Below are 133,619 nucleotides of genomic sequence, written 5' to 3'. Positions count from 1 at the left end.
GCCATCACAATAATGTACATTAAAGTGGCTGCCATTACCAGTTCTCAATATAGCATAAAGATGAGGGCAACATGGAGCTTGATTTCCTTGTTTCATGTAGATGTTAATTGGATTTCTAAAATGTTCTTCACAAGACTTAACCGAGATGGTTCTGCTTGCGAAGTTGCAGTTTTTGTGCACTACCGAAAAGAAGAAGTGACAACACAATCTCCTCAAAGAAACAGATCGATGACTGTAAGACAGTCTATGGAGGATGACACAGTCAATATGGTGGATTGACAAAGAAAGACAAAAAAAAGGAGAAATATACTGGATGTCCTGTTCATTCAAATTAGAGAAATAAACCAGGAGAATGTCTGAGCTCACATGACCAGTACACAGTCCTTTGCATACAGGACAGTTTCGATGGCAATGGTACAACAAGACAATGGGTACACAGCAAAACAATGTGACACTTGTATAGTGAGAATTCGCCCAACAAAAGACTACATCAGTGATCAGATACATTATATGGTCGGAAAATCTACATACTGAGAAAGGAAACCCAAATCTCAGTGCTAAGAAATCCTTCCGAATGAGACTAAACAAAAACTAAAGGACTACTCAGGTTGCATAAAAGAGCACGATTGTATGGATGGCTATTTTGAGTTTAGACCCTATATCCAGGGTATTCAAGACAACCTCTATCCCAACACACCAAAGCATTTCAGAATTACTACTCGTGTATGAAAAAAGAAAGGCATCACAATGCTGAAAAAAGGGAAAGACGTGAACTGCTAAGAAGTGCTCCTTTGGGCCAGGTGACCGGATAACACAGCAATCAAGACTCGAGCCCAACTAGCTAACTGGCAAAAGTACCCTTTTGTTCTAGGCCATTTTCATGATCACCAAGGTTACACTGTATTCCATAGTTCCAGCTCCACAGGGTCTACAACATGGCAGGATGCCCATCTCTGGCTCCAGTCCTAGCTATGCCAACATGCTCAGAATCAGAAGAAAATGGGCAGATCCCTGATCCCAGTCAAAGCTCCTAAATCGCAGACACCATCACAGAACCAAATAACTAAATTTCCCAAATGATTAATCACCAACTACTCAATCCAAATCGGAAGTGCACATTTTAAGACAGAAAATAATAATAAAATAAGTGTGTTTTATTTTCAGAGAAATCTGTGAGATGTACAGAAACGTGTGACCAATCAGGCTGCTCTATGCTACTTAAAGAAAGTGCACTCGTTACTTTGGATCAAAAGCTTTTTTTCCGTCTTTCTTCTCCATCGTTTATCGTTGGGGTCTGAAAATACTTGGAAAGTCCAGACATTCTCATGGCACATCTCTGCTCTGCCGCCATGTCTGGTAATCAAGAAGCGGAACTGAAAAATATTAATAAAATGTAGATTTTTTTTTTTTGTTCTTAGTTTGCATATTCTGGGCATTTGGATGACATGCAGATGGAGCATCGCTCCTGTAGCGCTAGGCTGAGGAAAGGGACTTCAACTGTTTAACTACACCTGTTTTTCCAATGTTATCTTGAGACAAAAATAACTGTTACTTATATAAAAGAAAAGAATTGTGAGTAAAAAAACAACAACAAAAACCCCCAGAATGTAAGACATTTCTGATGGCTTCACTGCAGGAGGATCACCCATTACATGGACAGCCTCTTAACACACACACACACACACACACGTCAGCCATCTTGATATTCTCTCCAGTGATGATAGGAGGACGATGAATGATGCTGTGTGTTTACAAAAAGATGTTGATAAAAGACAGTGTCGATCATGTCTCTTTTGTTCTCTTACAATACTAGGTATCATCTCTACAACACCTTAATATAGCACCTTCTTCATCCTCACTGTTTCCTGCCTGACTGTGAAGCACAGGACACGAACTTATAGCAGAATTCATACAATCACAAAGGAATATTTCACGTCCTAGTATCAAGGCTTTGTGTTGAGAGAGTTCTGCCCAAGGTTTGGCAAATGAAACTGACCCTACAACGAACGGAGAACACTTCGGTTCCTGGTAGGTTCTTGGCTATGAGGTAGAACCCGGTGGAATTGAATAAAAAGCTAAAATACTGCCTGCTATGACTATGTAGTTGTAGTTTCATGAGGTATTGTACGGATGTCACACGAAAGCTTTGCACTGGCAGAAAAATCATTCCTTGTGAGTAAGTGACCCCTTTTGGCCACCTGTGCAAAAACAGGTCAGGTAAAAAGGTGATATGACAAGCATCTTACCAGAGCTTTCACATTATCAATTATTGCAACATGCCTATATTACTGTGTAAATATGTTTTTAAAAACATGGAAAGATAAAAAAGAGAAAAAAGGAGGTCTTGATTATTGGAACCTCCCTCAAATAGTAAGTTGAAACTCCTTTTCCCTTTTAAAATAATTCTTTTTAACAAGCCCGCCTCCCATTCAACAACTGACTTTTACAAACTGTCAGGCAGAAACCCCCAGATGCACAATGTTAGGTTGAGCGTTTGAGGGAGCTGGTCCGCAAAAAGGTTTCATATAACATGTCGTAAAGCCTGCTCGACCTAAAGACGGGCCTAAAAATCACATCTGGACGCCTGAGCCTCTTCTGGACTGCACTTTGAAGCCTCCTCTATGTCATTGGCCGGTGCTTCCTCTGAATACTGTGCCTCGAACGCCATCCCCTCCGAGGCGTCCTCTGGGTCCTTCTGCCCGGAGATTCCCTCCGTCCTCTCTGGAGAGTCCATGTGATTGCCGCCCTCCGACGCTCCCAGGTGCTTCTTCCTCAGGTGTTGGTTTAGGGTGCCCTGGAAGGGGAAGCACTTGCCACAGATTTGACAGTGGAAGGGCTTGTTGTCCGTGTGGCCGCGAATGTGGTACTCCAACTGGTCTTTTCTCGTGTATTTCTTCCCGCAGAACTTGCAGACGAAAGGGGTGATTCCCATGTGCAGGCGCATGTGGCGGTCCAAGCTGCCCTTCTGGTTGAAGGACTTGCCGCAGTAGATGCAGATCAGCCTCTCGTTGTAGGGGTACCACTGGCTGCGTAGGCTCCTCTCCCGGACGTCGTTCTCCAGGCCGGAAGAGCCCAGGCCTGGCTCGCCCTCGTCCGCCCCTGGCTTGATCTGACTCAGCACCTCAGCCGGGACGATCACTGGCCTCTTGGCCCTTGCGCGCCCTCCCCGGAAGCCGCTGAGCATTGAGCGAGAGGGGCTGGAGCTGCTGAGGCTGACGAAGCAGGGAGAAGACAGTCCTGAGTAGGTGTAGCCGGTGGACTGGATGACTGGGCCATAGGAGCCCACGCTGACTGCCAGAACCTGTTCCCCGTCCACCAGCTCCGTGTGGTAGCCGTCGTCGCCGGCGGACGAGCTGTCCGAGTAGCTTGGCCGGTCGGTCTTCTCCAGCTTCACATGAACGTCCGTCACTTGGCCGTCCTTCCCGATGAGTTCCACCTGCTCCGTGTCGCCTTCGATGGGCGCCTCTTGTTCGGACACGCCGTCGCTGCTGCCGCGGTCCGACTGGCCCTCCTCCGGCTGACGCCCCCGGCCCGGGGCCTTCCCCGCCAGCTCGGAGCGCGTCTCCAGGCTCCCGGCGTGGCCGTGCCGGGAGAAGTATGGGGGGGAGATCTGGGTGGGGTTGATGAAGAGGCTGCTGTCTTTCACGCCGTTGCGGCTAGCCTGGGAGCCGTCCTTTCCGGGGCTGCTGGAGGCTGGCAAGCTGATTTTGGAGTGGATTCCCTCCAAGATCTGGGTGCACTTGTCGATGATGGCCTGCATCTGCAGGAAGCTGGCGGCCGTCAAGAAACTGATGACGTCCTTGAGCTGCAGCGACATGCGTCCCGTGTAGCAGAAGGCCAGCAGCTGTTCGAACACCTCGGGACTCTTGATGACTGAGAGGGACAGTCCGCTCATGGTGCCCAGGGCGGAGTGGTCGCGGAAGTACGGCGAGCTGGCGGCCAAGACCGCCTTGTGCGCTCGGAACGGCTGTCCCTGGATGTGGACGATGATGTCACACAGCTTACCCTGCAGGCGTAGCTCGTTGAGCTGGTTCAGGACCGTGTTGCTGAACTCCGGCACGTCGAACTCGATGTAGCTGCTGCCGTCCTCCATGACTCTGAGGTGTCGCGCCACTTTGTCCACAGCCTTGGTTGGAGAAACAGCAGAATAATAAGATTAAACTGCGGGAAGATAAATTAATCTACGATTAATATTCATTTCACACTCAAGTGTTGCTGTCAATGCTTGATTTTTTAGAGAATACAAGATGGTAAGTAAAACTACAGAAATGTAAAAAGCCCACTATTTTTCCAGTATGAAATAAAATACAACTTGTGACTTGTTTCATTCTCACATGAGAACAGGAACAGAAGCCAATAGTAACATCTCAATATTCAACCGCACATACAGTACCAGTACTGTATCTCTGTGTTACTTAGGTCTCGCTAGCTGCGCAGCTTTAACACCTTGAGGCTATTTCAATACACCGACCCGCTACACGAGAAATCAGGAACTCTGTGGCAGAAACCAGGAGCTCCGAGCTGCCTCATTTCACATTCACACAGGAGTGAGAAAACGAATGCTATAGACATCGCTAATGCCAGTTGGCCTCAATATGTTGCAAGTGGGGCCTGACAAGAGATCCATTCGTCTTGTGAGAAAAATTATATAAGCCTGCAGCTAACTTAATGTTTTCTTGGGTTGATTCAGATAAGAAAATAGTGTGCCAACCATAACTACGCCTGTGTTTGACCTATTTAAGTACAGCCATTAACAGTCACTCCGGAGTTTGCCAGGAGTCAATGCTGACCTAACTGAGTCTCGTATGAGAACAATCTGGGAATCTCAGCTCAAAATAAGATCCCACAACTGGGCAATTTCACAGTAATTTGCCAAAGGAATGAGAGTAGGGATGACTGCAGGTTGAGACGGCATGTAAGAGCTAGTCTACTCAGTCCAGGGTTCTGTCTGTTCACAAGAGACGTGTAATCTGTGCAACAGCAGAAAAATCTCGGACCAAAAGCAACAACAAATATAAGCAGATGTTTGCTGCACGAAAATAGCAGCCTCTATAAACCTTAAAGGGAGTTCACAACAACATGGACTTAGCAACCTCTATAAACCTTGAGGAGAGTTTAATGCATCACAGTGGATAGCAGAATGTGCATTGCTTAACACTCCAATAGAAATAGGACATTCAACAAATGTGACGACAAAATGCTAATGTCTCTTAACAACATTCTTTAGAGATAGGCTAGGTCGTGTTTCCTTCAGTGAGCCCAATGCACGGAACTGTGCGAACACAGTATTAAATCCATCACTGCCCTCTTTCTCACCATCTGTCTTTCTCAGCCATCACTTTTCCCTTTCCCTCCCTCCCTCCCTCCCTCCCTCCCTCCCTCCCTCCCTCCCTCCCTCCCTCCCTCCCTCCCTCCCTCCCTCCCTCCCTCCCTCCCTCCCTCCCTCCCTCCCTCCCTCCCTCCCTCCCTCCCTCCCTCCCTCCCTCCCTCCCTCCCTCCCTCCCTCCCTCCCTCCCTCAGGGCATTTAGTCTCAGTCAGCACTTTCAGAATGTAAACACTTTCTCCAATTGCCAAGGCTCGCCAAGACACCTGTCTCTCAACCCATATGTTCTGGCACAGGAGAATGGGAGAGAAGGGGCAGGCAGGCAAAACAGAAAGAACGGTAAAATGAAGCTTGGTACCATATTTTCTCTCTGCCCTTACAGGGCTTTTAAATATAGAATGCATATTAAATATATCAGCAGTGCCAGCCAGAAAACACACACAGGATCAACTGCCAAGTTGAAAGCCTGCCAAAGAATGCCTGCTCTGTGGCCGAGTTAAACTCAAGGATGAGGTCTACAAGTAAGGATCTGATTGGTCACACCCAAGGGTGAAGTGTACAACCAAGGTTCTGATTGGTCAAACTGAAAACTGGAAAGCCTACTGTACATTAGTCCAGCATGTCTGTTTCAAGAACTGAGTGGATCCTTCTGTATTAAACTACCTACGACAATTATCACTGAAATCAAAAACCTGGTCTAAACTTCCTTCTGTACTGATGACAATGTAGAGCAGGGGGCTATGGCCCAAATTTCAGAAAATAACAACTGAGTCCTGGGCAACATAGGAGTTAGCCTAGCCCTAAGACAATGTACTGATCAAACAGAAATCACACAGAAATCACTGCACTGACCGGATGGAGGACAGCCTTACTGACCGTTTTGACAGTCCCTAACAGACTGAGAGCGGTGAGGCTAAGAGGTCAACATGATCTGCTCTGAGACATTATTGACTGACAGGGATGACCGCACTGCAAAGGAAAACTCACTCCCCCTTAAAAAAAAAAAAAAAGGAATTATTCAACAAAAAAAAGCTGTATCAGCGAACAAGCACTGAATGTTTTCTTCAAGATAAGCTATATTTCGCCTATTTGACTAAAAAGCTTGCTCGGCATCCAAAGCTAAAATTGCTAAACAAGCAGGGCATGCCAGAGCAATATGAGAAGGAGAGGAAATACAGAGGCAGACTTTTGGAAGTCGAAGCGATAAAGGTGGAGGGATTATTTGATCTGCTTTGGTGTGCAACTGCAACAGAATCATTAGTTTATTACGATGTGAACTAAAAGACGTGTTAAGGAACGAGTAGGCCTTGCTTGGAAGCCGAGCCACAGAACATGTTAGTTTAGTCAGTTCAGGACTCCCAAGATCAACCGTTACACTTACATACCAACCATGACGCATCATTCTCCCCTCGCTCGTGAATCGAGCCTGGGTCTTTATTCACAAGCTCATCCGCACGTCTGTCCTCCTCAGTTTAGACTAGCTATTCAGACGACCTGCTGGCTGTTATTGTAGCTGGATGACATAAGACAGGACACTGCCATTCAACCCACAAAAGTCTGGGCAATTAAGATAGTTATTTTGACTGACACTGGACAACTAATACCCAGATTGCCTCCTTTAAAAAATAGAAACACAATTATCATTATTAGAGACCTAATTAAAAATGGATCCCCCCCCCCCCTCCAATTAGCAGGGGAAATCAGACTTTGCATGAGGTTGACCTAATATCTACAGATAAAAATAATTTACAGTTGCTTGGTAGACTCCATGGAGAAATAATTCCCTCCATTTTACAATCAGACATTCGTAACCAAGTGAGGCTTGAGATGAATCCTGAACTGGAAGCTGCCATCCTTCATTTAGCATCCATCGCTTGATGTGTTCACAGTCTATCTTTACTTAGCTCCAATCTTCTATTAAATCATTTAAGCAAGGTCCATACTGCTGTGTGAGTGTTTGTAAGGGGGGGTTAGTAGGCTTGACATGCATGAAAACATAGGTATCGTTGGTGCCCCACTCAGCATTCAAATATATATTTGTGGTAGTGAAATGCATGTATTTATCCAACCAGGAGGTTGTCCTTACAATTCCCTCATGTGTTATCCTCGGGTTATCGCCTATTGTTTTGTTTGTCCTCGCATTGCTCAATCGCCATCCAGTAGCTGACAGGGAGGGGGAGACTATTCCGTTTCACAGCTTATCCAGAGGGAACCGTGGTTATAAAGATGCAGGGTTTAATGGGTGCAAAGCCATTATGCCTACTCATGCAAAAGGCTTTATTTGTGTGTCTCAGTCTGTTCTGACATGGCTTTCGGTATCCGAAGTGGTTAAGATGGACTTGCCAGGTTTCCCCATTAGAAACACAACAGCTGGAAAACACCCCAAAACACTGAGGTTCTTGGTGAATCTGTTGACGTTATTGACGTTTGGATGTTATGGACATGTAATGTCCCAGTAACATTTAACCACAAAAGCGACTCAGGACCCAAGGCGAACTCAAATGCACCGGATGACCCTGTAGCCCTGCACTTTGTACTGCCATGGCAATCAAGTTTGCAGTGTTTACGAAAAGAAACAAAACGTAATTATTTACATAATATAATCTTCATAATTGTTTTGTTTCAATTTGTTCGTGGATTTCACATATTTTAGAATAAAAAATGACTAAATGTATCGCAAGCCCTTTCCAGTAAATGTACTCGCGGAATGCAAATAACCCGGCGTTTGAACTGACACATTTAAGGGATTGACAATTAAATGGTTGCAGGCTTAAACATAATACCATGAGTAACACAAATACAACAATGAATCAAAATTACAAGAAAGCTCTTGCATGAGAAAGTCTGCCAACGTTGGTGCTAGCTTGGTGACTAGCCAACAAGCTAGAAGGATGCATTATTTGGCATGCACAAGTTTGCTGGAACCATGAAACAGTAAGATAAGGACGTTAAGATTAGCTAAAAAATGTATAACAGCAAGCAGACTGTACGTCGTTGCATATTACCTACTGACCACCTGCTCAATAAATACACACTGGACAAATTAATCCCTTTAAAATGTGTCTGTCATAACGTTAAATAAAAGTGCAAGCTTTACAGCTCTTGCCACGACGCCCTGAAAAGATTCAGTAAACTGCACTTCCGAGGTCGAACTTTGCCGCTGTTGTTGCAATGCACAACGTCCATAGCGGCATTACATCGTTGGCTATGTCTCAGTGCAATATGTTACCTTTGTGCTAGAGTTTAATATATCAAACAGGAAAGTTAAAGAATGCGTAGCGACTCGTGCCCACTTCGCCAGCCCACTTCGCCAGCCCTACCCTTCACGGATAACTCGCAGTACTGTGGCTAACTGTGTTGGCTTGGCTAGCTATGACATTTAGCTAACCAGACAGTTTTTGAGTTATAACCAGCAGTATCTATCAGACTACATTGATCTGTGCCATAAATTCATATATTTAGCAAACGTCATTATGACTATCTTGCGACAGATGACTTTCCCACGAGCGGCTGACCAGGGCTTTTCCAAGCTCGACGTGGGAGTAGGGGGGCTAGCTGGGAAGCTAGCTTGGGCTAGCATTAGCAAGCTAGCAAGATCAAGCTAAAAAGCGCTAACATGCAACATTTTTGCCCTCCGCTGACAGCCGTTAAAACGTTTCAAGAATGTTAGTATTGAATCAAAGAAACGAACAAATGAATGCTAAACTCACCTTTTCCCAATCAAACGTCGCCCATTCCCCCCCGTTGTTTTCTTTCGCGTCTGCCAGGCCTCCAGTCCCCCCCCACTCCAGCTGTGTCAGAAGCTGCTGCAATTTTCTTCTTTTTTTTTATCAAACGGAAGTGTATCTGTCTTATTGGTCGGCATTTGGTACTGTCGACAGTTAGTATATGTGCGGTCTTCCTGCTTGAAACATAACTTACCCATCACATTTGAACAACAAATAATAATTAATTATGGCTCCGATATATTCATGTTTGAGCTGTTCTGCGAAATGATATGCCACATTATTGAATTCCTACTGGTAAGCTTGTCAATCATCCAATCATGCTGGCGTGCCTGTTGCGTGGACACACACACACACACACACACACTCTTATACATCATCTAGCCTACAAGACAATATATGATAATGATGCACATAAATATAAAGTATTTCACAACAGTATGTGGTAACACAGATTGTGTCTGCTGTTTCGTAGTCATTTTGTTCTATCTGTACTCTGAGGTCAGAACAATGGCAACCTGAATAGTAAGAATTGTCGGTCTGTCTTTTATCAGTCTGTTTTTAGTTAAACAGTTTAACCACAACGGGGCGCCACACGCTAAACAAAGTGCCTTTGAAACTCTTTGGATTTCGCCCTACACCCAAGCACATTTGGAAGGACAAGACAAGACTTACAAGTCAACCTTGTTGTATGTTGACAGGCTCTTTAATTGCTTTTCTAGTTTGTGTATGGTCCACCAGGATTTGACGACACTTTTTTTTATTCGACATTTATTCAACCATAAAACACACACTGAGAACATATATGAATGTGAAACCTACAAACATGGAAACAACAGTACAAATCTGAGTGTTAGGCCAACATAGCATGTACAAGATAGCAAAGAGATTCATAGGTCAAGATTTAGTAGAGTGATTTGTAGTGGTGTGGTTCAATAAATCATTGAAGCTACAGTTGTTGCCTAATGCCTAATATTGCATAACAACACCATATTTTCAAAGCTTTCTCAAATGACCCTTGTCAACTATATCAAATCTATTCACAGTATCCAAATGCACACCTACAAAAATGTTGGTTGCATTATTTCAAAAGAAAACAGAAGCTACATTTACTTTAACGTTTACTTTTTTGTTTCTTGGCAACTGACCAATGTATGCAAAAAGGTGAGTTTGCAATCCTGTGAATGTATGAACCAATGTATGAAATGTTTATTAATAGAATGTAAATATTTAGATTATGTAGCTTTACGCATGATAAATTGGCTCCACAATGTGACAGTACAGAATTATTATGACACTCAGCAAAAACAAGTTTTATTTTTTGTTGTTTTTTATATTACAAAATGACAAGCAGTGTGAAAAAAATAACTGCATCACAGCCTAAAATATATATGTTTTAGCTCATGAGAAATAGACGTTTTGACTCAGATAGTCTTTAGGTTTTGGGTTTTGGTTGGTTGTAGTATTTATCAAAGACAAAAGTGAATGAGAGCCTCTTTGTGTTTTTCCCCTTCATATTATGTGAGTGACAGCTTGGCAGGTATAGTGAATATCTGACCTAATCTGGGTGGTGCAGGTGGCTGATAAACATAAGAAGCAGAATCGCCATGTCATTGCACATGCTCCTTGTTAAACAAGTTGCTCCTCTATTCTCAAACAGAAACGTATTCTTTTTTTTTTCTCCAAAAGATCGACGCATAACTGAAGGTGCAGCCAAGGTATGGTGATTAGAGATGGTGTTGTTGACCTGTAGGAACGATCAGGGTATCGATAACGTTTCAAACAGCCTTGTAATCAAAGGCTTTCCTGTTTTAAGTTGTAATCTTTCTTGAAATGGTTCTTTGTTAGTTGCAATAGTGTTTGCTCCACCAAGAATTCTTTGGCAGTGAACTAATGGGCTTGGTTTGGAGTGGTGCGGGGGCAAGGATCAGTCTCCAGGTGGGATACAGCAGAGTTCTGGAGGAACTCGCCGCTTTCTTTATCTCAGGTGACTAAGCAAATTCCCAAGTGTCCACCTTCCACGAGCCCTGGGGTACAGGCTTGAGGTGATGTGTCTGAAGGCCACATCTCGGGTATCAGAGAGAAGGAATAAGGGGATCTGTTGTTCTCTATCGCTCTCTGGACATCGTCATTTCGACAGATTAAAGAATGAACGAGTAAATACATTCATACTGTAATACTAGGTTTCGTAATATTTTCACCTCTAAATACTGTGCTTATAGAAAATAGAGATATTCAACATCTCGGAGTCGAATCGTACCATTGTGGATACACTTTGTTCCATTCATCCATTTGCAAGCTATTATTGAACAGGTAGGAATATCTCAGCTGTTGAACATTTGATAACCCATCAAGAGGTACAGGTTAATGTCTTTGACAGGTGCAGGTAACAAACATTGATCCAGAAACATGGAGGGGATGAAAATGCACATCAATTGAATATGGAGGTGAATAGAAGCCAATGAGAACTTGCCATAGAAAATAATGGGACACCATCTTCAAACAGCTTTGATGCTGGTCTTGATCTAATACAATCACTTGATAATTTGTCGCTCCATTTATACAATCACGTCCTTTTTCAATTCACATGTATTTTCATCATCTCCATTTTTATACATAATTTTGTGTATAATGCGTGTATCTGTAATTTGTGTATCATTACATCTGCTAATCTAAATGATTACATATGAATACATTTTTATTAACGCGACACACTGAAGATTGTTGACAGTTGGAGGAGATTTAATATGTGTGCCTCCTAATAAGTACAACATGAATAAACCATTGTCCTCTGCATCAGGGCACCAGAAATACCTGGTCTGTCAGTGCTGAGGGGGAACAATGGCACCCCAGTCCTCGTAGTCCGGCGTGGGCCCGAAGCCCACTGTTGGGGAACATATTTCCCAACAGCAGGTGTTTGAGTCTGTCAGTGGCTGGTCCTCAACCTGCCAGTCAGGGAGAAGGAAAGCTCGTCCAGGTGTGGAGGTGGCCTTCTGCTCCTCTCACGTTACTCCTTCAAGGAGTGGAGGCTGTGTCGCAGGATGAGCCGGGAAAAAATACAGACATTAGTGATAAAAAAAAAAGATATGTTACGTCGTCAAACTGAAACCAGTGACATTGATAATGTACTGCATATGCATCAGATATGATCCCCTCCTAGACTTGAGGTTTGATGTATAGTTTGTGAAAACAAAAAAAAATTGAATAACAATTCCAAAAAATTTCATGACATCGTCACATTCAAACCTTCAAACAGTTACATACTTTGATGATAAAGAATTGTTGACCATATCTTAATTCGATCTGGAAATCTACTCTACTGCAATCTGAGCTAAAGCTGAACAAAAGCCCGCAAGCTCAATTCAGCCAAATCGCAGCAGGACATGCATGGATACAAACGATAATTACACTCTAAATGCCCTCCCTGTATCATATCGTACTGGCCCAAGAAATAAAACCAAACTGTGAGACACAATGGCCGGGGTTCTGAAGGAACACAGAGGAAAGGTGAGTGACAGCTGGCACATCATGAAGAGGACCAGAGGTGTGCTGTCCGGAGCTTAGAGAAACTGAAAGCCCTGCTTACTGGAGTGGAGATCACAATGACGAAGAGGTGGAAGGTTCAGTCTGGACGTTTTTTTATTGATAAGTCTGTCATCCCTGCTGATATTGGAGCAGTAATGGCAGTTGATGATTAGCCCTCTACTGAGCTATTAACTGCATTTCTTATCCTTTTACCGGGTGCTGGGATTTCCCAGAGACAAAGACATCCTTTATGCGGCAGGGTCTTAAACGACATCTACCTGACCTGAAAGACTGTTATGTCTTACTGCCTGGCCAGAGAAGGCAAGGAGGAGATGCATGTCAAAGGTCACTGTGGGCTGCCATTTAAAATGAAGGGGTTTTGAATGACCAGGCTGGTGAGAGATGGCTGTGGCAAAATTACAGAAAATTGGTTGTTTTGTCAACATTTCATCACCAGATTTACAGAAAGCTGACCCCGACTCTCTCTTGCTCCCTAAAGGGGCTGAGGGAGTTCAGTCAGGGGAATTGATTGACAAGTAAATCTCTTCTTGATTTCTCGCTCGCTTTCTCTCTCCCTCTTAAGAAGTGACATTCTAAATGATAGATTTTAAACAATGCTAAAGTAGCTGAAATGGCCTATTCTTTTAACATATTGGGTGCAAAACAGACAGGATTTATTCATCTTACCTACCAAAGACACCCATGAACTAGGTAGTTTAAACCTTTCACAAATAATACTTTTATTTTATAGTTTATACTTCACAAGTATAAACCTTTCACAAATAATTGAGCATCTTGTTATACCTGAATTGATTATTTATCAAATCGTGAGACCAACAACTTCTTTTGCCAGACAGACATAAGTAATTCAACTTGTACTGGAGAATGCATAGAGTTTGAATGATTGGCTGCTTAGAGAAACACACTGTGTGTCCATGTTGAACCAGAGCGTTGCATTAACCCCTGACTGTCTCTGGTGTTTCCTGACAGACACCAGTAGGAGCCATGGCCTGGCTAACCCCCCACTGAGGAAAAGCATCTTTCATTAAAGTTTAAACCTCTTGAAGAAGATACAGGCTCTCCGATAAGATCTGGGAATGCACCAACCTGGAATTATGGAGAAAGAAAATTGACATTTTCTGAATAAGCGCCTGGGATCTCTCATGAAAGACCAAGGTTTATGGAACAGGTCATTCAAGGGAGAGAGAGAACCTTGAAAAGGTCTACTGAACAGGACAGTGATCTCCAAGCTGCAGCCTAAGGCAGTTACATGGGAGCACTGAGAACCAGACAGTGATCTCAGACCTAAGAAGAAAAAAAAGAAATTCTCTAACTGGGTTGAAAACAACTTTTATTCTTGGCTCGTAACCCACTGTAATAAATTAAAACTTAAAATGTTAAGATACCATGAGGGTAGCGTAGATTGTGTATGGGTAGAAAGCCTCCATTAACATTTTAAAAACAAGATTGATTTAGATTTGGCATCCTTTGATGTTTGTAGAAAAGGTGTTGCTAAAAGTAACTATCGCAATCGAAGAAAAAGAGACCTCACCGAGCCTTCAAACGATGTGTCAGTTGTGACAGTGGTATGTGACATTCTGGCATTCTGACATTTTGATGAGGGAGATATCGCTTTGCACTTAGACTCACCTCAAGTTCGCAGGCATCAAAAGCGCCCACCAAGCATGCAGGTGTTGTGCCTGTAGCACAGCCCCACAGAGACACAAACTCAAGCCCAGCCTTCCCTTAGGGCCTGGACTAGCAGAACACTTTCACACGGCAGTTTCATCATGCCGTCTCTCTAATAGCTAATGGGGTTGAAATGACTAGACTGCCAAGACAAAGCGGCTCATTCCGCATTCCTCACCGCACCGGAAAACTATCTGCAGCCGAATATGAGGATTTGCTCTGCTTGCCCCTGTTTTCTTTGAGCAAATCTTGATTTCCCTGGCCTGAATGTTAAACAGAACAGATTGACCACAGAGATATCCGTTTGCCAAGTTTTTCATGAACATAATCCCTGTTGCTTCTTAAGTGGTCTCTGACTCATGACTCCGTAAGTCCTTCGAACACAAAAAGCAGGTTAAATGCCTGCTAATAAGTATTCCGGGGGGGGGAGAACGGAGAGGCAAAGAGGAAAAGAGAAAGAGGTCTTATTGTGCTACAGTTGATGTGTTTCTTCTCTGTGTCATTTTCCCCCCCACCTCCTCAAAGTCTGGAAGGTTCTCCAGAGGAAGTCAGGGAAGCAGCGAAGGTCAACAACGCTTGTAAATCTTCAACCGTGGAGACTGGAATCAGCCAGGAGCAGGAAAGAAAATCCCTCAAACCTGGTCAAATTAATGCTCAGGTTTCCACACAACAATGAGTTGTGTAGTCGAACAATTCCAATGTATTCTTAAGTTTATCATTCAAAAGTCCAACTGATATTTATTTTTAAAGACGGTGGCAGGAGTAGAGAGCGATTGAGACTACATACGTATCTTTGCTAAACAACAGAAACCTACGGAGCCTTAAATGCTCTTGACCTGTTGAGCTTGTCACTTCACCTGCTCAATAACTCTCGCCTACGGGCTGGGAAAGGTTATGAGGGGGGAGTGGGCTTGGCAGACATGTTTTCACACCTCATTCCTGAACGATGCGATATTTGACATGGCTTTGGCCTTAACCTGAAACAAGTATAACACAAGTGCTATTTTTTTCTCCCCAACATACTCCTCTGTCCTCCCTCTTGTAGATCCCGCCTGGAGATTATGGCGGCAAACTGTTCTTTGTGGGTCCTACTCTGTAGAGATGTGCTCTATAAGATGTGCCCTGTTGAGCCTTCTTTCATTGGATGCATATGTTTAGGTTCCCCCAACGGGACACACTTTGGGGCCCAAACAGCAGGTGTTCATACTGTATAGCTAAGCAAATAGCCTACAGTGCACATGTTAGGGCAACTTTTTTCGCTCCCTGAAAATGTTTTCCTAAATGTTTTGTCAAGATCCCAATGGGGGACACTCCGGTGAGACTGTAGAATCATCCAAACTATGGTTTGTATAACAGATAGTAATCAGACACTTTGTGACCCAAGGTTATTCTCTTAAACAAAATACAAGATCTGGTTGGTTTGAGTCTCTCGTCGTGGCATGCAGGTTCTATGGTTTCCAATGAGACTTAAGACATGACAGTGGTCAAAAGTTCAAAACAATATTTATATGTTGGGATCGTGATTAAGATGGTAATTCAATTAGGAAGAGTTCCTGTTTCAGTGTGTGTTTTGAAGTGAAGTCTCACAGTGACCTGTGGAGGCCAGAGATCTGTGAAGTAAAACTCTTCCCTTCAGACTGACTGCACTGCAACTTTCACAGGGAAAAAACGAAGGCAAAATAAATAGATGATGCTCTTGTCTTAATAATTGATAGAAATTCTGGGATATCAGGGGAAATCAATTGGAAGGTTGGCCTAAAATCAAGAGGTATTGTTGTGTAAGCTGTATGTGGACATAAATCCATGTAGAGATAAAACTAGTATTGACAGCTGTCTTGATCTGGCCCACCACTGGAACCGGCAAGGTATCCACCATCTCCTCATTGGCTGTTTAACACCTCTGTAATCCCTCCTGCCCATAAGCACTGAAGCTTCTTTATAGGAGGGCTTTGGCATGACAAGAGACGACAATGAGAGTCTAAATTATATATTATGTACAGCAATTGATTTTAAATATTTAGGCACAGACGTGCACAGTGTGCCCTTTTGTCCTTCAGACACCCTTGAAATGAGTTTAACAAAGACTTTCATCAGTCGTCGTCCCCCCCCCAAAAAAGGGCTGAATGCATTTGTTGAAAATGAATCGTAATCGGTTTTAGAGTTGCCTATTTTTCTCCTCCAGGCAACCAATTTGTCACCCGTCACGACCGTGTCTCAGAACAACAGGGTGCTGTGCGAAGTGAAGACAGAGAGATAATGGAGTCAGAGAGAGAGAGAGAGAGAGAGAGAGAGACAGAGAGAGAGAGAGAGAGAGAGAGAGAGAGAGAGAGAGAGAGAGAGAGAGAGAGACAGACAGAGAAAGGCCAGGCCTGTCATTCGGACTCTCGTATGAAGTGGAGGATTAAGATAGAGGCGAGGGCCTGATGAGCAGTGCGGTGAGAAACAGATGGAGAGAGATAACATTGACTCTCCTGGAGCGCAAAGCGAGAGAGAGAAAACAGGTTGTTGGTGTCACGCCTTGCTGGTATCAGAGTTGCGTGCCGTTCCAACCCCTCCTCTGGACGCGTGCGCCAACACAGCGCCCCGTGAAATCTTGAGAAATTGCTTGTTATGACACTAACATGATACCTGTCTGACAGAGAAGATGTTCCATGAATGTATGTGTGTTTGTGTGTCTTGTGGCCGCGGATGCGTGAGAGAGTGTGTGTGTATCAGAGAGATTGGAAAGAGAGAGAGAGATAGAGAGAGAGAGAGAGCGAGAAAGAGAGAGAGCTGGGTCTGTCTGGAGAGACTGTCTCCCCAGGCATTCCTCCTCCTTCAGACAGGCGGGCTGGGGGGCCGAGCCTGGCTCAGGTATCTGCAGTAACCTCCCCTTTGTCCCCCTGCAGAATGGACCCTTTTGTCTGCTGTTTTCCGCAGGTCATTGTGAGGAGCGCTTCTTAGTGTCAGCTTTAATTCTCGGCGTAACCCTAGCCGCAATGCCCCCCCCCTCCCCTGACTCTACCTTCCGCCCCGCGTGCCGCTCCGGAGCCCGCCGGGGGAACGGGGGAGACGCCGCGTTGCGAACAAGCGCACCCAAGAGAGGACTTGTGAACCCTCGATGCTCGAAAATGTAAATGCCGCTTTAATTGTCGGACGTCAGACCTCACCCCAAGTTGATCTGATGTGAGGACAACGACGACGGGGGGACGGGGGGGGGGGGGAAGAGGATGCGTGTCTGTAGCCATCCCGGTATCCTGTCTAGCTAAAATGGCCCCCAGGCCCCTGACTCTCTAACCTCCACAAAGAAAACAAGGACCACAGAGAGAAGCAGACAGATAATAGAGCTAAAACAGCAAACAGCAGAGCCCAATATCAAGACTTTGCTTGGGTGAACCAGTCACTCCTGTCGGTCAGTCTTTGCTCTGAAAGGAATGATGACATTCATCAACTGGAATGTCTGAGGCTGTCTGATAAAGTGTTCCCTCGTCAGGTCGGATCCCTGTGAAGGTATGAGGTATCGGGGAGAGGAGGGTTTGTGGGAGCCGGTCTCGGAACAGTTCCCCAGCTCAGCTCGCATTCTCTGGATGAACCCGTGTTCCCGGGCCAGCTGGCTGGCACCATCTCATGTCTCAGGTTGTCATGGTTCACTGGACCCTTTAAAGTGAAGACACCCACCAGAGGCACACACACATACACACACACACACAAACACACACACACACACACATGCCCAAAAGGTAATTGTTTTAATCCCACCCACTTTCTATCGATTAAATGAAGACAAACTAGCATACTACCTCGCTTGGCTGCATGACTCCTCGACTGCAATGGTCATTCGGAGGCAATATTTCGAAAATGACGCAGATTCTTGGAGAATCAAATGGATCCTGAGAGGGTGGGAGGGAGGGAGTGGATCAGCTTACTGACATGGCCCACACCGCTGAGCATACGGCAGGAGATCAAAGCCCTCCCTCCTGTGCCTACCGCAGCGTGTTCCCCTTAGATCTGACAAGGTGCCCCCCCCCCCCCCCCGTCCCGTCCCGTCGAGCGACTCTGACCTGCTACCGATGATGGACTTGGTCCAAAACCGCCTCCTCAGGGCCAGAACCGGTCAGAACCGGTACCTCCGCACAGACACTCTCACCCGAGACTGCCGACGCCATCCCCGTGGATGTTCACCCCCGTGCCCTGTGACAGCCTGAATGTTCTCCTTCCCGCTGCCACGTCTACCTACCTGCAAGTCGGATCCCCAGCATGCCTTGCCCGATGCCCCTGTGGTCGCCATTTTGGCTCCTCCCCCTCGCCAGGATGTTTATTTATTGTTAAATGGACTCTCCTCAGAGCACCCGCGAGCAGGACAAACAGTCAGGGTTTGGTGAGGAGGTCTGAAACTGCATCTGAACCTGCTTGATATTTGTGCTGACGCAGCCCAAGAACAGGATTTGGTTTCCATGGGGTCAGGATATTTTCGCTCCCTCACAACCCCCCCACCCTCCCCCCCTCACATCTGCCACTAGTCTGAGCTTTCAACTCTGAATTTTCAAGCATCAAAGCTTAGAAAGCCAGTGTCTGTTAGTTTTTTTCGCATCCTGACATGGATTTTAATTTACGTCATTTTTGATAGGAAACTAATGATAAAAATAACAACAAGTTTTGGAATTTCCTTTCTCCGTAGGGAATTTCCTTTCCCCCGACCCCCAGCCCTGTCCTCTCACTCGACTGCACACACCCAGAGAGGCCTCTCTCTACCCTGTGGTGGGATCCTCTCTACCTCCCCTCTCAAGGCTGGTTCTGATGATCAAGGCTAGGACAGCGAGTGAGTGACCCCTCTGTGAACTCCCTCTTCAGCTGATGCATGAGACATCACTGACTCTGCATGTGTGCTTGCAGACAGGTAGCGACTGCTACAGACTCGTGAATTGGCGTTAGGAGAGAGACACCTGAGAGAGAGACACCTGGGGGAGAGACACCTGGGAGAGAGACACCTGGGAGACAGACACCTGGGAGAGACACCTGGGAGAGACACCTGGGGGAGAGACACCTGGGAGAGACACCTGGGAGACACCTGGGGGAGAGACACCTGAGAGAGAGACACCTGGGGGAGAGACACCTGGGAGAGACACCTGGGAGACACCTGGGAGACACCTGGGAGAGACACCTGAGAGAGACACCTGGGAGAGACACACCTGGGAGAGACACCTGAGAGAGAGACACCTGGGAGAGAGACACCTGGGAGAGACACCTGGGAGACACCTGGGAGAGACACCTGAGAGAGACACCTGGGAGAGACACACCTGGGAGAGACACCTGAGAGAGAGACACCTGGGAGAGAGACACCTGGGAGAGAGACAGCTGGGAGAGAGACAGCTGAGAGAGAGACACCTGGGAGAGACACCTGAGAGAGAGACACCTGGGAGAGAGACACCTGGGAGAGACACCTGGGAGACACCTGGGAGACACCTGGGAGAGACACCTGAGAGAGACACCTGGGAGACACCTGGGAGAGACACCTGAGAGAGACACCTGGGAGAGAGACACCTGGGGGAGAGACACCTGAGAGAGAGACACCTGGGAGAGAGACACCTGGGAGAGAGACAGCTGGGAGAGAGACAGCTGAGAGAGAGACACCTGGGAGAGACACCTGGGAGAGACACCTGGGAGAGAGACACCTGGGAGAGACACCTGGGAGAGAGACACCTGGGAGACACCTGGGAGAGACACCTGAGAGAGACACCTGGGAGAGACACCTGAGAGAGACACCTGGGAGATAGACACCTGGGAGAGAGACAGCTGGGAGAGAGACAGCTGGGAGAGAGACAGCTGAGAGAGAGACACCTGGGAGAGACACCTGAGAGAGAGACACCTGGGAGAGAGACACCTGAGAGAGACACCTGAGAGACACCTGGGAGATAGACACCTGAGAGACACCTGAGAGAGAGACACCTGAGAGAGAGACACCTGAGAGAGAGACACCTGGGAGAGACACCTGGGGGAGAGACACCTGGGAGAGACACCTGGGAGAGACACCTGAGAGAGACACACCTGGGGGAGAGACACCTGAGAGACACATGGGAGAGAGACCTGAGAGAGAGACACCTAGGAGAGAGACACCTGGGAGAGACACCTGGGAGAGAGACAGCTGAGAGAGAGACACCTGGGGGAGAGACACCTGGGAGAGAGACACCTGAGAGAGAGACAGCTGAGAGAGAGACACCTGGGGGAGAGAACCCTGGGAGAGAGACAGCTGAGAGAGAGACACCTGGGGGAGAGAACCCTGGGAGAGAGACAGCTGAGAGAGAGACACCTGGGGGAGAGAACCCTGGGAGAGAGACAGCTGAGAGAGAGACACCTGGGGGAGAGAACCCTGGGAGAGAGACAGCTGAGAGAGAGACACCTGGGGGAGAGAACCCTGGGAGAGAGACACCTGAGCCGCGGATGACTGTCTAACCCAGCGGCTGTCCTGTAGCAGAGAGGTGGGAGCGTGAGGGGGTGGAATATGTCGAGAAATCAAATTATCCCTAAAATCTGCTCCCCCCCACCTCCCTCCCGTCCCCCCTGCCTGGAGGAACAGACTCTGAACAGACTCCCGTCATGAACCCTGCCATCTTGCCAGGCACTAGCCTCCACAGGAATTTAGAACATGCGACAAGAGGGTAGTTTCTGTTTTCTGAAGCGTCACTTCCTTATTGTCGGAGACGGGAACCTTGATGAATTCTGTGATCTCTCTGCGGTAGAAATAACATTGGGATATATTTGAAGTCGTACCTAACTAAATGTGTGTGTTATATATTAAAAGATCAAGAGGTTCCTATCAAAACAGTCTGTTTTGGTTGAGTTTTAAATATATTTTAAGTCTTAAAGATTGCTGCATGATTTCAACAATTCTTTCACATTGTGACTGCGATGCAGTGATTGCTTTCCAGGGGGCGCCATTGAACTGGCAGAGAAGCACAGGAAATGGCAGGAAAACCCTCTTATTCTGCTCAAATACCTTTACAACACATTGGCTTTTGTAGATCTGCAACAACCGTCTTGATTCAAGGGCTGTATATATTTGTGTGACTAATATTTACAGTCTGGTTTTAGCTTGAGGTCCAATATTTTCTTTATATCTATATATATCATATAAATACACGCTCTATAAAAATATAGTTGCTTAATGTGTGTGTGTGCTAAAATATAATAAACTATGTAATTATATATATATTTTGGGGAAATTACTAAACACGTCAATGACATGGCAAATCAACAACCAAGCCAATCACCACGGTGTCCTTTAAAGACACGTGAGCAGCTTTGTGAACAAGGAAATATGAGCCAACAATATTAGACACATGTTGCTAGGCACCTTTGGGCTCAAAACCAATAATAATGTGACAAGCAGGCGGGCCGCAGGAGCCTACTGAAACGACGGGTCGCAGCTGAGACCACAGCCCTCCATCCAGCCTGCCACGCCGGCTGAGATGAGCACATAGGAGGGTGGGAGGAGAAGGATCAGGCTGGGATGCAGATGAGCCAGGCTGGGTAGGAAGGGGGTGGGGGAGCAGGCTGGCTGGCTGGCTGGCTGGAAGGGGCTTCAGGCAGGGTAGGAGGGAGGAGCAGGCTGGCTGGCTGGCTGGCTGGAAGGGGCTTCAGGCAGGGTAGGAGGGAGGAGCAGGTTGGGCGCGACGGGAGGGCGGCAAGCTGGGTAAGAGGGAGGAGGGGAGGGTGAACAGGAGGAGGTGGGAGGGGAGGGTGGATAGGAGGAGGTGGGAGGGGAGGGTGGATAGGAGGAGGTGGGAGGGTGGATAGGAGGAGGTGGGGGGGGAGGGTGGATAGGAGGAGGTGGGGGTCTGGATAAGAGGAGGGGGGGGGAGGCTGGATAGGAGGAGGTGGGGGGAGGCTGGATAGGAGGAGGTGGGGGGAGGCTGGATAGGAGGAGGTGGGGGGGGCAGGCTGGATTGGAGGAGGTGGGGGGAGGCTGGATAGGAGGAGGGGGGGGGCAGGGTGGATAGGAGAAGGTGGGAGGCAGGGTGGATAGGAGGAGGGGGGGGGCAGGTTGGATAGGAGGAGGGGGGGGGCAGGTTGGATAGGAGGAGGTGGGAGGCAGGGTGGATAGGAGGAGGGGGGGGGCAGGGTGGATAGGAGAAGGTGGGAGGCTGGATAGGAGGAGGGGGGGGGGCAGGTTGGATAGGAGGAGGGGGGGGGGCAGGTTGGATAGGAGGAGGGGGGGGGGCAGGTTGGATAGGAGGAGGTGGGAGGCAGGTTGGATAGGAGGAGGTGGGAGGCAGGGTGGATAGGAGGAGAGGGGGAGGGCAGGGTGGATAGGAGGGGGATCCAGGGAGGCCCTCCACAGTTCCAGAGCTGAAGCAGTGTGCAGCTGGTGGCTGGCTGGTGTCAGTCTGATGGGCCCACTGCCAGCCTGCCCCTGGCCCCAAGCCTCTCTCTGTAGGGCTCTTTGTTCCGTCTGAAGGGGATCAGAACAGGTCTCACCGTAACGTGTTCTACCAACCAACACTGGGCGATGACTTTAATGTCCAATCAGATACACAATGACACACAAACACAGGGAAAACACACACGCATGTGTGTGCACACACACACACACACACACACACACACACACACACACACACACACATACGGTTGAGAGGAGGTCTTTGGGTCCAGATCACACGCTTGGACAGGCCCTAATGAGGACCAGGAGTTGCTGTGTGGGAGCTGTGTTGGCCCTAGGGACCAGGTCATGCAGGGTTAACTATCAAAGATGAGTGCAAACTTATCCCTGTGGAAAAACCTCGGAAGAAAACATCCCACTGCACTCGCTGAGCCTTCCAAACTGGGTGTTTCCTTCTGATAATCGATCCAAGACACTGCACATCAATGTGTCTCTTACGCCAACATGAACCTTTCTGCTGAAAGATGGAAAGGACTCATTCAGACTCTCCTGGTCACTTGTGGGGACGACACCATCAGATGTGATGCTAGCTGAACTTGCTGAAGAATATATCCATTTTACCATAAGTCCATGAAGACAAATGTAATAATCAACGAATTGTTCAGATGTTTTTTTACCATGGCATTTTCTAAAACAGTCATTTGATATGAACAAAAAATACTGTAAGTGTGTATTATAGTTTTCAGCAAAAATACTGCCCATAAAAATGGATACATGTTTATTTCTTTGTTTATAGAAAACTATCTGAAGGAATGAATAAAATATATATGGTCAACCACAGAGAAAATATGATCGTAAATTTATTACAGCAGTTGGAAGGATTTGTGTGGGTATTTCAAGAAAACACCCAGAACATTTGGAAACCACACTGTGATAGACAGTGAAAACACATATGAAAACAGAGACAGATGTGCAAACCTAACATTTAGCTTGACAGGAACAGTGGCAACAATAAACTTGTCTAGACATCTCATTTTTATTATATGAAAAATTGGCTCTATTAACATAAACTGCTGATTGAAGCCAAAATTTCTCAAATTTGTCGAAGTAATATCTGACTTGTCTTTCTGTAGCTGCTTGGTGTTTTTTTTCGATGCCTCCAAAAACACATACTGCACCAATGTCACATGAGGAGAGGGACCATGCAAACATTTTTTTACATTTAAATACATGAGGAACATGATTCAAAACAGTTAAGGTTGGTTGCCAGCTGTTGTCATCACCACTCTTCGCTAGTGCTTCAAAACAAGCTGCATAAACTGTAGTAGCACGATGACGTGTCTACCTAACACTGGTGACACCATCAAGTCACCTTAAACCCTGTAAGACAATTACAACATCACCTTTAGCTCTTTAATAGCTCATTTCTTTTTTTTGAATGACCAAATGTATCAAATAGCATAGCAAGGCAAGACAATAGGACCCATTGGTTATGTAAATGTTGTCGTTCAAACAAAAATTCTTTTTTGCAAATGTGTTTTTTGGAGAGCTCAAGGTGATGTTGAAATTCAAAATCGGGTCTTACAGGGCTAGGTGCAGTCACCAAAAAGGGACGGCCTCTCTCATGCTATTGCACTCAGGATTATGAGGATATAGTCGCTGATCATGATGATGTCTTTGATTAAGAAGAAGAGGAGGAGAAAGATGAAGACAATACTGATGATGCAGATGCAGATGCAGTGTGAGACCGAACAAAAGAACTCTGGGGGTTCTGGCATGTTCTTCATCAGCTGTTCTACATCAGCTGAGAGAACCCAACGGAGAACCCAACAGAGAACCCCAAACTCCACCAGGACTTCCCTCAGCACGTCCAGTCTGCCGGGAGCTTAGCGCTACAGTAACAGGAGTTGTTCTTGCACATCCACCACAGATCGGTTTATTGTTTCAGAGCTTGTCTCCTCCTGCTGAGATCATTAACAGTTTTAGATTGTTTCAGTCCAAACTCGTGCGGAGATACACGCTCCCTGACATCATTCATGAATTAAGTTGGGCTGGAGTGACATCGTTTGCCGTGGAAGGTTTGTCAGGAACACTTAAGATGGCTGACGCCTGTCAACAGCAATACGGCCACACAGACACACAGTCACACGCTTTGCATGTTTATGTCATAATTGCATTACAATCCACACGGCCTATTAATGTTGTTCCGTTTCAATTTATGCGCTGACACAAATACGCCCCCCCAACCCCCCCCCCCCCCCCCCGGCGCGTGGCGTGTACGTGGCAGATCTGGGTGTTCTGGCAGACGGACACGGAGGGAGACCATTGGGAGCCGGAGATGCTGCTCTCGTACAGAGGCAGAGAGAGGACGCTGGAGAGACCGGAGGAGAACAGGTACATTTCAAAGTTGCGTGCACGTGACAGCCTTACAGCTCAGGCCTCCTCCGACCGTGGGCTAGACAGATTAGACATTGAGAATACAAGCTCGATTAAACATCTCAACCTGAAGCAACGTAAACAATGTACAGCACAAACTCATTTCAGTTACAGTTAAAAGGTAATAGTGTGGGAGTCAGGAGGCTGAGCGATTAGGGAATCGGGCTAGTAATCTGAAGGTCGCCAGTTCGATTCCCGGCCACACCAGAAAAAAAAATGACGTTGTGTCCTTGGGGAAAGCACTTCACCCTACCCTCAGGGGGAATGTTCCTGTACTTACTATAAGTCGCTCTGGATAAGGGAGTCTGCTAAATGACTACATGTAATAGCTAAGTGTCAAGACCTCATACTGTCTTAAGACTGGCTGTCCCCTCCTCTGGTAAGCAGATGAGCACCGGCTTGAGAACAGCAAACAGTATTAATTTGGAGGGTTAATGAATTAGTACATCTTTTTCCTGACACTGCTTATCTTCCACATCTTTTCTCAGACAGTTTGAACAGAAACTTGAAGCATAGTAAAGGGAACCCAATGTTCCCAAGGCAAGTTGACAAGACGTGACAGGTACGTTCAAAGCAGCCGCCACAGGCAAGGGGGTTTGTGGCTAGCCTTTAGCTCTGAGCCCTGTCAGCTGAATCCAGGCTGGGGTGGTGTGCGAGCGCTCTGTCAGGGCTTGCTTCCTCGCTGCCTCGTCTCCGAATCCAACTCATCACTGCATCAGAATAAGCCGGTACAATAAGTCCTTCACACAAGCCGCCGGCACCACCAATGGGAATCCAGGAGGATTCGAATCAATCAAAAACAAGGCTGTTTGCATTCCAGTTAAAGATGGTTTGTGACGATATTCTAACACATTTTGAAGTTAATTTACTGAAGAAAAAAAAAGAAAGAAAGAAAGAAAGAAAGAAATTCACCCACAAAAAAATCAAGTTTAGAGAACTCTAAACAGAGCGCTACTTATCCTGTTTTGGGGGAGTGCTTGGTGGTTAGCGCTCAACACCATGTAGCTTGGCGGTTCTCCCTTTTCGGCACAGGAAACACATTGGGAGCTCTCAGTCAGAGAGGGATACAGGCAGTCTGATGACATACAGGGAGGCAAGGGAGAGGGCCGCATGAACTCATGTACCTTCACGCCACCAAAGGAGGGAACCAGCCAATCCCTGAGAGGAGACCCATCTATCATGACCTGCAGTCTAAGAGCCATGTCCGGCATCAGGGAGGTCAAGATCAGACCCTCACCAGGCACTGGTCTCCAGGCACTGGTCTCCAGGCACTGGTCTCCAGGCACTGGTCTCCAGGCACTGGTCTCCAGGCACTGGTCTCCAGGCACTGGTCACCAGGCACTGGTCTCCAGGCACTGGTCACCAAGCACTGGTCACCAGGCACTGGTCTCCAGGCACTGGTCTCCAGGCACTGGTCTCCAGGCACTGGTCTCCAGGCACTGGTCACCAGGCACTGGTCTCCAGGCACTGGTCTCCAGGCACTGGTCACCAGGCAGTGGTCTCCAGGCACTGGTCTCCAGGCACTGGTCTCCAGGCACTGGTCTCCAGGCACTGGTCTCCAGGCACTGGTCTCCAGGCACTGGTCTCCAGGCACTGGCCGGGAAGCTGGAGGAGTTGGATGCGCCCCCAGTGAAACCGAAGGATGCCGTTCACACATCCACATGCATTCACACGCACACACACACACACACGCACACTTTCAAGCTGTCATAGGAAGGGGTTTTCGACACATCGTACGGTGAAAATGGACGTTTGGACATGTCCTGGTTTCTGATTCCCAGGAAGGTCTCCCAGTTCCCCAGCAGGACACAGCATCTGTGCTTTCTGCTCTGTGTTCTGGGTGTTCTGCTCTGCTTCTGTAATCAATATCTGCATTTGCTGTCAGGGTCACTTTTGGAGGTCATGACTTCTGGTGGCATCTGAGGTCTGAGCCAAGTTAGAAAACAAAAATACCCCCCCCCCCACACACACACACATCTGGCTTCAGTACAATATACACAATATCATGTGATGATTTTCTATTTTTGGAGCCATTTTCTCATTTCATTTTTTTTGAGGAAGAAAAGCCTTAAAGGTCACCCTGGCTGTCTTCATTCCACCCACCATCCATCTCCAAATCCATCTGCATTACGCAGAAAGGAAGACCAATAAAGTTCCTCGTAAACCCTACACTTAACCTCCCTAAGCACCAGAATATTGTAAAAGAGCAACAGCACGTAATGACGTGTAAAACCATGACATTTGGGAATAGACACAGAAAAATCCATACGCTGAAATGTGCTAACCTTTGGAGGCTGTTTACAGGGGGGATTATCTAGGCTTCCTCCGGGCTCATTATGGAGCTGTCATTAGAGTCCAGGGTGAGGGTTAGGATGAGGGACCAAGGTGAGGGTTAGTGTGAGGGTTAGTGTGAGGGTTAGTGTGAGGGTTAAGATGAGAGTCCAGGGTGAGGGTCCAGGGTGTGGGTTAGGATGAGGGTTAGGGTCCGGGGTGAGGGTCCAGGGATTAGGGATAGGGTTAGGATGAGGGACCTGGGTGAGGGTTAGGGTCCAGGGTGTGGGTTAGTGTGAGGGTCCAGGGTTAGGGTCCAGGGTGAGGGTTAGGGTCCAGGGTGAGGGTTAGGGTGAGGCTCCAGGGTGAGGGTTAGTGTGAGGCTCCAGGGTGAGGGTTAGGGTCCAGGGTGAGGGTTAGTGTAAGGGTTACGGTCCAGGGTGAGGGTTAGTGTGAGGGTTACGGTCCAGGGTGAGGGTTAGTGTGAGGCTCCAGGGTGAGGGTTAGTGTAGGGGTTAGGGTCCAGGGTGAGGCTCCAGGGTGAGGGTTAGGGTGAGGATGAGTGTCCAGGTAGAGGATGTCCTGGCAGGGTGTTGAGGGTTGAATCTGGGAGTCTGGACCACCAGGGGACAGAAATGCCCCTAGTGTACGGAACACGTGTCCATTCTGTCGAGGAAGATGCACCAAAAGACAAAATAACAATCTCTGGGGGAAAGGTCAGAGGTCACGACCTCTACCTCCTCCCTGAGAGGACGTTGGTTATTGGCTCAATAATGTGCAGCCAATCACACTGCAAGGTTTTCATTCCAGCCAGCTGGTCACTAAACCCGTGCTGTAAAGAAAACACATTTAATAGGTTTGTCAGAACAATTGGCCGTCAGCAACCTGCTGTGAAGTGATGACAAGAGACTGAATAATTGATTCTTTTTGTGTACATTGCAAGGATTGTTTGTGTCTGTGTACCCGTAAGACCGTTTACTTGTGTTCTCAGATCTAAGACTACTAACACAACGTTTCTCTCATGGGTCCTTCTGACTGTCTCTGGATTTGAAAACGACAGACAGAACAGGACAGGTTACACTAGCTCTAACATCAGGCTTGCAATCACTACGTGCAAATTTGACTGTTGCCCAAAGATATTTCGACATGGTGTTAACGCTGAGCTAACTTATGTAAACAAATCAAAATCTGCAAAACAGGCTGGCGTATATAAGCTACTTCTCAAAGACCAGAAGCCATGCTTTATTTCCAGAGCTTATTTTCAGTCTGCAATGGCCTCAGGAAAGGAAGTCAATCAAAAGGCCTCTCATAGGAGGTGCATGCCAGGATAGGAGCCAAACGTAGCCTTCCTGTCAGTTTAGTTTTCCTGTTCTCAGCTGTACAGTCCAGGGGAAGCTCAATCCTATCTGCAGGCAAAAGCTCGACCACTGAGCTCTCAAACATTTCAAGAGGGCAAATAGTCAAATCCCAAAACGTATTATCAGCAGTCCTGTTCCTCCGGAGAGAATGAGGACAGTAAGATTTGGAAAACCCAGGGAGAACCCAGTGTGAGACCAGCGATCCCAGATAGAGACCAGAGGACCCAGGAAGAGACCAGAGGACCCAGATAGAGACCAGAGGACCCAGGAAGAGACCAGAGGACCCAGATAGAGACCAGAGGACCGAGGAAGAGACCAGAGGACCCAGATAGAGACCAGAGGACCGAGGAAGAGACCAGCGATCCCAGATAGAGACCAGAGGACCCAGGAAGAGACCAGAGGACCCAGATAGAGACCAGAGGACCGAGGAAGAGACCAGAGGACCCAGATAGAGACCAGAGGACCGAGGAAGAGACCAGCGATCCCAGATAGAGACCAGAGGACCCAGGAAGAGACCAGAGAGAACATCGTGCTGAACCCAGACGACCCGGAGAGAAGTCAGGGAGAAGTGACTGTGTCCTGAGGTCAGCGCTAGCTCCAACCAGTAATCTGATATCCAGTTACAAGCGCACACGCGCGATAGCATCACGGAGTGCAGAAGACATCAAGCTTTAACAGGATATCGTATGAAACTGATAATGTCTCTCCGTTCTATGCAAACATCCAACATCTAACAGGAAAGAAGACTTCACGAATAAAACTATAAAATAGGAGCTTTATTTGACTTTTGTTTGCATATGGTCTGAGTAATATGAAACTACGGCCACACTCCCTACCCAGAGCGTGGTTTACATTATCTTGACAGAAAGCAAAGAGGTGATAGCTCTTATTTTGAGTTCCGTTGTGACCGATGCTCATCCAATACAACAGCAGAGCAAACGTTCATTTGTTATGAGCTGCCTCTATGAACATGTTTACCCAGGGGTCAATATGGTTGTGTCATAATAGTAAGCACACAGGTATCAGCTTACTGCACATTTCATGGTTCTTAAAATATTCAAAAAGATCAACCAATCTATTTATCCTGCATACAAAGACAATGCTTTGTTCAACAAAACCATGACAGAAGTTAAGACTACAAATCAGTTTTTCCAATTAAATATTCTATACCAAGGTATCCAATGTCTAGTTGGTATAGAAGCGATCTGAAGTTGCACACGAATCAGTTGGTCCGCCATGTTTACAGTCGGTCATACTTGCTTGTATTTGGCCCTAAGACACTAATACATTCTGTGTGTGTGTGCAGTAGAGACAGACTGGCCTTTGTGGACATGAAGACGGCTTTAGTGAACATCTATAATGTCAGGTTCATGCTTGGCAAATCCTCTTCCGTGCAGTCGAATGTGTTCATGCTAAGAACAACCAAAAAAACAACACCTTCAAATCTGATGGAGGAAGAGATCACACGCCTGATTGACAGACTGCTATTCTTTGTTGGATTTGATCGTAAGCTACCATGAGTGAGCCCAGGTATTGTGAGGGTAAACTTGCAGTTGTGTCCCAGGCTTGGCGGCGGGCCGGTCTCCTGGAGGTCACGAAGGCTGGTTTGTGTTAGGCCCTGAGGTCATGGCTACCAGCGCCCAGCACCCCCAGCCTCACCCCCAGCCTCACCCCCAGCCTCACCCCCAGCCTCACCCCCAGCCTCACCCCCAGCCTCACCCCCAGCCTCACCCCCAGCCTCACCCCCAGCCTCACCCCCAGCCTCACCCCCAGCCTCACCCCCAGCCTCACCCCCAGCCTCACCCCCAGCCTCACCATCTTCCTACCACTTCAAACACACTCTGCATTCCTCTGCTGTGTATCCATAAGCTCTAATAAAGAAGAGATGAAAACCAAAACAGATGGTGTCCAATAGAAAGGTGGGAAGCTCCACACCCCCGGCTTGGAGAGACCAACCGAGACCCCCGCCCCCCCCCTCTCTCTCTCTCTCTCTCTCTCTCTCTCTATCTCTCTCTCTCTCTCTCTCTCTCTCTGTCTCTCTCTCTCTCTCTGGATGTCGGACTCAAGTAAGAACCGCTTTGCCAGCGGGAGGTGAGAAGTGACAGGAAAGGACTCCTCTCTCGGGTCTCCCTCCCTCCCTCCCTCCCTCCCTCCCTCCCTCCCTCCCTCCCTCCCTCCCTCCCTCCCTCCCTCCCTCCCTCCCTCCCTCCCTCCCTCCCTCCCTCTCTCTCTCTCTCTCTCTGTCAGTCTCTCTCTCTCCCTCTGAGGTGAGAAGTGAGGGTGACAGGACAGGAGTCCTCTCTCCCGTCTCTCCCACTGAGCAGCCTGAGTGGTGACTCACGCACCCTCGAGGCTCTGAGAAAACAACTGAGATGAAAGTGGCAGACACTGGTTACAAGCCTCCCCTACGTAAACCACACGCTGTGGAAAATGCCCAACAAAAACACAGAGGCACTTCTCCTACGCACGTGGACGGGGCTGTGAACTCTGAGGACCACAGCCCACAGACGGCTGATTGTCATTGACCCAGGCTATAATTAATTGGGCTTGGCGTGTTGGGGGAAAAAAAAAAAGTCGTCTTGGTTTAATTTTTGGGTTGAGAATTAATGCATAAAATACATATGAAAGTGCGTCCACAAAGTCATAGAATATGCAGAGAAGACAACATCTGAAAGGAAAACGTCTGTTGTGTTGGTCCTGCCACCTTGTGCGTGTGTGAAGTGTGTCTTGTGATTGGAGCAGTGGACATGCGACGGGCTGTGCTGTGTGTGTGTGCCGTCATGCTGTGTCCAGAAGAGGCCGTGTCTGGGAAAACACCTCCCCGTTCATCCGATCCTTCTGATAAACAAACAGGGGTCACACTCGCGCTGTTTCACTGAGAGGAATGTGGGTGAAAATGTCAAGTGAAAAACAGGGATCACAAGTCGACAATTGTCTCCCAGGTGGAACATGCAGGATTTTGGTAATCTAATGAAAATATTGTCACTGAACTAATTTCCTATGCGGTGCCAGAAGGGTAGAGCAGTGTGTGTGTTTTCAAGTGTGTGAGTGTGTGTGTGTGTGTTCAAGTTTCTGTATGTTTTCAAGTGTGTGTGTGTGTTCAAGTGTGTGTGTGCGCGCGTGTGGTTGACTCAGGTTTCAGTGGAGGTGTTTTCTCTGAGAGGGGGCAAGGCGGCCATGTTTGGGACTAGGCTGAGATGCAGAGCAGGGCTGCATCAAGACCAGGCAAACAGACCAGACGAGACTTCAGACCAAACGCTCATTTTTTTCCATTACTGAATAGAAAAAGCAAAACTACGGATTTGCAACAGGTTCTCCTGTGAGCTGTGGGTTGATCTGGTCCGACTGGAAGGTGGCTAATCTGACCCACCCCTCTGTTTGAAGTGCAAACACACCCTGGGTGAGCCCTGTTTCCCGCATGTTTGCTGTGACTGAAGCCGCTTATCCTCTGTTTGTTGCGTCGCGCACTCCATCATTCTCAAACACATTTCCTGTCACTCTATGATTCCCGCCACACACTGCCTGTCACCCCAGCAGGTTCTCGACCCCCTGCAGAGGTTTGGGCTAGGGGGGCTTAGCTGAAGGTCCCGAATCCACCTCACCCGAAAGAGTCAAGACCTCACACACACACCGTCAGGGTCGATGCATGCCATAGTGCGCGTAGAACACTCACCTCACTGGAGTCAGGGAGCACTTGTATCGGTGCATGACACAAAGTTGCAGGTAAATAACCCAGACGATGGGGGGTGAGCGCAGGTGGCGAGTGGTGGAGGTGTAGAGAGTGGCTGGGATGTACTGGATGTGACACTTGCAGGGTGTTAGGTGAAGATGGATGTCTGTGCTCTATCTCCCCGCACCTGGGATGTCAGATTTCTGGCTGGATAGGGCAGATATATGGCTTCCCCTTAGGCATCTCAATGCTAAGTAGCACATACACCCCCCCACCACCCCTCCACCCCTTTCTCTTTCACTCTATCTCTCGCCATCTCTCTCACTTTCTCTCTTAACCGTAACCGTCTTTGATAAACCGTAACTGGAAATAGTTTCATTTCATGCGACACAAACATAAAAACAAACCTTGCAATGTGAAAGAAATTCATAAAATCATCAGGAGAAATGTGTGTTGTTTATTCGTTGAACCAATCGACTTTGGTAATTTAGCGACTTTTGAATTTTGAAAATGCACATTGGATAAATTCCTGTAAGAAATAAATAGCACAATCCTGATCATTTACAGCATGGTTGAAGTAAAGTGATTGAGATGCCTTACAATGATGAATGAAATGTTTATGCTCGTGTACTTACTAATAGCTCACTTTCTTTTCTTTTTTTTTAAATAAAGGTTTTCGTTTCCATGAGACCTCGTAGAGCAAGGTACAGTTAAATAAATAGAAAGCTTTCCATTTTAACATGCACATCCAATTAGCTGGGGAAAGTATTTACACTGAAACCGTCACTCCATATCCACTGACATAACTCCTCTTTTTCTGGACAATTCTCCCTCACACACTCTCTCAGAAACACACTTATTCACATACTTACGTCATCAGTCTATGCTATTAACACAGTATATTGTCTTAGGGCTAAATCTATCAAAGGGATCGGAATACAAATGTGGAATGTAGTTTACAGGTTAAACGAGTCCAAGCAACAAACATCTCAACAACTCACTGGATGTGAAAAATATTTTTGGGGTGTTTTTTTTAGTTTTTTTTTACAATGAATTATGAGTTCATGCATCAGAAGCCGTCCTGTGATATTTGGTTTGAATCTTGTCATGATTTTCTTTGACTTCAAATGCAAATTTCCTTGTTGCTAATAAAGAAATGAGTGGCATATGTCTGTGACAGTCAGAAACAGATATCCTAACAATGAACTCTATAAAAAACACAACACTTTCTTTTCTCAGGAATATTTGTCTTTGAGCATTTTGAAGTCAGAGGTGTGCACATTTCCGTGGAGCTGTTGGTAGGACTTGTTGCTCTGTTGGTCGAGGGTGCAGCGTGGACATTCCTTGAGGCAGCGATGAGAACAACAGTTTCTTAATCCCACAGATCGAGATCTTCATCCTCCTCTGTCTTCATGAAGCGAAGTACGAGTTCTGCATGGAATAGAGTCGGTCGATGGGGTTTCCGACGCGAGCGTGCAGGGAGTTGATTTCCGAGGACGCCATGAAGCAATCGCTAAGACTCGTTAAGGATGTGTCGCTGTCTATGTCATGGAATATTGAATCATTTCCTGTGCAGAGAAGGTAGAAAATATATAAGGTCCATGGCTTGATAAACACAAACAAATTCAAACATAACACATCATTAAAATGATACAAACACAATCTCGTACCGCTCTAACAGTTCACCAAACACTTTCTGTGATAATATTAGAAATTGAAAAACTGCCCATGATGGCTAGTGAATTCCATTACAATTTTTAAAACAATGTTAACAGAACTCCTTTGTTAGCTGACTGCTCTGGAACAGAACCATGGCCTCAGAGAAGCTCTACAGTCTTCCTCCTCATCTTAACGACAAGCTTTTCCCATCGTCATCTTGTCTCCTCAAACCGTGTCTTCCTGTCATTATCCTGAAGGGAGTTGTTGACTTGATTACATTGTGACTGTTAATGACGCTGTTACACAACTCTGTGACAGAATAATGAGCCAGAGCTTTTAACGCCTTGCCAATATTGGTCCTCCGTCCTCCTCTCATTCTGGGGAAGGATAATGAGACTGGGAACTGGGGTTGTCGCTACTACAAGGGACAATTCAGCGGGTTAGGAAATAATATGAAGTTCAGGATTACAGAAAGGTCTCCTTGGGGCTTAGTGAAGATGGTTTATTCAACCACAGGGTCCATCCTTTGGGTGTATCGTTTCTGAATTACAATCCAAAATACAACAATAAAGCTACTGCCGCAAGTCATAACACATTCCGGAAAGATTGTTGTTTTCACTCGCCACCCCCTGTGATCCTCTCCCCATCGCCACTATTCCAACGCAATCTCACAGTCATCACATTACATTTCGGTCCCGATGCTGCCCGCTACCAAACTCTGCGCTGTTTTAACTCTTGATTCACCGTAATCCCACTGGATTACGGTGGCGCTCTTGGATTATTATTACTGGATTACAGTACCACTCTTCCCAGATCTGGCATTGTGTCCTCTCCCGCAGGTTCACGAGCTACGCCACAGAAACCATGCGCATGCTGAGAGACGCTGAGGTACTGAGGACTGGAGGAGGAGGAGGAGGGATAACTGAACATCTTGGGTTGATTTGAAACTTCAAAATAAACCAGTGGCCTGTGAGTTTGCTTGTGTCATCTTATTTGGGGAGGGGTGCAGGAGGGTGGGGGTGAGGCAGGGGGGGGGGGGGTGCTGGTATGAAGTGTGCGCACAGCCTGAACCAGGGAGCTGTGGCCTGAACACTCATCCCACTCTGGGGAGCATGTGTGTGTGTGTGTGTGTTTTAATGTGTGTGGTGTGTCAGTGTATGTTTTAATGTGTGTGTGTGTTTTAGTTACCATATGGGTTCATGTGGTCTCCTGGCATCTGGGGGGGGGTCAAGCCCTGCTGGAAGGGGTCCGTACTGTAACCATTCTGCTCCATGGCAACCAACTGCTGTTGGGGCGGGCCCAAGGGCGTGAAGGAGTTCATCATTCCCTCCATCCGATTGGACATCACCTCTGCAAGACAGCCAACCGGGTAGGAGGAATGTTAACGTGGCCATTGTGGAAAAAGTGTTGCCATGGCAAGCTGTGTACAGAAGTGAGTCTGGGGGTCCGCCACAACACCTATGAGACTAACGCAGGGCCTGTCTCCATGGAAACCCTCTTTGCGCTGTGGAGTGGCAGCGGTCTCCCAGAGTTCCCTTCCCCAACAGGACTCCTCGCTCTCTCAGGGGTGAGCGTGGGACCCACAGCCTTGTGGCCTGGTCACCGCACCGTGACTCCTCCCCCTCTGCTGCACCTGACTGGGAACACTGCCCCCCTTCCCCCTGCTTCTCATTCCCTCCCCTCCTCCACATTTTCATCCTCCTCCCTCCCTCGTATTCAGCCTCCACCTCCCCCCCTCCTTCTCTCCCTCTCCCTCCTCCCCCTCCTCCTCCTCCACACCCCACTAGAGAGAGGGAGGGCAGGACAGGGGTCACAGGGCATTACCATCCTCTCCTCCCATGTCTTCACATGTTGCCTCAATTAACGTTCCCCACAAAGCTGTGGTCTGCAGCCCGGCTCCTCCTGGCTTGCTGTTTCACGGGCAAGACCACGTTTACCAACTGTGCTTCACCTATCTGATGTGTTGTATCTCCCACCTCCACTGCAAACACCCCAGAGCGTTTTGTCCAGTCAGTGTTCGACGTGACCCACCTTGGCCGAGTCTCTGGGTGTTCTGCTGTTCCTGTTGCTGCTGCTGTCTCCGGGCCAATTTCTTCATCTGAAGGAAGGAAGGCATGTTTGTGAGTAACTCCCAGCGTGAACAGGCTCTCTGGGGACTGGACATGACTGTGAGACATCAGGGGTTTGGAAGATAACATCGAAGAGGAGGGCGTCTACATCCCAAGACTACAGCCCTGCTCTTTAACTTTACAGAGCTGAAAGGAATGCGGAGAGAAGTTTAACGTTGAGAGGTGATAAATAATTAGTTGACCGCGTTATTGTTGGGTCTGCCCTGTCAGTACTTGACGAAATAGCACTGCAGTAAATTAACCAATACAGAACAAACAATTTCTAATCACGTTCTACTGTAAATCTTCAGTGTAATTCATTCATTCTTTTAGGTGGACTTTATCTCACCTTGGCTCTTTGGTTCTGGAACCACACCTGGACCACTCGAACGCTCAGCCCAGTTTCTGCGGCCAACGTCTCCCTCACCTACAGCAGTCAAGACAACAGACTTCCAACATCTTCACGGGAACACAAACTCCTGCGTCGCAGATTGAAATCGTATGTGTGCTTTCGTGAAGCCTTGGCCGGTATCCAAAGCGTGGGCTTTTTGCCTCTTTTATTTGCTTTGATTTCAGTTAAACGTTGAGTTAATGTACCGGTCTCTCTGACTTCTTGGTTACTGGCTCTTCAAAGCTTTGGAGCGGGGGCAGAGTATGCTTTTAGGGCCTAGGCTGGGGTTTGGATGCAGTCGTTTGGAGAAGGCAGTCTGTGTAACACAGAACAGAGAGACGCCTCCCACTTCAAAGCACTGCTCGGCCATTTTTTCCAATTTGAGAACTTTATTTGTGAAAGAAACTACTGTACCGTAGGCCTCATGGAGGCATACGTTCAAATATCCACATGGCCACTGTTTTGTGATACCCGGTAAATACCTGCATCTACCGCCAAAATAAAAATAAAAGGGTTGTTTGCTGTTTGAACGTCGCTTTCGATAAAAGCATATCGTAAGTGGTCAAAATGCAACAAAACGTTCATCAGTTCCTCATGCAGACCTAGGCGGAGCTACAAAACGGCCGTGGTTTTCACTCACCTTCCGGCAGGGTTTAGAGGACACCTCGAAGGACGCCTTGAAGGCTCGCCTCTGCTGGGTGGTCAGGATGGTGCGAGGCCTCTTCGGCCTGCGGGGGTCCTTCCCGTCGTCCCCTTCCCGGAGCCCCCTGAGCCCTTCTCCGGCTTGATATCCAGGTCCTCATCGTCGCTCTTCTCTGCAAACACAGAATGTTTCCACCCACGTTAGTGCAGGTTTGAGCCGACTACAGACCTGACAACCTTCTGATGAATACGTAGCCCTGCTCGTTTCAATTCCACGGTTGTTCGTCGTCCGCAAGTGCATCCATAATAAAAAGAGACACATGTGGTTTTAATACTTTGTTATCATTTTTTTTCTTCAGAAATAGAATAGGCCGCATGCATGATTAGGCTTTCAGAGAGCAGTGGAGTATGAACATTTGTCATTGTGCTGGACACTGTTGCTAGTAAGTCACTGCACTCAGCTTTGTCTGATTTACACCAAATCAATCTTAGATAAAAAATCCCTTCAGAACACATCCACTACAACATGAAAGGGCAGCATGTGCACACATGGTAAAATTAACTCAAGATATCGGTGGAAATATAAAATCTATAAAGCAGAAGTTACATTTGTGCGTCTCTTTATCAGATCCTAGCAGATGAGGGATATGTTGTGGCTTCACGGTCCTAGGAAGTTCTCAGGAAACGAAGATAACTGAAAAACAGTTTGCGTCAGTTTGATGAATGTACGGGACTGTTCAGCGTCTCAGCACAGGCTTGCACGGAGGTTTACAATCTCAGAGACACTCAAGTCATGGACTTAATGATGAAACAAGCCGTGTGCATGTACGACATGCAGTCTGACTACTTAACAATGCTTTCTAATGAAACAACACCAGAACACCAAGCCTGGGTGGGTGAACTTCCAGAGCCAGAAGTACTATTCAGTGATATTTACATTTAGTCATTTAGCAGACGCTCTAATCCAGCGCGATTTACAGTAAGTACAGGGACATTCCACCCGAGGCAAGTAGGTTGAAGTGCCTTGCCCAAGAACACAATGTCATTTTACATGACCGGGAATCGAACCGACAACCTTCTGTTCATAGCACGATTCCCTAACCGCTCAGCCATCTGACCCCCTGATATGTAAGTGTGTACATGTTTTCCAGCGTAACCCTCTTTGATGTATGCTGTCATCTGGCTGTAGTGTGCCTCTTCTGCGGACAGTGGGGCGGTAGAAAACAGAACATTGCTCTGCTCCAGCCGTACATTTAGTTGGACGCACGCTGAGGTTAACCACTGTTCCTCCATGTCAACATTGTCTCCGTCTCGCGCTGTGGCGCCCGTGACCCCACGCGATATGACGGGACAAAACGAGGCGAGGAAAGTAAAACAAATATTCCTGTAAGTTGACAAAAAGTTGACACAGGCACAGACGCTTCTGACAGATTCCTGTGCCTGTGTGTGTGTCGTCTAAACGAGAGCCAGATGGGGGAGAGCGGTGAGTCTTGGCGGAGCGCCTTGCGGTGAGGAGACGAGGGGAGGAGCACTCAGAAGATAAGAGGCCTGGCGTGGTTGCTCCTCCAGCAGAAAGGCCCCAAATCCCTCTGTCACTCACCACGATACTCTCGTCTAATTCTTTCCAGCACGGGAATCCGCCAACACTGGGAAGGGCCGTTTCATTCGGGGGGCGGGGGGGGGGGGTGTTCTAGGTTGTTTTACAGCTACCTACTGTCGCGTGTAAACCCTGGCACCCTGCCCACCCCCATGCCTACTCTCACAGAACAACATCATAATATATTCATTCAGCAGACAGTTTTATCCAAAGCCAAGCACAGAGGAAGCCTTGAACCGTGTGACCCGCTAGACCTGCAGTCTAACGCTCCACCAGTGAGCTCCACCTATCCCCACAGAAGCTCCATCAAACTTTACTTGTGTAGCATATTTTATACCAGGACGCAACACAATGAACTTCACAGAGGGGGAAAATGGTGGTGGTGGGGGGCGATACAAACACTCATGTTTGACCCACAACATTCAAGAGGGAAGCCAAAAAAACAGCTCAGACCTGCCCTGAAGCCATGCATTCAGACTACCTGTGTGGGAGGGGGGGCCTCTAGCTGTCTGCAAGCGTGACAGGGGGGGGGGGTCGGGGGGAATGGGGGGGGGGGCTCCCGGGGGCGGAGACCTCACCTGAGTCCGAGTCTCCGGGGCTTACGGAGCCCAGCAGCTCCCTCTCCCTCTCGTAGTCGCTCTTGCAGAGCAGTTGGCCCTCCTTCAGGACAAACTCGTCGCCCTTCTTCAGCGGGCGCTCGCACACGCAGCAGCTGAAGCAGCCCAGGTGGTAGACGCTCTCCAGCGCCCGCATCACAAACTCCGTGGGGGCGATCTTCTCCAGGCAGCCGCTGCACTTGGCCGCGAACAACCTGGGCGGAGAGGGACGAATGTGGTCGTTATCGTTTTCGTTTCTCACATGTTTTACTCCATGATGACATACCAAAGGGGGGGGGTGCAGTTGTTAGTTCTGCCACTGAGGTGTTCTAAGACAAGGTTCTCTGGGTAGAGAACCTTTACCATGACAGAGCTACAAAAAGACGCACATGAGACACACTCATTCACAACACTCATTTCCTTGATTGGTTGTCCTCTGACATAGGGCATTTTTGTTTGGGTGTTTTTTTTTCTGGGATCGGCAAGCTTGGTCTAATCGCCATGGCTGGGTTGACTAGGAGACAGTTGCGGGGCAGCTGGTGAGCAGTCTCTGTGATGAGTCAGAGAGGGTAAGATGGCAGGCAGTGATAGCAGATCATCTGTTCATCATTCCAGTGGGGGCTTGAAGAGGGCTGCATATCTACTTGGAGGTCATATGGCTGAGCGGTTAGGGAGTTGGGATATTAATCAGAAGGTTGTTGGTTCGATTTCCGGCCGTGCCAAATGACGTTGCGTCCTTGGGCAAGGCACTTCATCCTACTTGCCTCGGGGGAATGTCCCTGTACTTACTGTAAGTCGCTCTGGATAAGAGCGTCTGATAAATGACTTAATGTAAATGTACTTCATCACTGTAGAATCGAGCTACGGAAAAGGAGGGTAGTCTGAGCTGAAACATGCTGGCTCATCTCCAACATGGGATTCTGTGTCATGGTTCACATGCCTGCCAGCCATACTCTGACAACCTCAGTGGTGAAAATCTGCTAAACATTTTGGGGTGGACAATTATTTCCTCAAGAGCAATATCTGAGGGGGGCACCAACATTACTGCTGTAACACATTGCCTAAGTTGTAATATGTGAAATGTATATTATTAATATTACTTAAAATTCCTTATGTTTACAGTGATTTATTGGGGGGAGAAAACAGATTTTTTCCAGGAGGGGGGGGGGGGGTTGTCGTGCCCCCCCCCGGGATTTCAGCCTATGGACAACCCTTCCTTCTGCTTTTATTTCTAATCAGGCGGGTGTTTCTGTTGTTTTACGAGTGGCTGGGAGGTTTTCCCCTTATTCTCTCTGTGGTTTATCTTGTCTGGCCGTATAAAGCTGGGTTTGTTAGTGGGATCTTTGTTTGCGTTGGTTTGGAAGAGTTGGATGTGCTTGCAGCGGGCCTCTAATTCATTACGCAAAGCGAATAGAGGCAGAGTGGCAGGAAGAGGCAGAGAGGGAGGAAGATGCAGAGTGGCAGGAAGAGGCAGAGAGGGAGGAAGAGGCAGAGACGGAGGGAGCCAGGGAGGTAAGGAGGCAGAGAGACGGAGATGGTAGGAAGCTGGATAGGCAAAGAGGCAAAGAGGGTGGAGAGAGAGGCAGTGAGAGGCAGTGAGAGGCAGGGAAGGCGGGAAACAGGAAGGCAGAGAGGCTGAGAGAGGCACAGAGTCAGAGTCAGACAGCATATTAACTGACAACATCTGCTTGTCCTGGACAAGGATGAGGGATAAACATGACTGTGTGTAAATACAATTGCATCGCAAACCAAAGGCAGGTTTTGTTCTTGTAATACAGCAGCGAGGCACAGACTGAGACATGACTGGATGTGTGCGTGCCGTCTACACGGCTTCAGATGGCAGCTGTACACACTGCAGAAAGCGTGTCAGCTTTGCTTGCTGTCTTTCCACCTCTGTGTCAGGTCTGTGTGCTGAATGTCAGACTGTTGTTATGGGAGCTCTGGAACCAGGAAGTGCACAATGCTACCCAGGAGCATCACAATGGCCATCTTCATTACCATCAGCCAGAATAAACATGGGATTTGGGGAATTGTTTAATTAATATATAACTGAGACACAGGCAAGATTACTGTCTGTTATAATCTAGTTTTTGATTATTATCAAATGACAGCAAAACAAGTTTTTTTTTTTTTTATTGGCCCAAACAGAGTTCGGAATCTGTTTATTACAGTAAGCTCAACGATGTAAACACCTTGAGGATAATCTCTTGCAAAATTACTTTGGGCAAGTTTAGCAAACAAGAAGAGTTGTCATGTAACCACCCTGAAAAGCTGATCTACTAAACCAGTGACTAACTGTGACTACTCCAACAAGACATCAACTAACATAAAAATAATACCTTGAAAAAAACAAGTCAATTCTGTGTATTAATGTAAACTAAAGTAGACTAGGTTGAATGCAAATAGGCATCACTGGCAGGTCTTACTGCTCAGTGAGAACAGCAGAAGGTTAGGAGTTTCTGATGTCGTAACTTTTAGCCCGTTTTCTACAGATCGTTCAACGGCGAAGCCCTCTGGGTTATCCAGAGACGTGTTGAGACTGGGGGAACATGGGAGTGATGATGCTGTCACCATCCCACAACCCCAGCTCTAATGTCCAGCTAATTAGCAGTGGTTTAGTCTAAAAGGCAGAGGAAATGACTTGTTAGCATGGTATTGATATGTTCTGGATGGCGCATTCACCAACTACCGGTTCCCCTCAAATCTTCTCGCCCAGATGAAAACGTTCTCATTCAGCCTCCATTTCCCCTTTCTTCTTCCTCCCTCCTCGCCCCCTTCTAATCTCGTAAGCCGTTATTTTTCTATTTCCTCTCTCTGTCACTTTGCATTATTTTGGGTGCTGTAATTCCCATTGCTCCCTTCTGGAATCTTCCTGTCCCCCGCTTTGTGTGGAGTTCTAATCCGGAGTCTTTGCCTGTTGTCGGCCCCTGTTCACCCTCCTCCGTAGGGCTTCGGACGCGGCGTCCACGCATGACGCCCCCTCTATGGCAACCACTCCTCCACAGGAAGGCCAGTACAACTCCTCTGATGGTCAGAGAGAGCCTTTCAGAGGCTGGCTGCAGAAATAAATCCTTCTCTAAGGAACAAGGGGAATTAGCAGGGAGCAGCGGACTAGGGATTTAACCCTACCTCTCGCCTTTGAAAGGCACAGTCATGCCGACTCCCGTAGCTAGCCACAATCAAACAGGGGAGGGGCGGGGGCGGGGGTGGCGTGGGAGGGGGAACGGGGGGGAGTGGGAGAGGAGAACACAGCCCCTCTGAATGACACAAGCGCTGGATTGTGAAGCGGGCTAATCCCACTTTAATACCTTTCCAAGTTCAGCTCCTCAAGAATGCTTTAAAACAACATCAGTGTGTGGGCAGCCAAGGATGACCAGGGGGGAGGCACACCATTCAGCCTCCACAACATTACCTGATGAGAGGGCCGAGGGCCTGGGCCTGGGCCTGGGCCTGGGCCTGGGCCTGGGCCTGGGCCTGGGCCTGGGCCTGGGCCTGGGCCTGGGCCTGGGCCTGGGCCTGGGCCTGGGCCTGGGCCTGGGCCTGGGCCTGGGCCTGGGCCTGGGCCTGGGCCTGGGCCTGGGCCTGGGCCTGGGCCTGGGCCTGGGCCTGGGCCTGGGCCTGGGCCTGGGCCTGGGCCTGGGCCTGGGCCTGGGCCTGGGCCTGGGCCTGGGCCTGGGCCTGGGCCTGGGCCTGGGCCTGGGCCTGGGCCTGGGCCTGGGCCTGGGCCTGGGCCTGGGCCTGGGCCTGGGCCGACACACCAGCAGAGCACCAGGGGGAGAAGAGGAGGATGGCTCACTGGGCCTGACGCATAACCTATCCTAACAAACACACGGACAACCGGAGCCTTGCTGACACACCAGACGGTGTCAGAGCACCTCCCAGACAGAGGGAGGCTGAGGGAGGCTGATATGACTGAGGTGGAGGAGGCGGTCACCGCCGTAGTCATTGGCTCTCCTGGTCCCGTGTGTTTACCCAGGCCCGATGAGAGGACGGGCTGACCGGCAGAGCCCGGAGGATCCACGCCCCTTCCCTCCCACACCTGAGCGAGTGCAGGGAGCAGAAAGAGACCCCTGTCTGGATCAATAATGGCGTTTTGAGTCAGCGAGACACAATATTTACCCAGCCTCCCATCCACCGAAGCTCATAAGCAGAGGAAAAGCGCTAATCTCAGCAGATACCTTGAAGAGGGCTCCAGAGGGAACAATTATCTCCTTCAAATCCTTTGTTCACACAATCCCTGGCTTCAACCAGACGCTTCCTAGAACTCTCTCTCGTTCGCAGTGTCAAGCCACAGTTCGTAAGATGTTAAACCGTACCTTAATAAACAAAACAGATTGGCTTCACCAGACCAATCCACGAAACTTCGATATGTGCAACAACAGAATACACCTTGCACCACTTTAAAAGAAATGCAACTCAAAATGAATAATAACTTTTTGTCTCTGAGCAAATCTTGTTAGATGAAGATATGCATATAAAAATGATTGGTGGGAGGCTTAGCTCAGAGACACCTCCGGTCGTTTCCACTCTCCTCCTCCTCCTCCTCCTCCCTCCTCCTCCTCCCCACAAAGACTCAGGAAGAGCATGCCCTTTCCCTTTGAAACAGATTACAGGCAACTTAAAGTGTGACAACATCTAAGCCTTCACCACATGGCACCGATGATTTCCCACTAAAGACATTACTCTCGGCGCTCCTGCGGCCGTGAAAAGCATCGACAGGGCTAGGTGACATGAATTAGAGGCAGGGCTAGGTGACATGAATTAGAGGCAGGGCTAGGTGACATGAATTAGAGGCAGGGCTAGGTGACATGAATTAGAGGCAGGGCTAGGTGACATGAATTAGAGGCAGCCGAGCGAGGCAGAGGGCGGTACAGACGAGCCCCTGGCCCACGCTACGTTTAGCAACACACTCTCACCTTCTACCCCCCCTCGCTGGCGCTAAGCACTCTGAGAAATACCGCCAGCAATCGGAGGAAGAGCAGCCAGGGGGGGATGATGTCACCGCCCCCCCCCCCCCCACCTTCAAGAGACAGGCGGAGGATCAGGATTAGCCTCCAAAACAGCTGTAAACCATCGCTTTGAAGATGGCCTCCCCCTTGTTCCATCACGGACAGCTATGATCCCCGGTCTGAGGAGGGCTTCTGGACGGTACAGACGAGTCGTGTGGTGGTAGCTGTCAGTCGGCGGGTCGACGGAGCATGGCGGGATGCTGTCTGGTTTACAAGCCTCAGCGCGAGCCTGATCGGTCAGGACAGGTAGTGGAGCTTGTTGAGCTCCCGGGGTCCTGTGAGCGCGGCTGGGGGAAGCGGCCAGTCTGAGGTAGCGGCTAGGAACATGTCCGGCTCACGGCAAGCGGACACACATGGCAAACGTGCAAACATTTGACGCCCAGATGTGGCGAGCAGATGAATGAAGGGCGATTCTTTTCAACTTCTTTTTGACGTTTTGAAAATGACGTTGGGAACGTGGGCCTCGTGCTGAACCGTAGATGAGGCGTGCTTGCGCACAGACCCCAAAGGAGGACGTCCCCAACATGCCTGCCTCAACACGGCGGTGTTTAGTGTTGGGGGGGGGGAAAGAGATTAGGCATAAGAACAAGCCTTCACTAACTTGCAACTAGTTGTTTTTCCTCTGATCAGTAATGTGTTAGGAAAAGTTAAGAATGCACACCACGAGTCACAGTAAAGACGATCATCACAATATGACAATATAATGCGCTCAGCATTTCCAATGTGCGGCGTACATAACAGTAGAAACTCACGAGGGTCTAATAAAACACTTTGTTTCCCCTATGCCCAGGATGAGCCCGCTCTGCTTTAAAAGCTGCTTAATCACCCCAGGTCTCTCACTGCATTAGCATAGTAATGGCCTTTAAATAGAGGCTCTTTGTTTTTTAATTAAACTCCCAGCAGGTCAAAGTAAAGCACATTAACAGGAGATGTGCACACCAGAAGATGCCTGTTCTTCTCTTTGAGGTTCTGAAGACCAGTGTTGGCTGCCGTGCCGTTTTCCTCCAGAAACTAACCCTAAAGAACCAAATGTCTGCATATCAGTTCAGTTTGATCCGTTTAAATTCAATTATTATTAACGGGAAGCAGCTATGGTAGTCCCTGTGCGGTCACTCTCTAGTCATTCGTCGTCAGCTGGATGGATCTCATAATTTCACACCCATTGGTAACCATTTGAACACTTCGTCTCTATGACAGAATTACTTGCTATGTGCTTAATGTTGTCTTTAGACAACTCCAGCGTGAACTAAGACTTTAATAAAAAAAATCTGGATCAATGAACACTGAGCTTTGCAGGATAGAGAGATTGATGTTGATCAGGTTTGTGTGTCTGAGCTGCACTGCGTGTGCTGGAGGACTCTGTCATCGTCAAACAAAAATCTCCACTCAGAGCAAACAGGCAGGACTAAGCTGGTGTTAAGGTGTGAGTGTGTGTGTGTGTGTGTGTGCTGGGCAGCAGATGAGGCTGGGTACACAGCTTTACAGAGTAGAGAGAGAGAGAGCAAGCAGATCTACACACACTGTGTTTAGTCAGCTGTAGTCTCTGAGAGCGGGTCCTCAATGCCACACCACATCTAAGCCCTGGCTCCTGGTACACAATACCATCCTTCACTCCTCGCAAGAGTCAACACGTAAACACACTGTAATTACTCTGGCAGAACTAAGACTACCTGTATTAAGCATGTTAACAACAAATCAAATAGTGTTTGCACAGCCCTGGCAGTGTCACTAGGGGAACAACAGATGGTCTCAGATCAGCTTCTCCAACCAAAAAATACTCTCAAAGAAACTTTGTGAGTAGCAAGACAGTGAGGAAACCGTCTTCTTCAGAGATGGTGACGTGGAGGGAAGTGCAGACCATTGGCTGACCATATTCAAGCTTCATCCATTTTGCCATGCAAAATGGTCATCACCAGGCTCTCATCTCGCTGTCTGGACCTTACAGACTCATCTGGATTAGGGGTAGCAGACCTCTCCTTTAGCTTCATGGTTTTTCTCAATTGAGATATTCTGGGGAAGGTGAATCTGATGTGCTGTAGAGTCACAGACACACAATCATGATGGTTTCTGGAGCTAAAGGCACACAATCCTGATGGTTTCTGGAGCTAAAGGCACACAATCATGATGTTCTCTGGAGATCCAGCTGCCTGTAATGACCATGGCGTCCCCGTGACAGTGGCAGAGGACTGGGTCCTCATCTCCAGCCTCTGCTTCCCTGCGCTCAGCGTCAAATATTCATGAACTCACACAGCCAATGTGTCTGGTCTGCATATAGCTGACCGATTCCATAGACTTTAGAAGCAACCATCGAACAACAAAAGTAAAAAGTCAAAGTACAGATTGATAAATTCTTCACAAATAATTTGGGAAAAGTAGGAGGACGTATCAGCTATCCCGCCTCAGCGCTGAGACGGTTAAAAAGCAACATTCGGAGCGTAGGGCTTTCTAATTACTGTTGACCCCTGTGGGTCTGGGACTAAGACATAAAACAAACAGTCATATGAGGTGATCTAAACTGGGGGCCTGCAAATATGCAAAGGCTGGGTCCGGCATGGGGCATCACGAAAAGGCTTCTTCTCCCAACATCTAATCTGTGGGCTGACAGAATATTAAGAAGGCTTTGGAGCCACTTGTGACCCAGCTGTTCACTAATGAAAAATTCCAGAGCTCCACACCCCCTCTGCCTGGACCCTGCCCTGTCCATCTTGAGTTTACCAGGCATGAAAAGATACTGGATTCAATAGGTGGACAAGGAGGGGGAGAGAGGATCTGGAGGAAAGCTTGTGTGTTTAACCCCTCCTCTTCTTCCCATCCTTACAATATTGGTGTGCAGTGGAGTGTTCGCAGAGGGGCTTTAATGGGCAGAAATGACCGGGTGATTATTGTGGTGGTGGTTTGCTAGGTAAGGGCTTCTGTTCGGTCAACAAAGATTCAATCCAAGCCTAAAGTGAGTCTTGAGAGGAGTGTCTGAAAAAATCTTGATTTTAAACATCAAGACAGGCTTGTGTGAGCTTTATATTTCATAAAGTCCACACATGGATATACTGAATCTTTTTCAAAAGAGAGTTTGAAGACGGTCCAAAAATAACAACAACAAAAATTTGATTAACTTCACACGAGTCAAAGAATGATTTGTGGACAAGCATGTTTCTTAGTCCTAATGGGAGTTACTGTTTGTGCCAGAAGTTCTATGGTGTGATATGTTTGGTTCAGGAGCCCACATCCACCAGAGATGCCTGAGATCCTGTAGAGAGGAGGAGGAGAAGGAGAGGTGGAGAAGAGGAGGAGGAGAGAAGGAAGAGTGGGTGGAGGAAAGGAAGAGGCAGGGAGGAGGAGAGAGGAGCAGGAGGGAGAGAGTCAGGGAGGGAGGAGGAGAGAGGAGGAGGAGGGAGAGAGTCAGGGAGGGAGGAGGAGGAAGAGGAGGAGGTTCACCCCAAATCTCCAGGAGAAACCGATCACCAATGGACCTCTGGGGAGATGAGCTCTCTGACAACAGATCATAAAAGATCTTCCCTGCGGGAATATCAATATCAGATATTCTCCTGAATAGCCACAAGCTTAGGACCTTAGATGAGCACCACGAAGGAACACAGAAGGGAAGGGAGAATGGCAGACAATGAGAAAGGGAACGCAAATGAAAAACAAACACTTGCATTCAAAGACAGGATGTTTAAGCACCCAAAGGCCAGGGATTAACACAGCGATTATAATCAGAGTAGTATATTTGATTTTTTCTGACCAGCAGGCCCCTTCAAAAGGCCTTAATCCAAGATTAGCAGGTGTTATGCTAAAAAGCTTCTTTTTTTTGTGGACGTAGTTACACTAGCCAAACAAATATGTCTTTGAGTGTGGAGAGCTGGTGAGGATGTATGGCTGTAGTCATGGAGACCACATGGTAGCTGAGAGCCTGGGAGAAGGGGGGGCTGGAGGAGGGGGGGGGGGGGGGGGTTGGAAGCCGTTGTTGGAATGTGTCCCTGAGAGACAGAGGGGCGCGCAACACAGAGCAAACCTAAAACCTGCTGTTTCAACCCCCCAAAAAAAGAATAATCTACTCAACTATTCCACTTAGCTGGAGACCACCTATAGCTATACTCCCGGCCTGGAGAAAAAGGCCATGGTGAAATCAAAACTGCTTTTCTGATCCGTTTAAGAGGGAAAGAGACGGAGGTTGACCGACAAAGATTCATTCATTATATATCGACATAAATGACAAGACACAGTGTTCAGTCCTACGCTGTTTGGTTGGCCAGCAACAGCTATACTGTACTACTTCTGTAAGGAAATATAACTGGCAAACTTTCAAAGCCTGTAAAATAAAAAACAACATCAAATAATTTAACTGAGAATTAGCAGTAAACATACAATATATGTGAACTCATATTTGAGTATGGTGCCAGAGTTCAATGTGTTGCTGTAGGTAAATGCTTCAAATGAACAAAACAGGAATTGTCTTATTTCATATGCTTGCAGAAACTTGTATGTTGTTATCTTCATTGGAGGTATTGTGTGTCTAATCTTGAAAGGGATTTTTGTTCTCAATATTACCATCTTACATTTCAGTGAATCTATTCTGCGTGTGGCTGTAGGTGATCTGGTGGTCTGATCCTACGCGCGCACACGCACACACACACACACACACGCGCGCACACACACAGGTCTGTGGTTTCCATGCATATAGCTGACAGGTATCCTGTGAATAACCACACAGCTACAGGAAAATCGTTTGGAGGTACAAATTCAAGCCATAGGCACATCCCTCGTCCATGCACTCCTCTGGCCCCTCCTCCCCACACACACACACTCCACACCCTCTCATACTCCTCCACACACCCATCCACCCAGTCCTCTTCTCCAGCTGCACACGCCTCCAGCACTTAGCTCCCCTCACCTCACCTTCCCATCCCTCCCCCCTCCCCTCCTTCTCCCAGGGGAAGTGGGATCACATCACTGCTGCTGCTGGTATTTCCTCATCTCTCTGACGCGCGGCATCTGAGCGCCCAACTCTCCATCTACTGAGCCAAACTAGGCGACTGCTAACGACGCTAAATGCTAGATAAGAGCTCATGGAAAAGCTTACTGAGCACCCAGTCTGATCGCTGGATCTCAAAGAGAGGGAGACTAGACCTCCTACTGCACCCAGCCCTCTCACACAGAGACAAGGAGAGCTTTGATCGGCAGGTTTGACACGTCCTTCAGCAGCTGAAGTCTCATCGTGTTCCAGGGCTTTGCCCACATCCTGGCCCCTGCCCGGAGCAAGTTGGCTCTGACACGCTGAGATTGAAGCACACTTACATCCTAGTTACAGGAACACTCAAATAGGGGATCACTGATATAGCCAGAGGGGGTCATCAGGATGTGATGTCACTTTCCACCAGTCCCAGGTCCACCCCGCTCCCCTGCCCTCAGGGCGATCACGCTGCCCCCAGCCTCCCTCCTCATGACAGAGCCCTGAGGCTTCAGCACCACCCCCCACCCCCCTTGTCCTCCCTGCTGGCCGACCCAGGTGCCTGTCACAGAGCTGTCTGCTCCATGGCTGGTGTCACCCTCCACATAAAGCCCCCCTGTGCTCCCCTCTCCATGTCCCCAGGCCCCAGCCTTTCATTCTCAGGTCACTGGCACAGCGTTGCCTCATCCAGGGCCCCCGGGGGCCCCCAGCCAGGACCATTGTCTGGCCTCAGAGAAAGACTATTATTTCAACTCAATTTACTGTGAGTACACACTGAATGAGCTCCGCCCCCCTCCTCATCCTTTCCCCTCGCACACACTCTCTCCTCTGCGATTCCCCGCGCCACCCCCCCCCCCCCCCCTCAACCCTTACGTCCCCCATGAACCATGTGATATACTGTGATATACGTGGCTAACGAATCACTCCTCCCCCCCCCCCCCCCATTTCCATCGCTAGCGTCAGAGCGCGGCTCGCTAATTCACTTTACGAGCCGAGAAGAAGAAGACAAGCGGTGTGTGTTTCTGTGTGTGCCTTCTTCACTGGGCGGGGGGTAAGGTGTGGCCCAGGCGGTGAGGTCAGCTGCTGCTATCGCACCACTCTGCTTTATTCTCCAGTCCCCAAACACACTGGTACCATTCTCGTATGCCAGAGCAGTATTCAAAGAACTATAAAAAAAAAACTGACTGAACCAAGTCTGTATGTGATCTACGTCAGTGTTGACAGTTACATTACATATCATTCCTTTCCCATTTCATCCAAAGCAAAATGAATTCATATAATGTAGATGTCTAACCCCGACTCATCGTTTGCAGCATAAAATAAAGGAACATTATCTCTGTGGTTATAGTCAAGGAACGGAACAAGTTTATTTAACTGAGTCAGATGGCTGATGGTGAGAGTGGTGAGGGAGTCGGGCTAGTAATCAGAAGGTTGGCGGATCGATTGCCAGCCGTGCCAAATGACGTTGTGTCCTTGGGCAAGGCACTTCACCCTACTTGCCTCAAGCTACTTGCCTGTACTTACTGTGGGTCGCTCTGGATAAGAGCGTCTGCTAAATGACTAAAATGTAAATATGTGTGAAGACAAACAGCCTTGTGCAGGATTCAGCCACCACATCAGGTTCCACTGACTGGGGAATAGACCCAACGTGGGTCTTTGTGTCTCCATGACAAAGGACACAGCGAGACTGTGGACGCCCAGCTGCAGGGTGAGAGAGGGACGGCGGGTGTCTAATGTCGTTAGAGCCGTCTCCACAGCTAAAGAGAGAAAGCGACCGGCTGTGGAACACTTCCTGATTGACAAGTCAGGACGCGAATGCATCCACGTTCGACCGTCTAAGCTTTTACATCATTCTTTTTCCCTCCCCCCCCCCCACACAGAAGTCTGTGAAAATGTGTCGCAGACATCACCGCTAGGAAGAACAGTCTATCCTCCTCTCGCAAAGGAGACTACATAAGTCTTAATTATAGAGAATTATTAGGCAGCTTTAAGTAGCGTTCGTTTACACTGCCTTGGCCCAGCAGAGGTAACATGATTATCTGGAGCCTCTTTTATCTTAGGCAAAAGGGGGCTGACACACCAGCACAAACTAACGTGATAAAAGCTCTTGCTATCACTGCTTGATTCAAGGACTTTAAAGGTAAGTGTTTATGACAAGGTAATAATGCAGCATGCAAAAGTCTGGCCTGTAAATTGCTTAGTTAGGCTATGATGGATGAGGCGGACCCTAACCTTGTTTCTTCTAAAACCTCTTGATTTCTAAAGCCGAGGATAATGAATTTGATTTGATTTGCCCCTCCTTATCTAATTAAGAGTTTAAGAAATTTGACCCTGCTTCGAGAACCAAAAATGAATAAGTCAAAAATACAAACATTACTAAGATACTTGCCATGATCATTTTTCAACTTCTATAGATTTAAGTTAAAACGTTTTATTTTTTATTTTTGTATATGTTAATCCACATCTCCGAGAACTATATTGCCTCAAGCTTTTGGTTCCAACAGCTGTGTATATGGTCATAATGACAGCCCTGCCACTAACAGACGAGGCTTGAGAAAGACAACCCAGAAAGATGACTTAATCTGTGATCAATCTCAACAGAGAAAACACATCCTTATAAAAACACCAGCCCTCGACGTTTACATCTAGATTTTATTCTACAAGCGCCTGAGAAGCTTTGACGGCTCTCTTGGCATCCGTCTCCTGAGTGGGACCTCCTCCGTCCCAGCTAGGGGTCTTACAGACACACGCTGATCACTGACAGTCCGTCCACCTCCATCTTTGTATGGCTCGACACACAGCCCCACGCCGGCTGAACCGAGCGAGAACATTCCGGATCCAATTACTTGGAATACACACTTCAGTTTATCTCACTCCCAGTCATTATCTGAATTGTCAACATACCATTAGTGTACCTGCTTGAGAAGTGTGTGTGTGTGTGTGTGTGTGTGTGTGTGTGTGTGTTTGTCTTCTAATAAGGCCCAGAGGGACAGGGTTATTTAGTAGGAAACCTTTGCAGGCTGTAGGAACTCTGCTTCATAACCGCACTCCAAACACAAGCAGGACTGCAGAGCACGTCGCCATTAAGCACCCAATCCTAACGCACCTGTCTCCGCGCAGGGAGCGGCGGAATCAGGAGATGAATGATGTGATCGTGGAGACAGGAGGACCAGCCAAGCCCACCCTCAGCCTGTCCAGGACAGGACTCCACTGCCCAGAGCGGGGGATGAACCTGCTGGGCTCCTGACCAGCACAGCCCCCCTCGTCACTGGAGCTACACCAACGGTCTCCAGTAATGCTACTATTACTCCACCTGACCAAGTTAAAGTGCTGAGTTACACACACACACACACACACACACACACAGGGGTTCATAGCCCTTCTACATAAAGAGACTTTTCGAGACTCGGGAGGATGGATCCTGTTAATTGTGCCAAGTTACATCCGAGTCATTTACACCAGACAACCCCTACAACGTAAACGGACCGTTAGAATTTGCATAAATCCTTGTAATTGCTAATGGGCCTTGATGAACACTGAATGAGACCAGGGTGTAAACTTTCACAGTGACAAAGATCCTCCAATATCGTCTGAGACCGAAAGCAGACTCTTCTCACATCGGGACTTCAAGCTAAACGGATGACGTCTCCTGTCCTTCTCCTCATGCGTGTGAGATGCATGTAAGACATGCGTGTGAGATGCATGTAAGACACTGGGCCCGCTGAGAACCACCAGTAATTACAGGAAAAGTACAGCCCTCACCCTCTCCTCCATAGGGAGCTTCACAAGCAATAACCTAGCGAGAGAGCGACAGGAGGCTAGATTAGATCCGGAGCCGGTTCGACTGACGGAGATCAAGTCGACGCCTCCGTCTGCCTGTGTGCTCTTAGGTCAGACGAGGCTCATTTGATTAGTGGGGGTGTCCCACCAAAAGACAAGTGCCACTCACAACCAGTGACAGAGAGAAACAGAGTATGAGCTGTTGTGTATGTGTGTGTGTGTGTGTGTGTGTGTGTGTGTGGTGGGGGTTAGGAGCGATGGAAGGGTTCAGAGGGAGGGGGGGCTTGAATAATTATGAATCAGGGAGCTTAACCTTCTGGGGAGTTCATTTGAAGAGTTCCAGGGCTGGGGTTAAGGGACTGGTTATTTCCCTGGGGGACCCCTAATACTATTGTGTGGGAAGGGGACGATCAGGAGGAAAAGCAATATTGTGTCTGTTAGGAGCCGGATGAGGAGCTGGCCTCAGCGCACTGCCCACAGTCACACCTGCCATCCTCCAGGATTGTTAGTTCAACATCTCAATACAGCTCCTTTCTCCTCCACAGTGGAGTATTCACGATCAGAGATGGTGCTGAGTGACAGGCCTGCACACACACACACACACACACACACACACACACACACACACAACAGACCCCTGTGTATAGAGAGAATCAAAACGCACCAAGGCATTACACATTTCCAACGAGCTAATAACAATAAATGGCTCAGCAGTTCATGGTTCATCCGTAGACGATACGTCCTTCGCCGTATATTCTGACGATATCTCTGGTCTGTATAAATGAATAATGTCACGTAGGCCTGTTTATGTGATGGTTTTAACTTGGCTCTGAAATCTTTTCCCTGATCCCTTGTACACGTAGTGAGATATGAAGACAGAGGAGGGGAGAGGACAAGGGTGGGAAGTTGGGGGGGGTGGGCGTGCAGACACGAAGCATGGGTTCGATAAATCACACCCATGATGCTTTGCAGCGCTCAGCGTGTTAAGGGGCGCTAGCTCCGACGGGGGCCCTTTCCCGGAGCCTACACAGTCTGCTGTGACGCCTGTGGCGGGGAGGCTGAGAGATGGGAGGATGGAGGGACGGGTAGAGGGGTTGGATGTGGGAAGGGTGGTGGAGGAGGGTGGAGGAAAGTGGGGGAGGGAAAGGTGGAAGGATGGGCGGAGGGGGCGGCAGGAGGGCGCGGGTGTTGCAGTGCACGGCTCTGGGTCTGGGTCTCTGGCAGTGCGAGCCCAGGCATCTGGATCCAGTTTGCTGGGAGCACAGTCAAACAGGGCGAACTCTGCCAGGGGAATCTCATCCCTTTGATTCCTACTCCCAAGGCTCGCTCTAATTGTCATCCCTTATTATTTAGTCCAAGGTGCAGGGATGAATCATAAACTATTATGGAGGAGACAACCGTTTCCTCTCCCAGAGAAAACCTCCTCCTTTCCTTCTTTCCTCCTCTCTCTCCCCCTCCTCTTTTATTGCCTCAGCTGATAACAGAAGAAGGTTCTTACTCGTTTTTCTTCTCATAAAAAAGAAAAAAAAAATGACTAGACGATAAACATTGCTAATCTCTCTCTTTTCCGTTACACTGGTGAGGGTTTGAAGAGACAGACTCAAATTTCTCAACCGGAGTCCCTCTCCAGACCGCAATCGACGCAAGATGAGAGTTGATGAAGTTATGGATAATTCAATGACGGCCTTCAATTAAAAGGGGCTTCATCTGTCAGAACTTCCTCAACACAATGAGAAGAGGCTTCCTCTCCAACGAGGCTTCAACCAGTAGCAATTGTGAGGATTACTGCAAATAAAAACAGTCTGTTTACTGTTTTGACCAGGAATTGCATGGGTTGAACTCATAGGAAGAGTGAATTGTTTGCATGAATCATCTGCAAACCCTATGGTGAGCAATGGGACTCTAATATTGAAGTAATTTATGGCTAATGGAGACAGAATTATGGCAGGGAGTTCAATGACTAGAAATGGGCGAGGTGCTTGAAAGTTTCTTCAGAGTCTCTATAAATCTTATATATCCTCAAAGCTAGTCATACAACATATCTGTTTGCTTTGCCAAACAACTTAAACTATAACCTTCACATCTAACAGCGCAACCCTCTTGTATAACTCCATTCAATTCTGAATAGAAAATAAGTTATTTTCTAATTCTCTGGATGAAATCAAATAGAAGCGTGCGTGCTACTCTGTGCATTGGAAGGAACTTATTTACATTTGAATTACTAAATGGAACAGTGATATTGGACAGTATTACTTATCGACATTCATTTCAAGGAAGTACGTTCAAAAATTCATATCTAGGGCAGAGGTTGTATGGTGAGAAATGATCCCTGCGATGGCAGGGAGTCAGATGGCTGAGCGGTGAGGGAGTCGGGGCTAGTAATCAGAAGATTGCCGGATCGATTCCCCGCCGTGCCAAATGATGTTGTGTCCTTGGGCAAGGCACATCACCCTACTTGCCTTAGGGGGAATGTCCCGGTACTTACTTTAAGTTGCTCTGGATAAGAGCGTCTGCTAAATGTATGTTAGTGAGTGTGTGTGTGCCAGGTAGACATAGTGACAGCAGTAAACTTCATTTTGCACGGCCGGGAATCGAACAGGCAACCTGCTGCTTAATAGCCCGACTCCCTAACCGCTCAGCCATATGACCCAACTGCTTCCTAACTTTCATGTGTGTTCTGTTGGCCTCAGTCAATGGAGTGTTGTTCCAGTGAACACTAGCCAGACAACCACAAAGAGCATCCATGCTTGAGAAGGCCTGAACATCATCGATAATCCATCTAGCATCTGTCCTTCAGTTCCCCATGTTGAACTCCACTCACATGTTCACTGCTGAAAGCCCAACCCTCAAAGTTCCTGTATTTTAGAAAGTACAACACCCAGAACAGGGACTGTTTTGTTTTCTGCTTTTTGCTCTCTAGAACTCTAGAAATTTTGGACCCTGGTTCCTACGGTGGAAACCCAGTGAGTTCTGGGGGGGGGGGGGCAAGTTCTTTGTTCAGGGGGGAAAGTTCCTGCAGTGGAAGAGAGAACGTTTAAACAAGTGCCACTTGCACTCACAGGCATTTTGAATGGTTCAAAATGAGGCGGAAAGATGTGTATCAGAGCCCTCTCTCTATCCCTGGCCTGGTGTGTATACAGTAGGCATCACTTGGTCACCGCAGGTTGGAAGGGGTTATGTGCGTCAAGCATACCATCAGATTAAAGCAGGCTCTGATTTCACCGCTAATTGTACTTGTCCACTTAAGAGGATGACAGCCCTTCGAATGGGGAAGCGGGCCATGGAACTCATCCATCATCGCCCCTACTGATCACACCCCTCGAAAGGGCTACACGCTAACACCATTAGCACTACCGCTGGGTATCTAACCAGCACATCACTCACAGCGCTACATGCTAACAGCATTAACCTTATGCTGAGCCGCTAACTAACAGATCAGTCTTAGCTAGCGCTAGCTTGTGTTGCTAATGGTTCGAACATTCACTGGAAACAACAACATATATATCTCCGGAACACTCGTCTAGTGTCTTGGAGGCACTTGGAGGAATCACTAATTTCCCAACTACGTGGGGGTCTAGATTTCCTTGTTTGTCTGCAAGATTTAAACATGTTGTGAGGAGAACATTGTTTTGGTTCCTCCCCTTCTCCTGTTTGATTTCTGTTTCCTGGAATAAATGATGTTTCTGTTCCTGCTTCATATGACTCTCACACGGACTGGGGAGGTACCGTTCAAATCCTATTATCAATTCATATTTCACTGTGAAAGCGAACCACAGAAATGATTTTTAATTAGAAACAGAATCAGTAAAAAGTGAATGGGGCAAAAGAGACAATATAAAAGAGGAATGCATTCATCCATGGGAAGCTTATTCAACTGTGTTTAAGATGAGTGCCAATGTGCTAACAGCATTAATGATGTTATAAAGAATTATGAGAGGAAATCAAATTTGCCTCGCCACTTGAGCGCCGCAAAAATGCCAAACAATAAACTACCAGGTTGCAAATTAGATCAGTAAAAATATCAAACACATTGCAGTGGAAGAAAATCCATAATTGCGTTTAGCGGCTGGAGTCTCCAGGGAGGGGAGGCCTCGTCAGAAGGCTGCACAGGGGCCTGTATTGACAGAGCAGTAAAAATCGACAGGCTAACTAAATAAACACTCCAGGCATCGTTAAATATTCAACAGCTGAGATTTGACTAGGGCCTCTGTCTCTCCCCATCGCTTCCACTGGCTCCTCTCTGCAGCACATCTTTGTCAGCCAACGCCCCCTCACCTCCCTCCCCTCCATCCCTCCAGCCCACCTGCCCCCCTCGACCCCCACCACAGAGCCAGCCCCTTCACTCAGCCCCCCTCAGCCCCCAGTTTCCCACACAGACAGATCCGCAACCCCAGAGCCCCACGGCAACCTCTCCCCCCCTCCCCCTCTCTCCCTCTCCCTCTCCCCCTCTCCTTCTCTCCTTCTCTTCCTCCCTCCCACTCTCCCTCCCTCCCTCTCTCCCAAAATGATCCTTCCCCCTGTGACTCCTGACAGCAATAACTGATGTGGGGCCTGGGGGGCCGATGCAGTGGGGGCCCTGGGTGGAATGGGGGCTGGGAGGCTGGCAGGCTGGGGGGCTGGGGGGGGGGGGGGGCAGGAGAGCAGAGGAAATAAAGAAGAGGCAGGCTACAAGAAATACACATTAACTAAGAACTGAGACACACCGAGACCATCCACCCATCGACTCCTCCCCAGACTGCTTGCACAAAGGCTGGATGTCACACACACACACACACACACACACACTGAATATGTCTCATTGTGAGGATATGCAACATAACGGCTAACATCAGAATCCAAGTGAAAATTATTAGAGTATTGGGAAACGCTAGAGCGTACTCCACATCCATGATCTGCAGGTGGGCCAGGGTGGGGAGGAGAGGCAGGGGCTTTCCAGTGTTAAGTGGACGAGGCAAAAGGCCAGCTAAAGGTTGAGTTACACAAAACAAGATCAATATTCACATTTACCTACCCCTGGAGAGCTGCCCACTTCCCCTAGAGATCATTACACCTGTGTAATGACCTTTACCGCCAACACGTTATTACAAAGCAGTTGCCGCGCAAACTACAATTGGGATGTTTAAAAGCTCGTATCGTCAGTCGTCGATCCCCATCGGCACGGTTGGGAGTGAACCGCTCGCGTCCGCAAAAGCAGCCCTGATACCTTGAGGCTCTTTGTAAGCACCTGCCCCCCCTGCCCCCCCCTACCCCCTCCCCCCCCCGCCTACCCGCCCCCCGTGAAGAGAGCGCCGTTATGCAAATTAGCTTTCACAGGGTTATTGCGTGAAGAATATCAATGGAGTAATTACTGCTGGGCGTCAGACACGGCCCCCAGTACAGCTCCTCATCCCTCAGAGGCACTCCCTGAGGGGGGGGGGGGGGGGGGGGCGCTCTCGCCCGAAGAGCTAATAACGGAGCGAGGAATCGGGCACGGGCTAGGCCACCCCTGGGGGTCCTGAGCTCCAGACTGCTAAACGTGGCCAGTGGTCTCAGGAGAGCCCCTCGCTGCAGACAACATGATTAAAAACCTGAACTGTCTGTCTGTGTGTCTGTCTGTCTGTCTGTCTGCGTGTATGATGGGCTGTGTGTGTCCGTGTGTGTGTGTGTCCGTGTGTGTGTGGGCGGGGTCAAACATACAGTGCTAATTTATGGTAGGCTACAACCTTTGACCTCCACAGATGACCAATTCACACTCACTGAACTCTAGCGCATATTGAGTTATCACACGGAATGTTAGTCGTCAGTACTGCACATCACTAAGACACCAACGCAAATGAACAAAAAGCTAAATAAACATTTTGAATCATTCACTGTAGTAGAGTTGAAGAAAAAACAACACAATTCTTCACAATGAAACTAAAGACAAGGATTCAGCATGTCTGTTTTGGCAGATGGCCAGCAGGAAAAACACTTTGTACATGTAAGTGTCTTCTAAAATAAAGTCAAGATTTGTCTATCGGCTCAAAAGGTACTCATCCAGCTATCAATCCACACGCAGCATCAGAGACAGCCTGAAGAGCTGTGATATGTCACCCTCGTACCCCTTCACATGTGAGGGATGATCTAATATATAACAAGGTAGACGGCAGAGGAATGGTTCGCGGAAGGAAGGATAGAACGAAGAGGAACTTCAAAAGAGAGAGAGGCTTGCATGGGCCCTCGAGCAGCGTGCTAACATACCAAACCCCCTCGGAATGTTCTCCCTCCACACTCTCTCACGAGAGAGAGAAAGAGACACACAGAGAGAGAGAAACACAGAGAGAGAGAGAGAGAGAGAGAGAGAGAGAGAGAGAGAGAGAGAGACAGAGAGAGGTGCAGCACCATCCATTTCCTGGTCAGGTGCACATTGCGCCCATCTGACACCTCATATATCTCTGAGAGCAGAACCACAGTTATCTCTGCGCTTATCTCGCCAGTAATAAGTCCCACTTAAAGCTGCAAGACCGGGCTGGGCTGGAAACTGGGTGGTTGACCCCTGTTCGGGACCGCAGCAACACACCTCGCACACACACACGCACCCAATCAACACACACGCCTGCGCTATCTGTCAGGCTGTTTGGAACCGAGACCCGATTTATGAAAATGAAGAGATAAACCAAAAGAAAACACCACACACCAAGAATAAAATCTGTTTCAATGTTGTAGGGTACCCCTGTAGCTTTGGCATACAACTGCAAAACTCTGGAAAGCATTAAAACGGTTTATGTAACGAAAACATAATAAAAAGTGAAGGACCATTTTAGCAATTATAATATTTAAGATTTAAGAAATAAAATAATTTGTCATTGCACAGAGCTTCAAGCAGTCAGATCATTTAGTTTCCCCCCGGTGAACACACACCAGAGCGCCAGAGCGCAGACGACTGGAGTGTTTTAACAGCAGAGCAACGTGGCAACACACAATGCTCCTGTCTGACACTGAAATCTTTTATTCACAGTCTCCTGCTTCGTGTTTCCTTACAAAACCAGAAATACATTGAGAATGAAAATGCTGTCAAACACCATTTTCGTCCAATCAGTGCTCCGTTTCAGCCCTGGACAAAGGAAAATCAAATTATACGTCGCTATAAAAAACGAGCCAAAAACAGAATTTGTCTGTGGTGCGAAAATTCAAATGTTTTCAGAGTTTTTTTTTTCCACTTGCTTTTTTTTGATTGCCATTGTTCCTGAGTTTTAGTGGTTTATATTTCTTTCCACTGCAATAAAGAACAACACAACACAGACATCAGCCTCTCGTAGCTTCTCACTGCAGGATGAGCTATATATCTGATAGCGTGATTAACAGAGCACAACAAAAAAGACGTTTTTTCCCCCCTCCTGTTCCCTCATCTAATGTCCTTTCAACAGGGCTTTGATCCCAGCAACCTCATAGATCTTCACCATAAACACGTACCCAGTGATGACACTTTTACCACCCTGCTGGTTGATGCTGGGCTCCTGCACAGAAGCCCAGGAACACATCCTCACCACCAGCCACAAGGACAAGCACAACAGACTCCTCTATTAACTCGCCTTCAAACATTAATTAATAACGGCTTCATACTGACGGGCTGACAAAAACTTCCCCTGTGCTAATTCAAGTGTGTTCCGCACGTGCATCACAGGCACTGTGTCACTTGAGATCTCATTATTGTGGAAGATGCCCCTCCACAGGGCGGGCATGAACGAGCGTCTGACGAGGTTTGACATGTCACCTGTTCAGTGAAGGAACATGTCCTCCCCGTCAAAGACTGTACCACCAGGAGAGACGTCACCGGGAGATCTGAGGAGATTTTGAAATTGGCCCCAAACCACGCAGGCAGCTGTGGGGCATGTACCTAGATTGGGTAAGGGATAACCTGACAGAAAAAAGTAACATCATGTCTCCTTGAGGCTCCGTTTTGATCCTACCTACTGGATGATTCTTCTTAACAGTGATGACCCCTGACCTCATTACCATACTAGCTGCATTCAAATGCGGAGTATTCGACTGTAAGCTTTGTTTTTCGTACCTTTCTCTAATTCTCCTTCTCTTACACACACGCACACACACACGCGCGCGCCACAACAAGAGAAACACACAACGATCGCAGATAAAGAGTTCCAGGGAGCGTGAGACCACAGGAATTGTTTATCAGATGGGATCACAGAGGCTAATGAGAAGCAGGCCAGGACTTCTGAACCTGTTACACGTGGAGAGCGTTCTCCATCCCACTCAGGGGGGGGGGGGGGTGGAGGAGCAGCCTGGCCTCTGTTACCCCCCACATCCACGTCCCCAGTCCAGGCCACAGCTCCAGAGAGACACTCTGAAGTCTCCTCTGCTGCCCTCCTCCTCCTCCACGACAAACCAGGAGCCTGAAGCCTAGTGCGAAGGGCACCATGACTTACTCAACACAAATGTTCCCTTTCGTCTTGGTTTGTTTCCCCCCATCCGTAATCTTAATAATTAGCAGATAATGCTGATTCTTTCCTCTCTCTCAACCATGAGTTCTTGTTTAAGTATATCAAAGACACATACTACTACTAATAATACAGCTAGTTTTGAATGAAAGAGAGAGAGAGATCTGCAACCAGAAAAAGGCAACCAGCTAAGGGAAGGAAATGTGATTGCTAGGCAAAGTAAGAGTTTCCATTAGCAGTTGCCAAGGCGCCATTAAATGTTATGGGCACATCGAGGTCCATAGACTCGCTGGTCAACCCAGTGGGAGTATGACATCTTACACTGAGCAGATCTCTGCTCTGGAGCGAACAACAGGCTTCAAAAGAGCCGAAACATCAGGGAAACAGAGTCTGGAGGGTTATCGCAGAGCCTGGCACTTAAAACACACGAAGTAAACGATGCACCAAAGCAACCTTGTTTTCTGGAAACTTCCGAGATGTTTGTCACTCACACAACAGCTTAGCCTAGCACTGTGTGAGCTAAGCGGAACATTCTAGACCATGCCCGGGAGCTGGCATGTGTTACCAGCAGAGCTCCACAGACAGACGGACAGACAGACGGACTTACGGCTGCTGGCCGTGAGGGATGTTTCGAAAACCACTTTATTACACCCCTGAAATATCTGTAAAAGAGGGGCCATCAAGCGAAAAAGAAAATCGTTTTAGGATCTTGGGGTGTAAATCTGTTTTAATGCTGCTGATCGCAGCGTTCAAGGCTCTTCCAGAGACCACTGGCTGTTTCTCGCTCGCCGCACTCCCCCTCATTACCCCTCGTCTGGGAGGGAAGGCTAGCACTTACCTCTCGCTTCTCAAATCCCGCACAGTGTCAGCTGTTTTCAGAGTCCCTACACAAGCATGTCTCACTTAGGGAGTCAGATGGCTGAGCGGTTAGGGAATTGGACTATTACTCAGAAGGTTGCCTGTTCGATTCCCGGCCATGCCAAATGACGTTGTGTCCTTGGGCAAGGCACTTCACCCTACTTGCCCTCGGGGGGGGGGGATGTCCCTGTACTTATTGTAAGTCGCTAAATGACTAAATGTTAACGTAAGCCGGGTCCTTCTAGAAGCATGGCTCCACCGGTAGGCAGGGTAAAGGAGCAGGGACGCTGAGCCAACAACAGGCCAGGTCGGAGGATCCACTCCGGGACAACCACCGTGTGACCACATGAACACAGGCCAACTGCACTCTCCAGAAACACATCATCAATACAGCATGTACCTGGATGACCAGAGTAAAAAGCGCCCCTGAAAGGAATAAGTTGTTATTCTTTTCTGTGCCTGGTAAAAATCCAGAACGTTCCCCCGACTCTAACCACCAAGTCAGTTTCACGCGGTTCTTTTCATACGCCCTTTTTTTTCGTAAGTCGTTGCGGATGAAAGCGTCTGCTAAATGAATAAAAGGTGACCCGTGATGCGCCGCGATGCACCGATGAGCAGACCAGAGGAGGCTCGAGGGCCCCAGGTGAGGATGGAGAGGGGTGCTTAGAGGAGAGCGCCCCTGCTGTTCTTATCCTCCTGACGTCTCTCTGTGGGGAACCTGCGGGTCATGGCTTCTCTCTCTGGTTCCAGAACCACAGGCCTCTCCTCAACACAGCATGAATGTGTGTGTGTGTGTGTGTGTGCATGGGTGCACATGTGTGTATGTGTGTGTGCATAGACATGTGTTTGCGTGTGTTGTGTACATCATCCCCGACTGAAACCTTTGCCATGATATGCCAATGACTCCTGCCAAAAACGTCACTTTCTGTAACGATGATCCCGGAGCCGACATTAAGATCCCTATATGCCGCACGTAACAGAAACTGTAGGCTAAAGAATTCCAGTCATACAATCTCCAATCCTATACCGCAACAGCAGATGTTATGAACGAGCATGAACAATAACAAACAGTTTTCAAAACGGCAGCAGCATTAAAGCACTGACGAACAGGAGTGAACCAGCGCAAGGCTTTCAGGAAAGGGAGAGGGGGGAGAGAAGCGTGAAACAGAGAGAAATATTTTCCTTTCGGTTTTCTTTGTATTCCTTCCCATCTTAAGAGTTGTGGTGAACTTAAAACCTAGAATAAAATAATGAACAGCAGCGTGTGTAGATGATCCTTCTTTGAGACATACTTGTGGCAGCAAAGAAATACACAAGCCGTTCACTCTGGAACTATATTTCAAGCAGGAGCTTGGAGGATGTTATTAGGGATTAAGCCGTACGTTAGCTAATGCACTTCTCCTTCACAAGGCCAAAAGCGTTTTACTGTCTTTGAAAGAAACGACTATGTCGTCTGCCAAATAACACTTAACTTCATATTCCGTTATGCCTACTATGAATAAAGCTTTCTTGGATTGGAATATCCATTTAGAGTAAATGATGAAAAACAGCCTGGAGAGATCGATAATCTGGCTCTCTTTATTATGGCATGGGTCTTTTGGTTGTACGCATGGAGAACTTTCTGCTTTCTGTGGTTTCTGCTGCACAGAGGATGTCATGTCGGGGGGGGGGGGGGGGGGGGGGGGGTCACACTCTGACCCCTCTGAACCCCCCACCCCACCCCCCTCTGAGATGGGCTTCTGGTTTGTGTAAGTTTGAAGAGGTCTTCATGTGTATGTTATGTTTCCAAGGAAAGATGGACCAATTAATGTGATTATGGTCACAAATCCTACAACATGTGTAAGCGTGTCTCTGAGCATGTGGGGTGCAGATGTCTGCATGCCTATGTGCGTGTCCACTTTAACATGGCACACACATAAATATACACACACCTGGATCAGGAGTCAGTTTGCACAATACAAAATAAATCCTACACACCCTCAGGCTGTAGGAGTTTATAAAACCATAGGATGGACTGACGTTTTGCATGCATCCATCATTTGTCCACCGGAAAATATCCGTTTAGGAGTTACAGTAGAGCTGCAACCGTATGTAAATCCAGATTGACGGTAAGAGGGTGTCCTTTTAGAAGCTTGGTAAAAGCATTTCAAGTCCTGAAATGAAATACAGAGTGAAATAGTAAACCAACTGTCAAAGCCTTCTCGCTCTGTTTGATAACACAACACCAGAGCACTTAAGGGTTTTCAAACAGGGCCTTTTTCACTGGCACGGTCATGAATATGCCTATTCGAAAGGGGTAAATCTTTCATTTTTCCGTCGAGATATCTGACTGGGGTCTCAGTCCCGTCTTCCGGACGGGTGCGTTTGTTGTGCCACTGTGGGCCGTGCTGAGGGGTGAGAGGAAGGCGAATGAGGAGCTGACAGACAAGGCCTGATACTGCACCTCCACCACAGGCAAATCCCCAGCTAACCCCTGTGCTGACAGCCAGGATGTAGCACTCATCCGCGGGGCTACAGCCCAGGGCCTGGGGCCCAGGAAAGGGAGGGGCAACCTGGCTGCTGATGATGGAGGGTGGGGGCGGGGGCGTAGTGCTGGTGGTTTGGATGGCACGCACCGCTTACCGTCTCCAGAGCCACAGAGACTGCTGCCAACAGCGTGTCCAGAGACTGGCTGAATGACAGAACCTCTACTCACACACACACACACACACACACACACACACACAGTTACTAAATCCCAGGCAACACACCAACCCTCAATCTCACTACAAGGCCTACTGTAGCTCAGCATAGTCTCTCTCATCATTCAGCCTCTGACGTTTCACAGTAATGAACACACATATCTGTAACAAGCGCTTTTTCCTTTTGTAGCAAAACGGTGCAAGGCACAATCTGAAAGGATTACACACCAAATGATATTAAGTGCTGTGCTCAGTACTGGAAAGGGTCAGGGCAGATGACTGACTCCTGTTCTTTCCCAGAGTGAGGCAGGGAGACAACGAGGGCTGACTCGGTCCCATAGGGAGTCATAGAGGACTGACTGTCCCATAGGGAGGCAGAGAGGACTGAGGCAGAGAGGACTGAGGCAGAGAGGACTGAGGCAGAGAGGACTGAGGCAGAGAGGACTGAGGCAGAGAGGACTGAGGCAGAGAGGACTGAGGCAGAGAGGACTGAGGCAGAGAGGACTGAGGCAGAGAGGAATGAGGCAGAGAGGAATGAGGCAGAGAGGACTGAGGCAGAGAGGACTGAGGCAGAGAGGACTGAGGCAGAGAGGACTGAGGCAGAGAGGACTGAGGCAGAGAGGACTGAGGCAGAGAGGACTGAGGCAGAGAGGACTGAGGCAGAGAGGACTGAGGCAGAGAGGAATGATTCAGTCCCCAGTGAGGCAGAGAGACAAGAGTGCTGCCTCTTGTGAGGCAGGCTCCAGACAGAGCTGAGGCCCCCAGTTCAGAGCCTCTCCAGCTGGGATCGCAGCGCTAGACGGAGGCTTGGGTTTCAGGGCAGGATAGCGGGCTGGGGCCAGGACGCGCGGGGGAGGGGGGGGGTGCGAGCCAGCAGCCCGGCGGGGCAGAAGAGGTCCTGCCAGGGCCCAACATCAGACAGACAGACGGACGCTCCGGGAGCAGGGGCCCACTGTCCCAGCAGGAGGAGACAGACACCAGCACAGACAGTCATGAGAGACAGAGACCAGCACAGACAAGTCATGAGAGACAGACACCAGCACAGACACAGTCATGAGAGACAGAGACCAGCACAGACAGTCATGAGAGACAGAGACCAGCACAGACACAGTCATGAGAGACAGAGACCAGCACAGACACAGTCATGAGAGACAGAGACCAGCACAGACACAGTCATGAGAGACAGAGACCAGCACAGACACAGTCATGAGAGACAGAGACCAGCACAGACACAGTCATGAGAGACAGAGACCAGCACAGACACAGTCATGAGAGACAGAGACCAGCACAGACACAGTCGTGAGAGACAGAGACCAGCACAGACACAGTCATGAGAGACAGAGACCAGCACAGACACAGTCATGAGAGACAGAGACCAGCACAGACACAGTCATGAGAGACAGAGACCAGCACAGACACAGTCGTGAGAGACAGAGACCAGCACAGACACAGTTGTGAGAGACAGAGACCAGCACAGACACAGTCATGAGAGACAGAGACCAGCACAGACACAGTCATGAGAGACAGAGACCAGCACAGACACAGTCATGAGAGACAGAGACCAGCACAGACACAGTCATGAGAGACAGAGACCAGCACAGACACAGTCATGAGAGACAGAGACCAGCACAGACACAGTCATGAGAGACAGAGACCAGCACAGACACAGTCGTGAGTGACAGAGACCAGTTCAGGAACCCAAGACTGATCGATATTCCCACGACCACAAGTTTGCCTTTTAACTGCTGTCATGGTATTTGCATCTCAGAGCGTTACGATGGAAGTCCAGGGGACTTTCCAGTCAGGTGGAACAACTGCATTGTAAAATGCTAAAATCTAATCTAATGATTTAACAGAGCTCCTGTAAAATGGTTTGATGTGGACAGTGTTTGAGGACAAGCAAACAGAGGAGTGAGTAATCACTAATTATTGCAAAGTCAATGTTTTCGAGTTTGAACAGTCTGTGTGCCTCAACAACACAAAACCTCGGTTCATAACCAGTGGAAGGAATTCCCTTCACACACACCCCTCCACACGCACACACACACACACACACATTTGTGAAGGGGAAAGCATGCATCTTCGTTAAAGCTGCACAAAATATAACAAAATCATTGCTTATCTGGTTTTGTAAATCTTCCATATTTCATCCCCTCAGCGAGTGACTTTCTGAGGCACAGGATCATCTTCCAGTGCTCGTGAGCGCAGGAATTTCCCAGCAAGATGTATTGGGGCTGTTTTCTGGGAAATATTAGCCAGCCAGCAGGGCAAGGTGGGGGGAGGGGGGAGGCACAGACGATCGGTATCATGGTCCTGGGTCTCCCATGATGAAATGAGTCTCGTGTCTCATCTCTCTTTCACCGTCTTCCACCTCCTTCTCTCCCCTTCTCTCCCTCTCCTCTGCGTGTCTGCTTGGTCCATCCTGTGTTGCTAGCATGTTCAGCGTGGGTCGGTCAGAAACAAACCCACCGTGGAGACCCCTATCAACCTCCAGCCTCACGCCTCGTTCCCTCTGCCCTCCAGAACATCACATAAAAACCTGCCCTCTCTGCCTTCGGGCAGCTTTCACGTCTCACAAATCACCCTGGCTGCCTGCTTGTAAAGGGCCAGTAGACCAGAGAGGATGGAAAAGACACATCAAAACCCAATCTGGAGAATTTTCACATGGAGGGGGGGGGGGGTTATTTGTCGAGCCGAGACAGCTCTCACCCCATCAGCACTGACCCCTGGTCAGGGACTGTGTTCAGGGAGCACTGGCCAGTGTACAGGCTGTCCTGGTGGCTGCCCCCCCCCCCCACCCCCCCTGCACCGGAGAGAGGAGGAGCGTTCAGAGTTCCTGAAGGCCTGCTGAGCGTGGAGCCGGGATGAGGCACCCCCGGGGGAGGGGGACTACGCCGCCCGGCACCCTGTGATGGACGGCGAACACAAAACAGCTTCTGGTTACCAATAAAACAAACCTGTTGGTCTGGCAGCGTGACGCCTCACGTGCCGCTGTGGTCCTCCGCTGAAATACGGCCCGCTGGGCGAGACAGCCAAAACAAGTAGAAAAGGGAAACATAACAGTCTGCCAGCCCCTGCAGTTTCGCCTGTGAGCTCGATGGGCTGAATGGTGAAGTCAGTGAACACTGCCTCAGCACTGCCTCAGCACTGCCTCAGCACTGCCTCAGCACTGCCTCAGCACTGCCTCACCTGCCTCTGGTGCAGACACCTGACTTGGCTTTACGGTCATAGTGACTAGCTACCAGAGAGCATCCACAAGGAGAGGTGTACCAGACCTGGCCATCATCCTGCAGGGATGGTAACAGGCAGGCCGACCTGGGAGGACAGCCACTGGGCTCACCTGTAGGAGCCAAACGCTGTCAGGGATGTAACAGAGGAGAGGAGAGGAGAGGAGGAGAGGAGGAGAGGAGGAGAGGAGGAGAGGAGAGAGGAGGAGAGGAGGAGGGGAGGAGAGGAGAGGAAGAGAAAGGAGGAGAGGAGAGGAGGGGAGGGGAGGGGAGGGGAGGGGAGGGGAGGGGAGAGGAGAGGAGAGGAGAGGAGAGGAGAGGAGAGGAGAGGAGAGGAGAGGAGAGGAGAGGAGAGGAGAGGAGAGGAGAGGAGAGGAGAGGAGAGGAGAGGAGAGGAGAGGAGAGGAGAGGAGAGGAGAGGAGAGGAGAGGAGGGGAGGGGAGGGGAGGAGAGGAGAGGAGAGGAGGAGGGGAGAGGAGAGGAGGAGAGGAGAGGAGGAGAGGAGGGAAGAGGAATGGAGGAGAGAAGGAGAGGAGAGGAGGGGAGAGGAGGAGAGGGGAGGAGAGGGGAGAGAAGAGGAATCTCCACTGCTGCTGCTTAAAGTAATCCCATTGGTTTCACTGCATCTGATCTGCAGTCTAACAGACTTCCAAACAGTTGAATGAGTAAATAAAGTGCCCTGAGGGACTCCCGAGAGAGAAGGATTACCGTAAGGGTGCTCACAAAGGACTCTAAGCCCCACAGCTCTGCCCCAACTGCAGACAAAAGCCAAAGTTGGGCCTCTACCAGGGAACCCGGCAAACTTGATTAATCTCATCCTGGGCAGCACCCCCTGTGGTGGGGAGCCAGACACTCTCCTGCATGCAGACACACACATTCAGGTGTGCGCACGGCTCTCAATCACACACAAATGCGTCGACTGTACACACAACCACGCGTGCACACACACACACGCACAAAATCGCATACACTCATAAGGGAGACACACATGCACCTACACACATCCTCTCTTGTCCCCCAAACACACACACACACATTTAAGCTTGGCGTAACTTCCAGAGTACGACTGCATAGGCCTCATCAGATCCATTTCATGCTCTCTTGGCTGTGGGGGACTCAGGGGCGACCCTGTGTCGTGGTGCCCCCTTGCCCCCCCTGGGAAGGAGGAGCCAGGAGGCTGTGATGCCAGTCGCACCCTGGCCCATTCCTGACACCAATAATAGGATTAGGAGTCTTGTTTCCGTCAAACCCTCCATCCAGGACAAAGCCCTCGGCAGCTTAGTGTCACACATCGTCATGCAGGTCTCTGTCAGTCACTCTGGGCAGAGACAGGCGTGTTGGGAAGCCGGGGTCGTTTAGAGATGAAGAAGAGCTTCTCAGGACAGACACAAGAGGGACTGGAGGCCGAAGAACCAACACGATCCACCTCATGTTTCTAAGAAAACATTGACGTTATCCTCACGTTTTCTTTTTTTCTTCATATGTTTATGATAGTCTTCTAATCCATCTAACATGTCTACCTACAGTATCAAATCGTATAGTATAGTACTGTATAGTATAGTAACTTATAGTACAGCATAGCGACACAGTATACGGTCTTCGGTGAAGTAGGGACGTGTGGGGAATAGAGAAAGGTAGTCAGGGTGAAGGCAAACACTCAGCTCGAACCACAAGCCCATATTTCCCACACGGCAGAAGAATGCGAGACGGGGCTGTGAGAGTGAGCCTTGGGCACACAGCAGTCTGGCTGCAGCACTTAGCATTACGGTGCAGCCCGCTCCAGAGCGCCCGCCGGGGACCCCGCGCGTCGGCGGAACATTCCAGAGAGGGTCGCCATTAAAGAGGGCGGGGTCTGATAACCTGAGATGGCACCCGAGGTTCTGCCGGGTCTCCGCTGAGCCGACGGGGAACCCTCTGGTCAGCGTTCACAGACACAGAAACATCCTCTTGTAGCCGTGTTGGAACACTGATGTTTGACACACTTTAAAACGCACGTAGTAAAACGTTATCCCTTTCCCAATATTTTGCCTTGACTTTCTGTTTTTCAAAAGCAAAAGTATTCACCAGTTTGCATACCAGGTCCTGCCTGTTACAATCGATATTTAAGTCGCTGTGAAGCGTCCATACTGTGAACAGACGACAAATAAAACAACAAATAACTGAACAAGGTCACGATAATTCTCTTTCATCTTTCAAATGTTGCTGTGTTATTTATGTTAGGCGTACAGTAATGGTTGTGTAAATGTGATGGCCTGCAGAATTAAAGATGATCAAAATGACAGAGTTCCATTTTGCTGGATGTCTCTCCAGTGTCTGTGGTAATGTGCATTCCTGACTGACTAACTGACATATTCCCCTGCTTAACCACAGGGTTGAGGGGGGAGGTTAAACTGTAGAGACCAACAAATTGCATGCTTGATTTCCTGAGCACTCCTCTGCTACCGCTCAGGGTAATGTGAGCGCACCAGGCTGAACACAGAACAGTTCTAACTCCTCCCATCTGCGACCAAGCTGGATAACGTGAGCTAACCAAGCAGACCCCAGAACAGTTACAGCTCCCTCAAACTAAGCCCCGAATGTGTTCTCCCACACCTCTATCAGACTCTCCACCCTCCCATACACCACCCTCCCCCAGGCCACCCCAACACCACCCTCCCCCAGGCCACCCCAACACCACCCTCCCCCAGGCCACCCCAACACCACCCTCCCCTACACCACCCTCCCCTACACCACCCTCCCCTACACCACCCTCCCCTACACCACCCTCCCATACACCACCCTCCCCCAGGCCACCCCAACACCACCCTCCCCTACACCACCCTCCCATACACCACCCTCCCCCAGGCCACCCCAACACCACCCTCCCCTACACCACCCTCCCCTACACCACCCTCCCCCAGGCCACCCCAACACCACCCTCCCCTACACCACCCTCCCCTACACCACCCTCCCACACACCACCCTCCCCCAGGCCACCCCAACACCACCCTCCCCAACACCACCTTCCCCTACACCACCCTCCCATACACCACCCTCCCCTACACCACCCTCCCACACACCACCCTCCCCCAGGCCACCCCAACACCACCCTCCCCAACACCACCTTCCCCTACACCACCCTCCCATACACCACCCTCCCCCAGGCCACCCCAACACCACCCTCCCCTACACCACCCTCCCACACACCACCTTCCCCCAGGCCACCCCAACACCACCTTCCCCAACACCACCCTCCCCTACACCACCCTCCCCTACACCACCCTCCCCTAGGCCACCCCAACACCACCCTCCCCTACACCACCCTCCCCTAGGCCACCCCAACACCACCCTCCCCTACACCACCCTCCCCTAGGCCACCCCAACACCACCCTCCCCAACACCCCCCTTCCCGTCAGCCTGACCTGCTAACTGGTGATGGGTATGATGCTAGCCAAGCCTCTGGGACTTTCTGCACTGTCCCGCTACATTCTTACTTTCTTAAAAAAACGGCATCTGTCACAATAGGGGTGGACATAAAAACATGTTTGTCATATTATTTATCTACCTTAATCTGACAACAAATTCTCCAAACCTCCAATTTAATGTAGGTCAGAGGTATCTTAATTGGTGTCTTGTCTGGTTTAAGGTGCACCCAGCCATGCCATTAAGAGCTAGAAATATCCTGAGTTGTCAATGAAACGGTGTATTTCCACGGGGCTATGCGTGTACACCGGAAACAGGAAAAGCAAAACAAAGCCAGTTGAGGTACAGCAAACACCCTCCAGACGGGCAGGTTAACACGATCCTGCGTTAGGGGGGCAAGTCAGGGGATTGCATCATGCTATGCTGCTGGGACAGGCCTGGCGATGTTGATACAGAATCCTGTACTTCCTCTTGGAGGAGCGAGGCTCGGTCCAGCACGGTTCTCGCCATGCAAGCTGCAGAAACATGATCCAGCTTAACGGCAGCTAGAGTTCCATTAGTCTTCCAGTTGGGGCCCTGCACTCCCAACCAGCACAAGCAACACCTCTTCTCTGCCCTCTTTGTACGCATTATATGTCATATACGAGCGAAGGAATGCAAACCTTTTGTAAAATGCTCTAATGGATGAAAGAGACAGAGCAGGGGTGGTTTCTATTATGCAGTCTGTTTACAGAAAGCCCAGCCACATGGGACTGTCGTATGTGCTACACAATACACAGGGAGCCAGAGCAGAAAGCTAACCATCAGCATGTACCCACCTCCAAGTGTCCAGAACAAAGCTAATTAAAGAACAACATATCACAGAAGGGCCCTCCAAACACTTCTAAAACCCAGCTATCAGCACACCGGGGTATCGTCCAAGCTGGAGAATTATGAGAGGACGCAGAGGGATATTACAAAAGGTATCCGTCTGTTAATATTGCTTTTTTCTTGCTTCTTTCAGACAATGTCAACATGTTTTAAACCGTGTAAAGCAGGCAATTGAATGCGTTCACATTATCTTACTCTAGTACAATGTTCCTTGTTAAAAAATAAAAAGGCATGTTTTGTATCCAATCTTGAAGTACTGCGACATTAATGTTACAGCCTGGACTACAATTTTTGTATGTGTCGTATCGAAACAGCCATTATATTCTAATTATTAAAAATATAATAAAAATTATGAAATTACTAAAGATTATTTTTCAATTTGTCCCAATCATTTGTCCCCAGAACAGGTCTTTTCAACAAACAAAAACGTTTTTTTTTACCAATCTTTCAGTAACACAATTTCAAACAAAACAAAGCATTTTTCGAAAAAAAAAACCTCATGAAACTCCCCCATATGCACGTAAAAACATTAAACTGCACCAAGGGGGTGAAAATGAACGTTTGCCAATTCCCTGATTTATGATAGATGATCACTGGTCTGGGATCAGTCGCTGTAGGAATGTAATCACCTCCACAGTGAAGGGCCAGAAGCCTGCCACTAGCCCTGGGCTCTTAGTGAGCTGACAAATGCATCTTAAATAGGTGTCATAAAAGTCAAAAAGGTGCCAATTACATGTCTAAGTATCCCATCAATGCTAACTGAAATTACACATATACCTGTGTAAGTGTGCCCCCCCCACCCCTCTCTCGTATTAGTTGACCTGATGACAGGTGAAGAAACAGTGTGTGATAGATAGTGGAGGGGTGAGAACACAATGGAGCGGGTTTGTTTCTGTGAATGTCCTGGTCTACAGTCAAAACCCAATATCAAACTGTCCAGTTTAAACTAAAATCATACTTAGAATGCATCTAAATCTAGGCTAAATTAGCCGCGCACAAGACAAAAAGGCTCACTTAGATACCACTTTCACTTTCCATATCTACAAATATAAATATATATATATATATATATATATATATATATATATATATATATATATACATATATACATATATACATATACACATATACATATACACATATACATATAAATATATATATATATATATATATATATATATATATATATATATACATATATACATATATACATATACACATATACATATACACATATACATATATATACACATACATATACACATATACATATATATATATATATATACATATATATATATATATATATATATATATATATATATATATATATATATATATATATATATATATATATATATATATAGTAGATATGGAAAGTGAAAGTGGTATCTAAGTGAGCCTTTTTGTCTTGTGTTTGTGCTTCACTTCAAAGAGCGGTTGCTAGGACATTATCACAGTGATCTGTGAAGGCCGACCGACACGTCGCCGAAGCTGGACGAACGGCCCATGAAACACTGATGCTGGAAACTCATTGTCTGATGGACGGTGTCTCGCTGAGAGCTTCAATGACCCAATAATTGCAGTAGTGTTACAAAGCACAGATACAAAAAGCTTAAATTGAGTGACAAGCAGAAGAGCAGTCATGCGGAACACGGTACGGTCGGTCCAAAGGACGGTCTGCTATACACGGCATCAACTGAACCTAATTAGATGAATGATCCTACTCTTCATTCTTTAGACGCAACAGCATAAATAATAATAATAAGAGCAAAAGTAATAATAATATGCGCTTCTGATGACTATAAAACAATAACAATACTAACGTAACTTTTAATGTAATTATTTAGGGTAGGCTATTTAATAAGTACAATCAAAAATAATTGACGTGTAGGTTTTTTGGAAGGCCTGCAACAGTGCAGGTTAAATTCGTTTTTATTAATCTGTTGCAGAATTTATAGATTTTAGTAATATTATTGTGGGCGTCATAATTGTTTTGCCTAATCATAATTAATGCCGTTGTCGCAAAAAATATATATAGGCAAATAACGGACTTAAGCGGAACAAAAAGAAGAGTTAGCTTATACTTGTGAGACCAAAATAGTCTTAAATAAATAACGTCTGTCTGTGTGTGGGTGTGTGTGTGTGTGTGTGTGTGTGTACAAGCTACTTCAGTTTTGGTTGGACCATGTCCTCATTAAAGAACGCACCTACAATATTTTAAAATCTATATAATAAATAGCCTATCTCTGACCCGGCCGTCAGAAGCTTACTGGCTTACAATCGGCGAGCTAATAGGCAACTTTTATTTCCACGGGGGACTTTTAAATTTTAAATGAATCTTTGTTAAATCTGTTTTGCTCACTGGCAGGATTTTTTTTAAATCGAGTAACTTAAAACCTATAGGGAAATTATTGTGCTCGGTGGAAAGATACAAAATTCAACCTACAGACATTTCCTTCACGCCGTTCAAGCTTTCCTTGTCCTAGGTTACAATCGATTGAACACACATAAAACAGGCTATACATACGGAATATAAATATTGTCCTTACTGTTGGTAGTCGTGTTTGCAGTATAGTTTCCTATCCCTTAAATAACAGCTGGTAGACAGAGGCTGCTGACAAACAGTGCAGTGCAAACACTCTTCGTGCCATGACGAATCGTTGACTCTCATCAGGAAGCGGTCAGAAATTGGACGCTGGCATCCTTCACAAACAGACTGATGATGGCACTCCGTCCCTGCAGTGGGTACATACATTAGTAAACAAGTTTCAATTGTGTATTAATTTGTTCCTAGATCCATCTATGTAAATATATTGACTAACAGATAATGTAGGTTACTCATGGAGTATTATGCTAGCACGAGTCCACATAATTTATAACGTTGGGTAAGTAACTTCACAACCCTACATGCTGTGTTAATTCATGTTGTCCAAATGACAGACATCCTGAGCTTTCGAGTGATATCATATGTGGAGGTCGGAACTGTTAGAGCAGATTAGGCTACTTTTTCACATAGCTTAACAAAAAGCATAGGCTTGTTGTGAATGCAGGCCTATATCGGTGATCATTACAAAAATACATTTATCCTTAAATTGACACTTGTTTCTCTGTACTTCAGGACACTTTGACAATGTCATCAACGTAATCGACACGAATTACATTTAACCCTACAATAAATACCACTGAATGTTGTCAGCATTAAAAGCATCAGCATAGCATTTACTTAGTTATTTGTTTTATTTGGTTTGTTCTTATGTTGTGTTTCATTTTGCTAGCTAGTCAGGAATTTAATATGGCACAGTAGCATAACTGTAATTAAAAATAGATTTAAGTTAGTACACAGGCCTGCACAGGTGATATGTTGTCCATGTGAGGAAAAGCCGCAGCACGCTTATGTTTTATTTCCGGCAAATGCACCATTTAGGCCACTTTATGACTTCGACATGGCATGATCAATCTAATTGTTGTTATATTTTTTTTTCCTTTTTTCCCCAATAGTGTTAGGACTCACCAAGCCTGACTCCGATAGCTTGACCCGATCGAAGTGGATGGTCTTCAATTTTTATGCCGTCCAACATCATCGAGTATTTGGAAAGATTTCTCCCCGAGAAACCGCGTTCCAGACACTCAGGACCTGTTGCAATATCCATAACAATATACGATCAGAATTGTCTTCGCCTCTGGTGGACAGCCCTGTGTGGTTGATGAGACAAGCCTACATGTAGATGCACAGAAGTCTGCTCTTAAGCTATTATGTGTTCCGAGAACGCTTTCAGTTGGATTCATGCAAGAGTAGCCTAAAAGTAGTCCTCAATGTTATGACTCGTCGCCTATTTTACAGCTGTTGTTTTTGTCCTTAAGCAACATATCCCTAGGCCTGTAGAATGTAGCCTAATGATTCGAAATGACGATAAAACACTGCAAGAAGTCACCTGTTAGTTTGTCAGAGCAGGTAGATAAGGCTACGGCCAACTGCGTTTTCTTTGCAAGCGCCCGGCTTTGCAAGGGATAACGTAGCCTTGGTCTTTTTCTAATAGGCTATTTACCGTATAAACAGACCGACGAAGAAAAAACACTACAAATCCAAAAAAATAAGGGCAAAATCTTCCAAAACTTCTTCTTAGTTGCTGTATGCTCTTCGGTTCCCTCTCGCTTGAAAAGTCCAAGACCGACACTGAAGCGACTAGATCCTCCCACAACGAGATACTTTTTCAGTCTGTTTACTGGCATTGGGATGCTATTGGTTGCACAGCAGTGCGCTCAACAGAATAGAATGAATTCCGCCCTGTTAAGATTAGAAAGAGCGTTGATATAGGCTTATATATATATTTACAAAAGAAAAATTAACAAATAGGCTACAGTCATGGCCTACGTCATCATATCACAATTTGATTATTTATTATAATAATTTGACACTGTTAACTCTTACAGGCCTATTGTTTTTGCAATTATTACACAAACACAAATCATAATGGGCATACATAGGCTACTTTGTTAAATGTAGCCTAAACTATTTCTTTATATTATTAGGATTTACAAGGCTACATGCAGTTGAAATAGCTTAGTGTATATAGGCTCACAGTTCCGAATCGCTTACATTAGTCACACCAAAATGTGTTGGCTGCCGGATTCGGTGTACCTTGCCTGATCGTCCAAATCTAGATCTTTCAGATTTATTTTCGTCTTTCCCATTAGCTTTCCTACTGAAAACGAGCACAGATAGGCTTTAGGCGCAGTGCGCGTTAGAGGTTTGTTATCACATTCTTTGTTGCATTGCCTTGTCGGCCATAACCTTGTGACACCGTGCACCTGGCGATGGATCGCGATAACTGAGCTCCGCGCCAACAGGACAGTAGCCTTAACCCCGAGGTAAGATACGTGTATAGCGCCGTGACAATTGTTTTGATATATTGACAGATCAGATGTTTTTAATTGTTACGTCTAATTGGCCAGCAATCGCTGCTGTATAGGCTATACAGCCCTCAGACAATAGAAACAAGGCCTATACAAATGTGCAGCTTTTCTTCACTAAAACAGGCATGTGTAAAGTAAATCTAGGGACTCTAAATCGAAGTGTCAGATATTTTTTCAAGTCAACATTTAGAACGATATATGATAATTCAATGTAACAAATTCACACATGGGATTTGACTAAAAGCACAACTCAGACTATATTCACAGGGATGAATTGTATTGTCCCGGCATTAGACCAATCGGGACAGTTCTTTCATGTAGGCCTATGTTTTATCAATTGCACGACACGTGTCCTCAATTGTGGCTGAGACGTGGCCTATAGCCTTTATACCCAGATCCATTGGTACTGGGAAGCAAACCATGATTCCAAACGACAAAACATAAATTTAAGATCTGTATTTTCATATCACACGATTTTATTTCAACGCGTGATTGTCAAACTCCGGTCTCCATTGATAAGGTCGGCAAGGTGAGGAACGCTGAGTCGCCTGTAGATAAATCACAAGACGCTTAACATTATTTGTCATGCCGGCACGGCTCTTGCTCCTGGGATGTATTGCCCTAAAGGCATTTCAAGCGTTCTTAACAGATAAGCAAGCTGTGGTCAATTTATAAACCCGGCTGTCTTCATGCAGGAGACCCAATAGGCTTATAACGTATAGTCAACAACTAGCCTAATGGTCTTCTCGGAGGAAAATCCCACGGTGTGATTTTAGTTTCGGGTTAATCAAGCACACCATGGGCTAAGTGAAGCAAGTGAAGATAATTAGGCGTTTAGATCGGCTATGATCTATTTATCCCCAAATGTGTAGGCCTAAATCCAAATTACGAAGTTATGTCATGTCAGAGATGTATTATATGTAAAACATATAATACATTGTCTAGTTGGCCTACATCAAACTTAAAGCGGACACCGAAATAAATTAGAGCGGGATTCTGCAAGCTCAACAGTTTCAAAAGGCCACGACTCACTATAATGAATGCACTTATTCTGACATTTAATCTTATGTTAGTAGGCTACGATATTTTAATATATTATGGCTACATTTGATGATTCGATCCGATATTTGCCTACATTCCACGGTCTTGTAAACTAACCAACAAAATAACGTTGAATTAAGGCGGCAATATGGGCAGATATCCCGCACATAGCCTATATGCTATAGTTTATTCATTAAAATATGAACAGCGACACGCAAACAAACGAAATTAATAATTCGGATCATCATTATTATTGTAAACATTAGGTTTAACGTTAAATTAATTCTAAAATAAATATGTCAATGATACAAAGCTTGTTGAACAAAGGAGCATAGCATATAGGCGATAGCTTGAATGAAATTACACGGGTTTTGCCGAGAAAGGTCTAAAAGGTATACAACTTAATTGGATGTATCATATAATGCAAGCTTAGGTTTTAGTTACCTCATATCCATGCGTGGTGTTGATATCTTTAGTGAAGCATCGGAAAGGTAGTTTGGCTCCAGTGTGCAAGCACTGCTCTCTTTGCCCTCTGGTGTTGTGAAGACGAATTGTTCGGCTGATGCGAAAACCTAGACGGAAACGGCAATACATGTATATTTTCTTAAATCTCACAATGAGAAGGAAATAAAGCAAAATCCGGCGTATGCGATTAAATTAACTGCGATCCCAATCAATTAATGAAAGCATGCAACAAAATCATCATATTCTCCCGTGGTTTTATTTGAGGCGCCTTCTAAACTTCGTATGCAGCAGGTGTTACATGGACTTGAAATGTAAAAAAGAAAAAAAGTAAAACGATTTTGTATAGCTTAATAACCAGTGGTTTCTTCCCACAAATGCAGTGTTGGTTAATATTATTAAGATAAATATTCAGGAACAATTCTGCTTGTGAGGTACTTTACTATTTTTGAACTTGAATTTCTACGTATTTTTTTAAAATACAAGTAGGTCTGATCTTGGTGAAACGCAGTAGGCTATAGGCCATCATGCAAAGAACATGTGTCCGAGTTCCGTACATGTCAGTAATAAACTGACCCAAAACTAAACATTGTGCAATCGTGTCGAATCCTGTTAAATCTGATTTTACATATGGCCGACAGATAATACTGAGATGAAATTATCGGCAAACTATGAAGAACAATCAGACTGCCTTCTTTTTATCACTAGTAGACCATGGTTGCCTTAACATAGTCATCTTTCCGATTTTTATAAATTAAGTGTATTGGTTCAAAGAATTGTTTTGGCCGAGTGGTTATCCATATTTGAACAGGTTTACAATACAATATCTATACACACGCAAACAAAATAGATGTTGCCTTTGTTGGCAATTACTATTTTGCAAATGCCAGAGTAAACTTTATATGAATCACATACAGTGGTTGTAAAATGTAATGGATTCCAAATAGCCTATTCCTTTCAAATCAACCTGAGTATTTTGTCATTGTCCAACAAATAATTTAGGAACACCTTTTATAGTTTAGGCTACATTGACTACGTTTGCAACATGATCAATTTAAAGTAGATAATAATTAACGTACCTGTACATTCGTTCAATAACTTTTTGATTCGAACTATTTCAATATATGTCTATGCTGTGGATAATGGCCGGGTTTCCCAGATTCGTTAAGAAGCTCTTAACACTAAGAGCTTCTTAAGAGCATTCTAAGAGCGTTCTAGAGCGTTCTTAGAACGCTCTTATGAAGCTCTTAGCGTTAAGAGCTTCTTAACGAATCTGGGAGACCCGGCCAATACCTATTTGGCTAACGATATATATGAAAAATCATCGGCAATTGCTACATTAGTCAGTATTACAATATGAGACTCATGCACAAACTGATGGCCTTGGCCAAAACACAGAACACGATCAATTGCAGTGTTTGAGGACTTTAATAACTAAAGTGACTTCAGTTACATTTTAACGGGTTTGCTTCCTCGAGAGCCTGTGTAAAATAAAAGAGGTCAAGTTGTGCACGTTTAAAAAAAATATACCTGCAAGTGCAACCATCGACTGACAATCATTTGATCAAAAATGTGTGAATCCATCAATTAGTTGGCATATACCAAAAGCGCCATAAAGATGAACATTCGACGCTAAAGCACCTACTGCTTGCAAATATAGGCTGCCTATAGTAACAAAAAAACATTTTGTACGGTAGTAAATACATACCCAAAAGACAAACACACAGCTAATTTTTAACCAAACCAACACATTCTTATAATGTGAATATCAGCTCAATAGACCCTCAAAAGACCCGAAGCCACTTCTCAAATATATATTTGACAATGCTTTCTAATACATTTAGAACAACAACGATACCACCTGCTGGTCACTAGACTCGTTGCACTAGATCGCTTTATAAGGAGGGGAAAAAAATGTATTTCGTGCCATGGGTATCTCATCTCTCCTCTGCCTAGTGTCATGTCCAAAGAACACGGGGCAGTACCTCCACCCAGACACTGTGAACACCACTCGAAGAGCCAGGAACATTCATATGGATAACCATGCTACTTCTGTATAACTCAGGTCCTACATTGATCTGAGGCATTACACAAAAACTTGTCAAGCGACTGTTTAAAAGGCTTGTGAGATCCAAGTTTGGAAGGGATCTTTTGCGCATCTATGAGCCGGGATGCAGAGTCTGAAGGGCTAGAGAAGGGCTGAACGTGGCCAGAGAAGGGCTCGTACGAACCCCGTTACCCAACATCTGGAGAAGTGAGCAGGCCGGTGAGGCTGGAACTGTTTCTGTGAGAGAGGACAGAGAGGCCGGAGCAGACCGCTCTGAGCAAACAACTCGGATCTCATCAGAACAAACCTGTTGAATTCTACACAGAAATGTGTGAACATACATGAGTTGCAGATGATTATAGAAACGTATGTGCTAGATGTGTTTTCCGGCTGATTTCAGTGTCTACAATGGCAATAGAGTCTGAACTCCAAATAAGATTTATTGCATCTTTCTTTGTTTCTTGAAACATAATGTTTCCCCAGCACATACGCAAGCCGGCACGAGGCTCTCCGAATGATCTTCACAACAGACATACACTTATTTTTCTCATGTGGGGCGCATAAATGATGTGTGTGCTGCCTAAATTACATGTGCCTACAGACCTTGTGGCTACGAGGACTGAAAGACATTCTAAATAGATCTCCAGGCCCCGGGGTTGTGTACAAAGCTGTAGGGCTGCTGAATGCCGTTTAATTACATGTGTTCTCAATGCTCTGCATGTTGCTATGGGTAAAATACTTTTTATTACCGAGTGGCACAAGTCCTTTTTCATCATCAACACTACTCAATGGTGAATCGATCACAGACGGCTCTGGAAACACTGACCTCAGTTCAACAGGCATGAACATCCTATTGCATGTTATGGGAACCAGGGGCCAGATGCCAATCTCAGATTAAAATAAAACACTGTCAAGTAAACAATGAAATCAAATAATTGTCGTTGTTAGTCATCATTTCATTCAGTAACTTCAATAAAAATGAGTATATCCCTGTGGATTTGGGGGCCAATTTCAATGAGTGTATGTGTGTGTGTGTGTCCATCTGTATGTGTGTGTGAGTGTGTGCGTCCATGTGTGTGTCCGTGCATGGCTGTCTGTGCTCGTGTGTGTGTGTGTGTCATTAAGAGGTTCAACTTCAGAGAGAAGGTAGAACTCCAGCAGATGTTTTTCAGCTGGGCGGATCTGATGGTGAGGATCTAGACAGCCACTGTCACCAGCGAGGCGTTCCAATCTGTCCTGAACATTAGGCAGAGTCGAGCACCCCTCTCCCCGCCCCCGCCACCCCGCCCACCTTTCCCCATGCCTCCCCCCGTCTCAATCACTGCCCTAAACAGGATGTGCTGCTGACTACATCTGCTGCACGGCCTGTAGCTGCTCTCTCCTATCCCGACTGAAGGGGGAGACCCAGAGCAGAATAAGCCTGGGACCGACTGACTAGCGACAATGTTCTAATCTATAATGTTTAAGGAATTGAATACTTAATACTGACTTCTGAGGTGAAAAAATTCTAGGCAATTTTTTTTTGGGGGGGTGGTGTTTAGATGTCAATATTAAGTATTTAATGTCTTTTAAAATTAAAAACATTATGTCACAGATTTATTTCCATAGCCAACTGGCAGGTTTGAAGGTGAGGATACAAACAGGCTAGTAGGCTAATTGGCTAACTGGCTAGCAGGCTAACTGGCATTATTAGGCAAGCCCATCTGGGGCTAGAGTACAAGGCTTTGAACTCATGGTCAGGAGGAGGTCACAGCAAGCATAATAATTGACTGGTTTGACTAGTTAACCAGCCAAATGTTAGGAGTAAAAACAGAAACATATGAAGGCTAATTCATACTAAAGAAAAAAATGTAATCAACTTCGAATAGACCTGTGTTATGAATATGGTATGGGCACACTGAATGATGTAAGGACAGAAAGAAAAAACAAGCTCCCCCTCAGGTATAGGTATCAGAGAGAGGCTGATTGTTCCACTGTGATCTTTTTGGTCTTCAGGAATTTGTCCCACCACAGTCCCTGGGACTGGTTACCAGTTTGGAGAACCTGTGCCCTGTGAACTGACCTCTGTCCCCCCCTGGTCCTGGCTGGAACCAACAACCCCCCCAGGCCTCCTGGGAGTGCTCCGACTAACAAGAAAACTGCTGGGCCAAATCTCTCAGTGCGGCTCAACGTTTTCCCCCCGGACCACTTTCAACTTAATAAACATCTTAACTAGCCTGGTGTCCCTGGGGAAACAGATCCTTTGGGCAGACCAGCTCAGGAGCTGCTGGTCTTTATTGCTACCAGGTGGCCGGGCTAAAGAACCCAGGCCAGCAGTAAATGTCCAATAAAATGTACATGGCACCTCCGTAGGTGGACAGGGTCACCGCACCTGTCTGTGGAGCAGGTCGACCCTCTCTCCACTCTCCAGACGACCTAGCGAGCCCACGTCCTCCAGCTAAACCCCCCTCCCCCCTCCTGCTATGCCTAGCCACACCTTGGCTGGCACTGGGTGTCCATCAGGGACCTACGCCGTTGTCTGCGTCATCCTCTTCCTCCTGATACCTCCACTGAGAAGGGACCCATTAAAAGTTCGAACCAATCACATCAGCCTTGTTTACGACAAGCTGCAACATATGAGACCTGTGGCAGCAGCTTGCCTCGGTCTGTCCAATCAGAGCACACCGTCCTAGCCGGGGGATAATTGACTAGCAGGTTGTGTAGAGGTCTGGACACAGTGCAGAGCCTCTTTGATCTCACTTGAAAGGAGTTAATTGATCTGTGTGTTACTGGCTCCTCAGACTGTAGCGCTCCCGGGAGGGGCAAAAAAGACTAACTGGTCATCAAACGACCAGAGATTTTTAGAGATAGAGAGAGAGCGACAGAGAAAGAAAGAGAGAGAGGGGGAAAGGGAGAGAGAGAGATCACTTCACGCCCTGCTCCATCCTTGCTCAATTACAGTAATGCAGCTCACATGGCCTTGACAGAAAGGGGAGGGAGGAGAGATGTGTGGGGAGGAAGAGAGAGAGAGAGAGAGAGAGAGAGAGAGAGAGAGAGAGAGAGAGAGAGGAAAGGGAGCAAGAGAATGAGAGAGGAAGGGGGACAGAGCAAGAGAGGGAAGGAGAGAAGAAAGACAGGGAAGAAAAGCGGTGGAGAGAGAGAGAGGGAAAGAGAGACAGAGAGGGAGCGAGAGGGGAAGAGGCAGAATAGCCGGGGCTGTTTGAGATCATTCACCGTGCTGCCTGCTACACGGTGAGACAAGGTGGTTCTGATATCCCTGTTCCCCGGGAGTCCTGTTGGGCCTTGTTAAAGTGGAGGTGAAGGCCGGACCACATGTCCACCCTCTTCCTACAAGCCTCAGTGGGTTGTTCTCCTGCCTGACGACATCACAGAACAGCCAAGACAGCGCCAGTCCACTGGTCCACGGCAGCTGAGAGCTAACAGCCTGTTAGGGTACTAACTGTCCCACCACCTCCCCCAACACTGCTGTGGATGAACCTGCAGGCTCGGCCAAATGCTCTCAGTTGGTCTCTGGCCTTGGTCTCTGACAGACCTCCAGCCATCACCCACTACCTCTCTGTCCCAGGTCGCCACAGAGAGGGGAAACAGGGCTGTCAGGGGCAGAGTGAGGGGCTAAGCCAGTCTTAACACAGCTCCTCCAACCACCTCATAAATACAGCCTTCCTGTTCCCCATTCCCAAAACAACCCCTCCAGCTCTCTCTTCATGCTTCCACACTGATCCATGTCATGCTCACGGGTGTGAGGTTAAAAATGACCCCGGTACATCTGGCTGACTCTGCAGCCAACGCAGCTCTGACGCATACCCAGGCTGTGCAGAGTGGGACAGGGTCAAGGGTAAAAAAATAAACATAAAGTATGTCTCATGCCATGACAAACGACAGGAATAGCAATGGAGTTTTACGCAGGTGTCCTAAAATAGATGAACATGTGTTGTGCTTAGATACACAACATGCCTCCTCCTCAAAAAAAAAAAAAACTGGGCAAGTCAGGCCTTTCAACTTTCAGCAGGGCTTACACAAAACAGAGGGCCAAACGCAAGGCCTCGCCGTTTTCATTTTACAGTGTGGTCTCTGAATATCATTATTCTTTTCTATATCATAAAGTGGAACTCGAGGGGGGCGGGGGGAAAGTGAAACCATGTGAGTCGGCTTTTTGAAGGGGCGGGCGTTGGGCATGGCTTGTGAGGGAGCTGTGGTTCTGAGAGCTCATCTGGTGGGCTGGGTCCTTCTCCCTCCTGCTCACCACCACAACGCCCCCACAGAACCGGGCCAGAGGACCAGCCACAGGCTCCGGGAGGGACTGGCTGACCTGCCCAGCTCCCAGACGGCAGAGCCCGGGAGACCCAGGGACACGGTGAACCTCTCCACATCTGCTGGAGCTCAGGGAGAGCAGTCAGAATGTGATGGATCAGGTGAAAAGGGGTTTAATGCTAGTCAAGGTGTGGGAAGGGAGATACTGTGGCAAGCTAACAACTGACACTCACAAAGAGGTGGGGAGGGGGTTGTCGACCCAGCACAGTAAGAAAGAGAGAGAGAAAGAGGGAGGAGTAGGAGAGAGGTTATGTCATTACCTCGTTTTGTAGGCCTTGCTTTTCTCAGCCTCACTCTGAGGATGAGCTGGTACTGTTTTCAATAAGAACGCCTATTCTTGTAAGACGTCAGTGTGTGTGAGTGTGTGTAGTATACAGGCACATGTATGTGTAGCAGTGTGCAGTTTAAGAGTACTGTCGAGAGGAATCCTGTCAGAGGCTGTCGCTGGCTCCGGGGAGATAGGTGTCACCCTCATGAACGAACGTAGAAAAGAACAGGAGAATTCAGGGAACTGCATCCAACAGAACAGAAGACAGACCATAATATTCCCAGGGTTGTCATCTGTTCTTCACATCGCTACACACCTGTAAATAACCAAAAGCCAAAAGCCATTAGGAATTTCCAGATATACCGATGCTGTCGACCGAATTTGCAAATTCACAAAATTAGCAGGCGTGTCTAATGAAGGATGTGGAGATGATTACATGAACGCCATTTTCAAACTAATTGGTTCTACTAAGGTGGACAAACAGGTTCTGATATTTTCATTAGCAGAGATTTTTTTCAGCAGGTGTTAAGGTACAAACCGAAGAATATAGGCTAACCCGAAGAAACATGAGTCTCACCAAGCACTGTGAAGTTTTTGAGAGTAGGTTTCTGCGTGAGAGTGTGTGAATGGGAGAGATAGAGCGACAGAGATGGACAGAGAAAGTGAGAGCGAGGAAGAGAGTGAATAGAGAGACAGACATGGATGGTGTCGTACATCAGGTAGTCTATAACACTTCTTCTTCTACCATATATGGACACCTGATTCTTAACACCAAAAGACACACACAAGATCACAGTCTTTAACTATCACACTTTTTTTCTTTTTCCCAAAGTAAACATTGTTAACTGGAAATATATATTTAATTATTTAAAAGATGTAATTAAACAATTTTTAAATAAAAGTATTATATTTAAAATAATAGTATTACATTTAAGTGTTGCACCTTAAAGGCCATAATTGAGCTAATACTTCATGTAATAATTAAACGTATTGTTTAACCCTATGACACATGTCATAAATCACAATTCACACAGCACTTCTCATTGGTTACTCTCATAAATTAAAACAAAATAATTGCTATTGTAAATTCACAATAAAAAATAACTGCAGCTCTTCCTGGAAGTGTGATCCATGTTGAAGGTGTTTTATGTCAGGAAATGTCAAGGATTTCCGCATGGCTGGGCAACACTGCGCTCCGTGCTGAAGTTGTAGTAAAACTGCAACATAACACAAATCCAGAAGATCATTAAGACAGTGGGGAAACATATTACTCTCTCCACACAATCATGCATACACACACAAACAGACAAGCGCGCATACATGCTTTTTGACTGAGTTAAAACTTTGTTGTGCCAGTTAAATGGAGTCTGAAGAAAAAATATGGGCAAATACTGACCCCTAGTGGACACATGTGATCATGACACCAGTGAGAGGGAAATGCCTAGTCAACCATTTATTTAAAAATGTTAACTATATTTCTTCTTTAGTGGACAAACAAAATCTCAGAATAGAAGGTGTGACTAAGCTATTAACGTTTACACTTGAGGCTGTACTGAAGACAGTAAATCTTAAATGATTTGTCTTCCTGTTGTTTTACATGCCCTTCATAAAGGTAATAGCAGTCAGTGACAATGATCAGATGAATTTTAAAAAAAAATATATTAATACACAAACAAACTGCAATACTGAATCACAGCACTAGGGGATGCTGTGAGATCACTGAAACTGCTTTTTGAAATTCGCATTCACGTCTTCCAACGTTGCAGTGACTGGAGAATAGACCACCACACTTTCTCCATCTCTTATCTATCTGGAGGAAGATTCAAGTTACACAGAAGCATCACATGTCAAAAGCCAGTTAGTTATAATGAAATTCAAAAAAGACACCTGGCTAAAATAAATAAATAAACAGGTGTGTGTGTGTTTGTATGTATGTGTGTGTGTGTGTGTGTGTGTGGATGATGGATGGGGGACTGGTGTGTTATCAGGAAGAGCATGGATCACTGTCTGCCACTTTTACATGCAGGTTGACAGGACAGTGACACAGTAGAACATGGGCGTCCGTCCCCTAGATGAGCAAAGCTTCATTTCCTGTCCCTGCTTCGCCGCCAAAAATATTTGACATGTTGTCTTCATTAATGCCACCTCTATTTGGAACTCCCCCTTTCAGACTTTCTCTCTCTCTTCTGCTCTCTCTCGTTCTCTCCCTCTCTCTATCCTACACACACACACCAACACACACAGGCTGTCTCAAAGCCATCACTTCATACATTCACACCGGCACACACACACACACGCACACGAATGCTGAGATGCATACATGCAAAGGTGTTAACGAACACGCTTGTCACGCACCTTCTCTGCGCCGTCCTCACTGGCACTCACGCTCTCACACGCTCACTCTGAAAATCATTAGCAACCCGCCAACAACAACATTTCTCAGCAGTGCGAACTACATAGAGACGTCAGCTCAAATCGCTTACTAATTAACACTTAAAAAGACACAAATTAGATATGCGTGGCTAAAAGCAATTATAATCTCCGCAAGTTTTTCCGAGTCATTTGGGAAATGAAAAGAATGCCTAATTGCTGGAACCAACATCATCTGAGAAATGGCTTAAGTGATGCCTGTTAGGAAATATTCTTATCTACAACACTGTGATTAACGCAGTTTTCCTCAATTACATGTGCATATGTTAAATACCACCTAGTACATCTCCTTTATGTATGTATTTTTAATAGAATTAGAAATCCGTCAATTAGTACAGTAACAATCTGTCCTCGTGTAGACAGAGGGAAGGAGACCTGACTAGAGTATGTTGACCTTTACTGGACAACAGAAGGTACAACAGAGACTGTAACAGAACCTGCGTCCGTTTACCGTTACCATGATGTCCGTTTACAGTTACCATGACGTCCGTTTAGCGTTACCATGATGTCCGTTTACGGTTACCATGAAGTCCGTTTACCGTTACCATGACGTCGGTTTACTGTGTTCTCCAACAGAAGGTACAACAGCGACTAAAACAGAACCTTCTGGACTAGCAGGGATGTGATCCTAACCATGCCATGTTTGGAGATCACTTCCAACAAACCTACACTGAATTACGACTCAAATTCTTGCAATCATACAAAAATAGAATGCCATAAGTCCATAGCTATTTCTATCTTTATATTATTATAGTATTTATGTAACAATATAAAAAATCACAAACTACATTTTCAACATCTGGAGTTTTAGTGTTATAATAAGGAGAGAGAAGTAAAAATATCACAATGGTGAAGGATGTTTCCTCCTGGAAACTAATTATCAAGCTAAGCAGTGGCTTCATCCCCATCAGCCTGGCCCCACCATTAATCTTGTGCTGTCGTCCACTTCACTAAATCCTGCGTGTTACACTATCTCACATTTACTTCATCAGCTCCAGCACGGCAGTAATTAATGGTTCCTTGTGCCCTTCCCTTCCCTCCCTCCGTTCTCTTACCTCATTCCCTCCTCCCTTTCCTTCCATCTCTCCTCCCCTCTCCTCTCCTCCCCTCCTCTCCTCTCTTCCTTCCTTCCTTCCTTTTACTCATTCCTTCCCTCCATCCCTATTTCCCTACCTTTTCCTTCCTTCCTCCATCCCTTTTCAACATACCATGTATTTAGGGGGCTGGGGGAGGAAAGGAGGGGACAGCGGAGCAGAGGAGAGGAGGGGAAGAGAGGAGAGGAAGAGAGGAGAGGAGAGGAAGAGAGGAGAGGGGAAGAGAGGAGAGGAGAGGAGGGGAAGAGAGGAGAGGAAGAGAGGAGAGGAGAGGAAGAGAGGAGAGGGGAAGAGAGGAGAGGAAGAGAGGAGAGGAGGGGAAGAGAGGAGAGGAGAGGAAGAGAGGAGAGGAGAGGAGGGGAAGAGAGGAGAGGAGGGGAAGAGAGGAGAGGAGAGGAGGGAAAGAGAGGAAAGGAGGAGAAGAGAGGAGAAAGGAGAGGAGAGATGGGAGAGAGGAGCCTGTGGGATGAGCTGCCAGGCTGTCCTGTCTTCACCATCAGCAGACCACACCGGCCGACCACACACGCACACACACGAACACACACACGAACACACACACATGCACCCGCGCACACAGTACTACCTGAGCTGACAATGAGCATTCTGGGTGACCAAATGACAAGATGGCAACTCTGTGTGATTTCTATACCATGTGACAGCAGAGGCAGGGTGCAGAACAGACACCCGGTTTGATGAGGGACTGTTTGCTCTGTAACACATCTCCAACCCAACAGCACCTGTTCCCTTACACTGGTCTGTCACATCCTGCCAGTCGTGATACCTAGATAATGCGCTAATGAGAGAGAAGGGGTGTCACTCTCTTTAATGCACACACACGCTGGCAGTACACACACACACACACACTCGCAAATGTGTGCACACGCACCAACACACACATACGTACATACACGTATATACACACACACACACTTTTGGCTCAAAGGCATGTCGCTATTTCTATCATGCAGGTAGCTCCGATTTCTTCCCCTAGCAACGAAGGGCTGCAGGCTCCCTCGTTGGTAACAAGGTGCTGTGTGTACTGACTGTATTTGCCGGGTATAAACCCTGATTCCCCTCGTGCTGAGTCTGTCGTGTGTGCAGGCTGATTGCAGCCAGAAACAAGTGTCACTGTTTAGACTACAGACTACAGGGAGTCAGATGGCTGAGCGGCAAGGGAGTCGGGCTAGTAATCAGAAAGTTGCCGGATCGATTCCCCGCCGTGCCAAATGCATTTCAAGGCACTTCACCCTACTTGCCGCGGGGGGGAATGTCCCTGTCGCTCTGCAAAATGATGTAATGTAAATGTACATGGCATTCTGACTTCCTGTTCTGACTTCCACTTCCGGTGAGAGGAGGAAGGCCTTCGAAGACTGCAGAGAGCAGCGTCTGAGGTGTCTTGAGTCTCTCTGCTTTCAGAGTGAGAGCAGGCTGCAGCCCTCCAGTCCCGGCTTAGCGGGGCCAGACGGGCCGTGCCGTCTCAAATACTTCATTACAACCTCCCCAGACCTGTTCGCTTTGCATTCTGGGCCGGCAGCGCCCTGCGTCAGCCGAGCGTGGCGCCCTCCACTCACCTCCTCCTCGATCTCTGCCAGGGATTTGATCGTAATGCCCATTAAATTGACTTGCTGCATCTGAAATCAAAAGCAGAGAGAGGGAGAGAGAGACAGAGGGGGGGAAAACAAGCGCCATGGCGATTAGGCTGATGGCTAAGTTAAGCCTGGCTTTAATCCTATCCTTCTCCGTGTCAATACAAAAAGAGGCTATAGTGACAATCCCAGCTAGCCAGCCAAATGGACTTGGCCAGCTACCCCCCTATTTTACACTCAGTCTGGAGAGGAGAGAGGACAAGAGGGGATATGGGACAAGAACAGGGGACAGGGGAGGAGAGGAGGGGAGGAGAGAGGAGAGGAGGGAGGAGGGGAGGAGAGAGGAGGAGAGAGGAGAGGAGGGAGGAGGGAAGGAGAGGAGGGGAGGAGAGAAGAGGACAGAAAGGGAGAGGAGGGGAGGAGAGGAGGGGAGGAGAGGAGGAGAGGAGAGAGGAGAGGAGAGGAGAGAAGGGGAGAGGAGAGAGGAGAGGAGGGGAGGAGAGAGGAGAGGAGGGGAGGAGAGAGGAGAGGAGGGGAGGAGAGGAGGGGAGGGGAGGAGAGAGGAGAGGAGGGGAGGAGGGGAGGAGGGGAGGAGAGGAGGGGAGGAGGGGAGGAGGGGAGGAGAGGAGGGGAGGAGGGGAGGAGAGAGGAGAGGGGAGGAGAGGAGAGGAGGGGAGGGGAGGGGAGGGGAGGGGAGGGGAGGGGAGGGGAGGGGAGGGGAGGAGAGAAGAGGACAGAAAGGGAGAGGAGGGGAGGAGAGGAGAGAGGAGAGGAGAGAGGAGAGAAGAGGACAGAAAGGGAGAGGAGGGGAGGAGAGGGGAGGAGAGAGGAGGAGAGGGGATATGGGACAAGAACAGGGGACAGGGGAGGAGAGGAGGAGAGAGGAGAGGAGGGGAGGAGAGGAGGGGAGGAGAGAGGAGAGGAGGGGAGGAGAGGAGAGGAGAGAAGAGGAGGAGAGAGGAGAGAAGAGGACAGAAAGGGAGAGGAGGGGAGGAGAGGAGAGAGGAGAGGAGAGGAGGGGAGGAGAGAGGAGAGAAGAGGACAGAAAGGGAGAGGAGGGGAGGAGAGGGGAGGAGAGAGGAGGAGAGGGGATATGGGACAAGAACAGGGGACAGGGGAGGAGAGGAGAGGAGAGAGAGAAGAGGAGGGGAGGAGAGAGGAGAGAAGAGGACAGAAAGGGAGAGGAGGGGAGGAGAGGAGAAAAGTGGAGAGGAGAGGAGGGGAGGAGAGAGGAGAGAAGAGGACAGAAAGGGAGAGGAGGGGAGGAGAGGAGAGAAAGGAGGACAGAAAGGGAGAGGAGGGGAGGAGAGGGGAGGAGAGAGGAGGAGAGGGGAAAGGAGAGGAGAGTGAGGGGAGATCAGATACAAGCAGTGTGAGCACTAGGAGGAGGACAAGAGGCTGAGGTTCTTGTTTACAGAAGACTAAAATACTCACTTCTCCGCTAGGGCCGATATGTTTGTCAGAAACCATGAAGGGTATGTCATCCACGACTGAAAGGAAAAGAAAAACAACCCTGAGTTGATAAACCCGATCACTCCCCATTCTGCATATGAAACATTTCAACAGGGCTGAATGTGACAATATATAATAACAGTGCAGCTCACCCCCCCCCCCCCCCCGAGCCATCTCTCGATGGCAAGAAGATGAAAGCCTTTCTGATCCTCCACTGTATTTGAGCACCTCAACCCTTCCACCCCCCCAGTCCCTTCCACTTTAATTACTCTTGATTATTCCAGATTCTGTCTCGTCGGGGAGATGCGCGTCTCCAAAACAAAGACGCACTCACACTCGCGCCGAAAGAGGGGAGAGGACGGAGACAAAACAGTCACCGGATATCAATTTGCATGAAAATAAGCGGCACTATTCGGCAGGCGAAAAAAAAAAAAAAAAGTGGATTGAAACGAGGACTTGCCAAGAGCGGTGGTGGTATAATTAGCATTTGACCAAACAAACGAGCTTCAACAGAGCTATAATTAAGCAGGGCTGTAATTAAGTGTATGCCCTTTATCATAATGATCATGGTTAAAACGGTGTGATGGCTACTGTTGATTATTCATGGTGTAACCCCTATACTGGAGCAGTCTGAGCATGCCCAGGGTGTCAAGGCTGACAGGCTAGAGAGCAGGCCTTTGTTTATGAAATACATTAGAGCCCAAATTACCGACGGGTGACAGGGGACACAAAAGCTCTCTGTGCCAGAGAGAGAGGGAAACCTGCTCGACTTCACTTCCAAACTCCAAATTAAGAAAACTCCCCGACTTCCTCTCGCTGTGGCGCAAACATCGAGTCAGTCAGCCTCCTGGCACAGGAAACAGAAACCATAAATGGATGAAAGGGCTTCTTATGAGACGCTTTTTGGAACTGATACTGCAGTTTCGTAGGAAATATTACGCGCAGTTTAAAAGGATTCTTCATTCGGACAGTTTTCGACTTTCCCCAGATTCATGGTTCCTCTGCTTTCCCCTCGTGTGGATTTCTGCTACAACGAGATCTTTGTGGTCCAGCCCCACAGCTCTCAGGACCTCAGGCCTGCAGAGCAAAGACTGACTCATTCAGTCTCACCACACCGACCCTAACTCACACCTACTGTAAATCAGAGTACTGTAAGTGCAGAGCCAGGAAGGCCAGAAGGAGCCTGTTTGGCTGACATCTTTGCTCCCCCTGTAGCCCCCACATCCATCCCCCTCCACCCCTCCCCACCACCACCACACCAATATGACCCAGTCTTGGTGTGTCAGATCCACCTCACTCAGAGCTGGCCAGGCTCCGTGCTTCTCCTCCGCCTCACTGTTGCCTGCTCCAGCTGCAGTCACAGCTAAAGGGGCTCTCTGGAACTGCCCGGCAAGCAGTGATTGGCTGAATATGATGGCTTGTTTAAGCCCATAAAAACAAGAGAATAAACATGTGTTCTCGTGTCCCGACGACCGCCGTGGGGGCTGAGGGGTAGGCGGGGGGGGCGGGGGGGGGGGCAGGGGATACATTTGAATCGATAGCCAGCAAGCAGAAGCTGGAGTGTGCAGATTGCGGCCTGTGATGGATGTGTGTCGCAGGCGGATGAAGACACGGCTGAAGACCGGCCCCTCTTCTTTATTGTTCAAGGATTCCATTCTAAATCGGATCTCACTTAGTATTCCTCCACCATCCATACTGGAGGGCCCCATCTCTCAGGAGGAACAGGGGGGGGGCAGATTGTCCGGGGGCGGGAAATGGATATGGCACCATACCAGTGACGGGTCCGGCACTGGAGAGGATTGAAGTCATGTGAGTCCAATCTTCTGGCCCGAGGCTGGTGATATGAAGCGTGCCTCTGCCCTCTCTGACGACCCAGGCTGCAGTCTGTTACAGGCACATCAGTGAAGTCACAGGCCAGCACCAGGGGTTCTGGGAAAGCTGTCCCTGGTATTACAAGCTGGGTGTTACAGGCTGGGTATGACAGTTTAACGTATGCCGGGGAAAACATATGCCTCCTGGTGGGATCTGGCACTGTGTGAGATCAGCATCCCCCCATGAGCAAAACGTTTGAGAGGTGATTAGGATGACGACAAGCGCGGAGATGATGATGGCGATTACGGTCGTGAGGATGACAATGGTGGTGAGGGTGATGATGATGATGATCGTAGGGGTGATGAAGATGCAGCGCTGACAACGTGGTGGCGGCTCGTGGTGATGACGGAGGTGGCGAGGGGGTGGGTGTTGAGGACAGAGGGTCTAGACAGCGAGGCCCTGTGGTCTGACTGATGCTGGTGTAAAGAACAGAGTCAGCAAAGGGCCCCGTGTGGATCATTGCCTTATTAATGGCTCTGCCAGGTGCAATGAGGAATGGCTGCATTGTCATCTCCAGTCCCTGGGCTCAGACGGATGACTGTTTGAGGACGGGGCAGGGCTTCCTCCAACGCGGCGCCGAGCTCCTAATCCCTCACACATCTACCGCTGGATGCACTGTCACCCGGCAACCTCAGCTGTCCCGGTATCAACCACGCCAGGCGACACGCACACATGCACCTGCGCACGCTCACAGGTACACCCACACACACGCACATTTACCTTTTAATTTAGTCATTTAGCAGACGCTCTTATCCAGAGCGACTTACAGTAAGTACAGGGACATTCCCCCTGAAGCAAGTAGGGTGAAGTGCCTTGCCCAAGGGCACAACGTCATTTGGCACAACCGGGAATCAAACCCGCAACCTTCTGATTAATAGTCCGACTCGCTAACCGCTCAGCCATCTGATCCCCCCACATTTACGAGGTATTTTCTGACGCTGACGGATGGAGCGCCACGTGGGAGTGATCAAGCGAGCCTCACGTTACCTGGACCTCACCTCCGCACCGACCACACGGAGAATGTTGATGAACTTTTATTTGGGCGCTTCACCGCCCCTTACAGGATTGAATTGACCTCTGTCCACTGTGATTATCCAGGTGGATCTGCACGGCGATCCCATCGGATAGCTAAGCAGCGCTCACATCGTAGGTAGACGTTTATACTGCGGCAGCATCCGGCTTGTCAACAGGCTCGCTTGTGGAAATACTGATTGTGTATTTCCTGTCAGGGGGCGAGTATTAGTTTGGAACAGAAACCCTGAGCTCCAGTATACCACGTCCAGGTCGTACTGCCTGTCAGTCATCAGGATAATGGTGGAGGCTCCAGCAGAGGCAAGCGGCGGGAGGAGCCCTCTTGCCCACTCACAGCCCTTAGCCCCTCTCTGACGTGAAGAATAGTGCCCGGCCCTGACAGCATCTCCCAGACATATTGTCGTTTACTTTGTCGCCGGGGCATGCCATCTGTGCCATGCCTGGAGACACTGTGTGGCGAGGCTGCGGCAGGGAAGAGGAGAAGGGGGATGGGGATGGGGAGAGAAAAGAGGAGAAGAGAGAGAGAGAGGAGAGAAGGGAGATACAAGAGAGGAGAGAGGAGGAGAGTAGCAGGGAGAGAGGGGAGAGAGGAGGAGAGGAGAGGGGGATGGGGAGTGCTGAGAGAAAAGAGGGGAGAAAGGGGAGGAGTGGGGAGAGAAAAGAGCAGAAGGGAGAGAGGGGAGAGAAGGGAGATAAGAGAGGAGAGAGGAGTAGAGTAGCAGGGAGAGAGGAGGAGAGAGGGAGAGAGGAGGAGAGGAGAGGGGGCCCTCAGTAACTCTGCTGCCACGGCAGGTCATTAGTCAAATTGCCTAATGAGAGAGAATACAAATGGCCCCCTACCCTGACAGGAGGAATTTTGGAGGTGTCAGAGTATCTGACCCGTGCTGTGGGAACAGATGATGGCGCGCTGCTATTTTCAGATTATTTTAATGACTATGAGCTCGATGAATTCCATTCTCTTTTTTTTCTCCATTCTTTTATCTTTTTTTTTCTTTTCTTATTATTATTCCACAATACCTCCAGAAATAATAAGGGGAGACTGAACAATCCTCTGAAGAGTCTCGAAACCTCCTGCTGACAAGAGCTGTTACTTCTCAAGGGGATGCAGAAAGGTGTGGAGACACACAAACAACGGAATCCATTACCTCCACGTGTCTACGGTTCCTCATAATGCACACAGACACACACCAGGCTCCTTCGAAAAATGTCTTCCATTAAAACGACTCAATGTTTACATATTCTGCCTAGTGAAATGGATTAACTTCGAGCAGCCTTAAACTCCTTCCTGGTGACTGATATCGGCTACAACCGACTGTCCGGTCCTACAAGATGAGTGCGAGAGGTGCAGGACCTGGGGGGTCTCTGCGGATTGCTGCTAAGCAGCTAGCTGCTAAGCAGACTCTCAGGTTTACTGAGAGAAGGAGAGCCGAGGGAATGCGGAGGAGTATTTAGCAGGGAAGGAGGAAGTTATTTTTCCATCTGTGTGACAAGCAGCCCTTGAAATCAGGCGGTGGGTAGAGAGCCAGGAGGAAGCCCCAGTTGGGCTCTGGTCCATCAGTCTTCTAGAAAGTGGGCAGAACCAGCGGTACCTACCGGGCTGGCCACAAACATTCTGGCACCACAGTGAAGGTTTTGAAGAGGCACATGCTCATTTCCGACAACATTACCTATGCGGGGCCACATTTCTTCCATCCAAGCACATGGCAGAACAGACAGTGGAATACTTCCACTTAAGAATTGGAATCAACCCAAGTCATTAAAATATCCATAGCCTATAGATAACTACTATAGATAACACATTACTGAGAAAGTACCAGAGATGTATCTACAGTGATACACTGCGATTTCAACAGCATAATCCCAAAATAAGAATCTTAATATTACAACGTTGGCTGACAACCATCACTTAGCACAAGTACGGGGATTGGAAAAATAATAAGCGTTTGATAAGTAGCACATTGTCTTTTAGAACTTAACAGTGGCAGGGTCCCCAGCTGGTTGTGCTGGTAAATGTGCTGCAGGATGTGTGTATAAGTGGAGTGTGCCTCTCTGGACAGGGCTGAAACCTGGCACGGAGCTGACAGTAAATTGCGTACACCGGATGGGACACAGCAGAAGGCATAATTACACAAATCCCCTCTTAATTAGCGGTTCTGTGGGCCTACTAACCCGTAATGATGCGAGGGATGTGGCGAGCTAAAAAAAAATAAAAATAATAATACATAACTAGAAAGACTCCCCACCACTGAAGCCTGGGTCACATGACCACACCCCCACCCCCCCCACCCCCCCACACCCATGCTGTCATTTGATCTGTGATGATCATTGACTTCACAGTTACCCACCATGCTGCCCCCTCTCCTTCACCAGTACATCAGTGTTAGGTGACTCCCCCTCCCTCCCTCCCTCCCTCCCTCGAGCTGTGAGCTGCCTGTGAGCTTTGAGCTGAACACCCTGTAAGGGTTCGGGTGGCGTTATTAAGTCCTCCTTGCTCTCACTACCCGGAAACGTGAAGTGGCACCTTACATGGTGAGTGATGAAGGCTACCATCAGGGAAGCAAGGGGGATGACAGAGGGGATGACAGCCAGAGGGGCCTGCTTGGCAGCCTCTAACCCAGCCCGCCACCTATTCATCACCCCGCTAAACCAATCAACCAATGCCATTCTGCCATTTATTATGCTAATAAGCTCTCCACTGGCCACTGTTCTCAGTTAAGTGAGTACACGTCCACTTAAGTACATCCACTGTTCTCAGTTAAGTGAGTACACGTCCACTTAAGTACATCCACTGTTCTCAGTTAAGTGAGTACACGTCCACTTAAGTACATCCACTGTTCTCAGTTAAGTGAGTACACGTCCACTTAAGTACATCCACTGTTCTCAGTTAAGTGAGTACACGTCCACTTAAGTACATCCACTGTTCTCAGTTAAGTGAGTACACGTCCACTTAAGTACATCCACTGTAAATCTACAGATTCTATTTAACGGCATTAGTAAGTGTGTTCGAACAAGGTATTGTTAACTGTGCTGCGATGGGGGGTATTAGTTACTGGATGTTTTAACTGCTCCTGGTGAAGAATATCAGGATAACTTCTAAACGCAACCTCAGGGAGGACCCAGATGCCCTTTGCTAAAATGACTTCATTTCCAGAATCTCATTGTGCTTTCTAAATCACACTACAGCATGTATTAGAAGATCATTAATTACAAACTGAACAAGTCAGCAGAGCCATTAAAAGATCTTTAAGGCATATTTGACCATAAATCTCCCTAAACTAAATTTAATGACTGGATTTGGGGGGGGGGGGGGGGGGGGGGGGGATATTTTTTATCAAGTTCTAATTAGATGTGTGATAACAAACCCTGCTGTATGTGAAGAGAGGAAGAGAGCAGTGACAGGCTCATATGTTGAGGACTTCCATGTCTGTCTACAAAGAATAATGGACACCATCTTCCATCACAGGGAGCTGCAGAATGCTATGACAAATAGGGCTCCAGAGTCCAGCCTCCGAAACCATTCAAAGCCATTTATCTATGTGAAATTGATACTGATATTGGATAACAATAATAGACATACCAAACTAGGTTTGGAAGAAGTCAAAAGATAAGGACTGCTAGGCAGTTTTTACAAATGCAAGTGACAGTTGATTTAGAAAAAAAACAAATTGCTATTGTGTTGTGAATCTTTCATAAGTTGATGATCGATATATTTAGCTTAACATCGGTTATTGTTTTCTTGGCTAATTCAAAAAAGGAAAAGTGCCTGCTCATGAGTATCAACAGTATCCAAAACCATTAACCTAATTAGATTTCCATTCAAGATTTACTTTGGTTATCTCATTGAACATGGGTCAGGGTTATATGAAAATGAATCACAACGGTTTCTGCAATGTGCCCTATCACCACTAGAGGTGCCACTCCCTTGCAGCATGGACAAGAGTCTCCTTAGTGTCCTTAGACAGAGCTTGTGCTTTTTTAATCCCTCAGCTAAAATAATTCTGTTATTCTAAAATACAGCTCCACCAGTTCAGTAGCAGCTGAGATCCATCATGGTTTGAGATTAGAGCAGCGGACAAGCTTAGCCTCTCTCTGCCCGCACCAGCGCAGAGCCACACAGGGAGATAAGATGGAACTTTTGTTTGAAACCTGATGAGAAGCTTCTTAATGAAAGCGCTGGGCCAAAAATAATCTTTTTTCTCTGTGTTAGTCAATCAAAAAATGGTGTAGTTGGGGAAAAAGAAGAGAAAGAAAGTAATTTTGCATAATCAGTGAGTACCATCTGGAACAATTAACTGAATTCTAGTGAATTCTGAGGATCCGTCATATTGGCTTATTAAAGATCCAGAATTATACAAGTAATAAATCCTTGGAAAAACCATGCGTACCCCTGCCTGTCACAACTATTTTAACTTCAAATACAGTGGAATGGTTGATAAGGCTGAAAAGAGGAGATTAATATATGCAAATTATGTAGAGCATTTAAAAGCCCCCAACAACTGTCTAGTTTTTTTTTTTTCTTCTTCTTTTTCAGTCACTTTATGTTTTATTCATACACCAGCTCACCTGTCATTTCATAAGCTATAATATTATGAGGGTATTATTAAACAGCATAAAGTGGTGTTTTAATTGGAGAGCTTCGTTGCATTTTCTAATTATTTGGGCCAAATTAAAAACAGATGTGCATAGTCTAATGTGGATTCTAATATCTGTTCGGGAAAATCTAAAATCATTGTCTCTGCTGCTGTGGTATTTTGCAAACCCAAGTTAATTTTGAATCTTCCTTTTTATTTTTTTCCTTCTGCAAAGGATGAACTGTCTCCCGTCTGTTAATTGAACTTCTTTTAATGGATAAGGAAATAATTGCTCTCCATATTACATTATATCAAGACCGGTGTCAAGATCCTTTTTGATTAATTCAATAGATATGTTAATGTATTACTTTTTATAAGGTTTACCTATTTATCAGGAGGATGGCTGCTGAATACTATTAGCCTATTCGATGCATAATTTTATTAAAAGCCTACAGCATAACAAGAAACCAGGAGTTATATGCATTAGGTCCATTTAACATGTTTAAATAGAGAAGCATCTAGTCATATAAAAATAAATAAAGCACACAATAAAAAAAATGATAAAACTTGACACATTTCCTCGACATTTATTTTGCAAAATGCAAAACATAGCTTTAAAAACAAAACAATAATTGAGGCTTTTTTCACTTTCTAATTATGTGGAGAGATGCCCTTAGTTTCTGTCAATTGCATGAGTAATAATTGGTACAGAAATTCACCATAAGATCAAAGAGCTACCAGTAACATAACAGGGTCGGGGACTGCTATGAAAGCTTCCTCTCTGCTAAGAACTAGCTTGAGTGAGGGTTGGAAATTCTACGTGGATTTGTTTTTAATATTCTGGTAATAAATGTCAAAGTCCCTGCATATCACAATGGTACATAATGTGACTGAAGATGACAGATTTCCTCGACTTGTTTCGTACCCTCCCCCCGGATCATTCTTTTTGTGTGTTGGTGTTTTTTTCGTTTTCGTTTTTTTTTTTTTTTTTTTTTGTTTGGAAGTGACGGAGGGTTTAATCAAGAAAACAGGCAATTCATCAATCCTAAAGAAGGTGCCCGCGCTGGCTTGACACAACCCACATGGTTTTAGACCATCTCGAAACTGGCCAGCTGTCAACACACCCCCCACACACACACATCACACACACATCACACACACCACACAGCTCCCGGGGAACACAACTCCGCTGACTGCCACAACCCCACACTCTGGTGTAGGCCGTCACTTTGCTAACGAAGTTGAGGCTGCTTCTAACCCTTTGAACCTGGGGCTGGATGAGGGCTCTGCCTCTAACCAAGGCCCCTGAGAGCCAGGCCCCTGAGAGCCAGGCCCCTGAGAGCCAGGCCCCTGAGAGCCAGGCCCCTGAGAGCCAGGCCCCTGAGAGCCAGGCCCCTGGGAGCCAGGCCCCTGAGAGCCAGGCCCCTGAGAGCCAGGCCCCTGAGAGCCAGGCCCCTGAGAGCCAGGCCCCTGAGAGCCAGGCCCCTGGGAGCCAGGCCCCTGGGAGCCAGGCCCCTGGGAGCCAGGCCCCTGGGAGCCAGGTCCCTGGTCATACATGACTCTGGAGGAGTGCTGTATTAGCCTACTTTTCAGTGCCACTTGAACCTCTGTTCAGACAAAGCATGGCACACATGATAACTCAAATCCTTTGCTGTCCTTGTCTACCCTTTCAAAGCTCCCTCCATACCATCACCTGAATTGTAACAATACCAGAATATTAGCATTCACGTAAAACAAAAACATGAATGTGTAATTAACTATACATTCATGCATGTATGATATCTTATGAAATCCTATAAATTACAGGTGTAAAACATTTCAACAGAAAACAAAAATCTGAATGAAGATTTATCTCCAAATCACTGCTTAGAAACACACATTGGAAATGCATCCCATCTTTTATGAAAGACATCTCTTGCTCATGGTCTAAAAACCATGCGTGCTCTGACAGGCTGGTAGATAGTGTCACCTATGTGTCAGGCCAAACAGTAAGCAGGAAGACAACCAGAGTCTGACAGGGATAAGTGGGATCCCAGCATTGCCCTGACAGTCCTCTTCTCTGGAGCAGGATGAACCCTCGCCACATGGTGTCTCTCTCCAGCTGGATAAAGGCTGCCTTTTCCTGCCTCCTCTGCTCTCTACACCTCCACTACTATCCCTCCCACCTCCGCTCTCTCCACCTCCACTAGCCACCCTCCCACCTCCGCTCTCTCCACCTCCACTACCCACCCTCCCACCTCACCTAGACCAGCTCTGCCTACCCGCGCCGTGGCATGAAGACCTAACCTCGGCTGCCTTTCATCAAATACTTTCATTGGTTATCAGCCCAGGGAGCGTTTAACTTCAGTCTCGACCACACGAGGAGTAAAAGGAAGGGAAGGTAGATGTGACGATGCCACGCGTTGGATCATATTTGACAGCTGTTCTCCTGAGTGTAGTGGTGAAGCCCTCTGGGAGGCAGTGTTCACTCTTACAGATAAGCACCGCTCTGTACCCGCCCAGTGATGAAAGACACACACACACACACACAGTATTTGTAGATCAATTACCACAACGGCTCTTTTCACACTGGCAGAGATTAAATACTTCCATAAAGACATACAATACAGCTGCACACGCTCTAGAGCTTTGAGTATAAGTCTAACTCGAGTCATCCAATTTAAGATGCAGCTTTTTAGCACGAACATCGCTGAAAGAATGTTGAGCGTTTCGATTTTGACCAAAAATCGAAACGCCGGCCAACATCTTCCACTGAAACCTCAGAGAAAGGCTCGTCATAAGTTAGAGTACACGAGGAGTCTGTTGACAGGATATTTGACCTGACATGGTGTAGAGGCCTGAAGTCTGGTGTTGGTAGTCTGGTCTGCTCGAGGTCCTTCTGTAAAGGCTGCTAGGGTCCTTCTCTGCTGGCCTGGAACAGACATAGGGAACAGCATCACGTGCATGTTCAGCACCTTCACAGTGTTTCAGGTAACATCTGTCTGTCTAAGATTTACAGCAGGCGGCCATGATGATGGGGATTCTGTGTGGGATGGATTCAAAACAGAAGGAACCACCTGTTCAAGCCTGTCATCGTCAGGACCCCCACCCCACCCCACCACCAACCCTATACCCACTCTCCCTCACACTCCCTCTTTCCCTTCCACACTGTCTCCCTTCCTTCCTTAGAGTTAGCCTCCTGGATGTGGGACTGGTTAGCATATGGTTAGCACACAAGGAAAGTGTAATTCCTGGGAATTGTATACTGTATTATTGAAAACAGCACAGAGTATACTTCATGGGAAGTCGCAGCTAACAAACATGTACGATTGCAATCCTCATCAATCAAGCTCTCATGAGTTTCACCCCGAGACTCACTAATCGATAAAGCCAGCCAGAGCAGTAGGAATTCATCAAGCTTCAAGATGGCTGCATAACATAGCTTTGCACATGCTTTGAAGTTAAATGTCCTCAGACCGAACACTTTTATTAAATGCATCTTAACTTTGAGAAAATCTATAAAAGTTGCTCACAAAACATTCTCATAATAAGAACCCGATATTGTCTTTGCCAAGGTCAAGGGGATTGGATTAAGATGTATTTTGAGAAGTTGCACGTGAAACAGAGACTTGCATATGGGGAGGGAACGTGAGGGTGGGAACTGTGGATGGAGAAGGATGACATGGCAACTTTCAGAAAGTTAGAGGATGAAGTGTCTCTGCTTATGGATGTTTGCTATTTTACATAGTCTGCACTGTTTATGGCTGTCATAGCAACTATTAATCTTAACTTTAGGGAGCTTGAAAATAACTAAGTATACATCTGCATACTGTGAGAAAGATACTACATGAGTTGTGGATATTCCATGCTCCTATCTATTGGATGGGATAAAAAAAAAAACAATAATTTCCATCAAGGGCAGTAAAACTAGCCTTCTGACAGCTTGTTGTATTTATGATCAGAGCAGTGCAACTCAGATTTATTTGCAACGATAGGGTCGACTTTTCCCCTGTTCATTTACATCAGCATTTGGTCATGTTAAATCCCAGACAATGCTGAATTTTTAAAAGGTTGGCATCAATCTTGTTGAACCGATTGCCACATTTAATGAAGACTTCCTTCAGCCTGCAAAGGTTGACTCCACGTAAAAGACAGAGGGGTACATGTCTCCCCAAGAATTGAGACATTTCACAAACAAAGATAAAATGAAAGGAGATAGTTTTGATGCTCTTTTATAGAAATCAGAGCTGAATGGCTGAGTTTATGATACAATATAGAACAATAGGCAGCTTCACTGAGATTCACAGATGCAAATGGGGCACCCAGAGAAACACGACCCAAGACATCCGCTTTGTATTGATATTATCCATTTGATAAGGTCAACACAGTGATAAGTGTACAGCATAGTCATTTGAAAGCAATTCCAGGTAAAATAATGATTAGCTAATCAACAAAACCCAGATGAGAATGTACGTAGCTTGCTTAATCCTTCGATACAAAAACAATATTTTGGGAAAAACATGATTAGTGCAGAGTGCATTTTTCAGCAAGTTTTCAGCAAGCTTGCAATTAAGGATGAAAGTTTGGAATGTATGTGTTACTATGTACATATTCAGCAGCTTTAGACACAAAGGAAAGAGTCTCAGCCCAAATTCTGTGATTTTTGGTGCACTGGTGAGGAGAACATATGGCAAATTAATTTTATGTCTAATTCTGAAAACGGGGAAGCCAAGTGCATTGCTACATAATCAACTGCAGCGTTTGGGCTCAGATTATGTTGGCCACGGGAGTTTTCACTACAATTAATCATCATTTCAGGCAACGAGAGCCATATTGACACATATTCCCAATTTGAATATTTAATTACAGTGTAGATCCTCATTAAATTATAGCTAAACTGGGAACATGGACAAACGGATTACAACAATTACAACACCACTCAAAAGTATTTTGGCCCAGTGAAATGGAAGACCCATAAAGCAGAGAGTAATGGAAGATTATGTATTTATTGACATTCAGATGTTAAGAAAAAATGCAATATATATATTTGCATATGTAAAATAAGAATTAATCACTTAATTTACGCGCGTAGTGCGGTGTTTGATGTGCACCCCTTCCGTGAGGTTTTGGAAATAGAATGTGAGAAAATAAAATAGAGCTGTCTATCCAAGAAGCAGAGAATCACGTCTGTTATCTAGTGGACAGACAAGTGGTATTCTACCGAGAGATGTGGATAAAAATACTAGCAGTGACGAGCCGTATCTGTAATACAGAGGGTTAGTAGCTCTCGTTTTGACACTCATCCTGCTTCCCCCATGACAACATCTCCACACCTTCCTCAACGTGTAGACAGTTGTGCTTTGCAGACACTGCTTTCACACCCGTCATTATCATCCTCTAAGCTTTGTGTCAGGTGCTGATAAGAATCTCGGTCTGGATTCACAAATGCGATCTTACTATTTAGCTCTGGCGTTTGTGCCTCCCTTTACTCCGTTTACTTGATTTGAAACATACCTGGAACTTGAAGGATTCCGCAAAGTTAGTTGGTAAAAAAAAAAAAAAAAAAAAGTGATAATTTTATTACAGTCATGACTTCTGTCAAACCAGGACACGGTTAATGATGCTGTTCCTCTTGATGGTGAGAGAGGGCTGGTTGACTAGGGTGGCCTGCAGGGGATGGACCTAGTGTCTATCCCCAGTCAGTGATACAGAGCGTCGAAGCCAGAGGGTAAAAAACTATAAACATCCAGTGATGCATGCTGACTGAATTTAATTGTTCTACTTCTATCCATCTGAGCTGATGGAAAATAACACCCACATTTACAATGTGCAAAATACTAAGCTGGGCCTTAACATATATTTGTATTCCCTTCAATTTATAAAAGTATACACACACACACACACACACCAGGTTTTTATTCTGAGAGACCAGAAGTCTTGATTCTGAGGGAGAACAAAATGAAATTGCAATATTAGCACAAGGCTAATATATGCCACCAGTGGATCCAGAGGTCAGGCATCTGTCTCAGTAATGACAGGTTTATCAGGAGGACAGTTGGCAGCATTGCCAGCGAGCGAGGCACCCTTTACTCTGCACATTTTAAAAGCGTGACTGGATGGCACAGATTCTCCACATCCTTGCAACCAGGAAGTCAGGAACCTGCACCTCGAAAAGGGCGCCAAAATAGTGATGCCATCAAAAGCATGAATTAAAGCAGAACGGGGTAGCAAACTGCAGCAATTAACCATGTAACTAAACTTCACTCAAGCAGACACGTGAGAGATGAAACAGCCCCTCTCTGGTTTAGCTCCTACTTTAAATAAAACACAGAACAATACAAATGATGTGTAGTAGGCCTGTATCTTCATAACATAAAACAAACAATCTCATACAGGCTGAGCATGGAAATGACTAACATAAACACCCTGTCATAACCAACTATAAAACCTGCTTCCGTGGTTCATTCAAGGACACTCCTCGATCTTGTTGCCCGAGGCAATGCACGGTAGTGTTTGAGGGAACACCAGGATTCAAACTTACAAGGGTCGTTGAAATTGTGCACATTATTGACTGTGTTTAAAACATCTTTTCCACTGACTGCAAAGGGCACTTAATTTTAAAGGGTGCGATTTTTCATAAAGTTGTTAAACTGTAGATAGCTTCAAGGAGACAGAATGAACTCATGCTGAATATGGATAAAGACAAATCTCTGGCTGTGGATTTCAGCCTTCACAAGATTCTCAGTGCATGGTTTAACAACTTACCACGACACACACACACAGTATCACAGCTGTAGTGTCCCAGATACACTCCCTAAGTAAAGCCCGGAAGGTAGTAAGGTTCATTTATGCCGGAGCTTGCTCAGGACAAAGAACGAGCAACTGTCCCCTCTCCCTGCTGGATGTCTACCCGTTTAGAAAGAGGATTCTGCACTCGGGAAAACTACGGCCAATTAAGAAATGAAATTCACACAAAATTGGCACTGTGCTATATCTTTGGGAGTATCTTCATCTCACCTTCCTGCCCTGCAAGCCTGGAAAGTGGATGGAAATTCACTAAAAGTAAGACTGTCACGACGTAGCATGAATTTGAATGTTAATACAAAAACAGGAGTCTGTGATCTCAGCAGGCGATGGAAGGGGTGAGGTGGGGTGTTGCTTCGAGGTGCAATTTATTCTCACTCCAATGCCTCAGCAGCTTGAAAGTGGGCTTCAAAAAGAGCAAAGAATTACCGTTCGTATTTGAGGCGCTTTCTCTAGCATTTCAATATATCAAACATGACTAATTACCTTCTCCCCAAATATGCAAGATTCCCTTCCTAAACTCTGGTCTGGGTTCTGTTTGTAAAAAAAAAAAAAAGGAGGGGGGGGTTCTTTTTTTTTTATCCTAAAAATGGGGTACTTCAGAGATCCTTCATCACAAGGTTTGTCATCAGAGCAGTGGCGGAATCCTCTGGCTAGTGTCACTCCGCCCTGAGCCCCAAGGAACACCATCCACACTCCTGTACCAGCCCCAAACACAGCATCGTACAACTCTGGCAACAGCGCCACCTCACTGAAGGAGACGCCATTGTTTGTTTACCATTTTCTCAGGAAATCCCCAGCACTTCATCACGATAAATAATTGAGCCGTTGGAGCTGGACTGGGTACAAAGCCATGCTGTTCGCTCCACAGGCCCCTGGGCAGGGGAAGACAGTGCAGCTGTGGCTGGGGCAGGGTACAGCTAGGCAGGGCTCCCTCTCCTCCTCTCCTCCCCTCCTCTCCTCCCTTTCTCTCCTCCCCTCCTCTCCTCCCTCCTCTCCTCCCCTCCCCTCCTCTCCTCCCCTCCTCAGCAGCTGTCTGCCCCTCTCCAGGCTACACCTCTTCCCCTCTGCTCCGTGCAGCGGCGCTGCTGTCACCACACTCACCGAGCCTTCCTCCTCCTCCTCCTCCTCCTCTTCCTCTTGGGACTATGCACTAGCAGGAGTTTAGCCCACGCTGAACCCACAGTTCCATTCTGGGGGTCCTGTCTGGGGCTGGGCACGCCCTTGGGTCCAGCCCGTGTCTGCTCATATTCCGTGGTGGACCTGTCTGTGTGTCACTTATCTGCCATGGATCCCTCAACTACAAGAACAACACTAACATGAATACAGGGAGAGGACTGTCAACATCCCTAACACTGATGTTCAGTGTCTCGTCAACAACACTGACAATGGGTCAAGAGTCTTACTCTGTGACACAGGAATGACACCTTGTGTTGTAACCCAGGAACTACGAACACCTTGCTGGGTGGTGTGTTGCTAACGCGCTGGGAGCTACACTTGCTGGGTTGGACGCCGCTGTGTTGCTGGAGTCCTGCTGTGTCTGGTGTGCGTTGCCGGCTCATGTTACAAGTCATGAGCAAAGCAGTCACTGGCAATGAGAATCATGAATCTGAGACTCTCACCAATAATGCTTGAAGACAGAAATGAAAAGTGGCGCGAAGGGATGTGATTAAAGTGTCAAGCGTATCGGTGCAGAGGTCAAGGGCTCAGCGGCCAGCTTGAGAGCTCAAGAGTTCAATAGTATCGGTCTACTTTACCTTGTTGGGCTGGATATGGGAACATCGGTGGACTCTTCCTGGTGCACACTGCCCATCCGATACCATATCCCCATACCGTTCAGCTCCCTATGGAAACAGCACACCAACAGAACGTCAAAATAACAAAAATGACATTTCGGAGTGGATAAACACGACAATCTCCATGCAGACTGCTTCTACGGGCCCGCTGTACTCACCCTATACAGGTGTAGTTAGCGGGTGTGTGTTTGGCCTTGGAGATAATCGCGAGGTCACACACAGCAGTCTGGGTGTCTCTGCGAGGGCAGAGCTTGACACACAACCTCTTCTTCCTCAGGGCAGGCTCCTCTGGGAGGCAGAGAAGAGCACATTTTCTCAGTCCTGGTCCTCTGGTACCCCCCCTGCCCTACATGTTCGAGATGTTTCTCCCTTCCAGCACCTCAAATGAATGGGTTGTTGTCTTCTCCTGAGCTTGATAACGACCCATTCATTTGAATTAGGTGTGTTCGTAGAGGGAAACATGAAGCATGCAGGGCAGGGGGTCCCTGGGGCTAGGACTGAGGAAGGCTGCAGGAGAGAGTCTGGTCAGGGGGGAGAGGAACAGACAAACACACCCAGACTTGTGTGGACAGACAGACAGTCTCAAGCCAGAGTCAAATTACAGAACGCTCTTTCCAGGTTTTGCTGAGACACTAGAATATATTTTATAAGTAGGTAAAATCCTAAAACACTGACACATCTCCAAATCTGTTTCTTGGCGGCCCAGAGCGCCGTCGTCATGGTAACCCCGTTAAGGTCTTTAATCCTACAAATTATTTTTGGGGAACGGATGACGCAAGTCAATCCCCAGACAACTACAGTCCACATCTGGAAAATATAAACTGTGCATTTGACTTAATATTTAGGGTTTAGAGTTGAACTTCATACATTTTGTCAGATGTATAGTGTACATTAAACATGGAAACACACACAGTAATAAAACATTACATTTTCCTCACTTTGTCCCAGACATCGCTTTGCACAGCCATATTACTTTTCAGCCTGGGTCATTTATATCCGAGCAGAAGCAAAAAGTTCAGTGTAAATGATAACTAACATAACAAACAAGCTGTCTGGCTTCCCGGCTTCCCGACACCAAAATATTATTGCATTTCCAAGGCATGGATAGTGAGGTTAGAAATACATAGCACTGAAAAGGCACTAAAGCACCTGGGGATGCATTTCATTAATATTAGATAAGCCCCATCCTCTCGTCCTCTTCCCAAATAAATACATAAATAAATAAGCCCCTCATAAAGAGAGCCCAGCTCCAGCTGAGATAAACAATGACTCATGATTCTCGTCTCTTCTACCTCCGGGGCAAAATGTTTATTTTATTCCTACAGACCATCATAAATTAAACTAACTTGCGCCAATAAAACATTCACTCTCTCAGCTGCCCTGGAGGAAACAGTCACACTCTGGGTCAAGGAAGGTGAGAGGAAGAGGAGAGGTGTGATTAAAACCTTCGGGTTTTTGGTCGGGATGAACCTGCGACTTACGTGTGTCCAGTGTTTCTGAGAGGAATGAAAAACCCTCTGGTAAGGTGTCCTTCAAATCAATCAGCCTCATGTCAACAACGACGTTCGCTGTTTGGTTCTGAAAAGGACAGAGGAAGACAACGGTTGCAGGACTCAAGAACCACAAATGGCCGTTTTTTCGCGAGGAAGTAAAGTGAAGAACGGTACTTTTCGGAAAGCTCTCAGAGGAACCGTAAAGACGATTGAATGGGGTGCCTTTAAAGAGAGTACACAATGGTGGAAGTAATTATTCTATAATGGCTCATATTAAAAAGAAAATGCATCTGTGAACTTGCAATCATTGTCAGCCCTTGGAGAGGAACAGAAAGGTTGTGGGGGGGTTGTCCTGTTCATCATGGCGGGAATGGTTAAAAACAATCAGGGATTGTTTAGTTGACATTTTCAAGCATGACTCTTCTCAGGCGCAGAGCCTCCAGTCGTTACATTTTCATTTTTCCCGGTAATAAATTGCCATAATACACAGCGCCAGTGCTGACTAGAGTGACCCAGCCGTGACTGGAGGCGTCCGAAAATCTGGATTCCGCTGCTACTGTTGCCCAGTAGTCATTACCATTAGAGGCATTTTTTATTCATAGTTTTTATTCTGACTTAGGGTAGAATATGGATGAATGTTATTACTATGCATGAAACCTTTTTTTTTTTTCCAGCTTTTTCCCCACCTCTTTTGCAAGAGAGATTTTTCCCATCAGGACCTGACAAGAGGGGCCATCTACCTCCAACCTGGAAGATGATAAATCACAACCTGTTTACTTCCCTCCACATTATTCACTGACTAATTTTGCAGAATCTGTTTTTGTCAAAGACAATTACAGTTGGGGCTATATTGACTGGCAGACAGAATAGCCTTTGTTGATGGCTCTGCCATGTTTCATTTGTGTCAAGTTGTTTAAAACAGTGTGGACATGGATTTTAAGATAACACACAGGAACGGGGATAAAAGTTATTTGTCTGATCAAAACTAAACTGTGGACTCGATCGAGACAACGGTCAACCAAAAATATAACCATAACCTAGGTGGTGGTGGAGGTGAAAAAACAAAAGATAACTTGAGGACATTTTTGTCAAACGGGCATTGAGAACACTTGAAAACTACTGCAAATGGAGAGAGAAGTTAAGGATTGCATTGTAAAGTAAAAGATGCTTCTTGTTACCAACTTTCTACAGTTTAATCTATAAACTGTACATAATCTATTCAGAATTCAGTACGTGGGAGGAATGCATTCAGAGTTTAGAAATCATCCTGGCTGCTGACACAAACAGCAGGATCTCTCAGAGGACAGAGAGACACATATATTTAAATAGGTGCCCTGTTTTGAACCATATTGAACTATTCGTTTGAAGTGTCGTCTCTTATAAAATAGGGTTTTCATTTTCGAAATTTCAACATTTTGGATGTGTGCTTCACCTTTGAAGAGTGGTTAGCAGGTATCCACAATTTCCTTGGGGACAAGGTTAATAGAATAAATAGAAATAAAAGAGATAAAAGCTCATTGTAATCTCATGAATAATAATTAATAATACTCTCTTGAGGACACAGATACACATGCAGTATATCCACAGAATCCCACTGAGGTAGCAGACAACATAACATACAGATCTCATCTTCGTAGACTAAGTTCAAGCTGGCAGTCCTTACCATACTTTTAAAAGTCAGGGAACATTCTGGGTCAGGGTCGACAAACACAGGCTCCAAAAAAATATATATATATATAGTTTATCCCTGTTCTGGGATCTTGATCATCAAAGCGATTTACAGAGATGGGGAATCATGAGAAACCAAACCACAAAAAATAGTTGCAAGGCAAAAAAAACAAACAAAAGAAGAGATAGGGACCAAAAAAAAAACTCCACTTCTACTTACATTTCCTGTGGAGAAACAGAGGTAGCGTGTGACCTTGGATTTGAATAGGCCGTCCTTCCACAAGTCTGCGTCGGAGCCATCTGTTGTTTGTGCAACCTACGAGAAAAAAAAACAAGGGGAAGGCTACAAGGATGAGGTGGGATGAAGTTAATGTATGTACGGAGGGAGCGTTCTTCTCTCGCTTCTTCCCTTGCATACTTGCCTTAATTAACGCTTCCCTGCACCGGCGCTCTGTCTCATTAGTGCCCTATGTTGGTAAAGAAGGAGCCTTAGCCTCCAAAAAGGTGGCTAAATATATCCTCTCCTGAGACGAGCCTGATTAAAGACAGCCTGACAAAAAGAGCTGCACTAACAAGGAAGAACCAAACCTAAACTTTACGAACCGTCTGAAAGATACTGGTGTGGGGTGTGAGGAGAACATGGGTTGTTTTGAAGAGGTGGAAGTGGTGTTAGTTCCTGTTGACCTCCAGTCACAAACACACCAAGAGGACTTGTACATTCCCTGTTCGTGTCTGTTGGGTATTCAATGAATGAACTGAATCGTATGAATCCCTAGTAATTCAGTGTGGGACTGCGTTATGCGATATTCTATCGGACCGGTAATGCCACAGTGAATGACGTAAGTATGTGTGTGCGTATGTATGTATGTATGTATGTATGTGTGTGCGTATGTATGTATGTATGTATGTATGTATGACGAAAGTGTATCTCCAACCATTGTAGACGAGGATCAGTTAGTGTTGAGAGTGAGTTCACAGCTATTATTGGTCTACCTGTTTGTGAATGAGTAACACTTACATAGACCAGCAATCCAGCTTATCTAAAGACTTGTCTTATCATCAAAGAATCAGTCAAATGAGTAATTTTTTGAAGGAATCCTTTAGAAAGAAGAGTCTGTGTAATGAGGTTCACTGAAACGAAAGGAGTCATAGATCTGCACACCCACCCACTCACGTCACCTCACCTTCCTGACAATAATGATGAATGACCCTGGTGATTGGAGGGGGAGGAGGAGGGGATAGAGACTCATGTTAAACCACCAGTCAGTAGACAAGATGAGAGACAGGATGAGAGAGAAAGAGAAGGAGAGAGAGTGAAGAAAGAAGAGAAAGAGATGGACGGTGAGAGAGAGGAGACACAAAGAGAAAGAGAGAGGGAGAGAGAGAGAGAGAGAGAGGGCATCTCCACCATGCGCCACAGTGAAAGGTCCCAGAAGGGAGGCTATACATCACACCCCCTCCCCCCCCCCCCATCCCCCCTGCCCTCCCCCCCCCCATCCCCCCTTACAAGACAACCCGTCTTGGCCAGTTTTTCCAGGTCAGTAGCCAGCGCATCCTGTCAGCGTAAACAAAGGCCTGCCTGTGTGGAACCCAAAGTCAAGACGGGGAGTAACGAGGGCACGGCGCCGAGAGGAGGCCCCTCAGGCGTCCTCCTGCCAGCGCGCCAGCAGCAGGGGACGGTGTGCCCGGAATGCCAAACGACCCCAACCTCGGAGGGGCAGAGAAGGAGGGCGAGGGGTGTACGCTCTCAATCTACGCCTCCTCCGCTGCCCGCGAGCCTCCGTCTTCAAACTAGCGTTTGCGCGGCGCCGCGCGGTCGTACCCGGGATCTCACTTGACATCAATCGCTGCGTGTTGTCGCTGTGATGTCGGGATGAATCACTTCCTGTTTGATTTGAAATCAGATGATAGACTGACAGATCCAACTGTCAATTCCAAAAAGCCTCACCGTGAAAGTGATCTAACGACTACTAAGGAGTCCTGGAGGACTAGTGGGGACTGTGAAGAACCTGGTTTAAGATCTATAAAGAGATACTGATGAAGTAGAGATGTCAGCCAGGAGGAAGCTGAAATAAGACGCACCTTCAATACATCTGGTCTTTCGAGACTTGGGTTTAAGCAATCAAAAGCAAACACTGGCAGACAAAAAAAGCATCATTTCAACACAGAACATCTCATGGAGAGAGCAACTATAGCTGGTGTATTAGTCTAGCCAATGAACATGGAGGTGAGTCAGGAGGAGACAAAATCCTGTGGATAATTACAGTAGAATTACATTGAGAAACCGTAAGACATTACCTGGTGACCTACAGCTCTCCCTACTGCAGTCATACCAGATCTTTCTGTGGATAAGAACCTTGGAGTCTTCCACAACATCTGTGAAGTTGGTCAACTTGCTCACAGGAAGTTCCAACCAGTAACAGGATGTTCGGATGAGGCTAGCAACATTCTTCCTCAAACACATGTATGCGAGTAGGTTTTATGAGGATTGTCTATTATACATAAGAAAACGTAACACACAGATTCCCTTAGCAGTGTGTGTGCGTGTGTGTGTGTGTGTGTGTGTGTCAGAGGCTGCTAAAAGTGTTTGATGTGTGGATGTTGCTGATGCTTGAGTACAGGACCCTGATCCCAGTGGAGCACTGTTTGATCTGGGCTGCTCTCCGCTGCCTCAACAACCTGTTAACGTTCAGAGTCGCTCAGAGACGAGCGCCTGAAGAGCAAAAGAGTTAACGAGCTCCTTGATCTGCTCTGCGGAACGTCGTGGCCTGCTTAAAAAGAAAAAGAAAAAAAACCTTCCATAGAGGGAACCCAGCTTGTTACGTGAGGGAGGATGATTTTGCCAATACCACAGGACTACGTACAGAAGTGGGCATCCCTGTATGAACAGTTAGCGTGTAGCGAGTGATATGTCAGATCAACAGACACACAGGTGCAGCATTGATGCTGGGATCTCTCCCTGTTTGTCACCGCCATGTGGTGAACAGGCAGGTTTAGCGCCAGGGGGGGCAAAGCCTTCCCATCTACACCCACCAGAGACTGCAGCGGCTGGGCTGCGTGGGGTGGGGCAGGAAGAGAGGAAGAAGGAGATGGGAGGAAGGAGAGGGGGATTGAAGGAAGAAAGAGAAGAAGGGGGAGGAAGAGCAGAGAGATTATGGGAAGATAGAAAAGAGATTGGCCCCTGAGCCTACTCTGGGCGATATGAATGTTTGCTTTGTGCCTTTGTTAGAGGAACAAAACAGCTCCTTCTCTCCATCTCTCCATCTCTCCTGCTCCTCTCACCAGATCAGAGAACATGGCTCCCATGGGCCAATAGAACGGCTGCCCTACTTTCCTCCTCACCCGCAGACTCCACAACATTACTGGGGAGCCAAAAAGCCTGCAACCCCTCATGCTTGTGAGAAAGCTAAACAAACATGGGGACACCATGCCAGAGCACTAGGGGGCATGCAGTACAGTAGGGCTTGTTAAACCACGGCCTCTGGTGAACCAGATCCACAGACAACAACAAACAAGAGGAGCAGTGGGACAATCACAATCATCAAAGTAAACCCCATGAATTAGTTATCTGATGTCGCTCCCAAACTCTCAACATCTCTTATGAGCTGGTCTACATTGAGATGTGCAATACTGTAGGCGCAATGGGCATACACCGTGTTTAAGACTTGAATCAGCTCTTTGTGTTTCAGTACAACACTTGTACTCACAACATGGTAATGAGCAGGTGCCTTGCTTTGTGATGTCACCACTCCGACCGCAGTGATTGGATCAGCAGGTGGGTCTGGAATCCCGTTGGTCAGGCTTGCTTCAGCCATGATCCTGGCAATCTGGATACTGTAAAGAACAGAAATACACCATCAGCATCATGATTGAACTACTTACATCTTCATTCCCTAACAAATACATAGTGGTATGGGAATAGTTCTCACTGCAAACAGGGTAAAAAGGTCATCAAGAAACCAAATTACCCTGAAAATCAGTCTCACTCCTTCGAACTGAAGCAATAATGGTAGAGACTACTGTATGAACTGATAGATATTTCTCTTGGCTAGGATGATTCTATATAGAATGACAAGTGAGACCAATGTCTAAACGCAATTAGACACTAAGGTCACTACATTACAGCTAAAAAGGAGTGGTCACATATTTTCAAAGAAAGTGATCAATGCTGTGTATCACTGGGTAATGTGTAGGCATGTGCGAGGCTTTCACAAGGATAAGTGGCGTTTGCCATTTGATTAAATTATGTTTTAAATTAAAGCATCCTTAAAGGATAAGTGGAACAGTTAGTGCATTCAATCTAAATGGTTTACTGAATTGTTTTTTCTCTAATTAAGTTTATCCTTTTCGGGAATTAACTGCAGAAATATCAATCTCGTTTATAAACGCTAGTTAACTTACAACAAGCCCCAAGATGGTACGTTTGGGCTAATCTGGTCGCCTTGCGTTTGTCTGTGCAAGACAACCCCGTTTCCTTATGGTGATAGTGGCACATTAGCAAATATACTGTAGCCTACGTTAGCGCAATGCCTGGCTGGTCTTAGTAGTTCATTAACATTAGGTCCACATCAAAACACAGTAAAGCAGATGGCCAAACATGTTTTAGGTTTTGTGTCTAATGTTTCTTTAACTGAGCCTCAAGCTTACAAACTCAAACTGCAATAATTGATAATCACTTAACATTTGGAAGTTTTAGGTTATTCTTAGACAGTAAAATGTAATGAAGTTTTCGGATACCAAGATCAATAACAGGTAATATATGATATAGTCCTATAGTCCTGTTTTTAAGGTTGTCTTACCCTGCGCAAAGTGAAATGGCAGCAGTTACGGACTACTCTGCGAAATATAAACGTTCGTGACACAGCCGTTACTACCTGTGTTTTGTTCCATGAATCATATCACGTTTGGCTAATTATTTACTAGGTCATAGGTTACGATTGCGTTTGTGTCCTCTGGTTCATTCCTACCGTAATCCTCCTAAAATGCCGCTTTTTGGCCTCTTCTAATCTATGTCGTTGACCGTCAAAGGTTGACCTAATGAATTAAAGCCATAATATGTGTAGGCTACTGCTAGGATTGTTGATAGAATTCACAAATGAATGTGGGTGGTAGCTCAACAAATATGAATCAGGATCTCGACTAAATGAGATGTGAGACCAAGTGGTTGTGGGTAGGAAACACAGGGCCAGCATAAATTTGAAAACGCAGTATCCCAGTGGAGTATATAACACAGGTTTGTTAAGGCACACATGAACTAAACAAGATTTAATGAAGATAATAAGGTAATGAGACCTCTTATGACCATCGTTATTCATGACTAACTGACAGTCAGTCCGTGTCCATAGCTCATAGCAAACTGCACATGTGTCGGAGAGAGAGTGATGGTGGGCTGTTGAACACTGAGGATGACGTGGAGTCCGGCTGGATGAACACCAACCGACTCAGACCACTGCATCTCAACGACAAGCGAGTGTGGCTGGTGATTCTTTGCGTACTTTATTTAGGCCTACATCCTCGTCTGTAATCAACATTGGATCGGGCTGTCTCAAATTGTTTTCTGCAATCTGGCAGCGTTGTAAACAACGTTGTCAGGGTTTCTCACTTCACGTACTCAATGCGGGAAGGGTGGATATTATAAGAGAGCGTTCCTGGTGTCGAGGCACACCTGTTAAAGTAATGGTCTAATTATGGAAAAGGTGACGAAACACTCAACGCAAAATTCTCAAGATAGTGTGCAGCACATGCTAACTGAGAACACCGCCAGCCATTACAGTGTTTTAATGTACTTCACAACGCATGCTGAGGACTGTGAGGGAAGATGAATGATGGCCCTGATGGTACCATTCTGGGGGGGAGCAACAGTGGCGCAAAGTATGCATACGATTACAGCCGGATCGGGGAGGGCGGTATTAAAACTGGGGTTTCTTTGTTGATACTATTCAATGGCATTATACAAAGGATTAAAGCTCAAACAAACATATGATTACCTGTAATTAATAGTGATACATGTCTATATATTCTCTATGACAGTAGGGTAAAAAATGGCGCACGTCTGACACACTTAATCTGGCAGCGTTATTATGCATTGCCATGGCAACCTCGAGGTTGCACTGGAGTTTTTTTTTTGGTTGTTGCACTTTAGATGAGATCTTATTGTTATACACTGCTAAAATACACACCGTTCCTTCCTCCTATACCACCGAAATACTGTTACATCTATTACTATTTCAAAATGCACTTTTGTATGTCGCTGAGGATAAAATCATCTGGTAAATGAATAAAACGCAAAGATTTTGTGAATCCTTGGTGTTCCATCCCCCATGATAGCTTCTCCAGGGATGCTCTCCTCACGTGTAAAGGTCACTTGCAGTGGTTTTTAATTTGCTGACACTAGTCTGGGGACTTTAAAGATGGAGATTTCTGTTGCCACCGAGATTAATAATATCCCTCTCATCTCAACCTGGGAAATCTACCCAGCCCCAATGCCCCTTATCACCCTGGTGAACCCATTACTGCCTGTTCAAACCTGCAGGTCTCCACTCAAATATGATTTCCTCGCTCTTCTGTCTACTCATAGAGAACCCCTGAATAGCTTATAATAACATGTTTTAAGAAGCCTACCCTTAGAACCCCTGAAGGATACAGCCCTGCACTACTATGTAATATCCACGCTTTTCTGCGTGTAATTAAAGGTCAGCATGGGCTGGTCCCAGCGTTGCCATGGCTGACAGATCTCCACTGCTTTCACCCCTCTCCTGGAACATGGTGGCCTTGACAAATGTGATTAAATCTTTCTTTTAAGCCATCTGTTTTCCTGGCACCAAAATGCACAAGTTGTACCAGGAAACTTAGGAGTCTCATCAGTAATGTGGATGTTTCAGATGTTGGTAATAAGATTTATGTACAACGCATTTCTCAAAAATGTTCAAGGTTGACCTCATCCTAACTTTAAACAGTCGATAAGACCACTCATTGTTTCAGTAAATAAGATTAGTTATCACCTTCACTGTTTAGGACACTTTTTGCATGCCATCCCTTCACAAAGCAGTTGACAAGTTCAAGGTAACTATTTTTTGCCTTTCTGGTTGCCCTCTCTTTCTCGCCTTAATCTTTAACACACTCTCACACATACTCCCTCTGTACTGTCACCTTAATCTTCAACATACTCTCTCTTTGTCTCACACTCTCTCTCTCCTTTTCCCCTCTCTCTCTCTCTCTCTCTCGTCTCTCTCTCGCTCCTCTCTCTCTCTCTCTCTTTCTTTTTCCTCTCTCTCTCTCTCTCTCTCTCTCTCTCTCTCTCCCTCTCTCTTTCTCTATCTTTCTCCCTCTCCTTCCCCCCCCTCTCTCTCCCCCGTCTGGCAGGGAGTCTGTCCTGCTCCGACTGACTGCACCTCGCTGCCCTTGTGCAGCGGTGTGCCAGTTGTGCCGTCCTCCATTGCTGTGAATGCCACCATCTGGTATGCCACGTGGACATCATAATCTCTCCTTAATTACATTAGCAGCGCAATCAGTTACTGCATTACAAGGCCAGGCGAAGAGCTTTTAAATCTTGGAGGAAATCATAAATAATTGCACTAAGTACCCGGCGCCAGATGTGCGTGCCAACTTGGCTGGCACGAGATAAATAGTAACCTCGACGACGGTGTTGGATGTAACTCTGCAAGCGTTTTTTGGACAGTGTCGTCTTTTTACCCTTTGGTGTTGCCTCCTCTTGGTCCACGCCTCCCTTGGTCTGGCTCGCTCTCAGCTGAGGAGAGGATCATCACCCTGATGTCCGGAACATTCTTAACATACATAATATCCATAACACAAATGTCACTCCAGAAACACTAAAGGACTGTGTTTATCCATATGTGTTGCAGTAGTATCCTATACTCCACACCAGATCACTAATCACTTATCTGTTTCTGAAAGAATTCTCCCCCCTGTGTCCCCCCCCCAACCCCCATTTACACTTTATGGTTGTAAGACAAATGTAAGACAAAAATAATCTTCAACACCACTTGAATTATTTAACATACCTGTCTATAAAAAACGGATTCAAACACCGGAAACATGGAGCGAAAGAATAGATTAATTACTTAGTATTAAAATCTTCACGTTAATAATTATGCGTGTTGTTTTAAAGACAGGAATGTCTGCAGCATTCATCATATTCAAATGAGGCAGCTCTAAAATAATCGACGCCCCGGTGTTTATAAACAGGCATTACAGCTGCAGGCCTCTTCAGGAAGGGATTTATCTAACATGTAAATGAGACACCAACAAACACACACACGCAAACATTCAAAAATGTGGTGATCTATATATTTGATGGAGTTTTTGATGTTGAACTATCACATGCCCATTTTAATTTGGTCACAATCTGGCCACCAATGAGCTTTGATTTAAATGAAAGGGTGTTATTTAATCAGTTTTTATTTCATCTAAACCTTGTAAGAATGGAAACAGAGGGCAGTAAAGACAGAGAATTACAGGTATTGACTAAATATATCTTACCATTTATCATAATTTCTTCATCCACTTTGTCGCAGCGTCAGTGTTTAAGGAAGATAGATGACACAAGATGTTGTCCTCTCTCACTCTCACTGTGCTCTGGGAAGTGACTCCAAGTCGTGTTTAACTACAACACTGTTCTCTGCGATGCGTTTGTCACAATGTTCCCAGTCAGACTGTTATTTTACCAGATTTTTTTTCCCCCCATCTTAAAATGTTAACATGGCTCCATGGATGACATTACACCATCATTGTCTCTATAGTTACAAACATTTTCCTACAAACTGGATAAAACTACAATACTAAGGGGTCACACTATGAAGTATTACACTTTTCAGAGCTTTTTCTCTGTTTTTTCGGATATATTATGCACATTACATTGACACCATTAAATCATAGCCGTGTAGAAAACATATTTTGAATGATCTGAAGGCAAGCCTTCAGACTACAGGCAGGCCTGTGGTGTGGTCACAAAGGGCTCCCATGATACCCTTAGCACAGGTCTGAATGAATCTGCTAATGTGGGTGATCATTAGGAGAGGGGATTTTGAAGGGCGTGGCTTTTCCTGCGCTGAGTCCCTATGGCCGTTCTGCTGAGGTGGTCTGCAGAACAAGGGCAGCCATTAATATTACAGTGGGACAATTCCCATGGTGCAGCTACTCTCTGGAGAAGGTTCTGCTCTTCGGTGTAACATAGACACCTATGAACACAAAAGTTCACGAAAGCGCTGACATACTCATAAACCTAACCCCAACCCAACCATCTGCTGGCTCTCCGACTTAGCGAATGGCGGCCTGCACATTTCGTTCCGTTTTGTCGCCGTGGTGATTTTCACGTCGGTTGGAGTTCTGTGGTTCTAGTAAGCCTACTGCTGAGAGTGTGATAGTCTGCTTTCTAATATACTTCTATGTCCCAGGTCAATATTTAACGCACAATGAGGGGAACTTAATTACTGTGACCAACCTCTCAGTGTTTTGCAATAGCCGCAACTCTAAAAAAAATTGGCAAATCAAGAGCTCTATTTTACTCTATGATAATGTAGAAATATCTGCTCCAGCAACTTGCCTCTCTCTTGGTGGGCGAGCTATGTCTCCAAATTACCCTATTTACTCATACAGATACAGAAGATTTAAAGTCGGCCTTGCATGTAGAGAGTTATATGTTTAATAAGAGAAAACAATATCGTTTAGGTATCAGAAAGCCAGGGTTCCCTGGCCTGTCGTGTTTTGATTCACTGATATGCACAGCCATGAAATATACCCAGGAATTTGTCACTCAACTCTCTCATGTATTTGAATGTTGTTTGGCCTTCTCTGGTGATTTAGCTAGAGCCTTTTATCGCTGCTAGCCAGCCTGGCCTAGTCTACTGGGAAAGCCATGGTTTTATACCCGTATAAATAATCAATGACGCAGCATCAGTAAATGGCCTGTAATGCAGTTTGTTTAAGTCCCTGTAGAATGGCCTGTTTGTTTTACAAACAATAGAAAGCCATATTCATGACTGACTGAAAGAACAGAGTAATGTATTTGACCATGTGTTTCCTCATCTGGATTTTCCATCTTGTTCCATGACTCCTCTCCTCTGATATAATCTCTATTAGATTACAATGTGATTTGGATTATTTTTCAAGTTATTTTCTTGTTGATGTGATATTTACTAGGCCTACATAATCATGTGATACTGTAGGCCTAACTGTGTAGCAAAATGTTAATCAGAAGTAGTTACTATACTTGTTAGGGCTTTCAGGGCCTGTCAGGGTATTATTGTCCAGTTGTCATGGGTACTTTGGAAGTTTAGTAGAACAATAGGCCTACTGCATGCTTACATCAGATACTGTAAACACACACTGACACACACACACACAAACTTGCAGCACACACCAACACACACGCATAGATTAGGCCGTGCCCCCTCCTCAAAATCTCACCCATGAGTCTCGGATTTACATTATTATTAATATCTGCCCGTTTAATTTTCGTCTCTGTCATAACGTGTCGACCCAAACTACAAGAGACAATCCCTTATTGATTACTTTCCCAGCAGCTCCGGCTCGTGCCCCAGCTGATCGCGCCTCTCACACACTGACAGCTCATGCATTTCAGATAATAAGCCGCTGCTCCGGAGTTGAAACAAATTGGATGTGCAGTCAGTCACTGTCCAAGTGAATCATGTTGCAGTATGTCAGTGGGCTAGCTTTGGATTATCCTCTTACCCAGCTGAGGAAAAGAAGGGGAAAAAAATGCTACGAGCACCTGCCATGATGTGGCGATGGTATACGCCGTCTGTAAGCGTGTGCACGATCGACATTTCATGGTTTAAGTGTGTTGCTGAGATTTTTGCAGGATTATTGACCTTCCTGCGTTTGGTTTGTTTCATGCCTATTTTATGGGAAAATTAAACGTAGAATGGAGACTGAAATCCTGAATTTCTAACTGGAAACCTACGTTCATATTTTATAGTTAATTATCTTTTTGTGATTTAAGATTTGAGAATGGTCAACACATCCAGTTGTCAGACTAAAGCCTTGCACTTCGACTTAGACTTAGAATGTATCTAGATGTACAAATCTAGATTGTCAGAAATATTTCCCTGTGACTCTTGCTTCGATTACAAAACAATGCTGCCAATACCAAACCAACTAATGTTGCTGTTTGCTTCCTGAGAGTAAGAGGAAAGAAATACTGAAAGAGTTGCGTCTCAGTGGACTGCATTTGTATTAACTTCAGTACATTTTCAGGTTAAATCAGGAGGGAACTTTTTAGCTGTGGTTGTGGGGCACACAGGAAGATATGATTAATAATACAGCAGGATTATGTACCACAGTCTGTGCAGCTCTGACTTTAACAAGCCCACGGAGGAGAAACAGTACCAGACCAAGTACGCAGCCAACCCCATGTGCCTCTTGGAAAACAAACAAAAACATCTGCATTTGTTTTTTTTTTATTGTTGTTTTGTTCGCTTTTCTTCAGAAAAAAATTAAAACTGATAATTGAGTATGGGAACTGTGTTCCAAACGTTTCTGATTGCTGTCGTATTACTTTAGTCCTCTCAGCTGTCATCTGCTGCAATATCTACGAAAAAAAAAAGACTCTTATTTGAAGGAGCCTTACCTACAGCTACTGTTCCTCTGAAGCCCTGAGTAGAGGAATAATTGGCACCCTAGTGTAAGTCTCCTCATGTTAGGCACCAGCTGTTTAAAATATGGATGATATTGTTTTCATTGTTTGGGTTTTATTGGGTTCTACCAGCATTATCCACTGACTGACCTTTGCTGGCTGGTGAGAAAAACAAATGAACACGGCAGTGATGTATTCTTTCAGTCACCCCGAGAGCAGAGCAGTCTTTCTGTTGATTCCTCTCAGGTGTCTGTGGTCTGGAAACCACCTGAGAGAGAAAGAGAGAGCAGACAGAGATAGAGGAGAGAGGAGAGAGAGGGAGAGGGGGAGGAGAGAGAAGAAACAGGAGAGAGACAGAGAGAGAGAAGGAGGAGAGAGAAGGGGAGGAGAGAGAAGAAACAGGAGAGAGAGAGAGAGGGAGGAGAGAGAGCAGAGAGGGAGGATAGAGAAAGAGAGGAGAGAGCAGAGAGAGGAGTGAGAGAGCGGGAAGGAGGAGAGAGACAGAGAGGGAGAAGGAGGAGAGAGAGGGGGAGGAGAGAGAAGAAACAGGAGAGAGAGAGAGAGAGAGGGAGGAGAGAGAGCAGAGAGGGAGGAGAGAGAAGAGAGAGGGAGAGGAGTGAGAGAGCGGGAAGGAGGAGTGAGAGGGAGAGAGAGATGCTTTACCGTGACACAGGCAGAAGCAGGAATGACAGACGGGGTGGGTGTGGGGGGGGGGTGAAGAAAATAATGGATTGACAGCTCTGAACAGTACATCCACTCTCTATTGGCATGGATCCATACTAAAGATAGACAAGCAATGTGTATAACACATGACATGGCAACCATATTTCTATCACAGAAGCCCTACCTACAAAAACATACTTGAATCCCTGAAAGTCCACAAATGCCTGGTATGTGTTTCTGACATATTACAGTACTTTACTTCAGCATGAATTATTAACAAAAGTATGTCAAAGTCAAATCTTTTTTTTTTCGCTGTGTCAGGCCTGACATGGTTTCATCACGGCGGTGCAGACTTAATGCATGGTTATCACGCTAATCCCAGTCTCATTGCTTTACCCTATTCCGTCCATCCATTGTTAACTCTTGCATAAATACATAGATAACAGAATTATTAAATTAAAGGCGAGTTCCGTCCGTTGAACACTGTCGTTTTAAATCATGTATGAATGTGATAATTACCCGGGCTAGGCCAGAAGGGCCCATCACTGGCACTTTTAATCCAATAACCACTACGACCTGATCATTATAATTGACCATCTATCAGGGTCATTGAGGAGACTACCATCGTTACCTACTGCTGAGAATCCCTCTTGATCATTGCTAATTACAGATACCGGGAGAAACCAATATTCCGCCCTTCCACAGACGGCTGGAAGCAGGCAGCCAGTCCCGATGAGTGAAGTTGGATAACCCGCGACGGGATGTCTCCCGGCTTGAGAAGTGACATGTTTATTGTGATTCCTACATCATCAAATAGAAATTAGAAAGTGTTATGTTGTTGGAGAAGCTGTGAAGCAGGGACGGTACCTTGTCAAGCTGACTCCCAAGTCGTGCCCGAGCCTTCAAGCCTACACGCTGTTCTTCTTCCTCCAGACAGGCTGGCTGCTGTCTCTCAGTGGGTGGACGCTCATTGTGTCCGTCACGTTTTTGACTGTGCATGTTGTGGTGGCGTTCTGGAATCGCTCAGCTGACAAAAACTCTGTAGGTGATTGTACTCTTTGGGGACTACCCGATCATTTGATACAGAGAAATGTATAGCACACTTTCTGTTAGGTTATGAAACAACACCATCGATTCGACACACCATCAATGTGATATTTCTTCAGTTCAGTAATGCATTATTGTATAATCATACTGTGTGATCTACGTTTGCTGTTTTAACACCTATATCAATCACCGATCCATTAAGTTGACTATTTCAATACGTTTATCAATTGTTGTTCGGTGTACAGAGAAACCTTGATAGTAATACTGTATACTTATGTTATACAGTTATGATACCAGCTGAATAGCTCAAATGTTGTTGCTGTGTCCTTGCATGTTACCAGAGGATCTGTTTCTGATTCCACAGTTGTGATGATCTTTATTCCAGCCAGGGAGTAAGTCCACTCACCCCAACCCAGCATCCCCACTGCAACTATGCCAACAAGTCATTGAGAAAATGCACAATTTATTGAAGTTTTATGAGTGGACCCTTACCCCCTTTCACCACACAATTAAGTAAAAGCCATTGAGGCCTCGAGTTCCTCTTTTTATAGTGAGGCATTTATGAGCCTGGTCAGGGAAAAGAGGGTTGGCTTGCCACAAACACCCTAAAACTTGCTTTGGTGGCGTGATGACGGAGTTAAAGGACCAAGTCGCTCCTCCTCCATTCCTCTTTCCTTCATCAGCACGTCATAAAAAAGACCATATCACACTCGAAATGAACTTGTGTCATTAAAAAGTAGAACTTTTCGTTTTTCCACTTCCCACAATAATGCGGGATTTTTTTCCCTTCTTCGCTCTTTCGACAGTTCGTTCTTGATGAGAACGACGCCACCCTGATTTCGCGTGGGTAAACTTGTTTATGTTTTCGTGCGAGCGTGCGAAAAGAGGGAGTGCAAACGACAACAACATAAAAACAGAAAGTGTTGCACAGAGTAGCGAACAGGAAGTTGGACTAGGTGATGGAGGATGTGGTAGCAGAGGGGGCAGTGATGTGTGTACCCATATGCAGCGCCGCATCTAAACCCCTCGGAGAGTTCTGGAATATTAAAGTCTTGTTCTTCTTCCCGCACAGCACAACACTTAGGGAGCATACCACTGTCTTTTCCTACCATGAATATGGCTCACATCCCTTCTTCGTAAAGCTTGAAATATGGTTCAGCCGACAGCTCCCTCTGGGATGGGATCCCAGAGATGGAAATGCAAAGGTTTTGTTTTATTGGAGGGTTGCAGAAAAATAAATCTAAATCTAGATTATGGTCATGTTTGGATGTTACATCCTGAGAGGGTTGGAATAATTGTATGACATAAATAACCACACTATTGCAGGACATCAGATCACATGTTTCCACAAACACAGTATTGCCCCAAAAAATAAATCCCTCTCCTTCTCCCCTTTAGCGGTGAAGAGGGAGAAAGGCCCATTCTCACACAGAGACGAGCTGCATCTCCAAAAAGGCACAAAGCCCATTAATGACAGATGAAAGTGCACGGCGATGTCAAATATACATACTGGAGTGGTTAAAAGTCACGGCAGTATTGAAGCCTGCCAACCAGGCACAAATCAACCTGTCCGTCGAAGGGGTGGTTTGGGCCACCCTCTTAATGAAATGGTTTAGACCCACTGATGCGCTTGAAAGAAAGTCAATGGGAGGTGTCAGTGAGAGGGAAGGGAGGGGCTACTGCAGTCACATGACCTATGATTGACATGTTCTAAAATGGGGAGGGAGTACTGGCTTGGAAGTCACCATGGTGACCGACATCACACAGCAGGAGGTGGGGACAGGAACCTGCAAGACATCCCATCCCGGTCGCTCCTCACTAGTAAAATGTCTTGCTGGGATGATTTCATAGAAAGATACAGCTCAGAAACAGGCATTTCTCATGCGGCCACACACTGCACTGCAGTAGAAATGAATTGAAGAACGGGTGTTCAAACTTTTCAGTGGAACCCAGATGCTTTGAAGGTAGACCGAGCTGGTAGACTAAAAACAGTGGCCCTTAGCAAACTACTCTTCTGAGGATTTGGCTGATTATTTTTTTATTTTCTTTCTCCCCCAAAAAATTCCAGTCTGTGATTCTTGACAAGCCTGCTATCCTGCTGCACTGAATTATATCTGTGGCAACTAATTATTTCCTTTCAACTCGGCACAATAAAAGACAGCCTGCCTTCCTCCTACAGGGACGGGAGTGGCAGGAGAAGTGCCCTCTGAAATCTTCCCTCTCAAGGCTCTGACACGCACATCTGTCTGCATGTCAGCATTGCAACTTTCCAGACATCCCAGGTGTCAATGGAAGATCTGCAGACACTGAAACGTGAGCTCTGATGTTGTATCAATAGCACTGTGCAAATAAAACCCCTCTTCATCTCTCTCTCTTCTTTTATCTTTCATTACATCCATACTTCTCGGTTTCATGCCGTATTTAAGATATCCTGTTATCTTAAAGACACAGAGCCGACACAATTCTCAACACAATCGCAAAGCTGTGTGTCCATATCACGTTATGAGCAGGAAATATCTGATGGCTGGAGACCACAGACACACAGTATGGTCAGATAGATAATCCTATTTAAATTCAAGGATAAATTACAGTATGGGCACACACACACACACACACACACACAAATGTGTGGCATGTAAAGAAAGAATAAGGGGATTTTTTTTTTAACAAGAGCAGGGATGAGGCACTACACACCACGCCTGCTGCTGTCTGACGTGCTGGTTCAGAGCCCGTCTCCTGGAAGAGCAGGCAGTCTCTGCTGCAGGGTCGTCACAAGGGGGTAGCATTGACACAGTAGTTCCCTGCTCGGAGCCGGCTGCTGAGCAGAGGGACAAACCGGCTTTGATGTAATTGAGGTCGGAGACCTTTTAGAAAAGCATATATTGGTTTGTATGGGGGAAATGTTCAAGGAACAATGGATTTCCATAAGTGGATGTAAAATTGTATTTGGAGCATCTCTGGTATGCTAACGGCTCTCTAAACAATAGGGGGAAGGACTGGCTGAGGATGACACTGGTAATTCCACTGCACTTATACGCTGGGAACGTGAGAGAATGGAGCATTAGGATTAAATGTGTGACTAAAGGATGCAGACCTGTCTCCTTCTGCCTCCCTTCCTGACTCAGTCGTTAGAACACACGAGCGGGTCTCCCCAGCCCCGGACGACGCTGCACTCGACCGAGGGCTGCCGCTGGTCGTGTGAAAGCCTGTCTCCTTCCTTTCCCCTGTCATTCGACTTGGATTTCCGAGCGAGGTTTTGTGTTGTTGTTTTAAAATTACCATTCGCTCTGCTTGCCCATTTGTTTTCAGATGTTTCCCACGTCTCATAAAACTATCATTTTTTATTTGCCTGTCAAGGTAAAAATGACGCCAGATGTAGAATTATGACTTGGGTACCAGATAGATTAAGTTGTTAATTATCAATCATGTTGTGCCCACACAAACCGCCACCTAATAAGCATGGGTATCTATGCATCATCTTCTCCTGGGTTATACTTAAGAGTAGGAGTCTGGCAGAGACTCATAAATAAACACAGCATATTAACATATTCAGTTTACCATGAATATTGCATACTCTGGACATAAAAATTCAAATGTAGTGTTTATGAAATATGATCATGCAGCCAACACCACATGAAGAGACCCACATCACAGTACATTCATATAGAGTAAGCACTGTGCTGCAGTCCAATCGCTCATTCTCTGTGTAATAAATACTGAAAGAGACATTTGACCCATGGTCATAATCTGTCCTTCAAAGGCTTTCTGTTTTGTAGTTGTAGTTATTGGTTTCAGAAAATAATGCAGAGTGTCCACTTTCACTTACAAGGATTTTAAAAGCTTGGGCAAGAGTTAGGATCTGATAACAGTCTAGCCAAGATTCTAAAAGCATCAACATCCTGTTAAACCAGAGACGTATTGAAACCCTTCTCCCATGTTTAGCTCACCCTTTCTAATAACTCAGTGGAAAGAAATGACGGGCGTAAAACAAGCCTGGTTTACTGACTTGTCTCTCAGTGGTCAGCTCGGTGATACTATGTATGATTAAACATGAACATGACCACTGTGCAAAAACAGAAAACAAATCACTTCCTGTTGTCCATGAGTTGTAATGCTCTGAACGCAGCTCTGAATCTGTGCTTTCCTGTGGATGCTCAATGAAATTAGCACAACACACACACACAGACAGACAGGCTGGCTGGTGCTGTGCACAAAAGCATCCCGTAGACAAAGCTTCCACGCGGTAAAGCCGGTTTGCTATCACAGAAGAACTAACACGGCTGAATGAGGCTCACCTCCTCACCATGAACTAGTTAACCTAAAGAATACCATCTACAAATGTGTCTCGGCGAAAGCAAATTACCTGGGCTCCACGGAGGGGGAACTAATCTCTCCAAGCATGACACCGGACAGGAAAGGCCTCTCAGTGTTATTATGACGTGTCGGCTCGTGTTAGATAGAGGGCCCTGATGGCCGCATCAGGAAGACGCATCAGGGACCACTCCGCCATGACAGCCCTCTGATGGATGCTGAGGGAGGGAGGGGGGAGGGAGCATTGGGGGGGGGGGGGAAGGGAGGGAGGGAGGGGGGGACGGAGGGAGGGAGGGGGGAGGGGGGAGGGAGGGAGGGAGGGAGGGAGGGGGGAGGGAGGGAGGGAGGAGGGGGGAGGGAGGGAGCATTGGGAGGGGGGGGGGTGGAGGGGGGAGGTCTGTTGGGATGAGTTTGGGGGGGGGGGGGGTGAGCAGGCAGGTGGGAGAGGGTGGGCAGTGAGTTAGGGAGGTGGGGGGAGGAAGGAGGATGTGGGGGGGGCTGAGGAGGTGCGGAGGATGAGGGAGGAGGGGGAGGAGGAGGGGGAGGAGGAGGGGTGATGTCAGGTGGAGAATGGGGGGAGGATGGGGGGAGGCAGCTGGATTCAGAGTCCATAAGTTTAAGGCTGCATCAGCCCGCATGGTAAATTCCAAGCCAGTAGACAGGTCATTTGAAAACGTCTGCATTGTATTGGTGTTGCATTGTCTCTCGTGGGATATTAGTTAATATCCCTACTGTACTGTATCATTTTACCCTGTCAAATAATACTATTTACATGATCACCGCACACAAACCATTTAGCGTTTAGTCTTATATCTCTCTCGCGGGTATATCCACACACATATACACAGAACCTTCAAAATGTCAAAAATGGGGATGTTGAACTTTGACATAAACAAGTAAAGACAATATCCTGTTCTCTCACAGCTATCCGCTGCTCTGCCGCCTGGCACAAACTGGGCACGAGGAAGACTCTAAGTGGCACCTTCTCACCGCTGAGATGATCTGAGGCGATAGGACCAGCCCACACACTGTCACACAGATCCTTTTAGACTTTCCTCTTTCAGCCTGGCTGTGAAACATCCAAGTGTCTGAGCAATCAAAACAGTTTTTACGACCGTGGTTTGACTGCAACTCAGTGTAATTGAATAGAAAGCACTCGAGTAGCAAAGTTGTTTCATTGCTGTAAAGGCCATACAAACGTCGACTGCAGTGGGATGGTTTGGGGAAACTGTTAACATGTCTGTTACCAAAGCCTTGAACCTGCGTGGAAATTACGGTTCCAGTTGATAATCTAGTTTTAAGATAATACCGATTCGGTTGAGCTCGTTCGAATCGTGGTCCGTGTCCTGTGGGCTGCTGGCACTGAGGCTGTGCGGTAGTTCAGCGTGACAGTAATGCAGGAGTCTTTTAGTATGGTACCTGCGCCGTCGACAGGCGCTTGCGGGTGCATCTCAATCCTGCTTGCGGGCGCATCTCAATCCTTGCTGCTGCTGCTGCAGGGTCGAGGACGGACTCCTCAGATGTCTGGAGCCCAGGAAGCTGTGGAGGCTCACCAGCCGCCTCCTCGCTGAAATATTAATGCTCATCTTCCCTCTGCTTCAGCAGCCTCTAATTCAATTCCTGCTTAAGATATGCGGGGGAGTTTTGGGGCCGTGCTTCTCCTGGAGAACACCTCTCAGGGGCCCCCTCCCAGCGAGGCGGTCTCCCGGGAGGGGGGGGGGGGGGGTTGGCGGGGAGGGGAGGGTCCTCCTTGGCCTGGTAAAGATTGGGGGGGCCGACTCACAGCAGGACAGGTGCTGGGAGCTGCTCACAGGGGAGTCTCGTGGGCCCTGGTTCCTGGCCTACATCCATCTCTGTACCCGGGGAGATAAATAGAGAAACGCGGCCCAAACCGTCCACCATCTGAGCCAGGGGGCGGGGGCGTGCGTTCTGCAACAATGGGGAGGAGACTATCTGCTCACCATCATCACTAAAAATGAAGAGTGCGGCGCAATTAATTCAGACGGGAAGAATGGATGTATATAGAACGTTGTGGCCCAGACGAGCCGTGGATTAATAACACAGAGGTCCGTGATCATTTGATACCTCCGCTGCCTAACACCGATATATGGCCCAACACTCGCCGGCTCGTGTTTTTTTTTGATCAACATTTTTTTTTTTTTTTCATCAAGCAAATCCTAGTTTTCAGCCTTTATTCTACAAAATGGTGTGATCTTTAGACTGCCCTTTGTCTTGGAGGGAAAAAATTAATTCTCATTTGCATTAGCACGTCTGAATGTCAACTTTGGATATTTTGTTAGACATTAGTAAAGCTGGCAGGGAGAGGCACGGGATAATTGCACTCAGCCTAGCAGAGGGATTTACATAATTTCAGACAGCAATTAAAGAATCCTTGGGAATTTTCTTCCTGGCCTCCGTCTTTCTCTCACTTCCCCCACTCCTTCAACAGCACAAAAGGAGCATTCGTTTACATTAAGCTCCATGCTCCGTGCTGTTCATTTGCATGAAATTAAAGGTTTTCATGATCTTGAACAGCAGGGTAACATTTAAAATGCTGTTTTAAAGGCCTCACCTTGGAATAATAAAATGCTCCAACAGCTTTTTCCGAGGCGGAGGGAGTTCAGCGACTGCCAGTCCGCAGCAAAACTTTCTTATTTTCCATTTGGCTGAAGAATAGTGTATTTAATTAGCAAAAGATGATTATGACCTTTCTCACTTCTCAAGGTCTCAAAGCCCCAGGTCTGACAGTTTCCGCCCATTCACAACCTAGCTGAGATGCTGAACCTGAGTTAGCTGTGGAATACCATAGAGGGTTCTTGGATTATGCATACTTTGATGTTGGACGGATGATAAAACTGCATGTTGAGAAGTGTGGTGTCGTGACTGAAACTCGGGCGATAGTCTCCATGTTTGGTGATCCAGAGCTAGCTTCAGTACTCGGCTCATGAGGAGATGGTACAATAGTCCTCATGTTCCTGTGGTCAACACAAAGACGCTAAGAGAGCTCAGTCTGTGAAGATAGTGTTTGACTGTATCTTTAATTAGGTCCCTATGGGTCTCACTGTTATCCACCACGCTTGATTAGAATGAGTTTGCCTTCGTCCGTACACTACATCCAGCCCTTGCATGCGTTGGAAAAAATCCTATTTGGGAAATTTTAATGGAAAGAAAAATAGACCAGACTTCAGTGTGCCTGGGAAACATTTTTCTTTATTTCTCTTTCATCTTTAAGCCAAATAACTCCAAGCCGAACGCTCTGATCAGCCAAAGCCATCTGACTACACTGGGTTCTCCAAGAAGCCATGCCTATTGTCAGGGTGGCGTGGACGATACGTCGATGCCAGTCCAGGGCTTATCAGCATTAGCTAAACCCAAGCCTTCTATAAATAAAGAGCATCATCAGAACAATAACCTCCCACTTCCTCCTCTGCTCTGTGTGTCCTTAAAGGCATCACAGAGCATTTTCACACTGGTCTTCTCACCGCCGTGAAATACATTGTGACAGTAACTCAATATGAAGTGAAATAGCTGAGAAAGCTCTGAGTTCTCCGGCGCTGACAGTGCTGTTTAATTCCATCGCGTGCCGGCTTGACATTTTCTGCTGCCACTAAATATTAAACATGTATACCCGTTTCATTTGCATGTGGTAATGAGCTGGGGAGACAGAGCCTGACTTGGTCAAGCCCCTGTGATCGCTCTGTCACTGGGCTCGCAGGAGTCGCATGGACAGACAGAATCCAACAGCCAATGTTTAGAGGCAAGATGTTTGGTAGGAATCCAAGAAAAGGATGATTGAACAGTACACAGACAGGGCAGGCCTGCGTGTGTGACTGTGTGTGTTTAATTGCATGCATGCGTGTGCACGGTGTGTTTGGGATGAATGATAGGGTTACCACACGTTTTATGTTGGGTAAGAATGACCCTGCAATAGCATCCAAGAGCTTGAGTCCGTTGTTTGAATAGTTAATGTTGACTCAACCTCACATGTAGATGAAACCCTGAGAATTTTTCTCAGGAACGCTAGGAGTGATGAAATGCCATTGTTTGAATTGCTTTACTTTTTATCATGAAAAACACAGAGGCCCATGTCTCTATGAGCCACGGCAGGAATATAAAAGTGCTTCAAATCAACCACTGAATTCTCTTTTGTCTGTCAGAACCTGGAGGCGGTGTGCGCCTAATCACTTTCAAAAGAAATCATCTGTCAGGGACAGGTGTGGAGAAACTTTACAAATTAATTTCACTTTTGAGGCTCTCGTTGGCGCGGATTTCATCTTTTCTCTCCCCTCGACGTGGGAATGAAGTGTGTTGCTGTTATCGTACTCTACTGTACGTCCCTCAGCAAGTCAGAAAGCCTGGAGATCCCTTCTTCTCCTCGGAGGAGCTGTGTCTCTTTAATAACATCTATCAGATATGTCACGGGAAATCAAACCTGGATAAAAATCAAAGCCGACTCTCTAAAAGAAACAGGTAAACATGAAAGAGCACAGAGATGGAAGGGAGGGGAGGGTGGAGGGGGTTGTGAGGGCAGGGGAAAGAGGAGGGGGAGGGAGATGTGTAGTTTTTCCCTGGTAATTCTTTCCGTAAGTGCTGTTAAACACAGACACCAGTCTGGGAGGAC

General features: G+C 46.8%; 3 protein-coding genes across 8 annotated transcripts; all 3 read right to left on the bottom strand.

The window, feature by feature from the left end:
* Window positions 1-1,133: 1,133 nt before the first annotated feature.
* On the bottom strand, window positions 1,134-9,104 carry zbtb34 (zinc finger and BTB domain containing 34). Its single transcript, XM_084695214.1, has 2 exons — window positions 9,035-9,104; window positions 1,134-4,126 (listed from the first exon to the last, which is right to left on the bottom strand). Exon 2 carries the CDS (start codon window positions 4,091-4,093, stop codon window positions 2,564-2,566), a length of 1,530 nt encoding a protein of 509 aa, XP_084551340.1. The 5' UTR covers window positions 4,094-4,126; window positions 9,035-9,104; the 3' UTR covers window positions 1,134-2,563.
* A 23,709-nt stretch (window positions 9,105-32,813) lies between these two features.
* Window positions 32,814-76,726, bottom strand: lmx1bb (LIM homeobox transcription factor 1, beta b). Its single transcript, XM_084694776.1, is given in 10 exon segments — window positions 32,814-33,925; window positions 35,205-35,366; window positions 36,048-36,114; window positions 36,474-36,551; window positions 37,156-37,272; window positions 37,275-37,330; window positions 39,333-39,565; window positions 75,093-75,279; window positions 76,055-76,177; window positions 76,476-76,726. Coding segments are annotated over 9 exon segments (1,128 nt in total). The 5' UTR covers window positions 76,125-76,177; window positions 76,476-76,726; the 3' UTR covers window positions 32,814-33,767.
* A 9,698-nt stretch (window positions 76,727-86,424) lies between these two features.
* On the bottom strand, window positions 86,425-116,471 carry mvb12bb (multivesicular body subunit 12Bb). 6 transcript variants are annotated; one of them, XM_084695295.1, is made up of 11 exons: window positions 116,163-116,221; window positions 115,765-115,837; window positions 115,071-115,197; window positions 111,584-111,679; window positions 109,684-109,780; window positions 108,361-108,490; window positions 108,164-108,250; window positions 102,443-102,534; window positions 92,131-92,186; window positions 90,682-90,741; window positions 86,425-86,803 (listed from the first exon to the last, which is right to left on the bottom strand). In XM_084695295.1, exons 3-11 carry the CDS (start codon window positions 115,176-115,178, stop codon window positions 86,747-86,749), a joined length of 783 nt encoding a protein of 260 aa, XP_084551421.1. In that variant the 5' UTR covers window positions 115,179-115,197; window positions 115,765-115,837; window positions 116,163-116,221; the 3' UTR covers window positions 86,425-86,746. The 6 variants fall into 6 exon arrangements, with proteins under 6 accessions (XP_084551421.1, XP_084551422.1, XP_084551420.1 ...); XM_084695296.1 differs by lacking the exons at window positions 115,765-115,837; window positions 116,163-116,221 and adding an exon at window positions 116,331-116,471; XM_084695294.1 differs by lacking the exon at window positions 115,765-115,837 and having other exon boundaries at window positions 116,163-116,269.
* Between the last annotated feature and the right edge of the window lie 17,148 nt (window positions 116,472-133,619).

The sequence above is a fragment of the Hypomesus nipponensis genome, chromosome 28 (assembly GCF_054491055.1).
Source record: "Hypomesus nipponensis isolate SF chromosome 28, ASM5449105v1, whole genome shotgun sequence".
In the NCBI taxonomy this organism is placed as follows: Eukaryota; Metazoa; Chordata; class Actinopteri; order Osmeriformes; family Osmeridae; genus Hypomesus; species Hypomesus nipponensis.
This window is presented reverse-complemented; position numbering and strand designations above follow the sequence as displayed.

What these genes read in the sequence shown, in the direction of transcription:
- mvb12bb (XM_084695296.1), bottom strand. Translation starts at nt 115,178, where the DNA reads ATGGCTGAAGCAAGCCTGACCAACGGGATTCCAGACCCACCTGCTGAT. An exon ending in CACCTGCTCATTACCATGTT is followed by an intron (nt 111,680 to 115,070) that starts GTGAGTACAAGT and finishes TTTTTCTCGTAG; the next exon opens with GTTGCACAAACAACAGATGG. An exon ending in TGGCAGAGATCGAGGAGGAG is followed by an intron (nt 86,804 to 90,681) that starts GTGAGTGGAGGG and finishes GTTATGTTGCAG; the next exon opens with TTTTACTACAACTTCAGCAC.
- zbtb34 (XM_084695214.1), bottom strand. Translation starts at nt 4,093, where the DNA reads ATGGAGGACGGCAGCAGCTACATCGAGTTCGACGTGCCGGAGTTCAGC.